This window comes from Microcebus murinus, chromosome 15, assembly GCF_040939455.1.
Source record: "Microcebus murinus isolate Inina chromosome 15, M.murinus_Inina_mat1.0, whole genome shotgun sequence".
NCBI lineage: Eukaryota > Metazoa > Chordata > Mammalia > Primates > Cheirogaleidae > Microcebus > Microcebus murinus.
In genome coordinates this window covers 77366581-77496362 of record NC_134118.1, presented here as the reverse complement: position 1 = coordinate 77496362, position 129782 = coordinate 77366581, and the positions used below count along the sequence as shown (strand labels likewise).

Sequence of the window (129782 nt, the reverse complement as noted above, 5' to 3'; positions counted from 1 at the left end):
CCGGGCTGGGGCACAGCGCATGGGGGAGGGGAGCGAGTGTATGGGGCGTCTCTCTCTCTCTCTAGGGATGTGTCCCATGGGTGGGGTGGCGTGGTTTGTGGGGCGCTGAAGAAATCAGTCCCCTCCATCTCCTACCTCTGGAAAACGCCCAAGCCCTTGGAGAACTGCCGGCAACGCGACCGGGGGGGCCGGGACCCTCCTCTGTGTCCTCCTGTGGCCCAGTCCAAGGGGCCGGGGCCTGGGCCTGGCCGGGGCTGCATTGGACCCCGACCACCCTGGCGTGTGGACTCGCTAAAAATCGGCCATTAGATATTGGATTCCAGCTTCATTGAGGTCATTTCACTAATGAGTGCACCGGAAAGAGTTTCCTAATCCATCTGTGAGGGTGGCAACTGAAAGAGAATTTTAAAGCTGACAGAATAGGCGAGGAAAGGCATAGGAGATTTCCACACCCAGTAAGGAAGCCTTTCCCGAAATGGAAGAAAGAAACGAGCAAACAGAAACACCGGTAGCCCGCCAGGATCAGAGTCTGCCCCCGAGAGAAAGTACCCTGACCAGGTTCACCCGTGGGTGGGTGGCGAGCTAGCGGCATTCAGAAGAGCGAGGCCCGCAGTCTGTGCAGAAGACACCTGCACTCGGGTGTGTGTGTGGCGGCACGATTCACAAGCAGCTCCAGATGTTAAGCCAAGGAGAAGCCAGGGAGTTCCCAACGCCCCAGGTGTCCTCAGCCCACGACTGGCTGCTGGGGGAATGCGAAGCCCGGCTCCTTGTCTCAGAGCGGGACAACCAGGAGGTGTGACGTACACCCCGGGGTTCCCAGGAGGATCAGGCTGAAGCTGGGACTTGGCCTGAAAGTGTCCCCTCGCATGGCCACCCCCTTCCCCTTCCTGCTCCTCTACTCCTGGTGCCCCTCCATCCAGGGGCCAGACCTTAAAGAGTCACCCGCAAGAGAATCCTGGTCCCAAAGGAGCCTTCTGGGGGACCCGTGCTGAGAGAGGTTGTGGGCATGGCCCGCTGGGGCTCTGCCCGACCCAGGGCTGAGAGATGCAACCTCCCAGCTCTGGGTCCCTGCAGGGGAAGCGTTGGCAAGCACAGGGCCAGTCCTCCAAAGGCCCAGGTGCAGGGAGCCCAGGCCAAGCAGCCTGTGGAAGAAGCCACCCCGGGAAGACGACTGCAGGCCACGGCCCTTCCCACCTCCTCCTCCTCCTCCTCCTGCTCCTCCACCCCCACCGACCTCCCACCCCCCACCCCCGACATGGCGCAGGGCTCAGAGACACCTCAGACACTTGCTACCCAAAGTGCAAAGGGCATCAGTTGCTCCTCCAAACCCCCCCCCCTGCCCAGCAGACCGCGTCGTCCAGCCAGCCCCCGGGCCTCCCTGGGGTGCCCAGCACAAAAGTGCAGACAACCACCGGACCCTCAATCTCAGTTTTCGGATGTTTTTGCCACTCTAAGGACCCGCAGGCCAGCTGGGCCTTCTGGCAGGACAGAGAGCCCCGGAATCCGACGTGGAGAGCTGGGTGTACGTCCCCACGAGGAGGCGGTCCCCACCTCCGCGGCTCTCCCCTTGCGGGGGGGGGTGAAAGCAGCCACGGGGCCTCGGAGAAGACACCAGGCTGGGCGCCCGCCCCACAGTGGGGGCACGTCCCCCGCAGGCCACTTAGCGACGGCCGCCGGCCGGCGGACGGTTGGGTGGCGCGAGACGCTGCGGCCGCCCTGCTACCGGGTTCCTGGGAGGGCGTCCTGGAACCAGCGTCCACACCAAGCCCTTGGAAGGCCCAGGCGACGGAGGAGCCCCGTCAGGCAGGGGCCGAGGACGGTGACGGCCCGGGCGGGGAGGAGCGTGTCAGGCAGGGGCAGAGGACGGTGACAGGTGACAGGCCGGGCGGGAAGGAGTCAGTCAGGCAGGGGCCGAGGAGGAGACGGGCTGGGTAAGGGTTAGGGTTAGAGTCAGGGCACAAGTCACAATCGCAAAGACCTGGAAGCGACCCGAGTGCCCATCGACCCACGAGTGCGTAAATGAAATGTGGCGCGTGGACACCACGGAGTGCTATTCAGCTAGGAGGAGCAGCGGTGAGAGGGCACCTCTCGTGGTTCTCCTGGCCAGAGCTGGAACCCGTTCCAGTAAGCCAGGTAGCCCAAGAATGGACACACGAGCACCACGTGCTCGCGCTCACCAGCAAATGGGTACGAACCGATGGACACCTAAGTGGACACAGAGGAATCACCTTCATCGGGTGGGTGTCGGGCGGGTGGGGGGAGGGGATGGGCATACACCTCCATTAGGAATGGGGTGGGTGCGCACCGACTGGGGCATGGGCGCACTTGAGGCTCTGACCCGAGGGGGGAGGCTGGGAGAGGGCAACGTACCCGACCTTAACATTGGTACCCCCACAATACGCTGGAACGACATCAGAGGTAAATGAATAAGAACACAGGGGGGAGGGGGGCACGGGCAACACATGTCACCTTAATACTTGGACTCCCATCATCTGCTTGAAAAGAGAGAGAAAAGAAAATGCAATCATAGAGATAAGAGACACTTTTTAAAAATAATGAATCCGAAGAGAAAAGTAAAAGGAGGCCTGTGGAGCAGGTCTGGGTGCGACTCCGGATCCCCCAACATCAGGTGCCACCACCAAAGATTCCTACGTGTAGCCCATAGAACCCCAAAAGCAACGGGACGAGTTCTGGTCACATACTCCCTCCAAATGACATCCTGGCCTTCTTCTGGAACTCCCTCCCCTCTCAGACTCTCAAGGTTTCCTCCAGCGTGTCGGTTCCCACAGAGCAGACCTTTGGTCTGAGACCTGACAGTCCAGAAGCCACGCATGCTGCCGCGTGACGGCGGTGTCGCGGCTTGGGACAAGAGGAGGCCCCACGGTGCGGGCTGGGGCGCCAGGCACCGCGGCGGGCGCTGAGGGTGGGGGTGACCCCCACCCCGGGCCGCCGCCTCGCTCCCAGAGAGGGGACAGAACAAGAGGCAAAACAAAAAAAAAAAAAAAGAAGAAGCCTACGGCACCCGGTATTCCCAGGCGGTCTCCCATCCAAGTACTAACCAGGCCCGACCCTGCTTAGCTTCCGAGACCAGACGAGGTCGGGCGCGTTCAGGGTGGTGTGGCCCTAGACGGCGGAGGGCGCCCCTGCCCCGCTCAAGAAGCCGAGCCTCTCTGCGCTTCCCCGCCGCCTCCTCCCGCCCCAGGCCCCGCACCGGCGCTGACCCGCGCCGGGCCGGGCCTGTTGAGTTCACCGGCCGGGTCCGGCGGGCTCCGAGGGACGGGGGTGACAGGCGGGGCGGGGCGGGCAGGGAGCGGTGGGCCGGGGTGGGGGGCTGTCTCTCTATACACACACACACACACACACACACACTCACACTCACACAAGATGCGCCTCCACGGCTGGACTCGCCAAGGTGGAGACCTTCCAGCCCCCTTCCTCTCCTCGCCTGGCCTCCTTCACCTACCCGCCCCCCACCCCCAGCTCGTGGCCGCCCCCGCCGCCGCCGCCGCCGCCGCCGCCGCCGCCGATTGCGCACGCGCGGATCGCCCGCCCTTTGACCCCAGGCAGGGGCCGCCCTCCCCGACAACCCCTTTCAGCTGGGCCCCCCACCCTGTGGGTGGGCTGCCGCCTATTCCCCCGGGCCCCGGGCTGGGGCACAGCGCATGGGGGAGGGGAGCGAGTGTATGGGGCGTCTCTCTCTCTCTCTAGGGATGTGTCCCATGGGTGGGGTGGCGTGGTTTGTGGGGCGCTGAAGAAATCAGTCCCCTCCATCTCCTACCTCTGGAAAACGCCCAAGCCCTTGGAGAACTGCCGGCAACGCGACCGGGGGGGCCGGGACCCTCCTCTGTGTCCTCCTGTGGCCCAGTCCAAGGGGCCGGGGCCTGGGCCTGGCCGGGGCTGCATTGGACCCCGACCACCCTGGCGTGTGGACTCGCTAAAAATCGGCCATTAGATATTGGATTCCAGCTTCATTGAGGTCATTTCACTAATGAGTGCACCGGAAAGAGTTTCCTAATCCATCTGTGAGGGTGGCAACTGAAAGAGAATTTTAAAGCTGACAGAATAGGCGAGGAAAGGCATAGGAGATTTCCACACCCAGTAAGGAAGCCTTTCCCGAAATGGAAGAAAGAAACGAGCAAACAGAAACACCGGTAGCCCGCCAGGATCAGAGTCTGCCCCCGAGAGAAAGTACCCTGACCAGGTTCACCCGTGGGTGGGTGGCGAGCTAGCGGCATTCAGAAGAGCGAGGCCCGCAGTCTGTGCAGAAGACACCTGCACTCGGGTGTGTGTGTGGCGGCACGATTCACAAGCAGCTCCAGATGTTAAGCCAAGGAGAAGCCAGGGAGTTCCCAACGCCCCAGGTGTCCTCAGCCCACGACTGGCTGCTGGGGGAATGCGAAGCCCGGCTCCTTGTCTCAGAGCGGGACAACCAGGAGGTGTGACGTACACCCCGGGGTTCCCAGGAGGATCAGGCTGAAGCTGGGACTTGGCCTGAAAGTGTCCCCTCGCATGGCCACCCCCTTCCCCTTCCTGCTCCTCTACTCCTGGTGCCCCTCCATCCAGGGGCCAGACCTTAAAGAGTCACCCGCAAGAGAATCCTGGTCCCAAAGGAGCCTTCTGGGGGACCCGTGCTGAGAGAGGTTGTGGGCATGGCCCGCTGGGGCTCTGCCCGACCCAGGGCTGAGAGATGCAACCTCCCAGCTCTGGGTCCCTGCAGGGGAAGCGTTGGCAAGCACAGGGCCAGTCCTCCAAAGGCCCAGGTGCAGGGAGCCCAGGCCAAGCAGCCTGTGGAAGAAGCCACCCCGGGAAGACGACTGCAGGCCACGGCCCTTCCCACCTCCTCCTCCTCCTCCTCCTGCTCCTCCACCCCCACCGACCTCCCACCCCCCACCCCCGACATGGCGCAGGGCTCAGAGACACCTCAGACACTTGCTACCCAAAGTGCAAAGGGCATCAGTTGCTCCTCCAAACCCCCCCCCCTGCCCAGCAGACCGCGTCGTCCAGCCAGCCCCCGGGCCTCCCTGGGGTGCCCAGCACAAAAGTGCAGACAACCACCGGACCCTCAATCTCAGTTTTCGGATGTTTTTGCCACTCTAAGGACCCGCAGGCCAGCTGGGCCTTCTGGCAGGACAGAGAGCCCCGGAATCCGACGTGGAGAGCTGGGTGTACGTCCCCACGAGGAGGCGGTCCCCACCTCCGCGGCTCTCCCCTTGCGGGGGGGGGTGAAAGCAGCCACGGGGCCTCGGAGAAGACACCAGGCTGGGCGCCCGCCCCACAGTGGGGGCACGTCCCCCGCAGGCCACTTAGCGACGGCCGCCGGCCGGCGGACGGTTGGGTGGCGCGAGACGCTGCGGCCGCCCTGCTACCGGGTTCCTGGGAGGGCGTCCTGGAACCAGCGTCCACACCAAGCCCTTGGAAGGCCCAGGCGACGGAGGAGCCCCGTCAGGCAGGGGCCGAGGACGGTGACGGCCCGGGCGGGGAGGAGCGTGTCAGGCAGGGGCAGAGGACGGTGACAGGTGACAGGCCGGGCGGGAAGGAGTCAGTCAGGCAGGGGCCGAGGAGGAGACGGGCTGGGTAAGGGTTAGGGTTAGAGTCAGGGCACAAGTCACAATCGCAAAGACCTGGAAGCGACCCGAGTGCCCATCGACCCACGAGTGCGTAAATGAAATGTGGCGCGTGGACACCACGGAGTGCTATTCAGCTAGGAGGAGCAGCGGTGAGAGGGCACCTCTCGTGGTTCTCCTGGCCAGAGCTGGAACCCGTTCCAGTAAGCCAGGTAGCCCAAGAATGGACACACGAGCACCACGTGCTCGCGCTCACCAGCAAATGGGTACGAACCGATGGACACCTAAGTGGACACAGAGGAATCACCTTCATCGGGTGGGTGTCGGGCGGGTGGGGGGAGGGGATGGGCATACACCTCCATTAGGAATGGGGTGGGTGCGCACCGACTGGGGCATGGGCGCACTTGAGGCTCTGACCCGAGGGGGGAGGCTGGGAGAGGGCAACGTACCCGACCTTAACATTGGTACCCCCACAATACGCTGGAACGACATCAGAGGTAAATGAATAAGAACACAGGGGGGAGGGGGGCACGGGCAACACATGTCACCTTAATACTTGGACTCCCATCATCTGCTTGAAAAGAGAGAGAAAAGAAAATGCAATCATAGAGATAAGAGACACTTTTTAAAAATAATGAATCCGAAGAGAAAAGTAAAAGGAGGCCTGTGGAGCAGGTCTGGGTGCGACTCCGGATCCCCCAACATCAGGTGCCACCACCAAAGATTCCTACGTGTAGCCCATAGAACCCCAAAAGCAACGGGACGAGTTCTGGTCACATACTCCCTCCAAATGACATCCTGGCCTTCTTCTGGAACTCCCTCCCCTCTCAGACTCTCAAGGTTTCCTCCAGCGTGTCGGTTCCCACAGAGCAGACCTTTGGTCTGAGACCTGACAGTCCAGAAGCCACGCATGCTGCCGCGTGACGGCGGTGTCGCGGCTTGGGACAAGAGGAGGCCCCACGGTGCGGGCTGGGGCGCCAGGCACCGCGGCGGGCGCTGAGGGTGGGGGTGACCCCCACCCCGGGCCGCCGCCTCGCTCCCAGAGAGGGGACAGAACAAGAGGCAAAACAAAAAAAAAAAAAAAGAAGAAGCCTACGGCACCCGGTATTCCCAGGCGGTCTCCCATCCAAGTACTAACCAGGCCCGACCCTGCTTAGCTTCCGAGACCAGACGAGGTCGGGCGCGTTCAGGGTGGTGTGGCCCTAGACGGCGGAGGGCGCCCCTGCCCCGCTCAAGAAGCCGAGCCTCTCTGCGCTTCCCCGCCGCCTCCTCCCGCCCCAGGCCCCGCACCGGCGCTGACCCGCGCCGGGCCGGGCCTGTTGAGTTCACCGGCCGGGTCCGGCGGGCTCCGAGGGACGGGGGTGACAGGCGGGGCGGGGCGGGCAGGGAGCGGTGGGCCGGGGTGGGGGGCTGTCTCTCTATACACACACACACACACACACACACACTCACACTCACACAAGATGCGCCTCCACGGCTGGACTCGCCAAGGTGGAGACCTTCCAGCCCCCTTCCTCTCCTCGCCTGGCCTCCTTCACCTACCCGCCCCCCACCCCCAGCTCGTGGCCGCCCCCGCCGCCGCCGCCGCCGCCGCCGCCGATTGCGCACGCGCGGATCGCCCGCCCTTTGACCCCAGGCAGGGGCCGCCCTCCCCGACAACCCCTTTCAGCTGGGCCCCCCACCCTGTGGGTGGGCTGCCGCCTATTCCCCCGGGCCCCGGGCTGGGGCACAGCGCATGGGGGAGGGGAGCGAGTGTATGGGGCGTCTCTCTCTCTCTCTAGGGATGTGTCCCATGGGTGGGGTGGCGTGGTTTGTGGGGCGCTGAAGAAATCAGTCCCCTCCATCTCCTACCTCTGGAAAACGCCCAAGCCCTTGGAGAACTGCCGGCAACGCGACCGGGGGGGCCGGGACCCTCCTCTGTGTCCTCCTGTGGCCCAGTCCAAGGGGCCGGGGCCTGGGCCTGGCCGGGGCTGCATTGGACCCCGACCACCCTGGCGTGTGGACTCGCTAAAAATCGGCCATTAGATATTGGATTCCAGCTTCATTGAGGTCATTTCACTAATGAGTGCACCGGAAAGAGTTTCCTAATCCATCTGTGAGGGTGGCAACTGAAAGAGAATTTTAAAGCTGACAGAATAGGCGAGGAAAGGCATAGGAGATTTCCACACCCAGTAAGGAAGCCTTTCCCGAAATGGAAGAAAGAAACGAGCAAACAGAAACACCGGTAGCCCGCCAGGATCAGAGTCTGCCCCCGAGAGAAAGTACCCTGACCAGGTTCACCCGTGGGTGGGTGGCGAGCTAGCGGCATTCAGAAGAGCGAGGCCCGCAGTCTGTGCAGAAGACACCTGCACTCGGGTGTGTGTGTGGCGGCACGATTCACAAGCAGCTCCAGATGTTAAGCCAAGGAGAAGCCAGGGAGTTCCCAACGCCCCAGGTGTCCTCAGCCCACGACTGGCTGCTGGGGGAATGCGAAGCCCGGCTCCTTGTCTCAGAGCGGGACAACCAGGAGGTGTGACGTACACCCCGGGGTTCCCAGGAGGATCAGGCTGAAGCTGGGACTTGGCCTGAAAGTGTCCCCTCGCATGGCCACCCCCTTCCCCTTCCTGCTCCTCTACTCCTGGTGCCCCTCCATCCAGGGGCCAGACCTTAAAGAGTCACCCGCAAGAGAATCCTGGTCCCAAAGGAGCCTTCTGGGGGACCCGTGCTGAGAGAGGTTGTGGGCATGGCCCGCTGGGGCTCTGCCCGACCCAGGGCTGAGAGATGCAACCTCCCAGCTCTGGGTCCCTGCAGGGGAAGCGTTGGCAAGCACAGGGCCAGTCCTCCAAAGGCCCAGGTGCAGGGAGCCCAGGCCAAGCAGCCTGTGGAAGAAGCCACCCCGGGAAGACGACTGCAGGCCACGGCCCTTCCCACCTCCTCCTCCTCCTCCTCCTGCTCCTCCACCCCCACCGACCTCCCACCCCCCACCCCCGACATGGCGCAGGGCTCAGAGACACCTCAGACACTTGCTACCCAAAGTGCAAAGGGCATCAGTTGCTCCTCCAAACCCCCCCCCCTGCCCAGCAGACCGCGTCGTCCAGCCAGCCCCCGGGCCTCCCTGGGGTGCCCAGCACAAAAGTGCAGACAACCACCGGACCCTCAATCTCAGTTTTCGGATGTTTTTGCCACTCTAAGGACCCGCAGGCCAGCTGGGCCTTCTGGCAGGACAGAGAGCCCCGGAATCCGACGTGGAGAGCTGGGTGTACGTCCCCACGAGGAGGCGGTCCCCACCTCCGCGGCTCTCCCCTTGCGGGGGTGGTGAAAGCAGCCACGGGGCCTCGGAGAAGACACCAGGCTGGGCGCCCGCCCCACAGTGGGGGCACGTCCCCCGCAGGCCACTTAGCGACGGCCGCCGGCCGGCGGACGGTTGGGTGGCGCGAGACGCTGCGGCCGCCCTGCTACCGGGTTCCTGGGAGGGCGTCCTGGAACCAGCGTCCACACCAAGCCCTTGGAAGGCCCAGGCGACGGAGGAGCCCCGTCAGGCAGGGGCCGAGGACGGTGACGGCCCGGGCGGGGAGGAGCGTGTCAGGCAGGGGCAGAGGACGGTGACAGGTGACAGGCCGGGCGGGAAGGAGTCAGTCAGGCAGGGGCCGAGGAGGAGACGGGCTGGGTAAGGGTTAGGGTTAGAGTCAGGGCACAAGTCACAATCGCAAAGACCTGGAAGCGACCCGAGTGCCCATCGACCCACGAGTGCGTAAATGAAATGTGGCGCGTGGACACCACGGAGTGCTATTCAGCTAGGAGGAGCAGCGGTGAGAGGGCACCTCTCGTGGTTCTCCTGGCCAGAGCTGGAACCCGTTCCAGTAAGCCAGGTAGCCCAAGAATGGACACACGAGCACCACGTGCTCGCGCTCACCAGCAAATGGGTACGAACCGATGGACACCTAAGTGGACACAGAGGAATCACCTTCATCGGGTGGGTGTCGGGCGGGTGGGGGGAGGGGATGGGCATACACCTCCATTAGGAATGGGGTGGGTGCGCACCGACTGGGGCATGGGCGCACTTGAGGCTCTGACCCGAGGGGGGAGGCTGGGAGAGGGCAACGTACCCGACCTTAACATTGGTACCCCCACAATACGCTGGAACGACATCAGAGGTAAATGAATAAGAACACAGGGGGGAGGGGGGCACGGGCAACACATGTCACCTTAATACTTGGACTCCCATCATCTGCTTGAAAAGAGAGAGAAAAGAAAATGCAATCATAGAGATAAGAGACACTTTTTAAAAATAATGAATCCGAAGAGAAAAGTAAAAGGAGGCCTGTGGAGCAGGTCTGGGTGCGACTCCGGATCCCCCAACATCAGGTGCCACCACCAAAGATTCCTACGTGTAGCCCATAGAACCCCAAAAGCAACGGGACGAGTTCTGGTCACATACTCCCTCCAAATGACATCCTGGCCTTCTTCTGGAACTCCCTCCCCTCTCAGACTCTCAAGGTTTCCTCCAGCGTGTCGGTTCCCACAGAGCAGACCTTTGGTCTGAGACCTGACAGTCCAGAAGCCACGCATGCTGCCGCGTGACGGCGGTGTCGCGGCTTGGGACAAGAGGAGGCCCCACGGTGCGGGCTGGGGCGCCAGGCACCGCGGCGGGCGCTGAGGGTGGGGGTGACCCCCACCCCGGGCCGCCGCCTCGCTCCCAGAGAGGGGACAGAACAAGAGGCAAAACAAAAAAAAAAAAAAAGAAGAAGCCTACGGCACCCGGTATTCCCAGGCGGTCTCCCATCCAAGTACTAACCAGGCCCGACCCTGCTTAGCTTCCGAGACCAGACGAGGTCGGGCGCGTTCAGGGTGGTGTGGCCCTAGACGGCAGAGGGCGCCCCTGCCCCGCTCAAGAAGCCGAGCCTCTCTGCGCTTCCCCGCCGCCTCCTCCCGCCCCAGGCCCCGCACCGGCGCTGACCCGCGCCGGGCCGGGCCTGTTGAGTTCACCGGCCGGGTCCGGCGGGCTCCGAGGGACGGGGGTGACAGGCGGGGCGGGGCGGGCAGGGAGCGGTGGGCCGGGGTGGGGGGCTGTCTCTCTATACACACACACACACACACACACACACTCACACTCACACAAGATGCGCCTCCACGGCTGGACTCGCCAAGGTGGAGACCTTCCAGCCCCCTTCCTCTCCTCGCCTGGCCTCCTTCACCTACCCGCCCCCCACCCCCAGCTCGTGGCCGCCCCCGCCGCCGCCGCCGCCGCCGCCGCCGATTGCGCACGCGCGGATCGCCCGCCCTTTGACCCCAGGCAGGGGCCGCCCTCCCCGACAACCCCTTTCAGCTGGGCCCCCCACCCTGTGGGTGGGCTGCCGCCTATTCCCCCGGGCCCGGGCTGGGGCACAGCGCATGGGGGAGGGGAGCGAGTGTATGGGGCGTCTCTCTCTCTCTCTAGGGATGTGTCCCATGGGTGGGGTGGCGTGGTTTGTGGGGCGCTGAAGAAATCAGTCCCCTCCATCTCCTACCTCTGGAAAACGCCCAAGCCCTTGGAGAACTGCCGGCAACGCGACCGGGGGGGCCGGGACCCTCCTCTGTGTCCTCCTGTGGCCCAGTCCAAGGGGCCGGGGCCTGGGCCTGGCCGGGGCTGCATTGGACCCCGACCACCCTGGCGTGTGGACTCGCTAAAAATCGGCCATTAGATATTGGATTCCAGCTTCATTGAGGTCATTTCACTAATGAGTGCACCGGAAAGAGTTTCCTAATCCATCTGTGAGGGTGGCAACTGAAAGAGAATTTTAAAGCTGACAGAATAGGCGAGGAAAGGCATAGGAGATTTCCACACCCAGTAAGGAAGCCTTTCCCGAAATGGAAGAAAGAAACGAGCAAACAGAAACACCGGTAGCCCGCCAGGATCAGAGTCTGCCCCCGAGAGAAAGTACCCTGACCAGGTTCACCCGTGGGTGGGTGGCGAGCTAGCGGCATTCAGAAGAGCGAGGCCCGCAGTCTGTGCAGAAGACACCTGCACTCGGGTGTGTGTGTGGCGGCACGATTCACAAGCAGCTCCAGATGTTAAGCCAAGGAGAAGCCAGGGAGTTCCCAACGCCCCAGGTGTCCTCAGCCCACGACTGGCTGCTGGGGGAATGCGAAGCCCGGCTCCTTGTCTCAGAGCGGGACAACCAGGAGGTGTGACGTACACCCCGGGGTTCCCAGGAGGATCAGGCTGAAGCTGGGACTTGGCCTGAAAGTGTCCCCTCGCATGGCCACCCCCTTCCCCTTCCTGCTCCTCTACTCCTGGTGCCCCTCCATCCAGGGGCCAGACCTTAAAGAGTCACCCGCAAGAGAATCCTGGTCCCAAAGGAGCCTTCTGGGGGACCCGTGCTGAGAGAGGTTGTGGGCATGGCCCGCTGGGGCTCTGCCCGACCCAGGGCTGAGAGATGCAACCTCCCAGCTCTGGGTCCCTGCAGGGGAAGCGTTGGCAAGCACAGGGCCAGTCCTCCAAAGGCCCAGGTGCAGGGAGCCCAGGCCAAGCAGCCTGTGGAAGAAGCCACCCCGGGAAGACGACTGCAGGCCACGGCCCTTCCCACCTCCTCCTCCTCCTCCTCCTGCTCCTCCACCCCCACCGACCTCCCACCCCCCACCCCCGACATGGCGCAGGGCTCAGAGACACCTCAGACACTTGCTACCCAAAGTGCAAAGGGCATCAGTTGCTCCTCCAAACCCCCCCCCCTGCCCAGCAGACCGCGTCGTCCAGCCAGCCCCCGGGCCTCCCTGGGGTGCCCAGCACAAAAGTGCAGACAACCACCGGACCCTCAATCTCAGTTTTCGGATGTTTTTGCCACTCTAAGGACCCGCAGGCCAGCTGGGCCTTCTGGCAGGACAGAGAGCCCCGGAATCCGACGTGGAGAGCTGGGTGTACGTCCCCACGAGGAGGCGGTCCCCACCTCCGCGGCTCTCCCCTTGCGGGGGTGGTGAAAGCAGCCACGGGGCCTCGGAGAAGACACCAGGCTGGGCGCCCGCCCCACAGTGGGGGCACGTCCCCCGCAGGCCACTTAGCGACGGCCGCCGGCCGGCGGACGGTTGGGTGGCGCGAGACGCTGCGGCCGCCCTGCTACCGGGTTCCTGGGAGGGCGTCCTGGAACCAGCGTCCACACCAAGCCCTTGGAAGGCCCAGGCGACGGAGGAGCCCCGTCAGGCAGGGGCCGAGGACGGTGACGGCCCGGGCGGGGAGGAGCGTGTCAGGCAGGGGCAGAGGACGGTGACAGGTGACAGGCCGGGCGGGAAGGAGTCAGTCAGGCAGGGGCCGAGGAGGAGACGGGCTGGGTAAGGGTTAGGGTTAGAGTCAGGGCACAAGTCACAATCGCAAAGACCTGGAAGCGACCCGAGTGCCCATCGACCCACGAGTGCGTAAATGAAATGTGGCGCGTGGACACCACGGAGTGCTATTCAGCTAGGAGGAGCAGCGGTGAGAGGGCACCTCTCGTGGTTCTCCTGGCCAGAGCTGGAACCCGTTCCAGTAAGCCAGGTAGCCCAAGAATGGACACACGAGCACCACGTGCTCGCGCTCACCAGCAAATGGGTACGAACCGATGGACACCTAAGTGGACACAGAGGAATCACCTTCATCGGGTGGGTGTCGGGCGGGTGGGGGGAGGGGATGGGCATACACCTCCATTAGGAATGGGGTGGGTGCGCACCGACTGGGGCATGGGCGCACTTGAGGCTCTGACCCGAGGGGGGAGGCTGGGAGAGGGCAACGTACCCGACCTTAACATTGGTACCCCCACAATACGCTGGAACGACATCAGAGGTAAATGAATAAGAACACAGGGGGGAGGGGGGCACGGGCAACACATGTCACCTTAATACTTGGACTCCCATCATCTGCTTGAAAAGAGAGAGAAAAGAAAATGCAATCATAGAGATAAGAGACACTTTTTAAAAATAATGAATCCGAAGAGAAAAGTAAAAGGAGGCCTGTGGAGCAGGTCTGGGTGCGACTCCGGATCCCCCAACATCAGGTGCCACCACCAAAGATTCCTACGTGTAGCCCATAGAACCCCAAAAGCAACGGGACGAGTTCTGGTCACATACTCCCTCCAAATGACATCCTGGCCTTCTTCTGGAACTCCCTCCCCTCTCAGACTCTCAAGGTTTCCTCCAGCGTGTCGGTTCCCACAGAGCAGACCTTTGGTCTGAGACCTGACAGTCCAGAAGCCACGCATGCTGCCGCGTGACGGCGGTGTCGCGGCTTGGGACAAGAGGAGGCCCCACGGTGCGGGCTGGGGCGCCAGGCACCGCGGCGGGCGCTGAGGGTGGGGGTGACCCCCACCCCGGGCCGCCGCCTCGCTCCCAGAGAGGGGACAGAACAAGAGGCAAAACAAAAAAAAAAAAAAAGAAGAAGCCTACGGCACCCGGTATTCCCAGGCGGTCTCCCATCCAAGTACTAACCAGGCCCGACCCTGCTTAGCTTCCGAGACCAGACGAGGTCGGGCGCGTTCAGGGTGGTGTGGCCCTAGACGGCGGAGGGCGCCCCTGCCCCGCTCAAGAAGCCGAGCCTCTCTGCGCTTCCCCGCCGCCTCCTCCCGCCCCAGGCCCCGCACCGGCGCTGACCCGCGCCGGGCCGGGCCTGTTGAGTTCACCGGCCGGGTCCGGCGGGCTCCGAGGGACGGGGGTGACAGGCGGGGCGGGGCGGGCAGGGAGCGGTGGGCCGGGGTGGGGGGCTGTCTCTCTATACACACACACACACACACACACACACTCACACTCACACAAGATGCGCCTCCACGGCTGGACTCGCCAAGGTGGAGACCTTCCAGCCCCCTTCCTCTCCTCGCCTGGCCTCCTTCACCTACCCGCCCCCCACCCCCAGCTCGTGGCCGCCCCCGCCGCCGCCGCCGCCGCCGCCGCCGCCGATTGCGCACGCGCGGATCGCCCGCCCTTTGACCCCAGGCAGGGGCCGCCCTCCCCGACAACCCCTTTCAGCTGGGCCCCCCACCCTGTGGGTGGGCTGCCGCCTATTCCCCCGGGCCCCGGGCTGGGGCACAGCGCATGGGGGAGGGGAGCGAGTGTATGGGGCGTCTCTCTCTCTCTCTAGGGATGTGTCCCATGGGTGGGGTGGCGTGGTTTGTGGGGCGCTGAAGAAATCAGTCCCCTCCATCTCCTACCTCTGGAAAACGCCCAAGCCCTTGGAGAACTGCCGGCAACGCGACCGGGGGGGCCGGGACCCTCCTCTGTGTCCTCCTGTGGCCCAGTCCAAGGGGCCGGGGCCTGGGCCTGGCCGGGGCTGCATTGGACCCCGACCACCCTGGCGTGTGGACTCGCTAAAAATCGGCCATTAGATATTGGATTCCAGCTTCATTGAGGTCATTTCACTAATGAGTGCACCGGAAAGAGTTTCCTAATCCATCTGTGAGGGTGGCAACTGAAAGAGAATTTTAAAGCTGACAGAATAGGCGAGGAAAGGCATAGGAGATTTCCACACCCAGTAAGGAAGCCTTTCCCGAAATGGAAGAAAGAAACGAGCAAACAGAAACACCGGTAGCCCGCCAGGATCAGAGTCTGCCCCCGAGAGAAAGTACCCTGACCAGGTTCACCCGTGGGTGGGTGGCGAGCTAGCGGCATTCAGAAGAGCGAGGCCCGCAGTCTGTGCAGAAGACACCTGCACTCGGGTGTGTGTGTGGCGGCACGATTCACAAGCAGCTCCAGATGTTAAGCCAAGGAGAAGCCAGGGAGTTCCCAACGCCCCAGGTGTCCTCAGCCCACGACTGGCTGCTGGGGGAATGCGAAGCCCGGCTCCTTGTCTCAGAGCGGGACAACCAGGAGGTGTGACGTACACCCCGGGGTTCCCAGGAGGATCAGGCTGAAGCTGGGACTTGGCCTGAAAGTGTCCCCTCGCATGGCCACCCCCTTCCCCTTCCTGCTCCTCTACTCCTGGTGCCCCTCCATCCAGGGGCCAGACCTTAAAGAGTCACCCGCAAGAGAATCCTGGTCCCAAAGGAGCCTTCTGGGGGACCCGTGCTGAGAGAGGTTGTGGGCATGGCCCGCTGGGGCTCTGCCCGACCCAGGGCTGAGAGATGCAACCTCCCAGCTCTGGGTCCCTGCAGGGGAAGCGTTGGCAAGCACAGGGCCAGTCCTCCAAAGGCCCAGGTGCAGGGAGCCCAGGCCAAGCAGCCTGTGGAAGAAGCCACCCCGGGAAGACGACTGCAGGCCACGGCCCTTCCCACCTCCTCCTCCTCCTCCTCCTGCTCCTCCACCCCCACCGACCTCCCACCCCCCACCCCCGACATGGCGCAGGGCTCAGAGACACCTCAGACACTTGCTACCCAAAGTGCAAAGGGCATCAGTTGCTCCTCCAAACCCCCCCCCCTGCCCAGCAGACCGCGTCGTCCAGCCAGCCCCCGGGCCTCCCTGGGGTGCCCAGCACAAAAGTGCAGACAACCACCGGACCCTCAATCTCAGTTTTCGGATGTTTTTGCCACTCTAAGGACCCGCAGGCCAGCTGGGCCTTCTGGCAGGACAGAGAGCCCCGGAATCCGACGTGGAGAGCTGGGTGTACGTCCCCACGAGGAGGCGGTCCCCACCTCCGCGGCTCTCCCCTTGCGGGGGTGGTGAAAGCAGCCACGGGGCCTCGGAGAAGACACCAGGCTGGGCGCCCGCCCCACAGTGGGGGCACGTCCCCCGCAGGCCACTTAGCGACGGCCGCCGGCCGGCGGACGGTTGGGTGGCGCGAGACGCTGCGGCCGCCCTGCTACCGGGTTCCTGGGAGGGCGTCCTGGAACCAGCGTCCACACCAAGCCCTTGGAAGGCCCAGGCGACGGAGGAGCCCCGTCAGGCAGGGGCCGAGGACGGTGACGGCCCGGGCGGGGAGGAGCGTGTCAGGCAGGGGCAGAGGACGGTGACAGGTGACAGGCCGGGCGGGAAGGAGTCAGTCAGGCAGGGGCCGAGGAGGAGACGGGCTGGGTAAGGGTTAGGGTTAGAGTCAGGGCACAAGTCACAATCGCAAAGACCTGGAAGCGACCCGAGTGCCCATCGACCCACGAGTGCGTAAATGAAATGTGGCGCGTGGACACCACGGAGTGCTATTCAGCTAGGAGGAGCAGCGGTGAGAGGGCACCTCTCGTGGTTCTCCTGGCCAGAGCTGGAACCCGTTCCAGTAAGCCAGGTAGCCCAAGAATGGACACACGAGCACCACGTGCTCGCGCTCACCAGCAAATGGGTACGAACCGATGGACACCTAAGTGGACACAGAGGAATCACCTTCATCGGGTGGGTGTCGGGCGGGTGGGGGGAGGGGATGGGCATACACCTCCATTAGGAATGGGGTGGGTGCGCACCGACTGGGGCATGGGCGCACTTGAGGCTCTGACCCGAGGGGGGAGGCTGGGAGAGGGCAACGTACCCGACCTTAACATTGGTACCCCCACAATACGCTGGAACGACATCAGAGGTAAATGAATAAGAACACAGGGGGGAGGGGGGCACGGGCAACACATGTCACCTTAATACTTGGACTCCCATCATCTGCTTGAAAAGAGAGAGAAAAGAAAATGCAATCATAGAGATAAGAGACACTTTTTAAAAATAATGAATCCGAAGAGAAAAGTAAAAGGAGGCCTGTGGAGCAGGTCTGGGTGCGACTCCGGATCCCCCAACATCAGGTGCCACCACCAAAGATTCCTACGTGTAGCCCATAGAACCCCAAAAGCAACGGGACGAGTTCTGGTCACATACTCCCTCCAAATGACATCCTGGCCTTCTTCTGGAACTCCCTCCCCTCTCAGACTCTCAAGGTTTCCTCCAGCGTGTCGGTTCCCACAGAGCAGACCTTTGGTCTGAGACCTGACAGTCCAGAAGCCACGCATGCTGCCGCGTGACGGCGGTGTCGCGGCTTGGGACAAGAGGAGGCCCCACGGTGCGGGCTGGGGCGCCAGGCACCGCGGCGGGCGCTGAGGGTGGGGGTGACCCCCACCCCGGGCCGCCGCCTCGCTCCCAGAGAGGGGACAGAACAAGAGGCAAAACAAAAAAAAAAAAAAAGAAGAAGCCTACGGCACCCGGTATTCCCAGGCGGTCTCCCATCCAAGTACTAACCAGGCCCGACCCTGCTTAGCTTCCGAGACCAGACGAGGTCGGGCGCGTTCAGGGTGGTGTGGCCCTAGACGGCGGAGGGCGCCCCTGCCCCGCTCAAGAAGCCGAGCCTCTCTGCGCTTCCCCGCCGCCTCCTCCCGCCCCAGGCCCCGCACCGGCGCTGACCCGCGCCGGGCCGGGCCTGTTGAGTTCACCGGCCGGGTCCGGCGGGCTCCGAGGGACGGGGGTGACAGGCGGGGCGGGGCGGGCAGGGAGCGGTGGGCCGGGGTGGGGGGCTGTCTCTCTATACACACACACACACACACACACACACTCACACTCACACAAGATGCGCCTCCACGGCTGGACTCGCCAAGGTGGAGACCTTCCAGCCCCCTTCCTCTCCTCGCCTGGCCTCCTTCACCTACCCGCCCCCCACCCCCAGCTCGTGGCCGCCCCCGCCGCCGCCGCCGCCGCCGCCGCCGCCGCCGATTGCGCACGCGCGGATCGCCCGCCCTTTGACCCCAGGCAGGGGCCGCCCTCCCTGACAACCCCTTTCAGCTGGGCCCCCCACCCTGTGGGTGGGCTGCCGCCTATTCCCCCGGGCCCCGGGCTGGGGCACAGCGCATGGGGGAGGGGAGCGAGTGTATGGGGCGTCTCTCTCTCTCTCTAGGGATGTGTCCCATGGGTGGGGTGGCGTGGTTTGTGGGGCGCTGAAGAAATCAGTCCCCTCCATCTCCTACCTCTGGAAAACGCCCAAGCCCTTGGAGAACTGCCGGCAACGCGACCGGGGGGGCCGGGACCCTCCTCTGCGTCCTCCTGTGGCCCAGTCCAAGGGGCCGGGGCCTGGGCCTGGCCGGGGCTGCATTGGACCCCGACCACCCTGGCGTGTGGACTCGCTAAAAATCGGCCATTAGATATTGGATTCCAGCTTCATTGAGGTCATTTCACTAATGAGTGCACCGGAAAGAGTTTCCTAATCCATCTGTGAGGGTGGCAACTGAAAGAGAATTTTAAAGCTGACAGAATAGGCGAGGAAAGGCATAGGAGATTTCCACACCCAGTAAGGAAGCCTTTCCCGAAATGGAAGAAAGAAACGAGCAAACAGAAACACCGGTAGCCCGCCAGGATCAGAGTCTGCCCCCGAGAGAAAGTACCCTGACCAGGTTCACCCGTGGGTGGGTGGCGAGCTAGCGGCATTCAGAAGAGCGAGGCCCGCAGTCTGTGCAGAAGACACCTGCACTCGGGTGTGTGTGTGGCGGCACGATTCACAAGCAGCTCCAGATGTTAAGCCAAGGAGAAGCCAGGGAGTTCCCAACGCCCCAGGTGTCCTCAGCCCACGACTGGCTGCTGGGGGAATGCGAAGCCCGGCTCCTTGTCTCAGAGCGGGACAACCAGGAGGTGTGACGTACACCCCGGGGTTCCCAGGAGGATCAGGCTGAAGCTGGGACTTGGCCTGAAAGTGTCCCCTCGCATGGCCACCCCCTTCCCCTTCCTGCTCCTCTACTCCTGGTGCCCCTCCATCCAGGGGCCAGACCTTAAAGAGTCACCCGCAAGAGAATCCTGGTCCCAAAGGAGCCTTCTGGGGGACCCGTGCTGAGAGAGGTTGTGGGCATGGCCCGCTGGGGCTCTGCCCGACCCAGGGCTGAGAGATGCAACCTCCCAGCTCTGGGTCCCTGCAGGGGAAGCGTTGGCAAGCACAGGGCCAGTCCTCCAAAGGCCCAGGTGCAGGGAGCCCAGGCCAAGCAGCCTGTGGAAGAAGCCACCCCGGGAAGACGACTGCAGGCCACGGCCCTTCCCACCTCCTCCTCCTCCTCCTCCTGCTCCTCCACCCCCACCGACCTCCCACCCCCCACCCCCGACATGGCGCAGGGCTCAGAGACACCTCAGACACTTGCTACCCAAAGTGCAAAGGGCATCAGTTGCTCCTCCAAACCCCCCCCCCTGCCCAGCAGACCGCGTCGTCCAGCCAGCCCCCGGGCCTCCCTGGGGTGCCCAGCACAAAAGTGCAGACAACCACCGGACCCTCAATCTCAGTTTTCGGATGTTTTTGCCACTCTAAGGACCCGCAGGCCAGCTGGGCCTTCTGGCAGGACAGAGAGCCCCGGAATCCGACGTGGAGAGCTGGGTGTACGTCCCCACGAGGAGGCGGTCCCCACCTCCGCGGCTCTCCCCTTGCGGGGGGGGGTGAAAGCAGCCACGGGGCCTCGGAGAAGACACCAGGCTGGGCGCCCGCCCCACAGTGGGGGCACGTCCCCCGCAGGCCACTTAGCGACGGCCGCCGGCCGGCGGACGGTTGGGTGGCGCGAGACGCTGCGGCCGCCCTGCTACCGGGTTCCTGGGAGGGCGTCCTGGAACCAGCGTCCACACCAAGCCCTTGGAAGGCCCAGGCGACGGAGGAGCCCCGTCAGGCAGGGGCCGAGGACGGTGACGGCCCGGGCGGGGAGGAGCGTGTCAGGCAGGGGCAGAGGACGGTGACAGGTGACAGGCCGGGCGGGAAGGAGTCAGTCAGGCAGGGGCCGAGGAGGAGACGGGCTGGGTAAGGGTTAGGGTTAGAGTCAGGGCACAAGTCACAATCGCAAAGACCTGGAAGCGACCCGAGTGCCCATCGACCCACGAGTGCGTAAATGAAATGTGGCGCGTGGACACCACGGAGTGCTATTCAGCTAGGAGGAGCAGCGGTGAGAGGGCACCTCTCGTGGTTCTCCTGGCCAGAGCTGGAACCCGTTCCAGTAAGCCAGGTAGCCCAAGAATGGACACACGAGCACCACGTGCTCGCGCTCACCAGCAAATGGGTACGAACCGATGGACACCTAAGTGGACACAGAGGAATCACCTTCATCGGGTGGGTGTCGGGCGGGTGGGGGGAGGGGATGGGCATACACCTCCATTAGGAATGGGGTGGGTGCGCACCGACTGGGGCATGGGCGCACTTGAGGCTCTGACCCGAGGGGGGAGGCTGGGAGAGGGCAACGTACCCGACCTTAACATTGGTACCCCCACAATACGCTGGAACGACATCAGAGGTAAATGAATAAGAACACAGGGGGGAGGGGGGCACGGGCAACACATGTCACCTTAATACTTGGACTCCCATCATCTGCTTGAAAAGAGAGAGAAAAGAAAATGCAATCATAGAGATAAGAGACACTTTTTAAAAATAATGAATCCGAAGAGAAAAGTAAAAGGAGGCCTGTGGAGCAGGTCTGGGTGCGACTCCGGATCCCCCAACATCAGGTGCCACCACCAAAGATTCCTACGTGTAGCCCATAGAACCCCAAAAGCAACGGGACGAGTTCTGGTCACATACTCCCTCCAAATGACATCCTGGCCTTCTTCTGGAACTCCCTCCCCTCTCAGACTCTCAAGGTTTCCTCCAGCGTGTCGGTTCCCACAGAGCAGACCTTTGGTCTGAGACCTGACAGTCCAGAAGCCACGCATGCTGCCGCGTGACGGCGGTGTCGCGGCTTGGGACAAGAGGAGGCCCCACGGTGCGGGCTGGGGCGCCAGGCACCGCGGCGGGCGCTGAGGGTGGGGGTGACCCCCACCCCGGGCCGCCGCCTCGCTCCCAGAGAGGGGACAGAACAAGAGGCAAAACAAAAAAAAAAAAAAAGAAGAAGCCTACGGCACCCGGTATTCCCAGGCGGTCTCCCATCCAAGTACTAACCAGGCCCGACCCTGCTTAGCTTCCGAGACCAGACGAGGTCGGGCGCGTTCAGGGTGGTGTGGCCCTAGACGGCGGAGGGCGCCCCTGCCCCGCTCAAGAAGCCGAGCCTCTCTGCGCTTCCCCGCCGCCTCCTCCCGCCCCAGGCCCCGCACCGGCGCTGACCCGCGCCGGGCCGGGCCTGTTGAGTTCACCGGCCGGGTCCGGCGGGCTCCGAGGGACGGGGGTGACAGGCGGGGCGGGGCGGGCAGGGAGCGGTGGGCCGGGGTGGGGGGCTGTCTCTCTATACACACACACACACACACACACACACTCACACTCACACAAGATGCGCCTCCACGGCTGGACTCGCCAAGGTGGAGACCTTCCAGCCCCCTTCCTCTCCTCGCCTGGCCTCCTTCACCTACCCGCCCCCCACCCCCAGCTCGTGGCCGCCCCCGCCGCCGCCGCCGCCGCCGCCGCCGCCGCCGCCGCCGATTGCGCACGCGCGGATCGCCCGCCCTTTGACCCCAGGCAGGGGCCGCCCTCCCCGACAACCCCTTTCAGCTGGGCCCCCCACCCTGTGGGTGGGCTGCCGCCTATTCCCCCGGGCCCCGGGCTGGGGCACAGCGCATGGGGGAGGGGAGCGAGTGTATGGGGCGTCTCTCTCTCTCTCTAGGGATGTGTCCCATGGGTGGGGTGGCGTGGTTTGTGGGGCGCTGAAGAAATCAGTCCCCTCCATCTCCTACCTCTGGAAAACGCCCAAGCCCTTGGAGAACTGCCGGCAACGCGACCGGGGGGGCCGGGACCCTCCTCTGTGTCCTCCTGTGGCCCAGTCCAAGGGGCCGGGGCCTGGGCCTGGCCGGGGCTGCATTGGACCCCGACCACCCTGGCGTGTGGACTCGCTAAAAATCGGCCATTAGATATTGGATTCCAGCTTCATTGAGGTCATTTCACTAATGAGTGCACCGGAAAGAGTTTCCTAATCCATCTGTGAGGGTGGCAACTGAAAGAGAATTTTAAAGCTGACAGAATAGGCGAGGAAAGGCATAGGAGATTTCCACACCCAGTAAGGAAGCCTTTCCCGAAATGGAAGAAAGAAACGAGCAAACAGAAACACCGGTAGCCCGCCAGGATCAGAGTCTGCCCCCGAGAGAAAGTACCCTGACCAGGTTCACCCGTGGGTGGGTGGCGAGCTAGCGGCATTCAGAAGAGCGAGGCCCGCAGTCTGTGCAGAAGACACCTGCACTCGGGTGTGTGTGTGGCGGCACGATTCACAAGCAGCTCCAGATGTTAAGCCAAGGAGAAGCCAGGGAGTTCCCAACGCCCCAGGTGTCCTCAGCCCACGACTGGCTGCTGGGGGAATGCGAAGCCCGGCTCCTTGTCTCAGAGCGGGACAACCAGGAGGTGTGACGTACACCCCGGGGTTCCCAGGAGGATCAGGCTGAAGCTGGGACTTGGCCTGAAAGTGTCCCCTCGCATGGCCACCCCCTTCCCCTTCCTGCTCCTCTACTCCTGGTGCCCCTCCATCCAGGGGCCAGACCTTAAAGAGTCACCCGCAAGAGAATCCTGGTCCCAAAGGAGCCTTCTGGGGGACCCGTGCTGAGAGAGGTTGTGGGCATGGCCCGCTGGGGCTCTGCCCGACCCAGGGCTGAGAGATGCAACCTCCCAGCTCTGGGTCCCTGCAGGGGAAGCGTTGGCAAGCACAGGGCCAGTCCTCCAAAGGCCCAGGTGCAGGGAGCCCAGGCCAAGCAGCCTGTGGAAGAAGCCACCCCGGGAAGACGACTGCAGGCCACGGCCCTTCCCACCTCCTCCTCCTCCTCCTCCTGCTCCTCCACCCCCACCGACCTCCCACCCCCCACCCCCGACATGGCGCAGGGCTCAGAGACACCTCAGACACTTGCTACCCAAAGTGCAAAGGGCATCAGTTGCTCCTCCAAACCCCCCCCCCTGCCCAGCAGACCGCGTCGTCCAGCCAGCCCCCGGGCCTCCCTGGGGTGCCCAGCACAAAAGTGCAGACAACCACCGGACCCTCAATCTCAGTTTTCGGATGTTTTTGCCACTCTAAGGACCCGCAGGCCAGCTGGGCCTTCTGGCAGGACAGAGAGCCCCGGAATCCGACGTGGAGAGCTGGGTGTACGTCCCCACGAGGAGGCGGTCCCCACCTCCGCGGCTCTCCCCTTGCGGGGGGGGGTGAAAGCAGCCACGGGGCCTCGGAGAAGACACCAGGCTGGGCGCCCGCCCCACAGTGGGGGCACGTCCCCCGCAGGCCACTTAGCGACGGCCGCCGGCCGGCGGACGGTTGGGTGGCGCGAGACGCTGCGGCCGCCCTGCTACCGGGTTCCTGGGAGGGCGTCCTGGAACCAGCGTCCACACCAAGCCCTTGGAAGGCCCAGGCGACGGAGGAGCCCCGTCAGGCAGGGGCCGAGGACGGTGACGGCCCGGGCGGGGAGGAGCGTGTCAGGCAGGGGCAGAGGACGGTGACAGGTGACAGGCCGGGCGGGAAGGAGTCAGTCAGGCAGGGGCCGAGGAGGAGACGGGCTGGGTAAGGGTTAGGGTTAGAGTCAGGGCACAAGTCACAATCGCAAAGACCTGGAAGCGACCCGAGTGCCCATCGACCCACGAGTGCGTAAATGAAATGTGGCGCGTGGACACCACGGAGTGCTATTCAGCTAGGAGGAGCAGCGGTGAGAGGGCACCTCTCGTGGTTCTCCTGGCCAGAGCTGGAACCCGTTCCAGTAAGCCAGGTAGCCCAAGAATGGACACACGAGCACCACGTGCTCGCGCTCACCAGCAAATGGGTACGAACCGATGGACACCTAAGTGGACACAGAGGAATCACCTTCATCGGGTGGGTGTCGGGCGGGTGGGGGGAGGGGATGGGCATACACCTCCATTAGGAATGGGGTGGGTGCGCACCGACTGGGGGATGGGCGCACTTGAGGCTCTGACCCGAGGGGGGAGGCAGGGAGAGGGCAACGTACCCGACCCTAACATTGGTACCCCCACAATACGCTGGAACGACATCAGAGGTAAATGAATAAGAACACAGGGGGGAGGGGGGCACGGGCAACACATGTCACCTTAATACTTGGACTCCCATCATCTGCTTGAAAAGAGAGAGAAAAGAAAATGCAATCATAGAGATAAGAGACACTTTTTAAAAATAATGAATCCGAAGAGAAAAGTAAAAGGAGGCCTGTGGAGCAGGTCTGGGTGCGACTCCGGATCCCCCAACATCAGGTGCCACCACCAAAGATTCCTACGTGTAGCCCATAGAACCCCAAAAGCAACGGGACGAGTTCTGGTCACATACTCCCTCCAAATGACATCCTGGCCTTCTTCTGGAACTCCCTCCCCTCTCAGACTCTCAAGGTTTCCTCCAGCGTGTCGGTTCCCACAGAGCAGACCTTTGGTCTGAGACCTGACAGTCCAGAAGCCACGCATGCTGCCGCGTGACGGCGGTGTCGCGGCTTGGGACAAGAGGAGGCCCCACGGTGCGGGCTGGGGCGCCAGGCACCGCGGCGGGCGCTGAGGGTGGGGGTGACCCCCACCCCGGGCCGCCGCCTCGCTCCCAGAGAGGGGACAGAACAAGAGGCAAAACAAAAAAAAAAAAAAAGAAGAAGCCTACGGCACCCGGTATTCCCAGGCGGTCTCCCATCCAAGTACTAACCAGGCCCGACCCTGCTTAGCTTCCGAGACCAGACGAGGTCGGGCGCGTTCAGGGTGGTGTGGCCCTAGACGGCGGAGGGCGCCCCTGCCCCGCTCAAGAAGCCGAGCCTCTCTGCGCTTCCCCGCCGCCTCCTCCCGCCCCAGGCCCCGCACCGGCGCTGACCCGCGCCGGGCCGGGCCTGTTGAGTTCACCGGCCGGGTCCGGCGGGCTCCGAGGGACGGGGGTGACAGGCGGGGCGGGGCGGGCAGGGAGCGGTGGGCCGGGGTGGGGGGCTGTCTCTCTATACACACACACACACACACACACACACTCACACTCACACAAGATGCGCCTCCACGGCTGGACTCGCCAAGGTGGAGACCTTCCAGCCCCCTTCCTCTCCTCGCCTGGCCTCCTTCACCTACCCGCCCCCCACCCCCAGCTCGTGGCCGCCCCCGCCGCCGCCGCCGCCGCCGCCGCCGCCGCCGATTGCGCACGCGCGGATCGCCCGCCCTTTGACCCCAGGCAGGGGCCGCCCTCCCCGACAACCCCTTTCAGCTGGGCCCCCCACCCTGTGGGTGGGCTGCCGCCTATTCCCCCGGGCCCCGGGCTGGGGCACAGCGCATGGGGGAGGGGAGCGAGTGTATGGGGCGTCTCTCTCTCTCTCTAGGGATGTGTCCCATGGGTGGGGTGGCGTGGTTTGTGGGGCGCTGAAGAAATCAGTCCCCTCCATCTCCTACCTCTGGAAAACGCCCAAGCCCTTGGAGAACTGCCGGCAACGCGACCGGGGGGGCCGGGACCCTCCTCTGCGTCCTCCTGTGGCCCAGTCCAAGGGGCCGGGGCCTGGGCCTGGCCGGGGCTGCATTGGACCCCGACCACCCTGGCGTGTGGACTCGCTAAAAATCGGCCATTAGATATTGGATTCCAGCTTCATTGAGGTCATTTCACTAATGAGTGCACCGGAAAGAGTTTCCTAATCCATCTGTGAGGGTGGCAACTGAAAGAGAATTTTAAAGCTGACAGAATAGGCGAGGAAAGGCATAGGAGATTTCCACACCCAGTAAGGAAGCCTTTCCCGAAATGGAAGAAAGAAACGAGCAAACAGAAACACCGGTAGCCCGCCAGGATCAGAGTCTGCCCCCGAGAGAAAGTACCCTGACCAGGTTCACCCGTGGGTGGGTGGCGAGCTAGCGGCATTCAGAAGAGCGAGGCCCGCAGTCTGTGCAGAAGACACCTGCACTCGGGTGTGTGTGTGGCGGCACGATTCACAAGCAGCTCCAGATGTTAAGCCAAGGAGAAGCCAGGGAGTTCCCAACGCCCCAGGTGTCCTCAGCCCACGACTGGCTGCTGGGGGAATGCGAAGCCCGGCTCCTTGTCTCAGAGCGGGACAACCAGGAGGTGTGACGTACACCCCGGGGTTCCCAGGAGGATCAGGCTGAAGCTGGGACTTGGCCTGAAAGTGTCCCCTCGCATGGCCACCCCCTTCCCCTTCCTGCTCCTCTACTCCTGGTGCCCCTCCATCCAGGGGCCAGACCTTAAAGAGTCACCCGCAAGAGAATCCTGGTCCCAAAGGAGCCTTCTGGGGGACCCGTGCTGAGAGAGGTTGTGGGCATGGCCCGCTGGGGCTCTGCCCGACCCAGGGCTGAGAGATGCAACCTCCCAGCTCTGGGTCCCTGCAGGGGAAGCGTTGGCAAGCACAGGGCCAGTCCTCCAAAGGCCCAGGTGCAGGGAGCCCAGGCCAAGCAGCCTGTGGAAGAAGCCACCCCGGGAAGACGACTGCAGGCCACGGCCCTTCCCACCTCCTCCTCCTCCTCCTCCTGCTCCTCCACCCCCACCGACCTCCCACCCCCCACCCCCGACATGGCGCAGGGCTCAGAGACACCTCAGACACTTGCTACCCAAAGTGCAAAGGGCATCAGTTGCTCCTCCAAACCCCCCCCCCTGCCCAGCAGACCGCGTCGTCCAGCCAGCCCCCGGGCCTCCCTGGGGTGCCCAGCACAAAAGTGCAGACAACCACCGGACCCTCAATCTCAGTTTTCGGATGTTTTTGCCACTCTAAGGACCCGCAGGCCAGCTGGGCCTTCTGGCAGGACAGAGAGCCCCGGAATCCGACGTGGAGAGCTGGGTGTACGTCCCCACGAGGAGGCGGTCCCCACCTCCGCGGCTCTCCCCTTGCGGGGGGGGGTGAAAGCAGCCACGGGGCCTCGGAGAAGACACCAGGCTGGGCGCCCGCCCCACAGTGGGGGCACGTCCCCCGCAGGCCACTTAGCGACGGCCGCCGGCCGGCGGACGGTTGGGTGGCGCGAGACGCTGCGGCCGCCCTGCTACCGGGTTCCTGGGAGGGCGTCCTGGAACCAGCGTCCACACCAAGCCCTTGGAAGGCCCAGGCGACGGAGGAGCCCCGTCAGGCAGGGGCCGAGGACGGTGACGGCCCGGGCGGGGAGGAGCGTGTCAGGCAGGGGCAGAGGACGGTGACAGGTGACAGGCCGGGCGGGAAGGAGTCAGTCAGGCAGGGGCCGAGGAGGAGACGGGCTGGGTAAGGGTTAGGGTTAGAGTCAGGGCACAAGTCACAATCGCAAAGACCTGGAAGCGACCCGAGTGCCCATCGACCCACGAGTGCGTAAATGAAATGTGGCGCGTGGACACCACGGAGTGCTATTCAGCTAGGAGGAGCAGCGGTGAGAGGGCACCTCTCGTGGTTCTCCTGGCCAGAGCTGGAACCCGTTCCAGTAAGCCAGGTAGCCCAAGAATGGACACACGAGCACCACGTGCTCGCGCTCACCAGCAAATGGGTACGAACCGATGGACACCTAAGTGGACACAGAGGAATCACCTTCATCGGGTGGGTGTCGGGCGGGTGGGGGGAGGGGATGGGCATACACCTCCATTAGGAATGGGGTGGGTGCGCACCGACTGGGGGATGGGCGCACTTGAGGCTCTGACCCGAGGGGGGAGGCAGGGAGAGGGCAACGTACCCGACCCTAACATTGGTACCCCCACAATACGCTGGAACGACATCAGAGGTAAATGAATAAGAACACAGGGGGGAGGGGGGCACGGGCAACACATGTCACCTTAATACTTGGACTCCCATCATCTGCTTGAAAAGAGAGAGAAAAGAAAATGCAATCATAGAGATAAGAGACACTTTTTAAAAATAATGAATCCGAAGAGAAAAGTAAAAGGAGGCCTGTGGAGCAGGTCTGGGTGCGACTCCGGATCCCCCAACATCAGGTGCCACCACCAAAGATTCCTACGTGTAGCCCATAGAACCCCAAAAGCAACGGGACGAGTTCTGGTCACATACTCCCTCCAAATGACATCCTGGCCTTCTTCTGGAACTCCCTCCCCTCTCAGACTCTCAAGGTTTCCTCCAGCGTGTCGGTTCCCACAGAGCAGACCTTTGGTCTGAGACCTGACAGTCCAGAAGCCACGCATGCTGCCGCGTGACGGCGGTGTCGCGGCTTGGGACAAGAGGAGGCCCCACGGTGCGGGCTGGGGCGCCAGGCACCGCGGCGGGCGCTGAGGGTGGGGGTGACCCCCACCCCGGGCCGCCGCCTCGCTCCCAGAGAGGGGACAGAACAAGAGGCAAAACAAAAAAAAAAAAAAAGAAGAAGCCTACGGCACCCGGTATTCCCAGGCGGTCTCCCATCCAAGTACTAACCAGGCCCGACCCTGCTTAGCTTCCGAGACCAGACGAGGTCGGGCGCGTTCAGGGTGGTGTGGCCCTAGACGGCGGAGGGCGCCCCTGCCCCGCTCAAGAAGCCGAGCCTCTCTGCGCTTCCCCGCCGCCTCCTCCCGCCCCAGGCCCCGCACCGGCGCTGACCCGCGCCGGGCCGGGCCTGTTGAGTTCACCGGCCGGGTCCGGCGGGCTCCGAGGGACGGGGGTGACAGGCGGGGCGGGGCGGGCAGGGAGCGGTGGGCCGGGGTGGGGGGCTGTCTCTCTATACACACACACACACACACACACACACTCACACTCACACAAGATGCGCCTCCACGGCTGGACTCGCCAAGGTGGAGACCTTCCAGCCCCCTTCCTCTCCTCGCCTGGCCTCCTTCACCTACCCGCCCCCCACCCCCAGCTCGTGGCCGCCCCCGCCGCCGCCGCCGCCGCCGCCGCCGCCGCCGATTGCGCACGCGCGGATCGCCCGCCCTTTGACCCCAGGCAGGGGCCGCCCTCCCCGACAACCCCTTTCAGCTGGGCCCCCCACCCTGTGGGTGGGCTGCCGCCTATTCCCCCGGGCCCCGGGCTGGGGCACAGCGCATGGGGGAGGGGAGCGAGTGTATGGGGCGTCTCTCTCTCTCTCTAGGGATGTGTCCCATGGGTGGGGTGGCGTGGTTTGTGGGGCGCTGAAGAAATCAGTCCCCTCCATCTCCTACCTCTGGAAAACGCCCAAGCCCTTGGAGAACTGCCGGCAACGCGACCGGGGGGGCCGGGACCCTCCTCTGCGTCCTCCTGTGGCCCAGTCCAAGGGGCCGGGGCCTGGGCCTGGCCGGGGCTGCATTGGACCCCGACCACCCTGGCGTGTGGACTCGCTAAAAATCGGCCATTAGATATTGGATTCCAGCTTCATTGAGGTCATTTCACTAATGAGTGCACCGGAAAGAGTTTCCTAATCCATCTGTGAGGGTGGCAACTGAAAGAGAATTTTAAAGCTGACAGAATAGGCGAGGAAAGGCATAGGAGATTTCCACACCCAGTAAGGAAGCCTTTCCCGAAATGGAAGAAAGAAACGAGCAAACAGAAACACCGGTAGCCCGCCAGGATCAGAGTCTGCCCCCGAGAGAAAGTACCCTGACCAGGTTCACCCGTGGGTGGGTGGCGAGCTAGCGGCATTCAGAAGAGCGAGGCCCGCAGTCTGTGCAGAAGACACCTGCACTCGGGTGTGTGTGTGGCGGCACGATTCACAAGCAGCTCCAGATGTTAAGCCAAGGAGAAGCCAGGGAGTTCCCAACGCCCCAGGTGTCCTCAGCCCACGACTGGCTGCTGGGGGAATGCGAAGCCCGGCTCCTTGTCTCAGAGCGGGACAACCAGGAGGTGTGACGTACACCCCGGGGTTCCCAGGAGGATCAGGCTGAAGCTGGGACTTGGCCTGAAAGTGTCCCCTCGCATGGCCACCCCCTTCCCCTTCCTGCTCCTCTACTCCTGGTGCCCCTCCATCCAGGGGCCAGACCTTAAAGAGTCACCCGCAAGAGAATCCTGGTCCCAAAGGAGCCTTCTGGGGGACCCGTGCTGAGAGAGGTTGTGGGCATGGCCCGCTGGGGCTCTGCCCGACCCAGGGCTGAGAGATGCAACCTCCCAGCTCTGGGTCCCTGCAGGGGAAGCGTTGGCAAGCACAGGGCCAGTCCTCCAAAGGCCCAGGTGCAGGGAGCCCAGGCCAAGCAGCCTGTGGAAGAAGCCACCCCGGGAAGACGACTGCAGGCCACGGCCCTTCCCACCTCCTCCTCCTCCTCCTCCTGCTCCTCCACCCCCACCGACCTCCCACCCCCCACCCCCGACATGGCGCAGGGCTCAGAGACACCTCAGACACTTGCTACCCAAAGTGCAAAGGGCATCAGTTGCTCCTCCAAACCCCCCCCCCTGCCCAGCAGACCGCGTCGTCCAGCCAGCCCCCGGGCCTCCCTGGGGTGCCCAGCACAAAAGTGCAGACAACCACCGGACCCTCAATCTCAGTTTTCGGATGTTTTTGCCACTCTAAGGACCCGCAGGCCAGCTGGGCCTTCTGGCAGGACAGAGAGCCCCGGAATCCGACGTGGAGAGCTGGGTGTACGTCCCCACGAGGAGGCGGTCCCCACCTCCGCGGCTCTCCCCTTGCGGGGGTGGTGAAAGCAGCCACGGGGCCTCGGAGAAGACACCAGGCTGGGCGCCCGCCCCACAGTGGGGGCACGTCCCCCGCAGGCCACTTAGCGACGGCCGCCGGCCGGCGGACGGTTGGGTGGCGCGAGACGCTGCGGCCGCCCTGCTACCGGGTTCCTGGGAGGGCGTCCTGGAACCAGCGTCCACACCAAGCCCTTGGAAGGCCCAGGCGACGGAGGAGCCCCGTCAGGCAGGGGCCGAGGACGGTGACGGCCCGGGCGGGGAGGAGCGTGTCAGGCAGGGGCAGAGGACGGTGACAGGTGACAGGCCGGGCGGGAAGGAGTCAGTCAGGCAGGGGCCGAGGAGGAGACGGGCTGGGTAAGGGTTAGGGTTAGAGTCAGGGCACAAGTCACAATCGCAAAGACCTGGAAGCGACCCGAGTGCCCATCGACCCACGAGTGCGTAAATGAAATGTGGCGCGTGGACACCACGGAGTGCTATTCAGCTAGGAGGAGCAGCGGTGAGAGGGCACCTCTCGTGGTTCTCCTGGCCAGAGCTGGAACCCGTTCCAGTAAGCCAGGTAGCCCAAGAATGGACACACGAGCACCACGTGCTCGCGCTCACCAGCAAATGGGTACGAACCGATGGACACCTAAGTGGACACAGAGGAATCACCTTCATCGGGTGGGTGTCGGGCGGGTGGGGGGAGGGGATGGGCATACACCTCCATTAGGAATGGGGTGGGTGCGCACCGACTGGGGCATGGGCGCACTTGAGGCTCTGACCCGAGGGGGGAGGCTGGGAGAGGGCAACGTACCCGACCTTAACATTGGTACCCCCACAATACGCTGGAACGACATCAGAGGTAAATGAATAAGAACACAGGGGGGAGGGGGGCACGGGCAACACATGTCACCTTAATACTTGGACTCCCATCATCTGCTTGAAAAGAGAGAGAAAAGAAAATGCAATCATAGAGATAAGAGACACTTTTTAAAAATAATGAATCCGAAGAGAAAAGTAAAAGGAGGCCTGTGGAGCAGGTCTGGGTGCGACTCCGGATCCCCCAACATCAGGTGCCACCACCAAAGATTCCTACGTGTAGCCCATAGAACCCCAAAAGCAACGGGACGAGTTCTGGTCACATACTCCCTCCAAATGACATCCTGGCCTTCTTCTGGAACTCCCTCCCCTCTCAGACTCTCAAGGTTTCCTCCAGCGTGTCGGTTCCCACAGAGCAGACCTTTGGTCTGAGACCTGACAGTCCAGAAGCCACGCATGCTGCCGCGTGACGGCGGTGTCGCGGCTTGGGACAAGAGGAGGCCCCACGGTGCGGGCTGGGGCGCCAGGCACCGCGGCGGGCGCTGAGGGTGGGGGTGACCCCCACCCCGGGCCGCCGCCTCGCTCCCAGAGAGGGGACAGAACAAGAGGCAAAACAAAAAAAAAAAAAAAGAAGAAGCCTACGGCACCCGGTATTCCCAGGCGGTCTCCCATCCAAGTACTAACCAGGCCCGACCCTGCTTAGCTTCCGAGACCAGACGAGGTCGGGCGCGTTCAGGGTGGTGTGGCCCTAGACGGCGGAGGGCGCCCCTGCCCCGCTCAAGAAGCCGAGCCTCTCTGCGCTTCCCCGCCGCCTCCTCCCGCCCCAGGCCCCGCACCGGCGCTGACCCGCGCCGGGCCGGGCCTGTTGAGTTCACCGGCCGGGTCCGGCGGGCTCCGAGGGACGGGGGTGACAGGCGGGGCGGGGCGGGCAGGGAGCGGTGGGCCGGGGTGGGGGGCTGTCTCTCTATACACACACACACACACACACACACACTCACACTCACACAAGATGCGCCTCCACGGCTGGACTCGCCAAGGTGGAGACCTTCCAGCCCCCTTCCTCTCCTCGCCTGGCCTCCTTCACCTACCCGCCCCCCACCCCCAGCTCGTGGCCGCCCCCGCCGCCGCCGCCGCCGCCGCCGCCGCCGCCGCCGCCGATTGCGCACGCGCGGATCGCCCGCCCTTTGACCCCAGGCAGGGGCCGCCCTCCCCGACAACCCCTTTCAGCTGGGCCCCCCACCCTGTGGGTGGGCTGCCGCCTATTCCCCCGGGCCCCGGGCTGGGGCACAGCGCATGGGGGAGGGGAGCGAGTGTATGGGGCGTCTCTCTCTCTCTCTAGGGATGTGTCCCATGGGTGGGGTGGCGTGGTTTGTGGGGCGCTGAAGAAATCAGTCCCCTCCATCTCCTACCTCTGGAAAACGCCCAAGCCCTTGGAGAACTGCCGGCAACGCGACCGGGGGGGCCGGGACCCTCCTCTGTGTCCTCCTGTGGCCCAGTCCAAGGGGCCGGGGCCTGGGCCTGGCCGGGGCTGCATTGGACCCCGACCACCCTGGCGTGTGGACTCGCTAAAAATCGGCCATTAGATATTGGATTCCAGCTTCATTGAGGTCATTTCACTAATGAGTGCACCGGAAAGAGTTTCCTAATCCATCTGTGAGGGTGGCAACTGAAAGAGAATTTTAAAGCTGACAGAATAGGCGAGGAAAGGCATAGGAGATTTCCACACCCAGTAAGGAAGCCTTTCCCGAAATGGAAGAAAGAAACGAGCAAACAGAAACACCGGTAGCCCGCCAGGATCAGAGTCTGCCCCCGAGAGAAAGTACCCTGACCAGGTTCACCCGTGGGTGGGTGGCGAGCTAGCGGCATTCAGAAGAGCGAGGCCCGCAGTCTGTGCAGAAGACACCTGCACTCGGGTGTGTGTGTGGCGGCACGATTCACAAGCAGCTCCAGATGTTAAGCCAAGGAGAAGCCAGGGAGTTCCCAACGCCCCAGGTGTCCTCAGCCCACGACTGGCTGCTGGGGGAATGCGAAGCCCGGCTCCTTGTCTCAGAGCGGGACAACCAGGAGGTGTGACGTACACCCCGGGGTTCCCAGGAGGATCAGGCTGAAGCTGGGACTTGGCCTGAAAGTGTCCCCTCGCATGGCCACCCCCTTCCCCTTCCTGCTCCTCTACTCCTGGTGCCCCTCCATCCAGGGGCCAGACCTTAAAGAGTCACCCGCAAGAGAATCCTGGTCCCAAAGGAGCCTTCTGGGGGACCCGTGCTGAGAGAGGTTGTGGGCATGGCCCGCTGGGGCTCTGCCCGACCCAGGGCTGAGAGATGCAACCTCCCAGCTCTGGGTCCCTGCAGGGGAAGCGTTGGCAAGCACAGGGCCAGTCCTCCAAAGGCCCAGGTGCAGGGAGCCCAGGCCAAGCAGCCTGTGGAAGAAGCCACCCCGGGAAGACGACTGCAGGCCACGGCCCTTCCCACCTCCTCCTCCTCCTCCTCCTGCTCCTCCACCCCCACCGACCTCCCACCCCCCACCCCCGACATGGCGCAGGGCTCAGAGACACCTCAGACACTTGCTACCCAAAGTGCAAAGGGCATCAGTTGCTCCTCCAAACCCCCCCCCCTGCCCAGCAGACCGCGTCGTCCAGCCAGCCCCCGGGCCTCCCTGGGGTGCCCAGCACAAAAGTGCAGACAACCACCGGACCCTCAATCTCAGTTTTCGGATGTTTTTGCCACTCTAAGGACCCGCAGGCCAGCTGGGCCTTCTGGCAGGACAGAGAGCCCCGGAATCCGACGTGGAGAGCTGGGTGTACGTCCCCACGAGGAGGCGGTCCCCACCTCCGCGGCTCTCCCCTTGCGGGGGTGGTGAAAGCAGCCACGGGGCCTCGGAGAAGACACCAGGCTGGGCGCCCGCCCCACAGTGGGGGCACGTCCCCCGCAGGCCACTTAGCGACGGCCGCCGGCCGGCGGACGGTTGGGTGGCGCGAGACGCTGCGGCCGCCCTGCTACCGGGTTCCTGGGAGGGCGTCCTGGAACCAGCGTCCACACCAAGCCCTTGGAAGGCCCAGGCGACGGAGGAGCCCCGTCAGGCAGGGGCCGAGGACGGTGACGGCCCGGGCGGGGAGGAGCGTGTCAGGCAGGGGCAGAGGACGGTGACAGGTGACAGGCCGGGCGGGAAGGAGTCAGTCAGGCAGGGGCCGAGGAGGAGACGGGCTGGGTAAGGGTTAGGGTTAGAGTCAGGGCACAAGTCACAATCGCAAAGACCTGGAAGCGACCCGAGTGCCCATCGACCCACGAGTGCGTAAATGAAATGTGGCGCGTGGACACCACGGAGTGCTATTCAGCTAGGAGGAGCAGCGGTGAGAGGGCACCTCTCGTGGTTCTCCTGGCCAGAGCTGGAACCCGTTCCAGTAAGCCAGGTAGCCCAAGAATGGACACACGAGCACCACGTGCTCGCGCTCACCAGCAAATGGGTACGAACCGATGGACACCTAAGTGGACACAGAGGAATCACCTTCATCGGGTGGGTGTCGGGCGGGTGGGGGGAGGGGATGGGCATACACCTCCATTAGGAATGGGGTGGGTGCGCACCGACTGGGGCATGGGCGCACTTGAGGCTCTGACCCGAGGGGGGAGGCTGGGAGAGGGCAACGTACCCGACCTTAACATTGGTACCCCCACAATACGCTGGAACGACATCAGAGGTAAATGAATAAGAACACAGGGGGGAGGGGGGCACGGGCAACACATGTCACCTTAATACTTGGACTCCCATCATCTGCTTGAAAAGAGAGAGAAAAGAAAATGCAATCATAGAGATAAGAGACACTTTTTAAAAATAATGAATCCGAAGAGAAAAGTAAAAGGAGGCCTGTGGAGCAGGTCTGGGTGCGACTCCGGATCCCCCAACATCAGGTGCCACCACCAAAGATTCCTACGTGTAGCCCATAGAACCCCAAAAGCAACGGGACGAGTTCTGGTCACATACTCCCTCCAAATGACATCCTGGCCTTCTTCTGGAACTCCCTCCCCTCTCAGACTCTCAAGGTTTCCTCCAGCGTGTCGGTTCCCACAGAGCAGACCTTTGGTCTGAGACCTGACAGTCCAGAAGCCACGCATGCTGCCGCGTGACGGCGGTGTCGCGGCTTGGGACAAGAGGAGGCCCCACGGTGCGGGCTGGGGCGCCAGGCACCGCGGCGGGCGCTGAGGGTGGGGGTGACCCCCACCCCGGGCCGCCGCCTCGCTCCCAGAGAGGGGACAGAACAAGAGGCAAAACAAAAAAAAAAAAAAAGAAGAAGCCTACGGCACCCGGTATTCCCAGGCGGTCTCCCATCCAAGTACTAACCAGGCCCGACCCTGCTTAGCTTCCGAGACCAGACGAGGTCGGGCGCGTTCAGGGTGGTGTGGCCCTAGACGGCGGAGGGCGCCCCTGCCCCGCTCAAGAAGCCGAGCCTCTCTGCGCTTCCCCGCCGCCTCCTCCCGCCCCAGGCCCCGCACCGGCGCTGACCCGCGCCGGGCCGGGCCTGTTGAGTTCACCGGCCGGGTCCGGCGGGCTCCGAGGGACGGGGGTGACAGGCGGGGCGGGGCGGGCAGGGAGCGGTGGGCCGGGGTGGGGGGCTGTCTCTCTATACACACACACACACACACACACACACTCACACTCACACAAGATGCGCCTCCACGGCTGGACTCGCCAAGGTGGAGACCTTCCAGCCCCCTTCCTCTCCTCGCCTGGCCTCCTTCACCTACCCGCCCCCCACCCCCAGCTCGTGGCCGCCCCCGCCGCCGCCGCCGCCGCCGCCGCCGCCGCCGCCGCCGCCGCCGCCGATTGCGCACGCGCGGATCGCCCGCCCTTTGACCCCAGGCAGGGGCCGCCCTCCCCGACAACCCCTTTCAGCTGGGCCCCCCACCCTGTGGGTGGGCTGCCGCCTATTCCCCCGGGCCCCGGGCTGGGGCACAGCGCATGGGGGAGGGGAGCGAGTGTATGGGGCGTCTCTCTCTCTCTCTAGGGATGTGTCCCATGGGTGGGGTGGCGTGGTTTGTGGGGCGCTGAAGAAATCAGTCCCCTCCATCTCCTACCTCTGGAAAACGCCCAAGCCCTTGGAGAACTGCCGGCAACGCGACCGGGGGGGCCGGGACCCTCCTCTGTGTCCTCCTGTGGCCCAGTCCAAGGGGCCGGGGCCTGGGCCTGGCCGGGGCTGCATTGGACCCCGACCACCCTGGCGTGTGGACTCGCTAAAAATCGGCCATTAGATATTGGATTCCAGCTTCATTGAGGTCATTTCACTAATGAGTGCACCGGAAAGAGTTTCCTAATCCATCTGTGAGGGTGGCAACTGAAAGAGAATTTTAAAGCTGACAGAATAGGCGAGGAAAGGCATAGGAGATTTCCACACCCAGTAAGGAAGCCTTTCCCGAAATGGAAGAAAGAAACGAGCAAACAGAAACACCGGTAGCCCGCCAGGATCAGAGTCTGCCCCCGAGAGAAAGTACCCTGACCAGGTTCACCCGTGGGTGGGTGGCGAGCTAGCGGCATTCAGAAGAGCGAGGCCCGCAGTCTGTGCAGAAGACACCTGCACTCGGGTGTGTGTGTGGCGGCACGATTCACAAGCAGCTCCAGATGTTAAGCCAAGGAGAAGCCAGGGAGTTCCCAACGCCCCAGGTGTCCTCAGCCCACGACTGGCTGCTGGGGGAATGCGAAGCCCGGCTCCTTGTCTCAGAGCGGGACAACCAGGAGGTGTGACGTACACCCCGGGGTTCCCAGGAGGATCAGGCTGAAGCTGGGACTTGGCCTGAAAGTGTCCCCTCGCATGGCCACCCCCTTCCCCTTCCTGCTCCTCTACTCCTGGTGCCCCTCCATCCAGGGGCCAGACCTTAAAGAGTCACCCGCAAGAGAATCCTGGTCCCAAAGGAGCCTTCTGGGGGACCCGTGCTGAGAGAGGTTGTGGGCATGGCCCGCTGGGGCTCTGCCCGACCCAGGGCTGAGAGATGCAACCTCCCAGCTCTGGGTCCCTGCAGGGGAAGCGTTGGCAAGCACAGGGCCAGTCCTCCAAAGGCCCAGGTGCAGGGAGCCCAGGCCAAGCAGCCTGTGGAAGAAGCCACCCCGGGAAGACGACTGCAGGCCACGGCCCTTCCCACCTCCTCCTCCTCCTCCTCCTGCTCCTCCACCCCCACCGACCTCCCACCCCCCACCCCCGACATGGCGCAGGGCTCAGAGACACCTCAGACACTTGCTACCCAAAGTGCAAAGGGCATCAGTTGCTCCTCCAAACCCCCCCCCCTGCCCAGCAGACCGCGTCGTCCAGCCAGCCCCCGGGCCTCCCTGGGGTGCCCAGCACAAAAGTGCAGACAACCACCGGACCCTCAATCTCAGTTTTCGGATGTTTTTGCCACTCTAAGGACCCGCAGGCCAGCTGGGCCTTCTGGCAGGACAGAGAGCCCCGGAATCCGACGTGGAGAGCTGGGTGTACGTCCCCACGAGGAGGCGGTCCCCACCTCCGCGGCTCTCCCCTTGCGGGGGTGGTGAAAGCAGCCACGGGGCCTCGGAGAAGACACCAGGCTGGGCGCCCGCCCCACAGTGGGGGCACGTCCCCCGCAGGCCACTTAGCGACGGCCGCCGGCCGGCGGACGGTTGGGTGGCGCGAGACGCTGCGGCCGCCCTGCTACCGGGTTCCTGGGAGGGCGTCCTGGAACCAGCGTCCACACCAAGCCCTTGGAAGGCCCAGGCGACGGAGGAGCCCCGTCAGGCAGGGGCCGAGGACGGTGACGGCCCGGGCGGGGAGGAGCGTGTCAGGCAGGGGCAGAGGACGGTGACAGGTGACAGGCCGGGCGGGAAGGAGTCAGTCAGGCAGGGGCCGAGGAGGAGACGGGCTGGGTAAGGGTTAGGGTTAGAGTCAGGGCACAAGTCACAATCGCAAAGACCTGGAAGCGACCCGAGTGCCCATCGACCCACGAGTGCGTAAATGAAATGTGGCGCGTGGACACCACGGAGTGCTATTCAGCTAGGAGGAGCAGCGGTGAGAGGGCACCTCTCGTGGTTCTCCTGGCCAGAGCTGGAACCCGTTCCAGTAAGCCAGGTAGCCCAAGAATGGACACACGAGCACCACGTGCTCGCGCTCACCAGCAAATGGGTACGAACCGATGGACACCTAAGTGGACACAGAGGAATCACCTTCATCGGGTGGGTGTCGGGCGGGTGGGGGGAGGGGATGGGCATACACCTCCATTAGGAATGGGGTGGGTGCGCACCGACTGGGGCATGGGCGCACTTGAGGCTCTGACCCGAGGGGGGAGGCTGGGAGAGGGCAACGTACCCGACCTTAACATTGGTACCCCCACAATACGCTGGAACGACATCAGAGGTAAATGAATAAGAACACAGGGGGGAGGGGGGCACGGGCAACACATGTCACCTTAATACTTGGACTCCCATCATCTGCTTGAAAAGAGAGAGAAAAGAAAATGCAATCATAGAGATAAGAGACACTTTTTAAAAATAATGAATCCGAAGAGAAAAGTAAAAGGAGGCCTGTGGAGCAGGTCTGGGTGCGACTCCGGATCCCCCAACATCAGGTGCCACCACCAAAGATTCCTACGTGTAGCCCATAGAACCCCAAAAGCAACGGGACGAGTTCTGGTCACATACTCCCTCCAAATGACATCCTGGCCTTCTTCTGGAACTCCCTCCCCTCTCAGACTCTCAAGGTTTCCTCCAGCGTGTCGGTTCCCACAGAGCAGACCTTTGGTCTGAGACCTGACAGTCCAGAAGCCACGCATGCTGCCGCGTGACGGCGGTGTCGCGGCTTGGGACAAGAGGAGGCCCCACGGTGCGGGCTGGGGCGCCAGGCACCGCGGCGGGCGCTGAGGGTGGGGGTGACCCCCACCCCGGGCCGCCGCCTCGCTCCCAGAGAGGGGACAGAACAAGAGGCAAAACAAAAAAAAAAAAAAAGAAGAAGCCTACGGCACCCGGTATTCCCAGGCGGTCTCCCATCCAAGTACTAACCAGGCCCGACCCTGCTTAGCTTCCGAGACCAGACGAGGTCGGGCGCGTTCAGGGTGGTGTGGCCCTAGACGGCGGAGGGCGCCCCTGCCCCGCTCAAGAAGCCGAGCCTCTCTGCGCTTCCCCGCCGCCTCCTCCCGCCCCAGGCCCCGCACCGGCGCTGACCCGCGCCGGGCCGGGCCTGTTGAGTTCACCGGCCGGGTCCGGCGGGCTCCGAGGGACGGGGGTGACAGGCGGGGCGGGGCGGGCAGGGAGCGGTGGGCCGGGGTGGGGGGCTGTCTCTCTATACACACACACACACACACACACACACTCACACTCACACAAGATGCGCCTCCACGGCTGGACTCGCCAAGGTGGAGACCTTCCAGCCCCCTTCCTCTCCTCGCCTGGCCTCCTTCACCTACCCGCCCCCCACCCCCAGCTCGTGGCCGCCCCCGCCGCCGCCGCCGCCGCCGCCGCCGCCGCCGCCGCCGCCGCCGATTGCGCACGCGCGGATCGCCCGCCCTTTGACCCCAGGCAGGGGCCGCCCTCCCCGACAACCCCTTTCAGCTGGGCCCCCCACCCTGTGGGTGGGCTGCCGCCTATTCCCCCGGGCCCCGGGCTGGGGCACAGCGCATGGGGGAGGGGAGCGAGTGTATGGGGCGTCTCTCTCTCTCTCTAGGGATGTGTCCCATGGGTGGGGTGGCGTGGTTTGTGGGGCGCTGAAGAAATCAGTCCCCTCCATCTCCTACCTCTGGAAAACGCCCAAGCCCTTGGAGAACTGCCGGCAACGCGACCGGGGGGGCCGGGACCCTCCTCTGCGTCCTCCTGTGGCCCAGTCCAAGGGGCCGGGGCCTGGGCCTGGCCGGGGCTGCATTGGACCCCGACCACCCTGGCGTGTGGACTCGCTAAAAATCGGCCATTAGATATTGGATTCCAGCTTCATTGAGGTCATTTCACTAATGAGTGCACCGGAAAGAGTTTCCTAATCCATCTGTGAGGGTGGCAACTGAAAGAGAATTTTAAAGCTGACAGAATAGGCGAGGAAAGGCATAGGAGATTTCCACACCCAGTAAGGAAGCCTTTCCCGAAATGGAAGAAAGAAACGAGCAAACAGAAACACCGGTAGCCCGCCAGGATCAGAGTCTGCCCCCGAGAGAAAGTACCCTGACCAGGTTCACCCGTGGGTGGGTGGCGAGCTAGCGGCATTCAGAAGAGCGAGGCCCGCAGTCTGTGCAGAAGACACCTGCACTCGGGTGTGTGTGTGGCGGCACGATTCACAAGCAGCTCCAGATGTTAAGCCAAGGAGAAGCCAGGGAGTTCCCAACGCCCCAGGTGTCCTCAGCCCACGACTGGCTGCTGGGGGAATGCGAAGCCCGGCTCCTTGTCTCAGAGCGGGACAACCAGGAGGTGTGACGTACACCCCGGGGTTCCCAGGAGGATCAGGCTGAAGCTGGGACTTGGCCTGAAAGTGTCCCCTCGCATGGCCACCCCCTTCCCCTTCCTGCTCCTCTACTCCTGGTGCCCCTCCATCCAGGGGCCAGACCTTAAAGAGTCACCCGCAAGAGAATCCTGGTCCCAAAGGAGCCTTCTGGGGGACCCGTGCTGAGAGAGGTTGTGGGCATGGCCCGCTGGGGCTCTGCCCGACCCAGGGCTGAGAGATGCAACCTCCCAGCTCTGGGTCCCTGCAGGGGAAGCGTTGGCAAGCACAGGGCCAGTCCTCCAAAGGCCCAGGTGCAGGGAGCCCAGGCCAAGCAGCCTGTGGAAGAAGCCACCCCGGGAAGACGACTGCAGGCCACGGCCCTTCCCACCTCCTCCTCCTCCTCCTCCTGCTCCTCCACCCCCACCGACCTCCCACCCCCCACCCCCGACATGGCGCAGGGCTCAGAGACACCTCAGACACTTGCTACCCAAAGTGCAAAGGGCATCAGTTGCTCCTCCAAACCCCCCCCCCTGCCCAGCAGACCGCGTCGTCCAGCCAGCCCCCGGGCCTCCCTGGGGTGCCCAGCACAAAAGTGCAGACAACCACCGGACCCTCAATCTCAGTTTTCGGATGTTTTTGCCACTCTAAGGACCCGCAGGCCAGCTGGGCCTTCTGGCAGGACAGAGAGCCCCGGAATCCGACGTGGAGAGCTGGGTGTACGTCCCCACGAGGAGGCGGTCCCCACCTCCGCGGCTCTCCCCTTGCGGGGGGGGGTGAAAGCAGCCACGGGGCCTCGGAGAAGACACCAGGCTGGGCGCCCGCCCCACAGTGGGGGCACGTCCCCCGCAGGCCACTTAGCGACGGCCGCCGGCCGGCGGACGGTTGGGTGGCGCGAGACGCTGCGGCCGCCCTGCTACCGGGTTCCTGGGAGGGCGTCCTGGAACCAGCGTCCACACCAAGCCCTTGGAAGGCCCAGGCGACGGAGGAGCCCCGTCAGGCAGGGGCCGAGGACGGTGACGGCCCGGGCGGGGAGGAGCGTGTCAGGCAGGGGCAGAGGACGGTGACAGGTGACAGGCCGGGCGGGAAGGAGTCAGTCAGGCAGGGGCCGAGGAGGAGACGGGCTGGGTAAGGGTTAGGGTTAGAGTCAGGGCACAAGTCACAATCGCAAAGACCTGGAAGCGACCCGAGTGCCCATCGACCCACGAGTGCGTAAATGAAATGTGGCGCGTGGACACCACGGAGTGCTATTCAGCTAGGAGGAGCAGCGGTGAGAGGGCACCTCTCGTGGTTCTCCTGGCCAGAGCTGGAACCCGTTCCAGTAAGCCAGGTAGCCCAAGAATGGACACACGAGCACCACGTGCTCGCGCTCACCAGCAAATGGGTACGAACCGATGGACACCTAAGTGGACACAGAGGAATCACCTTCATCGGGTGGGTGTCGGGCGGGTGGGGGGAGGGGATGGGCATACACCTCCATTAGGAATGGGGTGGGTGCGCACCGACTGGGGGATGGGCGCACTTGAGGCTCTGACCCGAGGGGGGAGGCAGGGAGAGGGCAACGTACCCGACCCTAACATTGGTACCCCCACAATACGCTGGAACGACATCAGAGGTAAATGAATAAGAACACAGGGGGGAGGGGGGCACGGGCAACACATGTCACCTTAATACTTGGACTCCCATCATCTGCTTGAAAAGAGAGAGAAAAGAAAATGCAATCATAGAGATAAGAGACACTTTTTAAAAATAATGAATCCGAAGAGAAAAGTAAAAGGAGGCCTGTGGAGCAGGTCTGGGTGCGACTCCGGATCCCCCAACATCAGGTGCCACCACCAAAGATTCCTACGTGTAGCCCATAGAACCCCAAAAGCAACGGGACGAGTTCTGGTCACATACTCCCTCCAAATGACATCCTGGCCTTCTTCTGGAACTCCCTCCCCTCTCAGACTCTCAAGGTTTCCTCCAGCGTGTCGGTTCCCACAGAGCAGACCTTTGGTCTGAGACCTGACAGTCCAGAAGCCACGCATGCTGCCGCGTGACGGCGGTGTCGCGGCTTGGGACAAGAGGAGGCCCCACGGTGCGGGCTGGGGCGCCAGGCACCGCGGCGGGCGCTGAGGGTGGGGGTGACCCCCACCCCGGGCCGCCGCCTCGCTCCCAGAGAGGGGACAGAACAAGAGGCAAAACAAAAAAAAAAAAAAAGAAGAAGCCTACGGCACCCGGTATTCCCAGGCGGTCTCCCATCCAAGTACTAACCAGGCCCGACCCTGCTTAGCTTCCGAGACCAGACGAGGTCGGGCGCGTTCAGGGTGGTGTGGCCCTAGACGGCGGAGGGCGCCCCTGCCCCGCTCAAGAAGCCGAGCCTCTCTGCGCTTCCCCGCCGCCTCCTCCCGCCCCAGGCCCCGCACCGGCGCTGACCCGCGCCGGGCCGGGCCTGTTGAGTTCACCGGCCGGGTCCGGCGGGCTCCGAGGGACGGGGGTGACAGGCGGGGCGGGGCGGGCAGGGAGCGGTGGGCCGGGGTGGGGGGCTGTCTCTCTATACACACACACACACACACACACACACTCACACTCACACAAGATGCGCCTCCACGGCTGGACTCGCCAAGGTGGAGACCTTCCAGCCCCCTTCCTCTCCTCGCCTGGCCTCCTTCACCTACCCGCCCCCCACCCCCAGCTCGTGGCCGCCCCCGCCGCTGCCGCCGCCGCCGCCGCCGCCGCCGCCGATTGCGCACGCGCGGATCGCCCGCCCTTTGACCCCAGGCAGGGGCCGCCCTCCCCGACAACCCCTTTCAGCTGGGCCCCCCACCCTGTGGGTGGGCTGCCGCCTATTCCCCCGGGCCCCGGGCTGGGGCACAGCGCATGGGGGAGGGGAGCGAGTGTATGGGGCGTCTCTCTCTCTCTCTAGGGATGTGTCCCATGGGTGGGGTGGCGTGGTTTGTGGGGCGCTGAAGAAATCAGTCCCCTCCATCTCCTACCTCTGGAAAACGCCCAAGCCCTTGGAGAACTGCCGGCAACGCGACCGGGGGGGCCGGGACCCTCCTCTGTGTCCTCCTGTGGCCCAGTCCAAGGGGCCGGGGCCTGGGCCTGGCCGGGGCTGCATTGGACCCCGACCACCCTGGCGTGTGGACTCGCTAAAAATCGGCCATTAGATATTGGATTCCAGCTTCATTGAGGTCATTTCACTAATGAGTGCACCGGAAAGAGTTTCCTAATCCATCTGTGAGGGTGGCAACTGAAAGAGAATTTTAAAGCTGACAGAATAGGCGAGGAAAGGCATAGGAGATTTCCACACCCAGTAAGGAAGCCTTTCCCGAAATGGAAGAAAGAAACGAGCAAACAGAAACACCGGTAGCCCGCCAGGATCAGAGTCTGCCCCCGAGAGAAAGTACCCTGACCAGGTTCACCCGTGGGTGGGTGGCGAGCTAGCGGCATTCAGAAGAGCGAGGCCCGCAGTCTGTGCAGAAGACACCTGCACTCGGGTGTGTGTGTGGCGGCACGATTCACAAGCAGCTCCAGATGTTAAGCCAAGGAGAAGCCAGGGAGTTCCCAACGCCCCAGGTGTCCTCAGCCCACGACTGGCTGCTGGGGGAATGCGAAGCCCGGCTCCTTGTCTCAGAGCGGGACAACCAGGAGGTGTGACGTACACCCCGGGGTTCCCAGGAGGATCAGGCTGAAGCTGGGACTTGGCCTGAAAGTGTCCCCTCGCATGGCCACCCCCTTCCCCTTCCTGCTCCTCTACTCCTGGTGCCCCTCCATCCAGGGGCCAGACCTTAAAGAGTCACCCGCAAGAGAATCCTGGTCCCAAAGGAGCCTTCTGGGGGACCCGTGCTGAGAGAGGTTGTGGGCATGGCCCGCTGGGGCTCTGCCCGACCCAGGGCTGAGAGATGCAACCTCCCAGCTCTGGGTCCCTGCAGGGGAAGCGTTGGCAAGCACAGGGCCAGTCCTCCAAAGGCCCAGGTGCAGGGAGCCCAGGCCAAGCAGCCTGTGGAAGAAGCCACCCCGGGAAGACGACTGCAGGCCACGGCCCTTCCCACCTCCTCCTCCTCCTCCTCCTGCTCCTCCACCCCCACCGACCTCCCACCCCCCACCCCCGACATGGCGCAGGGCTCAGAGACACCTCAGACACTTGCTACCCAAAGTGCAAAGGGCATCAGTTGCTCCTCCAAACCCCCCCCCCTGCCCAGCAGACCGCGTCGTCCAGCCAGCCCCCGGGCCTCCCTGGGGTGCCCAGCACAAAAGTGCAGACAACCACCGGACCCTCAATCTCAGTTTTCGGATGTTTTTGCCACTCTAAGGACCCGCAGGCCAGCTGGGCCTTCTGGCAGGACAGAGAGCCCCGGAATCCGACGTGGAGAGCTGGGTGTACGTCCCCACGAGGAGGCGGTCCCCACCTCCGCGGCTCTCCCCTTGCGGGGGGGGGTGAAAGCAGCCACGGGGCCTCGGAGAAGACACCAGGCTGGGCGCCCGCCCCACAGTGGGGGCACGTCCCCCGCAGGCCACTTAGCGACGGCCGCCGGCCGGCGGACGGTTGGGTGGCGCGAGACGCTGCGGCCGCCCTGCTACCGGGTTCCTGGGAGGGCGTCCTGGAACCAGCGTCCACACCAAGCCCTTGGAAGGCCCAGGCGACGGAGGAGCCCCGTCAGGCAGGGGCCGAGGACGGTGACGGCCCGGGCGGGGAGGAGCGTGTCAGGCAGGGGCAGAGGACGGTGACAGGTGACAGGCCGGGCGGGAAGGAGTCAGTCAGGCAGGGGCCGAGGAGGAGACGGGCTGGGTAAGGGTTAGGGTTAGAGTCAGGGCACAAGTCACAATCGCAAAGACCTGGAAGCGACCCGAGTGCCCATCGACCCACGAGTGCGTAAATGAAATGTGGCGCGTGGACACCACGGAGTGCTATTCAGCTAGGAGGAGCAGCGGTGAGAGGGCACCTCTCGTGGTTCTCCTGGCCAGAGCTGGAACCCGTTCCAGTAAGCCAGGTAGCCCAAGAATGGACACACGAGCACCACGTGCTCGCGCTCACCAGCAAATGGGTACGAACCGATGGACACCTAAGTGGACACAGAGGAATCACCTTCATCGGGTGGGTGTCGGGCGGGTGGGGGGAGGGGATGGGCATACACCTCCATTAGGAATGGGGTGGGTGCGCACCGACTGGGGGATGGGCGCACTTGAGGCTCTGACCCGAGGGGGGAGGCAGGGAGAGGGCAACGTACCCGACCCTAACATTGGTACCCCCACAATACGCTGGAACGACATCAGAGGTAAATGAATAAGAACACAGGGGGGAGGGGGGCACGGGCAACACATGTCACCTTAATACTTGGACTCCCATCATCTGCTTGAAAAGAGAGAGAAAAGAAAATGCAATCATAGAGATAAGAGACACTTTTTAAAAATAATGAATCCGAAGAGAAAAGTAAAAGGAGGCCTGTGGAGCAGGTCTGGGTGCGACTCCGGATCCCCCAACATCAGGTGCCACCACCAAAGATTCCTACGTGTAGCCCATAGAACCCCAAAAGCAACGGGACGAGTTCTGGTCACATACTCCCTCCAAATGACATCCTGGCCTTCTTCTGGAACTCCCTCCCCTCTCAGACTCTCAAGGTTTCCTCCAGCGTGTCGGTTCCCACAGAGCAGACCTTTGGTCTGAGACCTGACAGTCCAGAAGCCACGCATGCTGCCGCGTGACGGCGGTGTCGCGGCTTGGGACAAGAGGAGGCCCCACGGTGCGGGCTGGGGCGCCAGGCACCGCGGCGGGCGCTGAGGGTGGGGGTGACCCCCACCCCGGGCCGCCGCCTCGCTCCCAGAGAGGGGACAGAACAAGAGGCAAAACAAAAAAAAAAAAAAAGAAGAAGCCTACGGCACCCGGTATTCCCAGGCGGTCTCCCATCCAAGTACTAACCAGGCCCGACCCTGCTTAGCTTCCGAGACCAGACGAGGTCGGGCGCGTTCAGGGTGGTGTGGCCCTAGACGGCGGAGGGCGCCCCTGCCCCGCTCAAGAAGCCGAGCCTCTCTGCGCTTCCCCGCCGCCTCCTCCCGCCCCAGGCCCCGCACCGGCGCTGACCCGCGCCGGGCCGGGCCTGTTGAGTTCACCGGCCGGGTCCGGCGGGCTCCGAGGGACGGGGGTGACAGGCGGGGCGGGGCGGGCAGGGAGCGGTGGGCCGGGGTGGGGGGCTGTCTCTCTATACACACACACACACACACACACACACTCACACTCACACAAGATGCGCCTCCACGGCTGGACTCGCCAAGGTGGAGACCTTCCAGCCCCCTTCCTCTCCTCGCCTGGCCTCCTTCACCTACCCGCCCCCCACCCCCAGCTCGTGGCCGCCCCCGCCGCTGCCGCCGCCGCCGCCGCCGCCGCCGCCGATTGCGCACGCGCGGATCGCCCGCCCTTTGACCCCAGGCAGGGGCCGCCCTCCCCGACAACCCCTTTCAGCTGGGCCCCCCACCCTGTGGGTGGGCTGCCGCCTATTCCCCCGGGCCCCGGGCTGGGGCACAGCGCATGGGGGAGGGGAGCGAGTGTATGGGGCGTCTCTCTCTCTCTCTAGGGATGTGTCCCATGGGTGGGGTGGCGTGGTTTGTGGGGCGCTGAAGAAATCAGTCCCCTCCATCTCCTACCTCTGGAAAACGCCCAAGCCCTTGGAGAACTGCCGGCAACGCGACCGGGGGGGCCGGGACCCTCCTCTGTGTCCTCCTGTGGCCCAGTCCAAGGGGCCGGGGCCTGGGCCTGGCCGGGGCTGCATTGGACCCCGACCACCCTGGCGTGTGGACTCGCTAAAAATCGGCCATTAGATATTGGATTCCAGCTTCATTGAGGTCATTTCACTAATGAGTGCACCGGAAAGAGTTTCCTAATCCATCTGTGAGGGTGGCAACTGAAAGAGAATTTTAAAGCTGACAGAATAGGCGAGGAAAGGCATAGGAGATTTCCACACCCAGTAAGGAAGCCTTTCCCGAAATGGAAGAAAGAAACGAGCAAACAGAAACACCGGTAGCCCGCCAGGATCAGAGTCTGCCCCCGAGAGAAAGTACCCTGACCAGGTTCACCCGTGGGTGGGTGGCGAGCTAGCGGCATTCAGAAGAGCGAGGCCCGCAGTCTGTGCAGAAGACACCTGCACTCGGGTGTGTGTGTGGCGGCACGATTCACAAGCAGCTCCAGATGTTAAGCCAAGGAGAAGCCAGGGAGTTCCCAACGCCCCAGGTGTCCTCAGCCCACGACTGGCTGCTGGGGGAATGCGAAGCCCGGCTCCTTGTCTCAGAGCGGGACAACCAGGAGGTGTGACGTACACCCCGGGGTTCCCAGGAGGATCAGGCTGAAGCTGGGACTTGGCCTGAAAGTGTCCCCTCGCATGGCCACCCCCTTCCCCTTCCTGCTCCTCTACTCCTGGTGCCCCTCCATCCAGGGGCCAGACCTTAAAGAGTCACCCGCAAGAGAATCCTGGTCCCAAAGGAGCCTTCTGGGGGACCCGTGCTGAGAGAGGTTGTGGGCATGGCCCGCTGGGGCTCTGCCCGACCCAGGGCTGAGAGATGCAACCTCCCAGCTCTGGGTCCCTGCAGGGGAAGCGTTGGCAAGCACAGGGCCAGTCCTCCAAAGGCCCAGGTGCAGGGAGCCCAGGCCAAGCAGCCTGTGGAAGAAGCCACCCCGGGAAGACGACTGCAGGCCACGGCCCTTCCCACCTCCTCCTCCTCCTCCTCCTGCTCCTCCACCCCCACCGACCTCCCACCCCCCACCCCCGACATGGCGCAGGGCTCAGAGACACCTCAGACACTTGCTACCCAAAGTGCAAAGGGCATCAGTTGCTCCTCCAAACCCCCCCCCCTGCCCAGCAGACCGCGTCGTCCAGCCAGCCCCCGGGCCTCCCTGGGGTGCCCAGCACAAAAGTGCAGACAACCACCGGACCCTCAATCTCAGTTTTCGGATGTTTTTGCCACTCTAAGGACCCGCAGGCCAGCTGGGCCTTCTGGCAGGACAGAGAGCCCCGGAATCCGACGTGGAGAGCTGGGTGTACGTCCCCACGAGGAGGTGGTCCCCACCTCCGCGGCTCTCCCCTTGCGGGGGGGGGTGAAAGCAGCCACGGGGCCTCGGAGAAGACACCAGGCTGGGCGCCCGCCCCACAGTGGGGGCACGTCCCCCGCAGGCCACTTAGCGACGGCCGCCGGCCGGCGGACGGTTGGGTGGCGCGAGACGCTGCGGCCGCCCTGCTACCGGGTTCCTGGGAGGGCGTCCTGGAACCAGCGTCCACACCAAGCCCTTGGAAGGCCCAGGCGACGGAGGAGCCCCGTCAGGCAGGGGCCGAGGACGGTGACGGCCCGGGCGGGGAGGAGCGTGTCAGGCAGGGGCAGAGGACGGTGACAGGTGACAGGCCGGGCGGGAAGGAGTCAGTCAGGCAGGGGCCGAGGAGGAGACGGGCTGGGTAAGGGTTAGGGTTAGAGTCAGGGCACAAGTCACAATCGCAAAGACCTGGAAGCGACCCGAGTGCCCATCGACCCACGAGTGCGTAAATGAAATGTGGCGCGTGGACACCACGGAGTGCTATTCAGCTAGGAGGAGCAGCGGTGAGAGGGCACCTCTCGTGGTTCTCCTGGCCAGAGCTGGAACCCGTTCCAGTAAGCCAGGTAGCCCAAGAATGGACACACGAGCACCACGTGCTCGCGCTCACCAGCAAATGGGTACGAACCGATGGACACCTAAGTGGACACAGAGGAATCACCTTCATCGGGTGGGTGTCGGGCGGGTGGGGGGAGGGGATGGGCATACACCTCCATTAGGAATGGGGTGGGTGCGCACCGACTGGGGGATGGGCGCACTTGAGGCTCTGACCCGAGGGGGGAGGCAGGGAGAGGGCAACGTACCCGACCCTAACATTGGTACCCCCACAATACGCTGGAACGACATCAGAGGTAAATGAATAAGAACACAGGGGGGAGGGGGGCACGGGCAACACATGTCACCTTAATACTTGGACTCCCATCATCTGCTTGAAAAGAGAGAGAAAAGAAAATGCAATCATAGAGATAAGAGACACTTTTTAAAAATAATGAATCCGAAGAGAAAAGTAAAAGGAGGCCTGTGGAGCAGGTCTGGGTGCGACTCCGGATCCCCCAACATCAGGTGCCACCACCAAAGATTCCTACGTGTAGCCCATAGAACCCCAAAAGCAACGGGACGAGTTCTGGTCACATACTCCCTCCAAATGACATCCTGGCCTTCTTCTGGAACTCCCTCCCCTCTCAGACTCTCAAGGTTTCCTCCAGCGTGTCGGTTCCCACAGAGCAGACCTTTGGTCTGAGACCTGACAGTCCAGAAGCCACGCATGCTGCCGCGTGACGGCGGTGTCGCGGCTTGGGACAAGAGGAGGCCCCACGGTGCGGGCTGGGGCGCCAGGCACCGCGGCGGGCGCTGAGGGTGGGGGTGACCCCCACCCCGGGCCGCCGCCTCGCTCCCAGAGAGGGGACAGAACAAGAGGCAAAACAAAAAAAAAAAAAAAGAAGAAGCCTACGGCACCCGGTATTCCCAGGCGGTCTCCCATCCAAGTACTAACCAGGCCCGACCCTGCTTAGCTTCCGAGACCAGACGAGGTCGGGCGCGTTCAGGGTGGTGTGGCCCTAGACGGCGGAGGGCGCCCCTGCCCCGCTCAAGAAGCCGAGCCTCTCTGCGCTTCCCCGCCGCCTCCTCCCGCCCCAGGCCCCGCACCGGCGCTGACCCGCGCCGGGCCGGGCCTGTTGAGTTCACCGGCCGGGTCCGGCGGGCTCCGAGGGACGGGGGTGACAGGCGGGGCGGGGCGGGCAGGGAGCGGTGGGCCGGGGTGGGGGGCTGTCTCTCTATACACACACACACACACACACACACACTCACACTCACACAAGATGCGCCTCCACGGCTGGACTCGCCAAGGTGGAGACCTTCCAGCCCCCTTCCTCTCCTCGCCTGGCCTCCTTCACCTACCCGCCCCCCACCCCCAGCTCGTGGCCGCCCCCGCCGCCGCCGCCGCCGCCGCCGCCGCCGCCGATTGCGCACGCGCGGATCGCCCGCCCTTTGACCCCAGGCAGGGGCCGCCCTCCCCGACAACCCCTTTCAGCTGGGCCCCCCACCCTGTGGGTGGGCTGCCGCCTATTCCCCCGGGCCCCGGGCTGGGGCACAGCGCATGGGGGAGGGGAGCGAGTGTATGGGGCGTCTCTCTCTCTCTCTAGGGATGTGTCCCATGGGTGGGGTGGCGTGGTTTGTGGGGCGCTGAAGAAATCAGTCCCCTCCATCTCCTACCTCTGGAAAACGCCCAAGCCCTTGGAGAACTGCCGGCAACGCGACCGGGGGGGCCGGGACCCTCCTCTGCGTCCTCCTGTGGCCCAGTCCAAGGGGCCGGGGCCTGGGCCTGGCCGGGGCTGCATTGGACCCCGACCACCCTGGCGTGTGGACTCGCTAAAAATCGGCCATTAGATATTGGATTCCAGCTTCATTGAGGTCATTTCACTAATGAGTGCACCGGAAAGAGTTTCCTAATCCATCTGTGAGGGTGGCAACTGAAAGAGAATTTTAAAGCTGACAGAATAGGCGAGGAAAGGCATAGGAGATTTCCACACCCAGTAAGGAAGCCTTTCCCGAAATGGAAGAAAGAAACGAGCAAACAGAAACACCGGTAGCCCGCCAGGATCAGAGTCTGCCCCCGAGAGAAAGTACCCTGACCAGGTTCACCCGTGGGTGGGTGGCGAGCTAGCGGCATTCAGAAGAGCGAGGCCCGCAGTCTGTGCAGAAGACACCTGCACTCGGGTGTGTGTGTGGCGGCACGATTCACAAGCAGCTCCAGATGTTAAGCCAAGGAGAAGCCAGGGAGTTCCCAACGCCCCAGGTGTCCTCAGCCCACGACTGGCTGCTGGGGGAATGCGAAGCCCGGCTCCTTGTCTCAGAGCGGGACAACCAGGAGGTGTGACGTACACCCCGGGGTTCCCAGGAGGATCAGGCTGAAGCTGGGACTTGGCCTGAAAGTGTCCCCTCGCATGGCCACCCCCTTCCCCTTCCTGCTCCTCTACTCCTGGTGCCCCTCCATCCAGGGGCCAGACCTTAAAGAGTCACCCGCAAGAGAATCCTGGTCCCAAAGGAGCCTTCTGGGGGACCCGTGCTGAGAGAGGTTGTGGGCATGGCCCGCTGGGGCTCTGCCCGACCCAGGGCTGAGAGATGCAACCTCCCAGCTCTGGGTCCCTGCAGGGGAAGCGTTGGCAAGCACAGGGCCAGTCCTCCAAAGGCCCAGGTGCAGGGAGCCCAGGCCAAGCAGCCTGTGGAAGAAGCCACCCCGGGAAGACGACTGCAGGCCACGGCCCTTCCCACCTCCTCCTCCTCCTCCTCCTGCTCCTCCACCCCCACCGACCTCCCACCCCCCACCCCCGACATGGCGCAGGGCTCAGAGACACCTCAGACACTTGCTACCCAAAGTGCAAAGGGCATCAGTTGCTCCTCCAAACCCCCCCCCCTGCCCAGCAGACCGCGTCGTCCAGCCAGCCCCCGGGCCTCCCTGGGGTGCCCAGCACAAAAGTGCAGACAACCACCGGACCCTCAATCTCAGTTTTCGGATGTTTTTGCCACTCTAAGGACCCGCAGGCCAGCTGGGCCTTCTGGCAGGACAGAGAGCCCCGGAATCCGACGTGGAGAGCTGGGTGTACGTCCCCACGAGGAGGCGGTCCCCACCTCCGCGGCTCTCCCCTTGCGGGGGGGGGTGAAAGCAGCCACGGGGCCTCGGAGAAGACACCAGGCTGGGCGCCCGCCCCACAGTGGGGGCACGTCCCCCGCAGGCCACTTAGCGACGGCCGCCGGCCGGCGGACGGTTGGGTGGCGCGAGACGCTGCGGCCGCCCTGCTACCGGGTTCCTGGGAGGGCGTCCTGGAACCAGCGTCCACACCAAGCCCTTGGAAGGCCCAGGCGACGGAGGAGCCCCGTCAGGCAGGGGCCGAGGACGGTGACGGCCCGGGCGGGGAGGAGCGTGTCAGGCAGGGGCAGAGGACGGTGACAGGTGACAGGCCGGGCGGGAAGGAGTCAGTCAGGCAGGGGCCGAGGAGGAGACGGGCTGGGTAAGGGTTAGGGTTAGAGTCAGGGCACAAGTCACAATCGCAAAGACCTGGAAGCGACCCGAGTGCCCATCGACCCACGAGTGCGTAAATGAAATGTGGCGCGTGGACACCACGGAGTGCTATTCAGCTAGGAGGAGCAGCGGTGAGAGGGCACCTCTCGTGGTTCTCCTGGCCAGAGCTGGAACCCGTTCCAGTAAGCCAGGTAGCCCAAGAATGGACACACGAGCACCACGTGCTCGCGCTCACCAGCAAATGGGTACGAACCGATGGACACCTAAGTGGACACAGAGGAATCACCTTCATCGGGTGGGTGTCGGGCGGGTGGGGGGAGGGGATGGGCATACACCTCCATTAGGAATGGGGTGGGTGCGCACCGACTGGGGGATGGGCGCACTTGAGGCTCTGACCCGAGGGGGGAGGCAGGGAGAGGGCAACGTACCCGACCCTAACATTGGTACCCCCACAATACGCTGGAACGACATCAGAGGTAAATGAATAAGAACACAGGGGGGAGGGGGGCACGGGCAACACATGTCACCTTAATACTTGGACTCCCATCATCTGCTTGAAAAGAGAGAGAAAAGAAAATGCAATCATAGAGATAAGAGACACTTTTTAAAAATAATGAATCCGAAGAGAAAAGTAAAAGGAGGCCTGTGGAGCAGGTCTGGGTGCGACTCCGGATCCCCCAACATCAGGTGCCACCACCAAAGATTCCTACGTGTAGCCCATAGAACCCCAAAAGCAACGGGACGAGTTCTGGTCACATACTCCCTCCAAATGACATCCTGGCCTTCTTCTGGAACTCCCTCCCCTCTCAGACTCTCAAGGTTTCCTCCAGCGTGTCGGTTCCCACAGAGCAGACCTTTGGTCTGAGACCTGACAGTCCAGAAGCCACGCATGCTGCCGCGTGACGGCGGTGTCGCGGCTTGGGACAAGAGGAGGCCCCACGGTGCGGGCTGGGGCGCCAGGCACCGCGGCGGGCGCTGAGGGTGGGGGTGACCCCCACCCCGGGCCGCCGCCTCGCTCCCAGAGAGGGGACAGAACAAGAGGCAAAACAAAAAAAAAAAAAAAGAAGAAGCCTACGGCACCCGGTATTCCCAGGCGGTCTCCCATCCAAGTACTAACCAGGCCCGACCCTGCTTAGCTTCCGAGACCAGACGAGGTCGGGCGCGTTCAGGGTGGTGTGGCCCTAGACGGCGGAGGGCGCCCCTGCCCCGCTCAAGAAGCCGAGCCTCTCTGCGCTTCCCCGCCGCCTCCTCCCGCCCCAGGCCCCGCACCGGCGCTGACCCGCGCCGGGCCGGGCCTGTTGAGTTCACCGGCCGGGTCCGGCGGGCTCCGAGGGACGGGGGTGACAGGCGGGGCGGGGCGGGCAGGGAGCGGTGGGCCGGGGTGGGGGGCTGTCTCTCTATACACACACACACACACACACACACACTCACACTCACACAAGATGCGCCTCCACGGCTGGACTCGCCAAGGTGGAGACCTTCCAGCCCCCTTCCTCTCCTCGCCTGGCCTCCTTCACCTACCCGCCCCCCACCCCCAGCTCGTGGCCGCCCCCGCCGCCGCCGCCGCCGCCGCCGCCGCCGATTGCGCACGCGCGGATCGCCCGCCCTTTGACCCCAGGCAGGGGCCGCCCTCCCCGACAACCCCTTTCAGCTGGGCCCCCCACCCTGTGGGTGGGCTGCCGCCTATTCCCCCGGGCCCCGGGCTGGGGCACAGCGCATGGGGGAGGGGAGCGAGTGTATGGGGCGTCTCTCTCTCTCTCTAGGGATGTGTCCCATGGGTGGGGTGGCGTGGTTTGTGGGGCGCTGAAGAAATCAGTCCCCTCCATCTCCTACCTCTGGAAAACGCCCAAGCCCTTGGAGAACTGCCGGCAACGCGACCGGGGGGGCCGGGACCCTCCTCTGCGTCCTCCTGTGGCCCAGTCCAAGGGGCCGGGGCCTGGGCCTGGCCGGGGCTGCATTGGACCCCGACCACCCTGGCGTGTGGACTCGCTAAAAATCGGCCATTAGATATTGGATTCCAGCTTCATTGAGGTCATTTCACTAATGAGTGCACCGGAAAGAGTTTCCTAATCCATCTGTGAGGGTGGCAACTGAAAGAGAATTTTAAAGCTGACAGAATAGGCGAGGAAAGGCATAGGAGATTTCCACACCCAGTAAGGAAGCCTTTCCCGAAATGGAAGAAAGAAACGAGCAAACAGAAACACCGGTAGCCCGCCAGGATCAGAGTCTGCCCCCGAGAGAAAGTACCCTGACCAGGTTCACCCGTGGGTGGGTGGCGAGCTAGCGGCATTCAGAAGAGCGAGGCCCGCAGTCTGTGCAGAAGACACCTGCACTCGGGTGTGTGTGTGGCGGCACGATTCACAAGCAGCTCCAGATGTTAAGCCAAGGAGAAGCCAGGGAGTTCCCAACGCCCCAGGTGTCCTCAGCCCACGACTGGCTGCTGGGGGAATGCGAAGCCCGGCTCCTTGTCTCAGAGCGGGACAACCAGGAGGTGTGACGTACACCCCGGGGTTCCCAGGAGGATCAGGCTGAAGCTGGGACTTGGCCTGAAAGTGTCCCCTCGCATGGCCACCCCCTTCCCCTTCCTGCTCCTCTACTCCTGGTGCCCCTCCATCCAGGGGCCAGACCTTAAAGAGTCACCCGCAAGAGAATCCTGGTCCCAAAGGAGCCTTCTGGGGGACCCGTGCTGAGAGAGGTTGTGGGCATGGCCCGCTGGGGCTCTGCCCGACCCAGGGCTGAGAGATGCAACCTCCCAGCTCTGGGTCCCTGCAGGGGAAGCGTTGGCAAGCACAGGGCCAGTCCTCCAAAGGCCCAGGTGCAGGGAGCCCAGGCCAAGCAGCCTGTGGAAGAAGCCACCCCGGGAAGACGACTGCAGGCCACGGCCCTTCCCACCTCCTCCTCCTCCTCCTCCTGCTCCTCCACCCCCACCGACCTCCCACCCCCCACCCCCGACATGGCGCAGGGCTCAGAGACACCTCAGACACTTGCTACCCAAAGTGCAAAGGGCATCAGTTGCTCCTCCAAACCCCCCCCCCTGCCCAGCAGACCGCGTCGTCCAGCCAGCCCCCGGGCCTCCCTGGGGTGCCCAGCACAAAAGTGCAGACAACCACCGGACCCTCAATCTCAGTTTTCGGATGTTTTTGCCACTCTAAGGACCCGCAGGCCAGCTGGGCCTTCTGGCAGGACAGAGAGCCCCGGAATCCGACGTGGAGAGCTGGGTGTACGTCCCCACGAGGAGGCGGTCCCCACCTCCGCGGCTCTCCCCTTGCGGGGGGGGGTGAAAGCAGCCACGGGGCCTCGGAGAAGACACCAGGCTGGGCGCCCGCCCCACAGTGGGGGCACGTCCCCCGCAGGCCACTTAGCGACGGCCGCCGGCCGGCGGACGGTTGGGTGGCGCGAGACGCTGCGGCCGCCCTGCTACCGGGTTCCTGGGAGGGCGTCCTGGAACCAGCGTCCACACCAAGCCCTTGGAAGGCCCAGGCGACGGAGGAGCCCCGTCAGGCAGGGGCCGAGGACGGTGACGGCCCGGGCGGGGAGGAGCGTGTCAGGCAGGGGCAGAGGACGGTGACAGGTGACAGGCCGGGCGGGAAGGAGTCAGTCAGGCAGGGGCCGAGGAGGAGACGGGCTGGGTAAGGGTTAGGGTTAGAGTCAGGGCACAAGTCACAATCGCAAAGACCTGGAAGCGACCCGAGTGCCCATCGACCCACGAGTGCGTAAATGAAATGTGGCGCGTGGACACCACGGAGTGCTATTCAGCTAGGAGGAGCAGCGGTGAGAGGGCACCTCTCGTGGTTCTCCTGGCCAGAGCTGGAACCCGTTCCAGTAAGCCAGGTAGCCCAAGAATGGACACACGAGCACCACGTGCTCGCGCTCACCAGCAAATGGGTACGAACCGATGGACACCTAAGTGGACACAGAGGAATCACCTTCATCGGGTGGGTGTCGGGCGGGTGGGGGGAGGGGATGGGCATACACCTCCATTAGGAATGGGGTGGGTGCGCACCGACTGGGGGATGGGCGCACTTGAGGCTCTGACCCGAGGGGGGAGGCAGGGAGAGGGCAACGTACCCGACCCTAACATTGGTACCCCCACAATACGCTGGAACGACATCAGAGGTAAATGAATAAGAACACAGGGGGGAGGGGGGCACGGGCAACACATGTCACCTTAATACTTGGACTCCCATCATCTGCTTGAAAAGAGAGAGAAAAGAAAATGCAATCATAGAGATAAGAGACACTTTTTAAAAATAATGAATCCGAAGAGAAAAGTAAAAGGAGGCCTGTGGAGCAGGTCTGGGTGCGACTCCGGATCCCCCAACATCAGGTGCCACCACCAAAGATTCCTACGTGTAGCCCATAGAACCCCAAAAGCAACGGGACGAGTTCTGGTCACATACTCCCTCCAAATGACATCCTGGCCTTCTTCTGGAACTCCCTCCCCTCTCAGACTCTCAAGGTTTCCTCCAGCGTGTCGGTTCCCACAGAGCAGACCTTTGGTCTGAGACCTGACAGTCCAGAAGCCACGCATGCTGCCGCGTGACGGCGGTGTCGCGGCTTGGGACAAGAGGAGGCCCCACGGTGCGGGCTGGGGCGCCAGGCACCGCGGCGGGCGCTGAGGGTGGGGGTGACCCCCACCCCGGGCCGCCGCCTCGCTCCCAGAGAGGGGACAGAACAAGAGGCAAAACAAAAAAAAAAAAAAAGAAGAAGCCTACGGCACCCGGTATTCCCAGGCGGTCTCCCATCCAAGTACTAACCAGGCCCGACCCTGCTTAGCTTCCGAGACCAGACGAGGTCGGGCGCGTTCAGGGTGGTGTGGCCCTAGACGGCGGAGGGCGCCCCTGCCCCGCTCAAGAAGCCGAGCCTCTCTGCGCTTCCCCGCCGCCTCCTCCCGCCCCAGGCCCCGCACCGGCGCTGACCCGCGCCGGGCCGGGCCTGTTGAGTTCACCGGCCGGGTCCGGCGGGCTCCGAGGGACGGGGGTGACAGGCGGGGCGGGGCGGGCAGGGAGCGGTGGGCCGGGGTGGGGGGCTGTCTCTCTATACACACACACACACACACACACACACTCACACTCACACAAGATGCGCCTCCACGGCTGGACTCGCCAAGGTGGAGACCTTCCAGCCCCCTTCCTCTCCTCGCCTGGCCTCCTTCACCTACCCGCCCCCCACCCCCAGCTCGTGGCCGCCCCCGCCGCCGCCGCCGCCGCCGCCGCCGCCGCCGATTGCGCACGCGCGGATCGCCCGCCCTTTGACCCCAGGCAGGGGCCGCCCTCCCCGACAACCCCTTTCAGCTGGGCCCCCCACCCTGTGGGTGGGCTGCCGCCTATTCCCCCGGGCCCCGGGCTGGGGCACAGCGCATGGGGGAGGGGAGCGAGTGTATGGGGCGTCTCTCTCTCTCTCTAGGGATGTGTCCCATGGGTGGGGTGGCGTGGTTTGTGGGGCGCTGAAGAAATCAGTCCCCTCCATCTCCTACCTCTGGAAAACGCCCAAGCCCTTGGAGAACTGCCGGCAACGCGACCGGGGGGGCCGGGACCCTCCTCTGCGTCCTCCTGTGGCCCAGTCCAAGGGGCCGGGGCCTGGGCCTGGCCGGGGCTGCATTGGACCCCGACCACCCTGGCGTGTGGACTCGCTAAAAATCGGCCATTAGATATTGGATTCCAGCTTCATTGAGGTCATTTCACTAATGAGTGCACCGGAAAGAGTTTCCTAATCCATCTGTGAGGGTGGCAACTGAAAGAGAATTTTAAAGCTGACAGAATAGGCGAGGAAAGGCATAGGAGATTTCCACACCCAGTAAGGAAGCCTTTCCCGAAATGGAAGAAAGAAACGAGCAAACAGAAACACCGGTAGCCCGCCAGGATCAGAGTCTGCCCCCGAGAGAAAGTACCCTGACCAGGTTCACCCGTGGGTGGGTGGCGAGCTAGCGGCATTCAGAAGAGCGAGGCCCGCAGTCTGTGCAGAAGACACCTGCACTCGGGTGTGTGTGTGGCGGCACGATTCACAAGCAGCTCCAGATGTTAAGCCAAGGAGAAGCCAGGGAGTTCCCAACGCCCCAGGTGTCCTCAGCCCACGACTGGCTGCTGGGGGAATGCGAAGCCCGGCTCCTTGTCTCAGAGCGGGACAACCAGGAGGTGTGACGTACACCCCGGGGTTCCCAGGAGGATCAGGCTGAAGCTGGGACTTGGCCTGAAAGTGTCCCCTCGCATGGCCACCCCCTTCCCCTTCCTGCTCCTCTACTCCTGGTGCCCCTCCATCCAGGGGCCAGACCTTAAAGAGTCACCCGCAAGAGAATCCTGGTCCCAAAGGAGCCTTCTGGGGGACCCGTGCTGAGAGAGGTTGTGGGCATGGCCCGCTGGGGCTCTGCCCGACCCAGGGCTGAGAGATGCAACCTCCCAGCTCTGGGTCCCTGCAGGGGAAGCGTTGGCAAGCACAGGGCCAGTCCTCCAAAGGCCCAGGTGCAGGGAGCCCAGGCCAAGCAGCCTGTGGAAGAAGCCACCCCGGGAAGACGACTGCAGGCCACGGCCCTTCCCACCTCCTCCTCCTCCTCCTCCTGCTCCTCCACCCCCACCGACCTCCCACCCCCCACCCCCGACATGGCGCAGGGCTCAGAGACACCTCAGACACTTGCTACCCAAAGTGCAAAGGGCATCAGTTGCTCCTCCAAACCCCCCCCCCTGCCCAGCAGACCGCGTCGTCCAGCCAGCCCCCGGGCCTCCCTGGGGTGCCCAGCACAAAAGTGCAGACAACCACCGGACCCTCAATCTCAGTTTTCGGATGTTTTTGCCACTCTAAGGACCCGCAGGCCAGCTGGGCCTTCTGGCAGGACAGAGAGCCCCGGAATCCGACGTGGAGAGCTGGGTGTACGTCCCCACGAGGAGGCGGTCCCCACCTCCGCGGCTCTCCCCTTGCGGGGGGGGGTGAAAGCAGCCACGGGGCCTCGGAGAAGACACCAGGCTGGGCGCCCGCCCCACAGTGGGGGCACGTCCCCCGCAGGCCACTTAGCGACGGCCGCCGGCCGGCGGACGGTTGGGTGGCGCGAGACGCTGCGGCCGCCCTGCTACCGGGTTCCTGGGAGGGCGTCCTGGAACCAGCGTCCACACCAAGCCCTTGGAAGGCCCAGGCGACGGAGGAGCCCCGTCAGGCAGGGGCCGAGGACGGTGACGGCCCGGGCGGGGAGGAGCGTGTCAGGCAGGGGCAGAGGACGGTGACAGGTGACAGGCCGGGCGGGAAGGAGTCAGTCAGGCAGGGGCCGAGGAGGAGACGGGCTGGGTAAGGGTTAGGGTTAGAGTCAGGGCACAAGTCACAATCGCAAAGACCTGGAAGCGACCCGAGTGCCCATCGACCCACGAGTGCGTAAATGAAATGTGGCGCGTGGACACCACGGAGTGCTATTCAGCTAGGAGGAGCAGCGGTGAGAGGGCACCTCTCGTGGTTCTCCTGGCCAGAGCTGGAACCCGTTCCAGTAAGCCAGGTAGCCCAAGAATGGACACACGAGCACCACGTGCTCGCGCTCACCAGCAAATGGGTACGAACCGATGGACACCTAAGTGGACACAGAGGAATCACCTTCATCGGGTGGGTGTCGGGCGGGTGGGGGGAGGGGATGGGCATACACCTCCATTAGGAATGGGGTGGGTGCGCACCGACTGGGGGATGGGCGCACTTGAGGCTCTGACCCGAGGGGGGAGGCAGGGAGAGGGCAACGTACCCGACCCTAACATTGGTACCCCCACAATACGCTGGAACGACATCAGAGGTAAATGAATAAGAACACAGGGGGGAGGGGGGCACGGGCAACACATGTCACCTTAATACTTGGACTCCCATCATCTGCTTGAAAAGAGAGAGAAAAGAAAATGCAATCATAGAGATAAGAGACACTTTTTAAAAATAATGAATCCGAAGAGAAAAGTAAAAGGAGGCCTGTGGAGCAGGTCTGGGTGCGACTCCGGATCCCCCAACATCAGGTGCCACCACCAAAGATTCCTACGTGTAGCCCATAGAACCCCAAAAGCAACGGGACGAGTTCTGGTCACATACTCCCTCCAAATGACATCCTGGCCTTCTTCTGGAACTCCCTCCCCTCTCAGACTCTCAAGGTTTCCTCCAGCGTGTCGGTTCCCACAGAGCAGACCTTTGGTCTGAGACCTGACAGTCCAGAAGCCACGCATGCTGCCGCGTGACGGCGGTGTCGCGGCTTGGGACAAGAGGAGGCCCCACGGTGCGGGCTGGGGCGCCAGGCACCGCGGCGGGCGCTGAGGGTGGGGGTGACCCCCACCCCGGGCCGCCGCCTCGCTCCCAGAGAGGGGACAGAACAAGAGGCAAAACAAAAAAAAAAAAAAAGAAGAAGCCTACGGCACCCGGTATTCCCAGGCGGTCTCCCATCCAAGTACTAACCAGGCCCGACCCTGCTTAGCTTCCGAGACCAGACGAGGTCGGGCGCGTTCAGGGTGGTGTGGCCCTAGACGGCGGAGGGCGCCCCTGCCCCGCTCAAGAAGCCGAGCCTCTCTGCGCTTCCCCGCCGCCTCCTCCCGCCCCAGGCCCCGCACCGGCGCTGACCCGCGCCGGGCCGGGCCTGTTGAGTTCACCGGCCGGGTCCGGCGGGCTCCGAGGGACGGGGGTGACAGGCGGGGCGGGGCGGGCAGGGAGCGGTGGGCCGGGGTGGGGGGCTGTCTCTCTATACACACACACACACACACACACACACTCACACTCACACAAGATGCGCCTCCACGGCTGGACTCGCCAAGGTGGAGACCTTCCAGCCCCCTTCCTCTCCTCGCCTGGCCTCCTTCACCTACCCGCCCCCCACCCCCAGCTCGTGGCCGCCCCCGCCGCCGCCGCCGCCGCCGCCGCCGCCGCCGATTGCGCACGCGCGGATCGCCCGCCCTTTGACCCCAGGCAGGGGCCGCCCTCCCCGACAACCCCTTTCAGCTGGGCCCCCCACCCTGTGGGTGGGCTGCCGCCTATTCCCCCGGGCCCCGGGCTGGGGCACAGCGCATGGGGGAGGGGAGCGAGTGTATGGGGCGTCTCTCTCTCTCTCTAGGGATGTGTCCCATGGGTGGGGTGGCGTGGTTTGTGGGGCGCTGAAGAAATCAGTCCCCTCCATCTCCTACCTCTGGAAAACGCCCAAGCCCTTGGAGAACTGCCGGCAACGCGACCGGGGGGGCCGGGACCCTCCTCTGCGTCCTCCTGTGGCCCAGTCCAAGGGGCCGGGGCCTGGGCCTGGCCGGGGCTGCATTGGACCCCGACCACCCTGGCGTGTGGACTCGCTAAAAATCGGCCATTAGATATTGGATTCCAGCTTCATTGAGGTCATTTCACTAATGAGTGCACCGGAAAGAGTTTCCTAATCCATCTGTGAGGGTGGCAACTGAAAGAGAATTTTAAAGCTGACAGAATAGGCGAGGAAAGGCATAGGAGATTTCCACACCCAGTAAGGAAGCCTTTCCCGAAATGGAAGAAAGAAACGAGCAAACAGAAACACCGGTAGCCCGCCAGGATCAGAGTCTGCCCCCGAGAGAAAGTACCCTGACCAGGTTCACCCGTGGGTGGGTGGCGAGCTAGCGGCATTCAGAAGAGCGAGGCCCGCAGTCTGTGCAGAAGACACCTGCACTCGGGTGTGTGTGTGGCGGCACGATTCACAAGCAGCTCCAGATGTTAAGCCAAGGAGAAGCCAGGGAGTTCCCAACGCCCCAGGTGTCCTCAGCCCACGACTGGCTGCTGGGGGAATGCGAAGCCCGGCTCCTTGTCTCAGAGCGGGACAACCAGGAGGTGTGACGTACACCCCGGGGTTCCCAGGAGGATCAGGCTGAAGCTGGGACTTGGCCTGAAAGTGTCCCCTCGCATGGCCACCCCCTTCCCCTTCCTGCTCCTCTACTCCTGGTGCCCCTCCATCCAGGGGCCAGACCTTAAAGAGTCACCCGCAAGAGAATCCTGGTCCCAAAGGAGCCTTCTGGGGGACCCGTGCTGAGAGAGGTTGTGGGCATGGCCCGCTGGGGCTCTGCCCGACCCAGGGCTGAGAGATGCAACCTCCCAGCTCTGGGTCCCTGCAGGGGAAGCGTTGGCAAGCACAGGGCCAGTCCTCCAAAGGCCCAGGTGCAGGGAGCCCAGGCCAAGCAGCCTGTGGAAGAAGCCACCCCGGGAAGACGACTGCAGGCCACGGCCCTTCCCACCTCCTCCTCCTCCTCCTCCTGCTCCTCCACCCCCACCGACCTCCCACCCCCCACCCCCGACATGGCGCAGGGCTCAGAGACACCTCAGACACTTGCTACCCAAAGTGCAAAGGGCATCAGTTGCTCCTCCAAACCCCCCCCCCTGCCCAGCAGACCGCGTCGTCCAGCCAGCCCCCGGGCCTCCCTGGGGTGCCCAGCACAAAAGTGCAGACAACCACCGGACCCTCAATCTCAGTTTTCGGATGTTTTTGCCACTCTAAGGACCCGCAGGCCAGCTGGGCCTTCTGGCAGGACAGAGAGCCCCGGAATCCGACGTGGAGAGCTGGGTGTACGTCCCCACGAGGAGGCGGTCCCCACCTCCGCGGCTCTCCCCTTGCGGGGGTGGTGAAAGCAGCCACGGGGCCTCGGAGAAGACACCAGGCTGGGCGCCCGCCCCACAGTGGGGGCACGTCCCCCGCAGGCCACTTAGCGACGGCCGCCGGCCGGCGGACGGTTGGGTGGCGCGAGACGCTGCGGCCGCCCTGCTACCGGGTTCCTGGGAGGGCGTCCTGGAACCAGCGTCCACACCAAGCCCTTGGAAGGCCCAGGCGACGGAGGAGCCCCGTCAGGCAGGGGCCGAGGACGGTGACGGCCCGGGCGGGGAGGAGCGTGTCAGGCAGGGGCAGAGGACGGTGACAGGTGACAGGCCGGGCGGGAAGGAGTCAGTCAGGCAGGGGCCGAGGAGGAGACGGGCTGGGTAAGGGTTAGGGTTAGAGTCAGGGCACAAGTCACAATCGCAAAGACCTGGAAGCGACCCGAGTGCCCATCGACCCACGAGTGCGTAAATGAAATGTGGCGCGTGGACACCACGGAGTGCTATTCAGCTAGGAGGAGCAGCGGTGAGAGGGCACCTCTCGTGGTTCTCCTGGCCAGAGCTGGAACCCGTTCCAGTAAGCCAGGTAGCCCAAGAATGGACACACGAGCACCACGTGCTCGCGCTCACCAGCAAATGGGTACGAACCGATGGACACCTAAGTGGACACAGAGGAATCACCTTCATCGGGTGGGTGTCGGGCGGGTGGGGGGAGGGGATGGGCATACACCTCCATTAGGAATGGGGTGGGTGCGCACCGACTGGGGCATGGGCGCACTTGAGGCTCTGACCCGAGGGGGGAGGCTGGGAGAGGGCAACGTACCCGACCTTAACATTGGTACCCCCACAATACGCTGGAACGACATCAGAGGTAAATGAATAAGAACACAGGGGGGAGGGGGGCACGGGCAACACATGTCACCTTAATACTTGGACTCCCATCATCTGCTTGAAAAGAGAGAGAAAAGAAAATGCAATCATAGAGATAAGAGACACTTTTTAAAAATAATGAATCCGAAGAGAAAAGTAAAAGGAGGCCTGTGGAGCAGGTCTGGGTGCGACTCCGGATCCCCCAACATCAGGTGCCACCACCAAAGATTCCTACGTGTAGCCCATAGAACCCCAAAAGCAACGGGACGAGTTCTGGTCACATACTCCCTCCAAATGACATCCTGGCCTTCTTCTGGAACTCCCTCCCCTCTCAGACTCTCAAGGTTTCCTCCAGCGTGTCGGTTCCCACAGAGCAGACCTTTGGTCTGAGACCTGACAGTCCAGAAGCCACGCATGCTGCCGCGTGACGGCGGTGTCGCGGCTTGGGACAAGAGGAGGCCCCACGGTGCGGGCTGGGGCGCCAGGCACCGCGGCGGGCGCTGAGGGTGGGGGTGACCCCCACCCCGGGCCGCCGCCTCGCTCCCAGAGAGGGGACAGAACAAGAGGCAAAACAAAAAAAAAAAAAAAGAAGAAGCCTACGGCACCCGGTATTCCCAGGCGGTCTCCCATCCAAGTACTAACCAGGCCCGACCCTGCTTAGCTTCCGAGACCAGACGAGGTCGGGCGCGTTCAGGGTGGTGTGGCCCTAGACGGCGGAGGGCGCCCCTGCCCCGCTCAAGAAGCCGAGCCTCTCTGCGCTTCCCCGCCGCCTCCTCCCGCCCCAGGCCCCGCACCGGCGCTGACCCGCGCCGGGCCGGGCCTGTTGAGTTCACCGGCCGGGTCCGGCGGGCTCCGAGGGACGGGGGTGACAGGCGGGGCGGGGCGGGCAGGGAGCGGTGGGCCGGGGTGGGGGGCTGTCTCTCTATACACACACACACACACACACACACACTCACACTCACACAAGATGCGCCTCCACGGCTGGACTCGCCAAGGTGGAGACCTTCCAGCCCCCTTCCTCTCCTCGCCTGGCCTCCTTCACCTACCCGCCCCCCACCCCCAGCTCGTGGCCGCCCCCGCCGCCGCCGCCGCCGCCGCCGCCGCCGCCGCCGCCGATTGCGCACGCGCGGATCGCCCGCCCTTTGACCCCAGGCAGGGGCCGCCCTCCCCGACAACCCCTTTCAGCTGGGCCCCCCACCCTGTGGGTGGGCTGCCGCCTATTCCCCCGGGCCCCGGGCTGGGGCACAGCGCATGGGGGAGGGGAGCGAGTGTATGGGGCGTCTCTCTCTCTCTCTAGGGATGTGTCCCATGGGTGGGGTGGCGTGGTTTGTGGGGCGCTGAAGAAATCAGTCCCCTCCATCTCCTACCTCTGGAAAACGCCCAAGCCCTTGGAGAACTGCCGGCAACGCGACCGGGGGGGCCGGGACCCTCCTCTGTGTCCTCCTGTGGCCCAGTCCAAGGGGCCGGGGCCTGGGCCTGGCCGGGGCTGCATTGGACCCCGACCACCCTGGCGTGTGGACTCGCTAAAAATCGGCCATTAGATATTGGATTCCAGCTTCATTGAGGTCATTTCACTAATGAGTGCACCGGAAAGAGTTTCCTAATCCATCTGTGAGGGTGGCAACTGAAAGAGAATTTTAAAGCTGACAGAATAGGCGAGGAAAGGCATAGGAGATTTCCACACCCAGTAAGGAAGCCTTTCCCGAAATGGAAGAAAGAAACGAGCAAACAGAAACACCGGTAGCCCGCCAGGATCAGAGTCTGCCCCCGAGAGAAAGTACCCTGACCAGGTTCACCCGTGGGTGGGTGGCGAGCTAGCGGCATTCAGAAGAGCGAGGCCCGCAGTCTGTGCAGAAGACACCTGCACTCGGGTGTGTGTGTGGCGGCACGATTCACAAGCAGCTCCAGATGTTAAGCCAAGGAGAAGCCAGGGAGTTCCCAACGCCCCAGGTGTCCTCAGCCCACGACTGGCTGCTGGGGGAATGCGAAGCCCGGCTCCTTGTCTCAGAGCGGGACAACCAGGAGGTGTGACGTACACCCCGGGGTTCCCAGGAGGATCAGGCTGAAGCTGGGACTTGGCCTGAAAGTGTCCCCTCGCATGGCCACCCCCTTCCCCTTCCTGCTCCTCTACTCCTGGTGCCCCTCCATCCAGGGGCCAGACCTTAAAGAGTCACCCGCAAGAGAATCCTGGTCCCAAAGGAGCCTTCTGGGGGACCCGTGCTGAGAGAGGTTGTGGGCATGGCCCGCTGGGGCTCTGCCCGACCCAGGGCTGAGAGATGCAACCTCCCAGCTCTGGGTCCCTGCAGGGGAAGCGTTGGCAAGCACAGGGCCAGTCCTCCAAAGGCCCAGGTGCAGGGAGCCCAGGCCAAGCAGCCTGTGGAAGAAGCCACCCCGGGAAGACGACTGCAGGCCACGGCCCTTCCCACCTCCTCCTCCTCCTCCTCCTGCTCCTCCACCCCCACCGACCTCCCACCCCCCACCCCCGACATGGCGCAGGGCTCAGAGACACCTCAGACACTTGCTACCCAAAGTGCAAAGGGCATCAGTTGCTCCTCCAAACCCCCCCCCCTGCCCAGCAGACCGCGTCGTCCAGCCAGCCCCCGGGCCTCCCTGGGGTGCCCAGCACAAAAGTGCAGACAACCACCGGACCCTCAATCTCAGTTTTCGGATGTTTTTGCCACTCTAAGGACCCGCAGGCCAGCTGGGCCTTCTGGCAGGACAGAGAGCCCCGGAATCCGACGTGGAGAGCTGGGTGTACGTCCCCACGAGGAGGCGGTCCCCACCTCCGCGGCTCTCCCCTTGCGGGGGTGGTGAAAGCAGCCACGGGGCCTCGGAGAAGACACCAGGCTGGGCGCCCGCCCCACAGTGGGGGCACGTCCCCCGCAGGCCACTTAGCGACGGCCGCCGGCCGGCGGACGGTTGGGTGGCGCGAGACGCTGCGGCCGCCCTGCTACCGGGTTCCTGGGAGGGCGTCCTGGAACCAGCGTCCACACCAAGCCCTTGGAAGGCCCAGGCGACGGAGGAGCCCCGTCAGGCAGGGGCCGAGGACGGTGACGGCCCGGGCGGGGAGGAGCGTGTCAGGCAGGGGCAGAGGACGGTGACAGGTGACAGGCCGGGCGGGAAGGAGTCAGTCAGGCAGGGGCCGAGGAGGAGACGGGCTGGGTAAGGGTTAGGGTTAGAGTCAGGGCACAAGTCACAATCGCAAAGACCTGGAAGCGACCCGAGTGCCCATCGACCCACGAGTGCGTAAATGAAATGTGGCGCGTGGACACCACGGAGTGCTATTCAGCTAGGAGGAGCAGCGGTGAGAGGGCACCTCTCGTGGTTCTCCTGGCCAGAGCTGGAACCCGTTCCAGTAAGCCAGGTAGCCCAAGAATGGACACACGAGCACCACGTGCTCGCGCTCACCAGCAAATGGGTACGAACCGATGGACACCTAAGTGGACACAGAGGAATCACCTTCATCGGGTGGGTGTCGGGCGGGTGGGGGGAGGGGATGGGCATACACCTCCATTAGGAATGGGGTGGGTGCGCACCGACTGGGGCATGGGCGCACTTGAGGCTCTGACCCGAGGGGGGAGGCTGGGAGAGGGCAACGTACCCGACCTTAACATTGGTACCCCCACAATACGCTGGAACGACATCAGAGGTAAATGAATAAGAACACAGGGGGGAGGGGGGCACGGGCAACACATGTCACCTTAATACTTGGACTCCCATCATCTGCTTGAAAAGAGAGAGAAAAGAAAATGCAATCATAGAGATAAGAGACACTTTTTAAAAATAATGAATCCGAAGAGAAAAGTAAAAGGAGGCCTGTGGAGCAGGTCTGGGTGCGACTCCGGATCCCCCAACATCAGGTGCCACCACCAAAGATTCCTACGTGTAGCCCATAGAACCCCAAAAGCAACGGGACGAGTTCTGGTCACATACTCCCTCCAAATGACATCCTGGCCTTCTTCTGGAACTCCCTCCCCTCTCAGACTCTCAAGGTTTCCTCCAGCGTGTCGGTTCCCACAGAGCAGACCTTTGGTCTGAGACCTGACAGTCCAGAAGCCACGCATGCTGCCGCGTGACGGCGGTGTCGCGGCTTGGGACAAGAGGAGGCCCCACGGTGCGGGCTGGGGCGCCAGGCACCGCGGCGGGCGCTGAGGGTGGGGGTGACCCCCACCCCGGGCCGCCGCCTCGCTCCCAGAGAGGGGACAGAACAAGAGGCAAAACAAAAAAAAAAAAAAAGAAGAAGCCTACGGCACCCGGTATTCCCAGGCGGTCTCCCATCCAAGTACTAACCAGGCCCGACCCTGCTTAGCTTCCGAGACCAGACGAGGTCGGGCGCGTTCAGGGTGGTGTGGCCCTAGACGGCGGAGGGCGCCCCTGCCCCGCTCAAGAAGCCGAGCCTCTCTGCGCTTCCCCGCCGCCTCCTCCCGCCCCAGGCCCCGCACCGGCGCTGACCCGCGCCGGGCCGGGCCTGTTGAGTTCACCGGCCGGGTCCGGCGGGCTCCGAGGGACGGGGGTGACAGGCGGGGCGGGGCGGGCAGGGAGCGGTGGGCCGGGGTGGGGGGCTGTCTCTCTATACACACACACACACACACACACACACTCACACTCACACAAGATGCGCCTCCACGGCTGGACTCGCCAAGGTGGAGACCTTCCAGCCCCCTTCCTCTCCTCGCCTGGCCTCCTTCACCTACCCGCCCCCCACCCCCAGCTCGTGGCCGCCCCCGCCGCCGCCGCCGCCGCCGCCGCCGCCGCCGATTGCGCACGCGCGGATCGCCCGCCCTTTGACCCCAGGCAGGGGCCGCCCTCCCCGACAACCCCTTTCAGCTGGGCCCCCCACCCTGTGGGTGGGCTGCCGCCTATTCCCCCGGGCCCCGGGCTGGGGCACAGCGCATGGGGGAGGGGAGCGAGTGTATGGGGCGTCTCTCTCTCTCTCTAGGGATGTGTCCCATGGGTGGGGTGGCGTGGTTTGTGGGGCGCTGAAGAAATCAGTCCCCTCCATCTCCTACCTCTGGAAAACGCCCAAGCCCTTGGAGAACTGCCGGCAACGCGACCGGGGGGGCCGGGACCCTCCTCTGTGTCCTCCTGTGGCCCAGTCCAAGGGGCCGGGGCCTGGGCCTGGCCGGGGCTGCATTGGACCCCGACCACCCTGGCGTGTGGACTCGCTAAAAATCGGCCATTAGATATTGGATTCCAGCTTCATTGAGGTCATTTCACTAATGAGTGCACCGGAAAGAGTTTCCTAATCCATCTGTGAGGGTGGCAACTGAAAGAGAATTTTAAAGCTGACAGAATAGGCGAGGAAAGGCATAGGAGATTTCCACACCCAGTAAGGAAGCCTTTCCCGAAATGGAAGAAAGAAACGAGCAAACAGAAACACCGGTAGCCCGCCAGGATCAGAGTCTGCCCCCGAGAGAAAGTACCCTGACCAGGTTCACCCGTGGGTGGGTGGCGAGCTAGCGGCATTCAGAAGAGCGAGGCCCGCAGTCTGTGCAGAAGACACCTGCACTCGGGTGTGTGTGTGGCGGCACGATTCACAAGCAGCTCCAGATGTTAAGCCAAGGAGAAGCCAGGGAGTTCCCAACGCCCCAGGTGTCCTCAGCCCACGACTGGCTGCTGGGGGAATGCGAAGCCCGGCTCCTTGTCTCAGAGCGGGACAACCAGGAGGTGTGACGTACACCCCGGGGTTCCCAGGAGGATCAGGCTGAAGCTGGGACTTGGCCTGAAAGTGTCCCCTCGCATGGCCACCCCCTTCCCCTTCCTGCTCCTCTACTCCTGGTGCCCCTCCATCCAGGGGCCAGACCTTAAAGAGTCACCCGCAAGAGAATCCTGGTCCCAAAGGAGCCTTCTGGGGGACCCGTGCTGAGAGAGGTTGTGGGCATGGCCCGCTGGGGCTCTGCCCGACCCAGGGCTGAGAGATGCAACCTCCCAGCTCTGGGTCCCTGCAGGGGAAGCGTTGGCAAGCACAGGGCCAGTCCTCCAAAGGCCCAGGTGCAGGGAGCCCAGGCCAAGCAGCCTGTGGAAGAAGCCACCCCGGGAAGACGACTGCAGGCCACGGCCCTTCCCACCTCCTCCTCCTCCTCCTCCTGCTCCTCCACCCCCACCGACCTCCCACCCCCCACCCCCGACATGGCGCAGGGCTCAGAGACACCTCAGACACTTGCTACCCAAAGTGCAAAGGGCATCAGTTGCTCCTCCAAACCCCCCCCCCTGCCCAGCAGACCGCGTCGTCCAGCCAGCCCCCGGGCCTCCCTGGGGTGCCCAGCACAAAAGTGCAGACAACCACCGGACCCTCAATCTCAGTTTTCGGATGTTTTTGCCACTCTAAGGACCCGCAGGCCAGCTGGGCCTTCTGGCAGGACAGAGAGCCCCGGAATCCGACGTGGAGAGCTGGGTGTACGTCCCCACGAGGAGGCGGTCCCCACCTCCGCGGCTCTCCCCTTGCGGGGGTGGTGAAAGCAGCCACGGGGCCTCGGAGAAGACACCAGGCTGGGCGCCCGCCCCACAGTGGGGGCACGTCCCCCGCAGGCCACTTAGCGACGGCCGCCGGCCGGCGGACGGTTGGGTGGCGCGAGACGCTGCGGCCGCCCTGCTACCGGGTTCCTGGGAGGGCGTCCTGGAACCAGCGTCCACACCAAGCCCTTGGAAGGCCCAGGCGACGGAGGAGCCCCGTCAGGCAGGGGCCGAGGACGGTGACGGCCCGGGCGGGGAGGAGCGTGTCAGGCAGGGGCAGAGGACGGTGACAGGTGACAGGCCGGGCGGGAAGGAGTCAGTCAGGCAGGGGCCGAGGAGGAGACGGGCTGGGTAAGGGTTAGGGTTAGAGTCAGGGCACAAGTCACAATCGCAAAGACCTGGAAGCGACCCGAGTGCCCATCGACCCACGAGTGCGTAAATGAAATGTGGCGCGTGGACACCACGGAGTGCTATTCAGCTAGGAGGAGCAGCGGTGAGAGGGCACCTCTCGTGGTTCTCCTGGCCAGAGCTGGAACCCGTTCCAGTAAGCCAGGTAGCCCAAGAATGGACACACGAGCACCACGTGCTCGCGCTCACCAGCAAATGGGTACGAACCGATGGACACCTAAGTGGACACAGAGGAATCACCTTCATCGGGTGGGTGTCGGGCGGGTGGGGGGAGGGGATGGGCATACACCTCCATTAGGAATGGGGTGGGTGCGCACCGACTGGGGCATGGGCGCACTTGAGGCTCTGACCCGAGGGGGGAGGCTGGGAGAGGGCAACGTACCCGACCTTAACATTGGTACCCCCACAATACGCTGGAACGACATCAGAGGTAAATGAATAAGAACACAGGGGGGAGGGGGGCACGGGCAACACATGTCACCTTAATACTTGGACTCCCATCATCTGCTTGAAAAGAGAGAGAAAAGAAAATGCAATCATAGAGATAAGAGACACTTTTTAAAAATAATGAATCCGAAGAGAAAAGTAAAAGGAGGCCTGTGGAGCAGGTCTGGGTGCGACTCCGGATCCCCCAACATCAGGTGCCACCACCAAAGATTCCTACGTGTAGCCCATAGAACCCCAAAAGCAACGGGACGAGTTCTGGTCACATACTCCCTCCAAATGACATCCTGGCCTTCTTCTGGAACTCCCTCCCCTCTCAGACTCTCAAGGTTTCCTCCAGCGTGTCGGTTCCCACAGAGCAGACCTTTGGTCTGAGACCTGACAGTCCAGAAGCCACGCATGCTGCCGCGTGACGGCGGTGTCGCGGCTTGGGACAAGAGGAGGCCCCACGGTGCGGGCTGGGGCGCCAGGCACCGCGGCGGGCGCTGAGGGTGGGGGTGACCCCCACCCCGGGCCGCCGCCTCGCTCCCAGAGAGGGGACAGAACAAGAGGCAAAACAAAAAAAAAAAAAAAGAAGAAGCCTACGGCACCCGGTATTCCCAGGCGGTCTCCCATCCAAGTACTAACCAGGCCCGACCCTGCTTAGCTTCCGAGACCAGACGAGGTCGGGCGCGTTCAGGGTGGTGTGGCCCTAGACGGCGGAGGGCGCCCCTGCCCCGCTCAAGAAGCCGAGCCTCTCTGCGCTTCCCCGCCGCCTCCTCCCGCCCCAGGCCCCGCACCGGCGCTGACCCGCGCCGGGCCGGGCCTGTTGAGTTCACCGGCCGGGTCCGGCGGGCTCCGAGGGACGGGGGTGACAGGCGGGGCGGGGCGGGCAGGGAGCGGTGGGCCGGGGTGGGGGGCTGTCTCTCTATACACACACACACACACACACACACACTCACACTCACACAAGATGCGCCTCCACGGCTGGACTCGCCAAGGTGGAGACCTTCCAGCCCCCTTCCTCTCCTCGCCTGGCCTCCTTCACCTACCCGCCCCCCACCCCCAGCTCGTGGCCGCCCCCGCCGCCGCCGCCGCCGCCGCCGCCGCCGCCGCCGCCGCCGCCGCCGCCGATTGCGCACGCGCGGATCGCCCGCCCTTTGACCCCAGGCAGGGGCCGCCCTCCCCGACAACCCCTTTCAGCTGGGCCCCCCACCCTGTGGGTGGGCTGCCGCCTATTCCCCCGGGCCCCGGGCTGGGGCACAGCGCATGGGGGAGGGGAGCGAGTGTATGGGGCGTCTCTCTCTCTCTCTAGGGATGTGTCCCATGGGTGGGGTGGCGTGGTTTGTGGGGCGCTGAAGAAATCAGTCCCCTCCATCTCCTACCTCTGGAAAACGCCCAAGCCCTTGGAGAACTGCCGGCAACGCGACCGGGGGGGCCGGGACCCTCCTCTGTGTCCTCCTGTGGCCCAGTCCAAGGGGCCGGGGCCTGGGCCTGGCCGGGGCTGCATTGGACCCCGACCACCCTGGCGTGTGGACTCGCTAAAAATCGGCCATTAGATATTGGATTCCAGCTTCATTGAGGTCATTTCACTAATGAGTGCACCGGAAAGAGTTTCCTAATCCATCTGTGAGGGTGGCAACTGAAAGAGAATTTTAAAGCTGACAGAATAGGCGAGGAAAGGCATAGGAGATTTCCACACCCAGTAAGGAAGCCTTTCCCGAAATGGAAGAAAGAAACGAGCAAACAGAAACACCGGTAGCCCGCCAGGATCAGAGTCTGCCCCCGAGAGAAAGTACCCTGACCAGGTTCACCCGTGGGTGGGTGGCGAGCTAGCGGCATTCAGAAGAGCGAGGCCCGCAGTCTGTGCAGAAGACACCTGCACTCGGGTGTGTGTGTGGCGGCACGATTCACAAGCAGCTCCAGATGTTAAGCCAAGGAGAAGCCAGGGAGTTCCCAACGCCCCAGGTGTCCTCAGCCCACGACTGGCTGCTGGGGGAATGCGAAGCCCGGCTCCTTGTCTCAGAGCGGGACAACCAGGAGGTGTGACGTACACCCCGGGGTTCCCAGGAGGATCAGGCTGAAGCTGGGACTTGGCCTGAAAGTGTCCCCTCGCATGGCCACCCCCTTCCCCTTCCTGCTCCTCTACTCCTGGTGCCCCTCCATCCAGGGGCCAGACCTTAAAGAGTCACCCGCAAGAGAATCCTGGTCCCAAAGGAGCCTTCTGGGGGACCCGTGCTGAGAGAGGTTGTGGGCATGGCCCGCTGGGGCTCTGCCCGACCCAGGGCTGAGAGATGCAACCTCCCAGCTCTGGGTCCCTGCAGGGGAAGCGTTGGCAAGCACAGGGCCAGTCCTCCAAAGGCCCAGGTGCAGGGAGCCCAGGCCAAGCAGCCTGTGGAAGAAGCCACCCCGGGAAGACGACTGCAGGCCACGGCCCTTCCCACCTCCTCCTCCTCCTCCTCCTGCTCCTCCACCCCCACCGACCTCCCACCCCCCACCCCCGACATGGCGCAGGGCTCAGAGACACCTCAGACACTTGCTACCCAAAGTGCAAAGGGCATCAGTTGCTCCTCCAAACCCCCCCCCCTGCCCAGCAGACCGCGTCGTCCAGCCAGCCCCCGGGCCTCCCTGGGGTGCCCAGCACAAAAGTGCAGACAACCACCGGACCCTCAATCTCAGTTTTCGGATGTTTTTGCCACTCTAAGGACCCGCAGGCCAGCTGGGCCTTCTGGCAGGACAGAGAGCCCCGGAATCCGACGTGGAGAGCTGGGTGTACGTCCCCACGAGGAGGCGGTCCCCACCTCCGCGGCTCTCCCCTTGCGGGGGTGGTGAAAGCAGCCACGGGGCCTCGGAGAAGACACCAGGCTGGGCGCCCGCCCCACAGTGGGGGCACGTCCCCCGCAGGCCACTTAGCGACGGCCGCCGGCCGGCGGACGGTTGGGTGGCGCGAGACGCTGCGGCCGCCCTGCTACCGGGTTCCTGGGAGGGCGTCCTGGAACCAGCGTCCACACCAAGCCCTTGGAAGGCCCAGGCGACGGAGGAGCCCCGTCAGGCAGGGGCCGAGGACGGTGACGGCCCGGGCGGGGAGGAGCGTGTCAGGCAGGGGCAGAGGACGGTGACAGGTGACAGGCCGGGCGGGAAGGAGTCAGTCAGGCAGGGGCCGAGGAGGAGACGGGCTGGGTAAGGGTTAGGGTTAGAGTCAGGGCACAAGTCACAATCGCAAAGACCTGGAAGCGACCCGAGTGCCCATCGACCCACGAGTGCGTAAATGAAATGTGGCGCGTGGACACCACGGAGTGCTATTCAGCTAGGAGGAGCAGCGGTGAGAGGGCACCTCTCGTGGTTCTCCTGGCCAGAGCTGGAACCCGTTCCAGTAAGCCAGGTAGCCCAAGAATGGACACACGAGCACCACGTGCTCGCGCTCACCAGCAAATGGGTACGAACCGATGGACACCTAAGTGGACACAGAGGAATCACCTTCATCGGGTGGGTGTCGGGCGGGTGGGGGGAGGGGATGGGCATACACCTCCATTAGGAATGGGGTGGGTGCGCACCGACTGGGGCATGGGCGCACTTGAGGCTCTGACCCGAGGGGGGAGGCTGGGAGAGGGCAACGTACCCGACCTTAACATTGGTACCCCCACAATACGCTGGAACGACATCAGAGGTAAATGAATAAGAACACAGGGGGGAGGGGGGCACGGGCAACACATGTCACCTTAATACTTGGACTCCCATCATCTGCTTGAAAAGAGAGAGAAAAGAAAATGCAATCATAGAGATAAGAGACACTTTTTAAAAATAATGAATCCGAAGAGAAAAGTAAAAGGAGGCCTGTGGAGCAGGTCTGGGTGCGACTCCGGATCCCCCAACATCAGGTGCCACCACCAAAGATTCCTACGTGTAGCCCATAGAACCCCAAAAGCAACGGGACGAGTTCTGGTCACATACTCCCTCCAAATGACATCCTGGCCTTCTTCTGGAACTCCCTCCCCTCTCAGACTCTCAAGGTTTCCTCCAGCGTGTCGGTTCCCACAGAGCAGACCTTTGGTCTGAGACCTGACAGTCCAGAAGCCACGCATGCTGCCGCGTGACGGCGGTGTCGCGGCTTGGGACAAGAGGAGGCCCCACGGTGCGGGCTGGGGCGCCAGGCACCGCGGCGGGCGCTGAGGGTGGGGGTGACCCCCACCCCGGGCCGCCGCCTCGCTCCCAGAGAGGGGACAGAACAAGAGGCAAAACAAAAAAAAAAAAAAAGAAGAAGCCTACGGCACCCGGTATTCCCAGGCGGTCTCCCATCCAAGTACTAACCAGGCCCGACCCTGCTTAGCTTCCGAGACCAGACGAGGTCGGGCGCGTTCAGGGTGGTGTGGCCCTAGACGGCGGAGGGCGCCCCTGCCCCGCTCAAGAAGCCGAGCCTCTCTGCGCTTCCCCGCCGCCTCCTCCCGCCCCAGGCCCCGCACCGGCGCTGACCCGCGCCGGGCCGGGCCTGTTGAGTTCACCGGCCGGGTCCGGCGGGCTCCGAGGGACGGGGGTGACAGGCGGGGCGGGGCGGGCAGGGAGCGGTGGGCCGGGGTGGGGGGCTGTCTCTCTATACACACACACACACACACACACACACTCACACTCACACAAGATGCGCCTCCACGGCTGGACTCGCCAAGGTGGAGACCTTCCAGCCCCCTTCCTCTCCTCGCCTGGCCTCCTTCACCTACCCGCCCCCCACCCCCAGCTCGTGGCCGCCCCCGCCGCCGCCGCCGCCGCCGCCGCCGCCGCCGCCGCCGCCGCCGATTGCGCACGCGCGGATCGCCCGCCCTTTGACCCCAGGCAGGGGCCGCCCTCCCCGACAACCCCTTTCAGCTGGGCCCCCCACCCTGTGGGTGGGCTGCCGCCTATTCCCCCGGGCCCCGGGCTGGGGCACAGCGCATGGGGGAGGGGAGCGAGTGTATGGGGCGTCTCTCTCTCTCTCTAGGGATGTGTCCCATGGGTGGGGTGGCGTGGTTTGTGGGGCGCTGAAGAAATCAGTCCCCTCCATCTCCTACCTCTGGAAAACGCCCAAGCCCTTGGAGAACTGCCGGCAACGCGACCGGGGGGGCCGGGACCCTCCTCTGTGTCCTCCTGTGGCCCAGTCCAAGGGGCCGGGGCCTGGGCCTGGCCGGGGCTGCATTGGACCCCGACCACCCTGGCGTGTGGACTCGCTAAAAATCGGCCATTAGATATTGGATTCCAGCTTCATTGAGGTCATTTCACTAATGAGTGCACCGGAAAGAGTTTCCTAATCCATCTGTGAGGGTGGCAACTGAAAGAGAATTTTAAAGCTGACAGAATAGGCGAGGAAAGGCATAGGAGATTTCCACACCCAGTAAGGAAGCCTTTCCCGAAATGGAAGAAAGAAACGAGCAAACAGAAACACCGGTAGCCCGCCAGGATCAGAGTCTGCCCCCGAGAGAAAGTACCCTGACCAGGTTCACCCGTGGGTGGGTGGCGAGCTAGCGGCATTCAGAAGAGCGAGGCCCGCAGTCTGTGCAGAAGACACCTGCACTCGGGTGTGTGTGTGGCGGCACGATTCACAAGCAGCTCCAGATGTTAAGCCAAGGAGAAGCCAGGGAGTTCCCAACGCCCCAGGTGTCCTCAGCCCACGACTGGCTGCTGGGGGAATGCGAAGCCCGGCTCCTTGTCTCAGAGCGGGACAACCAGGAGGTGTGACGTACACCCCGGGGTTCCCAGGAGGATCAGGCTGAAGCTGGGACTTGGCCTGAAAGTGTCCCCTCGCATGGCCACCCCCTTCCCCTTCCTGCTCCTCTACTCCTGGTGCCCCTCCATCCAGGGGCCAGACCTTAAAGAGTCACCCGCAAGAGAATCCTGGTCCCAAAGGAGCCTTCTGGGGGACCCGTGCTGAGAGAGGTTGTGGGCATGGCCCGCTGGGGCTCTGCCCGACCCAGGGCTGAGAGATGCAACCTCCCAGCTCTGGGTCCCTGCAGGGGAAGCGTTGGCAAGCACAGGGCCAGTCCTCCAAAGGCCCAGGTGCAGGGAGCCCAGGCCAAGCAGCCTGTGGAAGAAGCCACCCCGGGAAGACGACTGCAGGCCACGGCCCTTCCCACCTCCTCCTCCTCCTCCTCCTGCTCCTCCACCCCCACCGACCTCCCACCCCCCACCCCCGACATGGCGCAGGGCTCAGAGACACCTCAGACACTTGCTACCCAAAGTGCAAAGGGCATCAGTTGCTCCTCCAAACCCCCCCCCCTGCCCAGCAGACCGCGTCGTCCAGCCAGCCCCCGGGCCTCCCTGGGGTGCCCAGCACAAAAGTGCAGACAACCACCGGACCCTCAATCTCAGTTTTCGGATGTTTTTGCCACTCTAAGGACCCGCAGGCCAGCTGGGCCTTCTGGCAGGACAGAGAGCCCCGGAATCCGACGTGGAGAGCTGGGTGTACGTCCCCACGAGGAGGCGGTCCCCACCTCCGCGGCTCTCCCCTTGCGGGGGTGGTGAAAGCAGCCACGGGGCCTCGGAGAAGACACCAGGCTGGGCGCCCGCCCCACAGTGGGGGCACGTCCCCCGCAGGCCACTTAGCGACGGCCGCCGGCCGGCGGACGGTTGGGTGGCGCGAGACGCTGCGGCCGCCCTGCTACCGGGTTCCTGGGAGGGCGTCCTGGAACCAGCGTCCACACCAAGCCCTTGGAAGGCCCAGGCGACGGAGGAGCCCCGTCAGGCAGGGGCCGAGGACGGTGACGGCCCGGGCGGGGAGGAGCGTGTCAGGCAGGGGCAGAGGACGGTGACAGGTGACAGGCCGGGCGGGAAGGAGTCAGTCAGGCAGGGGCCGAGGAGGAGACGGGCTGGGTAAGGGTTAGGGTTAGAGTCAGGGCACAAGTCACAATCGCAAAGACCTGGAAGCGACCCGAGTGCCCATCGACCCACGAGTGCGTAAATGAAATGTGGCGCGTGGACACCACGGAGTGCTATTCAGCTAGGAGGAGCAGCGGTGAGAGGGCACCTCTCGTGGTTCTCCTGGCCAGAGCTGGAACCCGTTCCAGTAAGCCAGGTAGCCCAAGAATGGACACACGAGCACCACGTGCTCGCGCTCACCAGCAAATGGGTACGAACCGATGGACACCTAAGTGGACACAGAGGAATCACCTTCATCGGGTGGGTGTCGGGCGGGTGGGGGGAGGGGATGGGCATACACCTCCATTAGGAATGGGGTGGGTGCGCACCGACTGGGGCATGGGCGCACTTGAGGCTCTGACCCGAGGGGGGAGGCTGGGAGAGGGCAACGTACCCGACCTTAACATTGGTACCCCCACAATACGCTGGAACGACATCAGAGGTAAATGAATAAGAACACAGGGGGGAGGGGGGCACGGGCAACACATGTCACCTTAATACTTGGACTCCCATCATCTGCTTGAAAAGAGAGAGAAAAGAAAATGCAATCATAGAGATAAGAGACACTTTTTAAAAATAATGAATCCGAAGAGAAAAGTAAAAGGAGGCCTGTGGAGCAGGTCTGGGTGCGACTCCGGATCCCCCAACATCAGGTGCCACCACCAAAGATTCCTACGTGTAGCCCATAGAACCCCAAAAGCAACGGGACGAGTTCTGGTCACATACTCCCTCCAAATGACATCCTGGCCTTCTTCTGGAACTCCCTCCCCTCTCAGACTCTCAAGGTTTCCTCCAGCGTGTCGGTTCCCACAGAGCAGACCTTTGGTCTGAGACCTGACAGTCCAGAAGCCACGCATGCTGCCGCGTGACGGCGGTGTCGCGGCTTGGGACAAGAGGAGGCCCCACGGTGCGGGCTGGGGCGCCAGGCACCGCGGCGGGCGCTGAGGGTGGGGGTGACCCCCACCCCGGGCCGCCGCCTCGCTCCCAGAGAGGGGACAGAACAAGAGGCAAAACAAAAAAAAAAAAAAAGAAGAAGCCTACGGCACCCGGTATTCCCAGGCGGTCTCCCATCCAAGTACTAACCAGGCCCGACCCTGCTTAGCTTCCGAGACCAGACGAGGTCGGGCGCGTTCAGGGTGGTGTGGCCCTAGACGGCAGAGGGCGCCCCTGCCCCGCTCAAGAAGCCGAGCCTCTCTGCGCTTCCCCGCCGCCTCCTCCCGCCCCAGGCCCCGCACCGGTGCTGACCCGCGCCGGGCCGGGCCTGTTGAGTTCACCGGCCGGGTCCGGCGGGCTCCGAGGGACGGGGGTGACAGGCGGGGCGGGGCGGGCAGGGAGCGGTGGGCCGGGGTGGGGGGCTGTCTCTCTATACACACACACACACACACACACACACTCACACTCACACAAGATGCGCCTCCACGGCTGGACTCGCCAAGGTGGAGACCTTCCAGCCCCCTTCCTCTCCTCGCCTGGCCTCCTTCACCTACCCGCCCCCCACCCCCAGCTCGTGGCCGCCCCCGCCGCCGCCGCCGCCGCCGCCGCCACCGCCGATTGCGCACGCGCGGATCGCCCGCCCTTTGACCCCAGGCAGGGGCCGCCCTCCCCGACAACCCCTTTCAGCTGGGCCCCCCACCCTGTGGGTGGGCTGCCGCCTATTCCCCCGGGCCCCGGGCTGGGGCACAGCGCATGGGGGAGGGGAGCGAGTGTATGGGGCGTCTCTCTCTCTCTCTAGGGATGTGTCCCATGGGTGGGGTGGCGTGGTTTGTGGGGCGCTGAAGAAATCAGTCCCCTCCATCTCCTACCTCTGGAAAACGCCCAAGCCCTTGGAGAACTGCCGGCAACGCGACCGGGGGGGCCGGGACCCTCCTCTGTGTCCTCCTGTGGCCCAGTCCAAGGGGCCGGGGCCTGGGCCTGGCCGGGGCTGCATTGGACCCCGACCACCCTGGCGTGTGGACTCGCTAAAAATCGGCCATTAGATATTGGATTCCAGCTTCATTGAGGTCATTTCACTAATGAGTGCACCGGAAAGAGTTTCCTAATCCATCTGTGAGGGTGGCAACTGAAAGAGAATTTTAAAGCTGACAGAATAGGCGAGGAAAGGCATAGGAGATTTCCATTCCACACCCAGTAAGGAAGCCTTTCCCGAAATGGAAGAAAGAAACGAGCAAACAGAAACACCGGTAGCCCGCCAGGATCAGAGTCTGCCCCCGAGAGAAAGTACCCTGACCAGGTTCACCCGTGGGTGGGTGGCGAGCTAGCGGCATTCAGAAGAGCGAGGCCCGCAGTCTGTGCAGAAGACACCTGCACTCGGGTGTGTGTGTGGCGGCACGATTCACAAGCAGCTCCAGATGTTAAGCCAAGGAGAAGCCAGGGAGTTCCCAACGCCCCAGGTGTCCTCAGCCCACGACTGGCTGCTGGGGGAATGCGAAGCCCGGCTCCTTGTCTCAGAGCGGGACAACCAGGAGGTGTGACGTACACCCCGGGGTTCCCAGGAGGATCAGGCTGAAGCTGGGACTTGGCCTGAAAGTGTCCCCTCGCATGGCCACCCCCTTCCCCTTCCTGCTCCTCTACTCCTGGTGCCCCTCCATCCAGGGGCCAGACCTTAAAGAGTCACCCGCAAGAGAATCCTGGTCCCAAAGGAGCCTTCTGGGGGACCCGTGCTGAGAGAGGTTGTGGGCATGGCCCGCTGGGGCTCTGCCCGACCCAGGGCTGAGAGATGCAACCTCCCAGCTCTGGGTCCCTGCAGGGGAAGCGTTGGCAAGCACAGGGCCAGTCCTCCAAAGGCCCAGGTGCAGGGAGCCCAGGCCAAGCAGCCTGTGGAAGAAGCCACCCCGGGAAGACGACTGCAGGCCACGGCCCTTCCCACCTCCTCCTCCTCCTCCTCCTGCTCCTCCACCCCCACCGACCTCCCACCCCCCACCCCCGACATGGCGCAGGGCTCAGAGACACCTCAGACACTTGCTACCCAAAGTGCAAAGGGCATCAGTTGCTCCTCCAAACCCCCCCCCCTGCCCAGCAGACCGCGTCGTCCAGCCAGCCCCCGGGCCTCCCTGGGGTGCCCAGCACAAAAGTGCAGACAACCACCGGACCCTCAATCTCAGTTTTCGGATGTTTTTGCCACTCTAAGGACCCGCAGGCCAGCTGGGCCTTCTGGCAGGACAGAGAGCCCCGGAATCCGACGTGGAGAGCTGGGTGTACGTCCCCACGAGGAGGCGGTCCCCACCTCCGCGGCTCTCCCCTTGCGGGGGGGGGTGAAAGCAGCCACGGGGCCTCGGAGAAGACACCAGGCTGGGCGCCCGCCCCACAGTGGGGGCACGTCCCCCGCAGGCCACTTAGCGACGGCCGCCGGCCGGCGGACGGTTGGGTGGCGCGAGACGCTGCGGCCGCCCTGCTACCGGGTTCCTGGGAGGGCGTCCTGGAACCAGCGTCCACACCAAGCCCTTGGAAGGCCCAGGCGACGGAGGAGCCCCGTCAGGCAGGGGCCGAGGACGGTGACGGCCCGGGCGGGGAGGAGCGTGTCAGGCAGGGGCAGAGGACGGTGACAGGTGACAGGCCGGGCGGGAAGGAGTCAGTCAGGCAGGGGCCGAGGAGGAGACGGGCTGGGTAAGGGTTAGGGTTAGAGTCAGGGCACAAGTCACAATCGCAAAGACCTGGAAGCGACCCGAGTGCCCATCGACCCACGAGTGCGTAAATGAAATGTGGCGCGTGGACACCACGGAGTGCTATTCAGCTAGGAGGAGCAGCGGTGAGAGGGCACCTCTCGTGGTTCTCCTGGCCAGAGCTGGAACCCGTTCCAGTAAGCCAGGTAGCCCAAGAATGGACACACGAGCACCACGTGCTCGCGCTCACCAGCAAATGGGTACGAACCGATGGACACCTAAGTGGACACAGAGGAATCACCTTCATCGGGTGGGTGTCGGGCGGGTGGGGGGAGGGGATGGGCATACACCTCCATTAGGAATGGGGTGGGTGCGCACCGACTGGGGGATGGGCGCACTTGAGGCTCTGACCCGAGGGGGGAGGCAGGGAGAGGGCAACGTACCCGACCCTAACATTGGTACCCCCACAATACGCTGGAACGACATCAGAGGTAAATGAATAAGAACACAGGGGGGAGGGGGGCACGGGCAACACATGTCACCTTAATACTTGGACTCCCATCATCTGCTTGAAAAGAGAGAGAAAAGAAAATGCAATCATAGAGATAAGAGACACTTTTTAAAAATAATGAATCCGAAGAGAAAAGTAAAAGGAGGCCTGTGGAGCAGGTCTGGGTGCGACTCCGGATCCCCCAACATCAGGTGCCACCACCAAAGATTCCTACGTGTAGCCCATAGAACCCCAAAAGCAACGGGACGAGTTCTGGTCACATACTCCCTCCAAATGACATCCTGGCCTTCTTCTGGAACTCCCTCCCCTCTCAGACTCTCAAGGTTTCCTCCAGCGTGTCGGTTCCCACAGAGCAGACCTTTGGTCTGAGACCTGACAGTCCAGAAGCCACGCATGCTGCCGCGTGACGGCGGTGTCGCGGCTTGGGACAAGAGGAGGCCCCACGGTGCGGGCTGGGGCGCCAGGCACCGCGGCGGGCGCTGAGGGTGGGGGTGACCCCCACCCCGGGCCGCCGCCTCGCTCCCAGAGAGGGGACAGAACAAGAGGCAAAACAAAAAAAAAAAAAAAAGAAGAAGCCTACGGCACCCGGTATTCCCAGGCGGTCTCCCATCCAAGTACTAACCAGGCCCGACCCTGCTTAGCTTCCGAGACCAGACGAGGTCGGGCGCGTTCAGGGTGGTGTGGCCCTAGACGGCGGAGGGCGCCCCTGCCCCGCTCAAGAAGCCGAGCCTCTCTGCGCTTCCCCGCCGCCTCCTCCCGCCCCAGGCCCCGCACCGGCGCTGACCCGCGCCGGGCCGGGCCTGTTGAGTTCACCGGCCGGGTCCGGCGGGCTCCGAGGGACGGGGGTGACAGGCGGGGCGGGGCGGGCAGGGAGCGGTGGGCCGGGGTGGGGGGCTGTCTCTCTATACACACACACACACACACACACACACTCACACTCACACAAGATGCGCCTCCACGGCTGGACTCGCCAAGGTGGAGACCTTCCAGCCCCCTTCCTCTCCTCGCCTGGCCTCCTTCACCTACCCGCCCCCCACCCCCAGCTCGTGGCCGCCCCCGCCGCCGCCGCCGCCGCCGCCGCCGATTGCGCACGCGCGGATCGCCCGCCCTTTGACCCCAGGCAGGGGCCGCCCTCCCCGACAACCCCTTTCAGCTGGGCCCCCCACCCTGTGGGTGGGCTGCCGCCTATTCCCCCGGGCCCCGGGCTGGGGCACAGCGCATGGGGGAGGGGAGCGAGTGTATGGGGCGTCTCTCTCTCTCTCTAGGGATGTGTCCCATGGGTGGGGTGGCGTGGTTTGTGGGGCGCTGAAGAAATCAGTCCCCTCCATCTCCTACCTCTGGAAAACGCCCAAGCCCTTGGAGAACTGCCGGCAACGCGACCGGGGGGGCCGGGACCCTCCTCTGCGTCCTCCTGTGGCCCAGTCCAAGGGGCCGGGGCCTGGGCCTGGCCGGGGCTGCATTGGACCCCGACCACCCTGGCGTGTGGACTCGCTAAAAATCGGCCATTAGATATTGGATTCCAGCTTCATTGAGGTCATTTCACTAATGAGTGCACCGGAAAGAGTTTCCTAATCCATCTGTGAGGGTGGCAACTGAAAGAGAATTTTAAAGCTGACAGAATAGGCGAGGAAAGGCATAGGAGATTTCCACACCCAGTAAGGAAGCCTTTCCCGAAATGGAAGAAAGAAACGAGCAAACAGAAACACCGGTAGCCCGCCAGGATCAGAGTCTGCCCCCGAGAGAAAGTACCCTGACCAGGTTCACCCGTGGGTGGGTGGCGAGCTAGCGGCATTCAGAAGAGCGAGGCCCGCAGTCTGTGCAGAAGACACCTGCACTCGGGTGTGTGTGTGGCGGCACGATTCACAAGCAGCTCCAGATGTTAAGCCAAGGAGAAGCCAGGGAGTTCCCAACGCCCCAGGTGTCCTCAGCCCACGACTGGCTGCTGGGGGAATGCGAAGCCCGGCTCCTTGTCTCAGAGCGGGACAACCAGGAGGTGTGACGTACACCCCGGGGTTCCCAGGAGGATCAGGCTGAAGCTGGGACTTGGCCTGAAAGTGTCCCCTCGCATGGCCACCCCCTTCCCCTTCCTGCTCCTCTACTCCTGGTGCCCCTCCATCCAGGGGCCAGACCTTAAAGAGTCACCCGCAAGAGAATCCTGGTCCCAAAGGAGCCTTCTGGGGGACCCGTGCTGAGAGAGGTTGTGGGCATGGCCCGCTGGGGCTCTGCCCGACCCAGGGCTGAGAGATGCAACCTCCCAGCTCTGGGTCCCTGCAGGGGAAGCGTTGGCAAGCACAGGGCCAGTCCTCCAAAGGCCCAGGTGCAGGGAGCCCAGGCCAAGCAGCCTGTGGAAGAAGCCACCCCGGGAAGACGACTGCAGGCCACGGCCCTTCCCACCTCCTCCTCCTCCTCCTCCTGCTCCTCCACCCCCACCGACCTCCCACCCCCCACCCCCGACATGGCGCAGGGCTCAGAGACACCTCAGACACTTGCTACCCAAAGTGCAAAGGGCATCAGTTGCTCCTCCAAACCCCCCCCCCTGCCCAGCAGACCGCGTCGTCCAGCCAGCCCCCGGGCCTCCCTGGGGTGCCCAGCACAAAAGTGCAGACAACCACCGGACCCTCAATCTCAGTTTTCGGATGTTTTTGCCACTCTAAGGACCCGCAGGCCAGCTGGGCCTTCTGGCAGGACAGAGAGCCCCGGAATCCGACGTGGAGAGCTGGGTGTACGTCCCCACGAGGAGGCGGTCCCCACCTCCGCGGCTCTCCCCTTGCGGGGGGGGGTGAAAGCAGCCACGGGGCCTCGGAGAAGACACCAGGCTGGGCGCCCGCCCCACAGTGGGGGCACGTCCCCCGCAGGCCACTTAGCGACGGCCGCCGGCCGGCGGACGGTTGGGTGGCGCGAGACGCTGCGGCCGCCCTGCTACCGGGTTCCTGGGAGGGCGTCCTGGAACCAGCGTCCACACCAAGCCCTTGGAAGGCCCAGGCGACGGAGGAGCCCCGTCAGGCAGGGGCCGAGGACGGTGACGGCCCGGGCGGGGAGGAGCGTGTCAGGCAGGGGCAGAGGACGGTGACAGGTGACAGGCCGGGCGGGAAGGAGTCAGTCAGGCAGGGGCCGAGGAGGAGACGGGCTGGGTAAGGGTTAGGGTTAGAGTCAGGGCACAAGTCACAATCGCAAAGACCTGGAAGCGACCCGAGTGCCCATCGACCCACGAGTGCGTAAATGAAATGTGGCGCGTGGACACCACGGAGTGCTATTCAGCTAGGAGGAGCAGCGGTGAGAGGGCACCTCTCGTGGTTCTCCTGGCCAGAGCTGGAACCCGTTCCAGTAAGCCAGGTAGCCCAAGAATGGACACACGAGCACCACGTGCTCGCGCTCACCAGCAAATGGGTACGAACCGATGGACACCTAAGTGGACACAGAGGAATCACCTTCATCGGGTGGGTGTCGGGCGGGTGGGGGGAGGGGATGGGCATACACCTCCATTAGGAATGGGGTGGGTGCGCACCGACTGGGGGATGGGCGCACTTGAGGCTCTGACCCGAGGGGGGAGGCAGGGAGAGGGCAACGTACCCGACCCTAACATTGGTACCCCCACAATACGCTGGAACGACATCAGAGGTAAATGAATAAGAACACAGGGGGGAGGGGGGCACGGGCAACACATGTCACCTTAATACTTGGACTCCCATCATCTGCTTGAAAAGAGAGAGAAAAGAAAATGCAATCATAGAGATAAGAGACACTTTTTAAAAATAATGAATCCGAAGAGAAAAGTAAAAGGAGGCCTGTGGAGCAGGTCTGGGTGCGACTCCGGATCCCCCAACATCAGGTGCCACCACCAAAGATTCCTACGTGTAGCCCATAGAACCCCAAAAGCAACGGGACGAGTTCTGGTCACATACTCCCTCCAAATGACATCCTGGCCTTCTTCTGGAACTCCCTCCCCTCTCAGACTCTCAAGGTTTCCTCCAGCGTGTCGGTTCCCACAGAGCAGACCTTTGGTCTGAGACCTGACAGTCCAGAAGCCACGCATGCTGCCGCGTGACGGCGGTGTCGCGGCTTGGGACAAGAGGAGGCCCCACGGTGCGGGCTGGGGCGCCAGGCACCGCGGCGGGCGCTGAGGGTGGGGGTGACCCCCACCCCGGGCCGCCGCCTCGCTCCCAGAGAGGGGACAGAACAAGAGGCAAAACAAAAAAAAAAAAAAAGAAGAAGCCTACGGCACCCGGTATTCCCAGGCGGTCTCCCATCCAAGTACTAACCAGGCCCGACCCTGCTTAGCTTCCGAGACCAGACGAGGTCGGGCGCGTTCAGGGTGGTGTGGCCCTAGACGGCGGAGGGCGCCCCTGCCCCGCTCAAGAAGCCGAGCCTCTCTGCGCTTCCCCGCCGCCTCCTCCCGCCCCAGGCCCCGCACCGGCGCTGACCCGCGCCGGGCCGGGCCTGTTGAGTTCACCGGCCGGGTCCGGCGGGCTCCGAGGGACGGGGGTGACAGGCGGGGCGGGGCGGGCAGGGAGCGGTGGGCCGGGGTGGGGGGCTGTCTCTCTATACACACACACACACACACACACACACTCACACTCACACAAGATGCGCCTCCACGGCTGGACTCGCCAAGGTGGAGACCTTCCAGCCCCCTTCCTCTCCTCGCCTGGCCTCCTTCACCTACCCGCCCCCCACCCCCAGCTCGTGGCCGCCCCCGCCGCCGCCGCCGCCGCCGCCGCCGATTGCGCACGCGCGGATCGCCCGCCCTTTGACCCCAGGCAGGGGCCGCCCTCCCCGACAACCCCTTTCAGCTGGGCCCCCCACCCTGTGGGTGGGCTGCCGCCTATTCCCCCGGGCCCCGGGCTGGGGCACAGCGCATGGGGGAGGGGAGCGAGTGTATGGGGCGTCTCTCTCTCTCTCTAGGGATGTGTCCCATGGGTGGGGTGGCGTGGTTTGTGGGGCGCTGAAGAAATCAGTCCCCTCCATCTCCTACCTCTGGAAAACGCCCAAGCCCTTGGAGAACTGCCGGCAACGCGACCGGGGGGGCCGGGACCCTCCTCTGCGTCCTCCTGTGGCCCAGTCCAAGGGGCCGGGGCCTGGGCCTGGCCGGGGCTGCATTGGACCCCGACCACCCTGGCGTGTGGACTCGCTAAAAATCGGCCATTAGATATTGGATTCCAGCTTCATTGAGGTCATTTCACTAATGAGTGCACCGGAAAGAGTTTCCTAATCCATCTGTGAGGGTGGCAACTGAAAGAGAATTTTAAAGCTGACAGAATAGGCGAGGAAAGGCATAGGAGATTTCCACACCCAGTAAGGAAGCCTTTCCCGAAATGGAAGAAAGAAACGAGCAAACAGAAACACCGGTAGCCCGCCAGGATCAGAGTCTGCCCCCGAGAGAAAGTACCCTGACCAGGTTCACCCGTGGGTGGGTGGCGAGCTAGCGGCATTCAGAAGAGCGAGGCCCGCAGTCTGTGCAGAAGACACCTGCACTCGGGTGTGTGTGTGGCGGCACGATTCACAAGCAGCTCCAGATGTTAAGCCAAGGAGAAGCCAGGGAGTTCCCAACGCCCCAGGTGTCCTCAGCCCACGACTGGCTGCTGGGGGAATGCGAAGCCCGGCTCCTTGTCTCAGAGCGGGACAACCAGGAGGTGTGACGTACACCCCGGGGTTCCCAGGAGGATCAGGCTGAAGCTGGGACTTGGCCTGAAAGTGTCCCCTCGCATGGCCACCCCCTTCCCCTTCCTGCTCCTCTACTCCTGGTGCCCCTCCATCCAGGGGCCAGACCTTAAAGAGTCACCCGCAAGAGAATCCTGGTCCCAAAGGAGCCTTCTGGGGGACCCGTGCTGAGAGAGGTTGTGGGCATGGCCCGCTGGGGCTCTGCCCGACCCAGGGCTGAGAGATGCAACCTCCCAGCTCTGGGTCCCTGCAGGGGAAGCGTTGGCAAGCACAGGGCCAGTCCTCCAAAGGCCCAGGTGCAGGGAGCCCAGGCCAAGCAGCCTGTGGAAGAAGCCACCCCGGGAAGACGACTGCAGGCCACGGCCCTTCCCACCTCCTCCTCCTCCTCCTCCTGCTCCTCCACCCCCACCGACCTCCCACCCCCCACCCCCGACATGGCGCAGGGCTCAGAGACACCTCAGACACTTGCTACCCAAAGTGCAAAGGGCATCAGTTGCTCCTCCAAACCCCCCCCCCTGCCCAGCAGACCGCGTCGTCCAGCCAGCCCCCGGGCCTCCCTGGGGTGCCCAGCACAAAAGTGCAGACAACCACCGGACCCTCAATCTCAGTTTTCGGATGTTTTTGCCACTCTAAGGACCCGCAGGCCAGCTGGGCCTTCTGGCAGGACAGAGAGCCCCGGAATCCGACGTGGAGAGCTGGGTGTACGTCCCCACGAGGAGGCGGTCCCCACCTCCGCGGCTCTCCCCTTGCGGGGGGGGGTGAAAGCAGCCACGGGGCCTCGGAGAAGACACCAGGCTGGGCGCCCGCCCCACAGTGGGGGCACGTCCCCCGCAGGCCACTTAGCGACGGCCGCCGGCCGGCGGACGGTTGGGTGGCGCGAGACGCTGCGGCCGCCCTGCTACCGGGTTCCTGGGAGGGCGTCCTGGAACCAGCGTCCACACCAAGCCCTTGGAAGGCCCAGGCGACGGAGGAGCCCCGTCAGGCAGGGGCCGAGGACGGTGACGGCCCGGGCGGGGAGGAGCGTGTCAGGCAGGGGCAGAGGACGGTGACAGGTGACAGGCCGGGCGGGAAGGAGTCAGTCAGGCAGGGGCCGAGGAGGAGACGGGCTGGGTAAGGGTTAGGGTTAGAGTCAGGGCACAAGTCACAATCGCAAAGACCTGGAAGCGACCCGAGTGCCCATCGACCCACGAGTGCGTAAATGAAATGTGGCGCGTGGACACCACGGAGTGCTATTCAGCTAGGAGGAGCAGCGGTGAGAGGGCACCTCTCGTGGTTCTCCTGGCCAGAGCTGGAACCCGTTCCAGTAAGCCAGGTAGCCCAAGAATGGACACACGAGCACCACGTGCTCGCGCTCACCAGCAAATGGGTACGAACCGATGGACACCTAAGTGGACACAGAGGAATCACCTTCATCGGGTGGGTGTCGGGCGGGTGGGGGGAGGGGATGGGCATACACCTCCATTAGGAATGGGGTGGGTGCGCACCGACTGGGGCATGGGCGCACTTGAGGCTCTGACCCGAGGGGGGAGGCTGGGAGAGGGCAACGTACCCGACCTTAACATTGGTACCCCCACAATACGCTGGAACGACATCAGAGGTAAATGAATAAGAACACAGGGGGGAGGGGGGCACGGGCAACACATGTCACCTTAATACTTGGACTCCCATCATCTGCTTGAAAAGAGAGAGAAAAGAAAATGCAATCATAGAGATAAGAGACACTTTTTAAAAATAATGAATCCGAAGAGAAAAGTAAAAGGAGGCCTGTGGAGCAGGTCTGGGTGCGACTCCGGATCCCCCAACATCAGGTGCCACCACCAAAGATTCCTACGTGTAGCCCATAGAACCCCAAAAGCAACGGGACGAGTTCTGGTCACATACTCCCTCCAAATGACATCCTGGCCTTCTTCTGGAACTCCCTCCCCTCTCAGACTCTCAAGGTTTCCTCCAGCGTGTCGGTTCCCACAGAGCAGACCTTTGGTCTGAGACCTGACAGTCCAGAAGCCACGCATGCTGCCGCGTGACGGCGGTGTCGCGGCTTGGGACAAGAGGAGGCCCCACGGTGCGGGCTGGGGCGCCAGGCACCGCGGCGGGCGCTGAGGGTGGGGGTGACCCCCACCCCGGGCCGCCGCCTCGCTCCCAGAGAGGGGACAGAACAAGAGGCAAAACAAAAAAAAAAAAAAAGAAGAAGCCTACGGCACCCGGTATTCCCAGGCGGTCTCCCATCCAAGTACTAACCAGGCCCGACCCTGCTTAGCTTCCGAGACCAGACGAGGTCGGGCGCGTTCAGGGTGGTGTGGCCCTAGACGGCGGAGGGCGCCCCTGCCCCGCTCAAGAAGCCGAGCCTCTCTGCGCTTCCCCGCCGCCTCCTCCCGCCCCAGGCCCCGCACCGGCGCTGACCCGCGCCGGGCCGGGCCTGTTGAGTTCACCGGCCGGGTCCGGCGGGCTCCGAGGGACGGGGGTGACAGGCGGGGCGGGGCGGGCAGGGAGCGGTGGGCCGGGGTGGGGGGCTGTCTCTCTATACACACACACACACACACACACACACTCACACTCACACAAGATGCGCCTCCACGGCTGGACTCGCCAAGGTGGAGACCTTCCAGCCCCCTTCCTCTCCTCGCCTGGCCTCCTTCACCTACCCGCCCCCCACCCCCAGCTCGTGGCCGCCCCCGCCGCCGCCGCCGCCGCCGCCGCCGCCGATTGCGCACGCGCGGATCGCCCGCCCTTTGACCCCAGGCAGGGGCCGCCCTCCCCGACAACCCCTTTCAGCTGGGCCCCCCACCCTGTGGGTGGGCTGCCGCCTATTCCCCCGGGCCCCGGGCTGGGGCACAGCGCATGGGGGAGGGGAGCGAGTGTATGGGGCGTCTCTCTCTCTCTCTAGGGATGTGTCCCATGGGTGGGGTGGCGTGGTTTGTGGGGCGCTGAAGAAATCAGTCCCCTCCATCTCCTACCTCTGGAAAACGCCCAAGCCCTTGGAGAACTGCCGGCAACGCGACCGGGGGGGCCGGGACCCTCCTCTGTGTCCTCCTGTGGCCCAGTCCAAGGGGCCGGGGCCTGGGCCTGGCCGGGGCTGCATTGGACCCCGACCACCCTGGCGTGTGGACTCGCTAAAAATCGGCCATTAGATATTGGATTCCAGCTTCATTGAGGTCATTTCACTAATGAGTGCACCGGAAAGAGTTTCCTAATCCATCTGTGAGGGTGGCAACTGAAAGAGAATTTTAAAGCTGACAGAATAGGCGAGGAAAGGCATAGGAGATTTCCACACCCAGTAAGGAAGCCTTTCCCGAAATGGAAGAAAGAAACGAGCAAACAGAAACACCGGTAGCCCGCCAGGATCAGAGTCTGCCCCCGAGAGAAAGTACCCTGACCAGGTTCACCCGTGGGTGGGTGGCGAGCTAGCGGCATTCAGAAGAGCGAGGCCCGCAGTCTGTGCAGAAGACACCTGCACTCGGGTGTGTGTGTGGCGGCACGATTCACAAGCAGCTCCAGATGTTAAGCCAAGGAGAAGCCAGGGAGTTCCCAACGCCCCAGGTGTCCTCAGCCCACGACTGGCTGCTGGGGGAATGCGAAGCCCGGCTCCTTGTCTCAGAGCGGGACAACCAGGAGGTGTGACGTACACCCCGGGGTTCCCAGGAGGATCAGGCTGAAGCTGGGACTTGGCCTGAAAGTGTCCCCTCGCATGGCCACCCCCTTCCCCTTCCTGCTCCTCTACTCCTGGTGCCCCTCCATCCAGGGGCCAGACCTTAAAGAGTCACCCGCAAGAGAATCCTGGTCCCAAAGGAGCCTTCTGGGGGACCCGTGCTGAGAGAGGTTGTGGGCATGGCCCGCTGGGGCTCTGCCCGACCCAGGGCTGAGAGATGCAACCTCCCAGCTCTGGGTCCCTGCAGGGGAAGCGTTGGCAAGCACAGGGCCAGTCCTCCAAAGGCCCAGGTGCAGGGAGCCCAGGCCAAGCAGCCTGTGGAAGAAGCCACCCCGGGAAGACGACTGCAGGCCACGGCCCTTCCCACCTCCTCCTCCTCCTCCTCCTGCTCCTCCACCCCCACCGACCTCCCACCCCCCACCCCCGACATGGCGCAGGGCTCAGAGACACCTCAGACACTTGCTACCCAAAGTGCAAAGGGCATCAGTTGCTCCTCCAAACCCCCCCCCCTGCCCAGCAGACCGCGTCGTCCAGCCAGCCCCCGGGCCTCCCTGGGGTGCCCAGCACAAAAGTGCAGACAACCACCGGACCCTCAATCTCAGTTTTCGGATGTTTTTGCCACTCTAAGGACCCGCAGGCCAGCTGGGCCTTCTGGCAGGACAGAGAGCCCCGGAATCCGACGTGGAGAGCTGGGTGTACGTCCCCACGAGGAGGCGGTCCCCACCTCCGCGGCTCTCCCCTTGCGGGGGGGGTGAAAGCAGCCACGGGGCCTCGGAGAAGACACCAGGCTGGGCGCCCGCCCCACAGTGGGGGCACGTCCCCCGCAGGCCACTTAGCGACGGCCGCCGGCCGGCGGACGGTTGGGTGGCGCGAGACGCTGCGGCCGCCCTGCTACCGGGTTCCTGGGAGGGCGTCCTGGAACCAGCGTCCACACCAAGCCCTTGGAAGGCCCAGGCGACGGAGGAGCCCCGTCAGGCAGGGGCCGAGGACGGTGACGGCCCGGGCGGGGAGGAGCGTGTCAGGCAGGGGCAGAGGACGGTGACAGGTGACAGGCCGGGCGGGAAGGAGTCAGTCAGGCAGGGGCCGAGGAGGAGACGGGCTGGGTAAGGGTTAGGGTTAGAGTCAGGGCACAAGTCACAATCGCAAAGACCTGGAAGCGACCCGAGTGCCCATCGACCCACGAGTGCGTAAATGAAATGTGGCGCGTGGACACCACGGAGTGCTATTCAGCTAGGAGGAGCAGCGGTGAGAGGGCACCTCTCGTGGTTCTCCTGGCCAGAGCTGGAACCCGTTCCAGTAAGCCAGGTAGCCCAAGAATGGACACACGAGCACCACGTGCTCGCGCTCACCAGCAAATGGGTACGAACCGATGGACACCTAAGTGGACACAGAGGAATCACCTTCATCGGGTGGGTGTCGGGCGGGTGGGGGGAGGGGATGGGCATACACCTCCATTAGGAATGGGGTGGGTGCGCACCGACTGGGGCATGGGCGCACTTGAGGCTCTGACCCGAGGGGGGAGGCTGGGAGAGGGCAACGTACCCGACCTTAACATTGGTACCCCCACAATACGCTGGAACGACATCAGAGGTAAATGAATAAGAACACAGGGGGGAGGGGGGCACGGGCAACACATGTCACCTTAATACTTGGACTCCCATCATCTGCTTGAAAAGAGAGAGAAAAGAAAATGCAATCATAGAGATAAGAGACACTTTTTAAAAATAATGAATCCGAAGAGAAAAGTAAAAGGAGGCCTGTGGAGCAGGTCTGGGTGCGACTCCGGATCCCCCAACATCAGGTGCCACCACCAAAGATTCCTACGTGTAGCCCATAGAACCCCAAAAGCAACGGGACGAGTTCTGGTCACATACTCCCTCCAAATGACATCCTGGCCTTCTTCTGGAACTCCCTCCCCTCTCAGACTCTCAAGGTTTCCTCCAGCGTGTCGGTTCCCACAGAGCAGACCTTTGGTCTGAGACCTGACAGTCCAGAAGCCACGCATGCTGCCGCGTGACGGCGGTGTCGCGGCTTGGGACAAGAGGAGGCCCCACGGTGCGGGCTGGGGCGCCAGGCACCGCGGCGGGCGCTGAGGGTGGGGGTGACCCCCACCCCGGGCCGCCGCCTCGCTCCCAGAGAGGGGACAGAACAAGAGGCAAAACAAAAAAAAAAAAAAAGAAGAAGCCTACGGCACCCGGTATTCCCAGGCGGTCTCCCATCCAAGTACTAACCAGGCCCGACCCTGCTTAGCTTCCGAGACCAGACGAGGTCGGGCGCGTTCAGGGTGGTGTGGCCCTAGACGGCGGAGGGCGCCCCTGCCCCGCTCAAGAAGCCGAGCCTCTCTGCGCTTCCCCGCCGCCTCCTCCCGCCCCAGGCCCCGCACCGGCGCTGACCCGCGCCGGGCCGGGCCTGTTGAGTTCACCGGCCGGGTCCGGCGGGCTCCGAGGGACGGGGGTGACAGGCGGGGCGGGGCGGGCAGGGAGCGGTGGGCCGGGGTGGGGGGCTGTCTCTCTATACACACACACACACACACACACACACTCACACTCACACAAGATGCGCCTCCACGGCTGGACTCGCCAAGGTGGAGACCTTCCAGCCCCCTTCCTCTCCTCGCCTGGCCTCCTTCACCTACCCGCCCCCCACCCCCAGCTCGTGGCCGCCCCCGCCGCCGCCGCCGCCGCCGCCGCCGATTGCGCACGCGCGGATCGCCCGCCCTTTGACCCCAGGCAGGGGCCGCCCTCCCCGACAACCCCTTTCAGCTGGGCCCCCCACCCTGTGGGTGGGCTGCCGCCTATTCCCCCGGGCCCCGGGCTGGGGCACAGCGCATGGGGGAGGGGAGCGAGTGTATGGGGCGTCTCTCTCTCTCTCTAGGGATGTGTCCCATGGGTGGGGTGGCGTGGTTTGTGGGGCGCTGAAGAAATCAGTCCCCTCCATCTCCTACCTCTGGAAAACGCCCAAGCCCTTGGAGAACTGCCGGCAACGCGACCGGGGGGGCCGGGACCCTCCTCTGTGTCCTCCTGTGGCCCAGTCCAAGGGGCCGGGGCCTGGGCCTGGCCGGGGCTGCATTGGACCCCGACCACCCTGGCGTGTGGACTCGCTAAAAATCGGCCATTAGATATTGGATTCCAGCTTCATTGAGGTCATTTCACTAATGAGTGCACCGGAAAGAGTTTCCTAATCCATCTGTGAGGGTGGCAACTGAAAGAGAATTTTAAAGCTGACAGAATAGGCGAGGAAAGGCATAGGAGATTTCCACACCCAGTAAGGAAGCCTTTCCCGAAATGGAAGAAAGAAACGAGCAAACAGAAACACCGGTAGCCCGCCAGGATCAGAGTCTGCCCCCGAGAGAAAGTACCCTGACCAGGTTCACCCGTGGGTGGGTGGCGAGCTAGCGGCATTCAGAAGAGCGAGGCCCGCAGTCTGTGCAGAAGACACCTGCACTCGGGTGTGTGTGTGGCGGCACGATTCACAAGCAGCTCCAGATGTTAAGCCAAGGAGAAGCCAGGGAGTTCCCAACGCCCCAGGTGTCCTCAGCCCACGACTGGCTGCTGGGGGAATGCGAAGCCCGGCTCCTTGTCTCAGAGCGGGACAACCAGGAGGTGTGACGTACACCCCGGGGTTCCCAGGAGGATCAGGCTGAAGCTGGGACTTGGCCTGAAAGTGTCCCCTCGCATGGCCACCCCCTTCCCCTTCCTGCTCCTCTACTCCTGGTGCCCCTCCATCCAGGGGCCAGACCTTAAAGAGTCACCCGCAAGAGAATCCTGGTCCCAAAGGAGCCTTCTGGGGGACCCGTGCTGAGAGAGGTTGTGGGCATGGCCCGCTGGGGCTCTGCCCGACCCAGGGCTGAGAGATGCAACCTCCCAGCTCTGGGTCCCTGCAGGGGAAGCGTTGGCAAGCACAGGGCCAGTCCTCCAAAGGCCCAGGTGCAGGGAGCCCAGGCCAAGCAGCCTGTGGAAGAAGCCACCCCGGGAAGACGACTGCAGGCCACGGCCCTTCCCACCTCCTCCTCCTCCTCCTCCTGCTCCTCCACCCCCACCGACCTCCCACCCCCCACCCCCGACATGGCGCAGGGCTCAGAGACACCTCAGACACTTGCTACCCAAAGTGCAAAGGGCATCAGTTGCTCCTCCAAACCCCCCCCCCTGCCCAGCAGACCGCGTCGTCCAGCCAGCCCCCGGGCCTCCCTGGGGTGCCCAGCACAAAAGTGCAGACAACCACCGGACCCTCAATCTCAGTTTTCGGATGTTTTTGCCACTCTAAGGACCCGCAGGCCAGCTGGGCCTTCTGGCAGGACAGAGAGCCCCGGAATCCGACGTGGAGAGCTGGGTGTACGTCCCCACGAGGAGGCGGTCCCCACCTCCGCGGCTCTCCCCTTGCGGGGGGGGGTGAAAGCAGCCACGGGGCCTCGGAGAAGACACCAGGCTGGGCGCCCGCCCCACAGTGGGGGCACGTCCCCCGCAGGCCACTTAGCGACGGCCGCCGGCCGGCGGACGGTTGGGTGGCGCGAGACGCTGCGGCCGCCCTGCTACCGGGTTCCTGGGAGGGCGTCCTGGAACCAGCGTCCACACCAAGCCCTTGGAAGGCCCAGGCGACGGAGGAGCCCCGTCAGGCAGGGGCCGAGGACGGTGACGGCCCGGGCGGGGAGGAGCGTGTCAGGCAGGGGCAGAGGACGGTGACAGGTGACAGGCCGGGCGGGAAGGAGTCAGTCAGGCAGGGGCCGAGGAGGAGACGGGCTGGGTAAGGGTTAGGGTTAGAGTCAGGGCACAAGTCACAATCGCAAAGACCTGGAAGCGACCCGAGTGCCCATCGACCCACGAGTGCGTAAATGAAATGTGGCGCGTGGACACCACGGAGTGCTATTCAGCTAGGAGGAGCAGCGGTGAGAGGGCACCTCTCGTGGTTCTCCTGGCCAGAGCTGGAACCCGTTCCAGTAAGCCAGGTAGCCCAAGAATGGACACACGAGCACCACGTGCTCGCGCTCACCAGCAAATGGGTACGAACCGATGGACACCTAAGTGGACACAGAGGAATCACCTTCATCGGGTGGGTGTCGGGCGGGTGGGGGGAGGGGATGGGCATACACCTCCATTAGGAATGGGGTGGGTGCGCACCGACTGGGGGATGGGCGCACTTGAGGCTCTGACCCGAGGGGGGAGGCAGGGAGAGGGCAACTTACCCGACCCTAACATTGGTACCCCCACAATACGCTGGAACGACATCAGAGGTAAATGAATAAGAACACAGGGGGGAGGGGGGCACGGGCAACACATGTCACCTTAATACTTGGACTCCCATCATCTGCTTGAAAAGAGAGAGAAAAGAAAATGCAATCATAGAGATAAGAGACACTTTTTAAAAATAATGAATCCGAAGAGAAAAGTAAAAGGAGGCCTGTGGAGCAGGTCTGGGTGCGACTCCGGATCCCCCAACATCAGGTGCCACCACCAAAGATTCCTACGTGTAGCCCATAGAACCCCAAAAGCAACGGGACGAGTTCTGGTCACATACTCCCTCCAAATGACATCCTGGCCTTCTTCTGGAACTCCCTCCCCTCTCAGACTCTCAAGGTTTCCTCCAGCGTGTCGGTTCCCACAGAGCAGACCTTTGGTCTGAGACCTGACAGTCCAGAAGCCACGCATGCTGCCGCGTGACGGCGGTGTCGCGGCTTGGGACAAGAGGAGGCCCCACGGTGCGGGCTGGGGCGCCAGGCACCGCGGCGGGCGCTGAGGGTGGGGGTGACCCCCACCCCGGGCCGCCGCCTCGCTCCCAGAGAGGGGACAGAACAAGAGGCAAAACAAAAAAAAAAAAAAAAAAAGAAGAAGCCTACGGCACCCGGTATTCCCAGGCGGTCTCCCATCCAAGTACTAACCAGGCCCGACCCTGCTTAGCTTCCGAGACCAGACGAGGTCGGGCGCGTTCAGGGTGGTGTGGCCCTAGACGGCGGAGGGCGCCCCTGCCCCGCTCAAGAAGCCGAGCCTCTCTGCGCTTCCCCGCCGCCTCCTCCCGCCCCAGGCCCCGCACCGGCGCTGACCCGCGCCGGGCCGGGCCTGTTGAGTTCACCGGCCGGGTCCGGCGGGCTCCGAGGGACGGGGGTGACAGGCGGGGCGGGGCGGGCAGGGAGCGGTGGGCCGGGGTGGGGGGCTGTCTCTCTATACACACACACACACACACACACACACTCACACTCACACAAGATGCGCCTCCACGGCTGGACTCGCCAAGGTGGAGACCTTCCAGCCCCCTTCCTCTCCTCGCCTGGCCTCCTTCACCTACCCGCCCCCCACCCCCAGCTCGTGGCCGCCCCCGCCGCCGCCGCCGCCGCCGCCGCCGCCGCCGCCGCCGATTGCGCACGCGCGGATCGCCCGCCCTTTGACCCCAGGCAGGGGCCGCCCTCCCCGACAACCCCTTTCAGCTGGGCCCCCCACCCTGTGGGTGGGCTGCCGCCTATTCCCCCGGGCCCCGGGCTGGGGCACAGCGCATGGGGGAGGGGAGCGAGTGTATGGGGCGTCTCTCTCTCTCTCTAGGGATGTGTCCCATGGGTGGGGTGGCGTGGTTTGTGGGGCGCTGAAGAAATCAGTCCCCTCCATCTCCTACCTCTGGAAAACGCCCAAGCCCTTGGAGAACTGCCGGCAACGCGACCGGGGGGGCCGGGACCCTCCTCTGTGTCCTCCTGTGGCCCAGTCCAAGGGGCCGGGGCCTGGGCCTGGCCGGGGCTGCATTGGACCCCGACCACCCTGGCGTGTGGACTCGCTAAAAATCGGCCATTAGATATTGGATTCCAGCTTCATTGAGGTCATTTCACTAATGAGTGCACCGGAAAGAGTTTCCTAATCCATCTGTGAGGGTGGCAACTGAAAGAGAATTTTAAAGCTGACAGAATAGGCGAGGAAAGGCATAGGAGATTTCCACACCCAGTAAGGAAGCCTTTCCCGAAATGGAAGAAAGAAACGAGCAAACAGAAACACCGGTAGCCCGCCAGGATCAGAGTCTGCCCCCGAGAGAAAGTACCCTGACCAGGTTCACCCGTGGGTGGGTGGCGAGCTAGCGGCATTCAGAAGAGCGAGGCCCGCAGTCTGTGCAGAAGACACCTGCACTCGGGTGTGTGTGTGGCGGCACGATTCACAAGCAGCTCCAGATGTTAAGCCAAGGAGAAGCCAGGGAGTTCCCAACGCCCCAGGTGTCCTCAGCCCACGACTGGCTGCTGGGGGAATGCGAAGCCCGGCTCCTTGTCTCAGAGCGGGACAACCAGGAGGTGTGACGTACACCCCGGGGTTCCCAGGAGGATCAGGCTGAAGCTGGGACTTGGCCTGAAAGTGTCCCCTCGCATGGCCACCCCCTTCCCCTTCCTGCTCCTCTACTCCTGGTGCCCCTCCATCCAGGGGCCAGACCTTAAAGAGTCACCCGCAAGAGAATCCTGGTCCCAAAGGAGCCTTCTGGGGGACCCGTGCTGAGAGAGGTTGTGGGCATGGCCCGCTGGGGCTCTGCCCGACCCAGGGCTGAGAGATGCAACCTCCCAGCTCTGGGTCCCTGCAGGGGAAGCGTTGGCAAGCACAGGGCCAGTCCTCCAAAGGCCCAGGTGCAGGGAGCCCAGGCCAAGCAGCCTGTGGAAGAAGCCACCCCGGGAAGACGACTGCAGGCCACGGCCCTTCCCACCTCCTCCTCCTCCTCCTCCTGCTCCTCCACCCCCACCGACCTCCCACCCCCCACCCCCGACATGGCGCAGGGCTCAGAGACACCTCAGACACTTGCTACCCAAAGTGCAAAGGGCATCAGTTGCTCCTCCAAACCCCCCCCCCTGCCCAGCAGACCGCGTCGTCCAGCCAGCCCCCGGGCCTCCCTGGGGTGCCCAGCACAAAAGTGCAGACAACCACCGGACCCTCAATCTCAGTTTTCGGATGTTTTTGCCACTCTAAGGACCCGCAGGCCAGCTGGGCCTTCTGGCAGGACAGAGAGCCCCGGAATCCGACGTGGAGAGCTGGGTGTACGTCCCCACGAGGAGGCGGTCCCCACCTCCGCGGCTCTCCCCTTGCGGGGGGGGGTGAAAGCAGCCACGGGGCCTCGGAGAAGACACCAGGCTGGGCGCCCGCCCCACAGTGGGGGCACGTCCCCCGCAGGCCACTTAGCGACGGCCGCCGGCCGGCGGACGGTTGGGTGGCGCGAGACGCTGCGGCCGCCCTGCTACCGGGTTCCTGGGAGGGCGTCCTGGAACCAGCGTCCACACCAAGCCCTTGGAAGGCCCAGGCGACGGAGGAGCCCCGTCAGGCAGGGGCCGAGGACGGTGACGGCCCGGGCGGGGAGGAGCGTGTCAGGCAGGGGCAGAGGACGGTGACAGGTGACAGGCCGGGCGGGAAGGAGTCAGTCAGGCAGGGGCCGAGGAGGAGACGGGCTGGGTAAGGGTTAGGGTTAGAGTCAGGGCACAAGTCACAATCGCAAAGACCTGGAAGCGACCCGAGTGCCCATCGACCCACGAGTGCGTAAATGAAATGTGGCGCGTGGACACCACGGAGTGCTATTCAGCTAGGAGGAGCAGCGGTGAGAGGGCACCTCTCGTGGTTCTCCTGGCCAGAGCTGGAACCCGTTCCAGTAAGCCAGGTAGCCCAAGAATGGACACACGAGCACCACGTGCTCGCGCTCACCAGCAAATGGGTACGAACCGATGGACACCTAAGTGGACACAGAGGAATCACCTTCATCGGGTGGGTGTCGGGCGGGTGGGGGGAGGGGATGGGCATACACCTCCATTAGGAATGGGGTGGGTGCGCACCGACTGGGGGATGGGCGCACTTGAGGCTCTGACCCGAGGGGGGAGGCAGGGAGAGGGCAACGTACCCGACCCTAACATTGGTACCCCCACAATACGCTGGAACGACATCAGAGGTAAATGAATAAGAACACAGGGGGGAGGGGGGCACGGGCAACACATGTCACCTTAATACTTGGACTCCCATCATCTGCTTGAAAAGAGAGAGAAAAGAAAATGCAATCATAGAGATAAGAGACACTTTTTAAAAATAATGAATCCGAAGAGAAAAGTAAAAGGAGGCCTGTGGAGCAGGTCTGGGTGCGACTCCGGATCCCCCAACATCAGGTGCCACCACCAAAGATTCCTACGTGTAGCCCATAGAACCCCAAAAGCAACGGGACGAGTTCTGGTCACATACTCCCTCCAAATGACATCCTGGCCTTCTTCTGGAACTCCCTCCCCTCTCAGACTCTCAAGGTTTCCTCCAGCGTGTCGGTTCCCACAGAGCAGACCTTTGGTCTGAGACCTGACAGTCCAGAAGCCACGCATGCTGCCGCGTGACGGCGGTGTCGCGGCTTGGGACAAGAGGAGGCCCCACGGTGCGGGCTGGGGCGCCAGGCACCGCGGCGGGCGCTGAGGGTGGGGGTGACCCCCACCCCGGGCCGCCGCCTCGCTCCCAGAGAGGGGACAGAACAAGAGGCAAAACAAAAAAAAAAAAAAAGAAGAAGCCTACGGCACCCGGTATTCCCAGGCGGTCTCCCATCCAAGTACTAACCAGGCCCGACCCTGCTTAGCTTCCGAGACCAGACGAGGTCGGGCGCGTTCAGGGTGGTGTGGCCCTAGACGGCGGAGGGCGCCCCTGCCCCGCTCAAGAAGCCGAGCCTCTCTGCGCTTCCCCGCCGCCTCCTCCCGCCCCAGGCCCCGCACCGGCGCTGACCCGCGCCGGGCCGGACCTGTTGAGTTCACCGGCCGGGTCCGGCGGGCTCCGAGGGACGGGGGTGACAGGCGGGGCGGGGCGGGCAGGGAGCGGTGGGCCGGGGTGGGGGGCTGTCTCTCTATACACACACACACACACACACACACACTCACACTCACACAAGATGCGCCTCCACGGCTGGACTCGCCAAGGTGGAGACCTTCCAGCCCCCTTCCTCTCCTCGCCTGGCCTCCTTCACCTACCCGCCCCCCACCCCCAGCTCGTGGCCGCCCCCGCCGCCGCCGCCGCCGCCGCCGCCGATTGCGCACGCGCGGATCGCCCGCCCTTTGACCCCAGGCAGGGGCCGCCCTCCCCGACAACCCCTTTCAGCTGGGCCCCCCACCCTGTGGGTGGGCTGCCGCCTATTCCCCCGGGCCCCGGGCTGGGGCACAGCGCATGGGGGAGGGGAGCGAGTGTATGGGGCGTCTCTCTCTCTCTCTAGGGATGTGTCCCATGGGTGGGGTGGCGTGGTTTGTGGGGCGCTGAAGAAATCAGTCCCCTCCATCTCCTACCTCTGGAAAACGCCCAAGCCCTTGGAGAACTGCCGGCAACGCGACCGGGGGGGCCGGGACCCTCCTCTGCGTCCTCCTGTGGCCCAGTCCAAGGGGCCGGGGCCTGGGCCTGGCCGGGGCTGCATTGGACCCCGACCACCCTGGCGTGTGGACTCGCTAAAAATCGGCCATTAGATATTGGATTCCAGCTTCATTGAGGTCATTTCACTAATGAGTGCACCGGAAAGAGTTTCCTAATCCATCTGTGAGGGTGGCAACTGAAAGAGAATTTTAAAGCTGACAGAATAGGCGAGGAAAGGCATAGGAGATTTCCACACCCAGTAAGGAAGCCTTTCCCGAAATGGAAGAAAGAAACGAGCAAACAGAAACACCGGTAGCCCGCCAGGATCAGAGTCTGCCCCCGAGAGAAAGTACCCTGACCAGGTTCACCCGTGGGTGGGTGGCGAGCTAGCGGCATTCAGAAGAGCGAGGCCCGCAGTCTGTGCAGAAGACACCTGCACTCGGGTGTGTGTGTGGCGGCACGATTCACAAGCAGCTCCAGATGTTAAGCCAAGGAGAAGCCAGGGAGTTCCCAACGCCCCAGGTGTCCTCAGCCCACGACTGGCTGCTGGGGGAATGCGAAGCCCGGCTCCTTGTCTCAGAGCGGGACAACCAGGAGGTGTGACGTACACCCCGGGGTTCCCAGGAGGATCAGGCTGAAGCTGGGACTTGGCCTGAAAGTGTCCCCTCGCATGGCCACCCCCTTCCCCTTCCTGCTCCTCTACTCCTGGTGCCCCTCCATCCAGGGGCCAGACCTTAAAGAGTCACCCGCAAGAGAATCCTGGTCCCAAAGGAGCCTTCTGGGGGACCCGTGCTGAGAGAGGTTGTGGGCATGGCCCGCTGGGGCTCTGCCCGACCCAGGGCTGAGAGATGCAACCTCCCAGCTCTGGGTCCCTGCAGGGGAAGCGTTGGCAAGCACAGGGCCAGTCCTCCAAAGGCCCAGGTGCAGGGAGCCCAGGCCAAGCAGCCTGTGGAAGAAGCCACCCCGGGAAGACGACTGCAGGCCACGGCCCTTCCCACCTCCTCCTCCTCCTCCTCCTGCTCCTCCACCCCCACCGACCTCCCACCCCCCACCCCCGACATGGCGCAGGGCTCAGAGACACCTCAGACACTTGCTACCCAAAGTGCAAAGGGCATCAGTTGCTCCTCCAAACCCCCCCCCCTGCCCAGCAGACCGCGTCGTCCAGCCAGCCCCCGGGCCTCCCTGGGGTGCCCAGCACAAAAGTGCAGACAACCACCGGACCCTCAATCTCAGTTTTCGGATGTTTTTGCCACTCTAAGGACCCGCAGGCCAGCTGGGCCTTCTGGCAGGACAGAGAGCCCCGGAATCCGACGTGGAGAGCTGGGTGTACGTCCCCACGAGGAGGCGGTCCCCACCTCCGCGGCTCTCCCCTTGCGGGGGGGGGTGAAAGCAGCCACGGGGCCTCGGAGAAGACACCAGGCTGGGCGCCCGCCCCACAGTGGGGGCACGTCCCCCGCAGGCCACTTAGCGACGGCCGCCGGCCGGCGGACGGTTGGGTGGCGCGAGACGCTGCGGCCGCCCTGCTACCGGGTTCCTGGGAGGGCGTCCTGGAACCAGCGTCCACACCAAGCCCTTGGAAGGCCCAGGCGACGGAGGAGCCCCGTCAGGCAGGGGCCGAGGACGGTGACGGCCCGGGCGGGGAGGAGCGTGTCAGGCAGGGGCAGAGGACGGTGACAGGTGACAGGCCGGGCGGGAAGGAGTCAGTCAGGCAGGGGCCGAGGAGGAGACGGGCTGGGTAAGGGTTAGGGTTAGAGTCAGGGCACAAGTCACAATCGCAAAGACCTGGAAGCGACCCGAGTGCCCATCGACCCACGAGTGCGTAAATGAAATGTGGCGCGTGGACACCACGGAGTGCTATTCAGCTAGGAGGAGCAGCGGTGAGAGGGCACCTCTCGTGGTTCTCCTGGCCAGAGCTGGAACCCGTTCCAGTAAGCCAGGTAGCCCAAGAATGGACACACGAGCACCACGTGCTCGCGCTCACCAGCAAATGGGTACGAACCGATGGACACCTAAGTGGACACAGAGGAATCACCTTCATCGGGTGGGTGTCGGGCGGGTGGGGGGAGGGGATGGGCATACACCTCCATTAGGAATGGGGTGGGTGCGCACCGACTGGGGCATGGGCGCACTTGAGGCTCTGACCCGAGGGGGGAGGCTGGGAGAGGGCAACGTACCCGACCTTAACATTGGTACCCCCACAATACGCTGGAACGACATCAGAGGTAAATGAATAAGAACACAGGGGGGAGGGGGGCACGGGCAACACATGTCACCTTAATACTTGGACTCCCATCATCTGCTTGAAAAGAGAGAGAAAAGAAAATGCAATCATAGAGATAAGAGACACTTTTTAAAAATAATGAATCCGAAGAGAAAAGTAAAAGGAGGCCTGTGGAGCAGGTCTGGGTGCGACTCCGGATCCCCCAACATCAGGTGCCACCACCAAAGATTCCTACGTGTAGCCCATAGAACCCCAAAAGCAACGGGACGAGTTCTGGTCACATACTCCCTCCAAATGACATCCTGGCCTTCTTCTGGAACTCCCTCCCCTCTCAGACTCTCAAGGTTTCCTCCAGCGTGTCGGTTCCCACAGAGCAGACCTTTGGTCTGAGACCTGACAGTCCAGAAGCCACGCATGCTGCCGCGTGACGGCGGTGTCGCGGCTTGGGACAAGAGGAGGCCCCACGGTGCGGGCTGGGGCGCCAGGCACCGCGGCGGGCGCTGAGGGTGGGGGTGACCCCCACCCCGGGCCGCCGCCTCGCTCCCAGAGAGGGGACAGAACAAGAGGCAAAACAAAAAAAAAAAAAAAAAAAGAAGAAGCCTACGGCACCCGGTATTCCCAGGCGGTCTCCCATCCAAGTACTAACCAGGCCCGACCCTGCTTAGCTTCCGAGACCAGACGAGGTCGGGCGCGTTCAGGGTGGTGTGGCCCTAGACGGCGGAGGGCGCCCCTGCCCCGCTCAAGAAGCCGAGCCTCTCTGCGCTTCCCCGCCGCCTCCTCCCGCCCCAGGCCCCGCACCGGCGCTGACCCGCGCCGGGCCGGGCCTGTTGAGTTCACCGGCCGGGTCCGGCGGGCTCCGAGGGACGGGGGTGACAGGCGGGGCGGGGCGGGCAGGGAGCGGTGGGCCGGGGTGGGGGGCTGTCTCTCTATACACACACACACACACACACACACACTCACACTCACACAAGATGCGCCTCCACGGCTGGACTCGCCAAGGTGGAGACCTTCCAGCCCCCTTCCTCTCCTCGCCTGGCCTCCTTCACCTACCCGCCCCCCACCCCCAGCTCGTGGCCGCCCCCGCCGCCGCCGCCGCCGCCGCCGCCGCCGCCGCCGCCGATTGCGCACGCGCGGATCGCCCGCCCTTTGACCCCAGGCAGGGGCCGCCCTCCCCGACAACCCCTTTCAGCTGGGCCCCCCACCCTGTGGGTGGGCTGCCGCCTATTCCCCCGGGCCCCGGGCTGGGGCACAGCGCATGGGGGAGGGGAGCGAGTGTATGGGGCGTCTCTCTCTCTCTCTAGGGATGTGTCCCATGGGTGGGGTGGCGTGGTTTGTGGGGCGCTGAAGAAATCAGTCCCCTCCATCTCCTACCTCTGGAAAACGCCCAAGCCCTTGGAGAACTGCCGGCAACGCGACCGGGGGGGCCGGGACCCTCCTCTGTGTCCTCCTGTGGCCCAGTCCAAGGGGCCGGGGCCTGGGCCTGGCCGGGGCTGCATTGGACCCCGACCACCCTGGCGTGTGGACTCGCTAAAAATCGGCCATTAGATATTGGATTCCAGCTTCATTGAGGTCATTTCACTAATGAGTGCACCGGAAAGAGTTTCCTAATCCATCTGTGAGGGTGGCAACTGAAAGAGAATTTTAAAGCTGACAGAATAGGCGAGGAAAGGCATAGGAGATTTCCACACCCAGTAAGGAAGCCTTTCCCGAAATGGAAGAAAGAAACGAGCAAACAGAAACACCGGTAGCCCGCCAGGATCAGAGTCTGCCCCCGAGAGAAAGTACCCTGACCAGGTTCACCCGTGGGTGGGTGGCGAGCTAGCGGCATTCAGAAGAGCGAGGCCCGCAGTCTGTGCAGAAGACACCTGCACTCGGGTGTGTGTGTGGCGGCACGATTCACAAGCAGCTCCAGATGTTAAGCCAAGGAGAAGCCAGGGAGTTCCCAACGCCCCAGGTGTCCTCAGCCCACGACTGGCTGCTGGGGGAATGCGAAGCCCGGCTCCTTGTCTCAGAGCGGGACAACCAGGAGGTGTGACGTACACCCCGGGGTTCCCAGGAGGATCAGGCTGAAGCTGGGACTTGGCCTGAAAGTGTCCCCTCGCATGGCCACCCCCTTCCCCTTCCTGCTCCTCTACTCCTGGTGCCCCTCCATCCAGGGGCCAGACCTTAAAGAGTCACCCGCAAGAGAATCCTGGTCCCAAAGGAGCCTTCTGGGGGACCCGTGCTGAGAGAGGTTGTGGGCATGGCCCGCTGGGGCTCTGCCCGACCCAGGGCTGAGAGATGCAACCTCCCAGCTCTGGGTCCCTGCAGGGGAAGCGTTGGCAAGCACAGGGCCAGTCCTCCAAAGGCCCAGGTGCAGGGAGCCCAGGCCAAGCAGCCTGTGGAAGAAGCCACCCCGGGAAGACGACTGCAGGCCACGGCCCTTCCCACCTCCTCCTCCTCCTCCTCCTGCTCCTCCACCCCCACCGACCTCCCACCCCCCACCCCCGACATGGCGCAGGGCTCAGAGACACCTCAGACACTTGCTACCCAAAGTGCAAAGGGCATCAGTTGCTCCTCCAAACCCCCCCCCCTGCCCAGCAGACCGCGTCGTCCAGCCAGCCCCCGGGCCTCCCTGGGGTGCCCAGCACAAAAGTGCAGACAACCACCGGACCCTCAATCTCAGTTTTCGGATGTTTTTGCCACTCTAAGGACCCGCAGGCCAGCTGGGCCTTCTGGCAGGACAGAGAGCCCCGGAATCCGACGTGGAGAGCTGGGTGTACGTCCCCACGAGGAGGCGGTCCCCACCTCCGCGGCTCTCCCCTTGCGGGGGGGGGGAAAGCAGCCACGGGGCCTCGGAGAAGACACCAGGCTGGGCGCCCGCCCCACAGTGGGGGCACGTCCCCCGCAGGCCACTTAGCGACGGCCGCCGGCCGGCGGACGGTTGGGTGGCGCGAGACGCTGCGGCCGCCCTGCTACCGGGTTCCTGGGAGGGCGTCCTGGAACCAGCGTCCACACCAAGCCCTTGGAAGGCCCAGGCGACGGAGGAGCCCCGTCAGGCAGGGGCCGAGGACGGTGACGGCCCGGGCGGGGAGGAGCGTGTCAGGCAGGGGCAGAGGACGGTGACAGGTGACAGGCCGGGCGGGAAGGAGTCAGTCAGGCAGGGGCCGAGGAGGAGACGGGCTGGGTAAGGGTTAGGGTTAGAGTCAGGGCACAAGTCACAATCGCAAAGACCTGGAAGCGACCCGAGTGCCCATCGACCCACGAGTGCGTAAATGAAATGTGGCGCGTGGACACCACGGAGTGCTATTCAGCTAGGAGGAGCAGCGGTGAGAGGGCACCTCTCGTGGTTCTCCTGGCCAGAGCTGGAACCCGTTCCAGTAAGCCAGGTAGCCCAAGAATGGACACACGAGCACCACGTGCTCGCGCTCACCAGCAAATGGGTACGAACCGATGGACACCTAAGTGGACACAGAGGAATCACCTTCATCGGGTGGGTGTCGGGCGGGTGGGGGGAGGGGATGGGCATACACCTCCATTAGGAATGGGGTGGGTGCGCACCGACTGGGGCATGGGCGCACTTGAGGCTCTGACCCGAGGGGGGAGGCTGGGAGAGGGCAACGTACCCGACCTTAACATTGGTACCCCCACAATACGCTGGAACGACATCAGAGGTAAATGAATAAGAACACAGGGGGGAGGGGGGCACGGGCAACACATGTCACCTTAATACTTGGACTCCCATCATCTGCTTGAAAAGAGAGAGAAAAGAAAATGCAATCATAGAGATAAGAGACACTTTTTAAAAATAATGAATCCGAAGAGAAAAGTAAAAGGAGGCCTGTGGAGCAGGTCTGGGTGCGACTCCGGATCCCCCAACATCAGGTGCCACCACCAAAGATTCCTACGTGTAGCCCATAGAACCCCAAAAGCAACGGGACGAGTTCTGGTCACATACTCCCTCCAAATGACATCCTGGCCTTCTTCTGGAACTCCCTCCCCTCTCAGACTCTCAAGGTTTCCTCCAGCGTGTCGGTTCCCACAGAGCAGACCTTTGGTCTGAGACCTGACAGTCCAGAAGCCACGCATGCTGCCGCGTGACGGCGGTGTCGCGGCTTGGGACAAGAGGAGGCCCCACGGTGCGGGCTGGGGCGCCAGGCACCGCGGCGGGCGCTGAGGGTGGGGGTGACCCCCACCCCGGGCCGCCGCCTCGCTCCCAGAGAGGGGACAGAACAAGAGGCAAAACAAAAAAAAAAAAAAAGAAGAAGCCTACGGCACCCGGTATTCCCAGGCGGTCTCCCATCCAAGTACTAACCAGGCCCGACCCTGCTTAGCTTCCGAGACCAGACGAGGTCGGGCGCGTTCAGGGTGGTGTGGCCCTAGACGGCGGAGGGCGCCCCTGCCCCGCTCAAGAAGCCGAGCCTCTCTGCGCTTCCCCGCCGCCTCCTCCCGCCCCAGGCCCCGCACCGGCGCTGACCCGCGCCGGGCCGGGCCTGTTGAGTTCACCGGCCGGGTCCGGCGGGCTCCGAGGGACGGGGGTGACAGGCGGGGCGGGGCGGGCAGGGAGCGGTGGGCCGGGGTGGGGGGCTGTCTCTCTATACACACACACACACACACACACACACTCACACTCACACAAGATGCGCCTCCACGGCTGGACTCGCCAAGGTGGAGACCTTCCAGCCCCCTTCCTCTCCTCGCCTGGCCTCCTTCACCTACCCGCCCCCCACCCCCAGCTCGTGGCCGCCCCCGCCGCCGCCGCCGCCGCCGCCGCCGATTGCGCACGCGCGGATCGCCCGCCCTTTGACCCCAGGCAGGGGCCGCCCTCCCCGACAACCCCTTTCAGCTGGGCCCCCCACCCTGTGGGTGGGCTGCCGCCTATTCCCCCGGGCCCCGGGCTGGGGCACAGCGCATGGGGGAGGGGAGCGAGTGTATGGGGCGTCTCTCTCTCTCTCTAGGGATGTGTCCCATGGGTGGGGTGGCGTGGTTTGTGGGGCGCTGAAGAAATCAGTCCCCTCCATCTCCTACCTCTGGAAAACGCCCAAGCCCTTGGAGAACTGCCGGCAACGCGACCGGGGGGGCCGGGACCCTCCTCTGTGTCCTCCTGTGGCCCAGTCCAAGGGGCCGGGGCCTGGGCCTGGCCGGGGCTGCATTGGACCCCGACCACCCTGGCGTGTGGACTCGCTAAAAATCGGCCATTAGATATTGGATTCCAGCTTCATTGAGGTCATTTCACTAATGAGTGCACCGGAAAGAGTTTCCTAATCCATCTGTGAGGGTGGCAACTGAAAGAGAATTTTAAAGCTGACAGAATAGGCGAGGAAAGGCATAGGAGATTTCCACACCCAGTAAGGAAGCCTTTCCCGAAATGGAAGAAAGAAACGAGCAAACAGAAACACCGGTAGCCCGCCAGGATCAGAGTCTGCCCCCGAGAGAAAGTACCCTGACCAGGTTCACCCGTGGGTGGGTGGCGAGCTAGCGGCATTCAGAAGAGCGAGGCCCGCAGTCTGTGCAGAAGACACCTGCACTCGGGTGTGTGTGTGGCGGCACGATTCACAAGCAGCTCCAGATGTTAAGCCAAGGAGAAGCCAGGGAGTTCCCAACGCCCCAGGTGTCCTCAGCCCACGACTGGCTGCTGGGGGAATGCGAAGCCCGGCTCCTTGTCTCAGAGCGGGACAACCAGGAGGTGTGACGTACACCCCGGGGTTCCCAGGAGGATCAGGCTGAAGCTGGGACTTGGCCTGAAAGTGTCCCCTCGCATGGCCACCCCCTTCCCCTTCCTGCTCCTCTACTCCTGGTGCCCCTCCATCCAGGGGCCAGACCTTAAAGAGTCACCCGCAAGAGAATCCTGGTCCCAAAGGAGCCTTCTGGGGGACCCGTGCTGAGAGAGGTTGTGGGCATGGCCCGCTGGGGCTCTGCCCGACCCAGGGCTGAGAGATGCAACCTCCCAGCTCTGGGTCCCTGCAGGGGAAGCGTTGGCAAGCACAGGGCCAGTCCTCCAAAGGCCCAGGTGCAGGGAGCCCAGGCCAAGCAGCCTGTGGAAGAAGCCACCCCGGGAAGACGACTGCAGGCCACGGCCCTTCCCACCTCCTCCTCCTCCTCCTCCTGCTCCTCCACCCCCACCGACCTCCCACCCCCCACCCCCGACATGGCGCAGGGCTCAGAGACACCTCAGACACTTGCTACCCAAAGTGCAAAGGGCATCAGTTGCTCCTCCAAACCCCCCCCCCTGCCCAGCAGACCGCGTCGTCCAGCCAGCCCCCGGGCCTCCCTGGGGTGCCCAGCACAAAAGTGCAGACAACCACCGGACCCTCAATCTCAGTTTTCGGATGTTTTTGCCACTCTAAGGACCCGCAGGCCAGCTGGGCCTTCTGGCAGGACAGAGAGCCCCGGAATCCGACGTGGAGAGCTGGGTGTACGTCCCCACGAGGAGGCGGTCCCCACCTCCGCGGCTCTCCCCTTGCGGGGGGGGGTGAAAGCAGCCACGGGGCCTCGGAGAAGACACCAGGCTGGGCGCCCGCCCCACAGTGGGGGCACGTCCCCCGCAGGCCACTTAGCGACGGCCGCCGGCCGGCGGACGGTTGGGTGGCGCGAGACGCTGCGGCCGCCCTGCTACCGGGTTCCTGGGAGGGCGTCCTGGAACCAGCGTCCACACCAAGCCCTTGGAAGGCCCAGGCGACGGAGGAGCCCCGTCAGGCAGGGGCCGAGGACGGTGACGGCCCGGGCGGGGAGGAGCGTGTCAGGCAGGGGCAGAGGACGGTGACAGGTGACAGGCCGGGCGGGAAGGAGTCAGTCAGGCAGGGGCCGAGGAGGAGACGGGCTGGGTAAGGGTTAGGGTTAGAGTCAGGGCACAAGTCACAATCGCAAAGACCTGGAAGCGACCCGAGTGCCCATCGACCCACGAGTGCGTAAATGAAATGTGGCGCGTGGACACCACGGAGTGCTATTCAGCTAGGAGGAGCAGCGGTGAGAGGGCACCTCTCGTGGTTCTCCTGGCCAGAGCTGGAACCCGTTCCAGTAAGCCAGGTAGCCCAAGAATGGACACACGAGCACCACGTGCTCGCGCTCACCAGCAAATGGGTACGAACCGATGGACACCTAAGTGGACACAGAGGAATCACCTTCATCGGGTGGGTGTCGGGCGGGTGGGGGGAGGGGATGGGCATACACCTCCATTAGGAATGGGGTGGGTGCGCACCGACTGGGGCATGGGCGCACTTGAGGCTCTGACCCGAGGGGGGAGGCAGGGAGAGGGCAACGTACCCGACCCTAACATTGGTACCCCCACAATACGCTGGAACGACATCAGAGGTAAATGAATAAGAACACAGGGGGGAGGGGGGCACGGGCAACACATGTCACCTTAATACTTGGACTCCCATCATCTGCTTGAAAAGAGAGAGAAAAGAAAATGCAATCATAGAGATAAGAGACACTTTTTAAAAATAATGAATCCGAAGAGAAAAGTAAAAGGAGGCCTGTGGAGCAGGTCTGGGTGCGACTCCGGATCCCCCAACATCAGGTGCCACCACCAAAGATTCCTACGTGTAGCCCATAGAACCCCAAAAGCAACGGGACGAGTTCTGGTCACATACTCCCTCCAAATGACATCCTGGCCTTCTTCTGGAACTCCCTCCCCTCTCAGACTCTCAAGGTTTCCTCCAGCGTGTCGGTTCCCACAGAGCAGACCTTTGGTCTGAGACCTGACAGTCCAGAAGCCACGCATGCTGCCGCGTGACGGCGGTGTCGCGGCTTGGGACAAGAGGAGGCCCCACGGTGCGGGCTGGGGCGCCAGGCACCGCGGCGGGCGCTGAGGGTGGGGGTGACCCCCACCCCGGGCCGCCGCCTCGCTCCCAGAGAGGGGACAGAACAAGAGGCAAAACAAAAAAAAAAAAAAAGAAGAAGCCTACGGCACCCGGTATTCCCAGGCGGTCTCCCATCCAAGTACTAACCAGGCCCGACCCTGCTTAGCTTCCGAGACCAGACGAGGTCGGGCGCGTTCAGGGTGGTGTGGCCCTAGACGGCGGAGGGCGCCCCTGCCCCGCTCAAGAAGCCGAGCCTCTCTGCGCTTCCCCGCCGCCTCCTCCCGCCCCAGGCCCCGCACCGGCGCTGACCCGCGCCGGGCCGGGCCTGTTGAGTTCACCGGCCGGGTCCGGCGGGCTCCGAGGGACGGGGGTGACAGGCGGGGCGGGGCGGGCAGGGAGCGGTGGGCCGGGGTGGGGGGCTGTCTCTCTATACACACACACACACACACACACACACTCACACTCACACAAGATGCGCCTCCACGGCTGGACTCGCCAAGGTGGAGACCTTCCAGCCCCCTTCCTCTCCTCGCCTGGCCTCCTTCACCTACCCGCCCCCCACCCCCAGCTCGTGGCCGCCCCCGCCGCCGCCGCCGCCGCCGCCGCCGATTGCGCACGCGCGGATCGCCCGCCCTTTGACCCCAGGCAGGGGCCGCCCTCCCCGACAACCCCTTTCAGCTGGGCCCCCCACCCTGTGGGTGGGCTGCCGCCTATTCCCCCGGGCCCCGGGCTGGGGCACAGCGCATGGGGGAGGGGAGCGAGTGTATGGGGCGTCTCTCTCTCTCTCTAGGGATGTGTCCCATGGGTGGGGTGGCGTGGTTTGTGGGGCGCTGAAGAAATCAGTCCCCTCCATCTCCTACCTCTGGAAAACGCCCAAGCCCTTGGAGAACTGCCGGCAACGCGACCGGGGGGGCCGGGACCCTCCTCTGTGTCCTCCTGTGGCCCAGTCCAAGGGGCCGGGGCCTGGGCCTGGCCGGGGCTGCATTGGACCCCGACCACCCTGGCGTGTGGACTCGCTAAAAATCGGCCATTAGATATTGGATTCCAGCTTCATTGAGGTCATTTCACTAATGAGTGCACCGGAAAGAGTTTCCTAATCCATCTGTGAGGGTGGCAACTGAAAGAGAATTTTAAAGCTGACAGAATAGGCGAGGAAAGGCATAGGAGATTTCCACACCCAGTAAGGAAGCCTTTCCCGAAATGGAAGAAAGAAACGAGCAAACAGAAACACCGGTAGCCCGCCAGGATCAGAGTCTGCCCCCGAGAGAAAGTACCCTGACCAGGTTCACCCGTGGGTGGGTGGCGAGCTAGCGGCATTCAGAAGAGCGAGGCCCGCAGTCTGTGCAGAAGACACCTGCACTCGGGTGTGTGTGTGGCGGCACGATTCACAAGCAGCTCCAGATGTTAAGCCAAGGAGAAGCCAGGGAGTTCCCAACGCCCCAGGTGTCCTCAGCCCACGACTGGCTGCTGGGGGAATGCGAAGCCCGGCTCCTTGTCTCAGAGCGGGACAACCAGGAGGTGTGACGTACACCCCGGGGTTCCCAGGAGGATCAGGCTGAAGCTGGGACTTGGCCTGAAAGTGTCCCCTCGCATGGCCACCCCCTTCCCCTTCCTGCTCCTCTACTCCTGGTGCCCCTCCATCCAGGGGCCAGACCTTAAAGAGTCACCCGCAAGAGAATCCTGGTCCCAAAGGAGCCTTCTGGGGGACCCGTGCTGAGAGAGGTTGTGGGCATGGCCCGCTGGGGCTCTGCCCGACCCAGGGCTGAGAGATGCAACCTCCCAGCTCTGGGTCCCTGCAGGGGAAGCGTTGGCAAGCACAGGGCCAGTCCTCCAAAGGCCCAGGTGCAGGGAGCCCAGGCCAAGCAGCCTGTGGAAGAAGCCACCCCGGGAAGACGACTGCAGGCCACGGCCCTTCCCACCTCCTCCTCCTCCTCCTCCTGCTCCTCCACCCCCACCGACCTCCCACCCCCCACCCCCGACATGGCGCAGGGCTCAGAGACACCTCAGACACTTGCTACCCAAAGTGCAAAGGGCATCAGTTGCTCCTCCAAACCCCCCCCCCTGCCCAGCAGACCGCGTCGTCCAGCCAGCCCCCGGGCCTCCCTGGGGTGCCCAGCACAAAAGTGCAGACAACCACCGGACCCTCAATCTCAGTTTTCGGATGTTTTTGCCACTCTAAGGACCCGCAGGCCAGCTGGGCCTTCTGGCAGGACAGAGAGCCCCGGAATCCGACGTGGAGAGCTGGGTGTACGTCCCCACGAGGAGGCGGTCCCCACCTCCGCGGCTCTCCCCTTGCGGGGGGGGGTGAAAGCAGCCACGGGGCCTCGGAGAAGACACCAGGCTGGGCGCCCGCCCCACAGTGGGGGCACGTCCCCCGCAGGCCACTTAGCGACGGCCGCCGGCCGGCGGACGGTTGGGTGGCGCGAGACGCTGCGGCCGCCCTGCTACCGGGTTCCTGGGAGGGCGTCCTGGAACCAGCGTCCACACCAAGCCCTTGGAAGGCCCAGGCGACGGAGGAGCCCCGTCAGGCAGGGGCCGAGGACGGTGACGGCCCGGGCGGGGAGGAGCGTGTCAGGCAGGGGCAGAGGACGGTGACAGGTGACAGGCCGGGCGGGAAGGAGTCAGTCAGGCAGGGGCCGAGGAGGAGACGGGCTGGGTAAGGGTTAGGGTTAGAGTCAGGGCACAAGTCACAATCGCAAAGACCTGGAAGCGACCCGAGTGCCCATCGACCCACGAGTGCGTAAATGAAATGTGGCGCGTGGACACCACGGAGTGCTATTCAGCTAGGAGGAGCAGCGGTGAGAGGGCACCTCTCGTGGTTCTCCTGGCCAGAGCTGGAACCCGTTCCAGTAAGCCAGGTAGCCCAAGAATGGACACACGAGCACCACGTGCTCGCGCTCACCAGCAAATGGGTACGAACCGATGGACACCTAAGTGGACACAGAGGAATCACCTTCATCGGGTGGGTGTCGGGCGGGTGGGGGGAGGGGATGGGCATACACCTCCATTAGGAATGGGGTGGGTGCGCACCGACTGGGGCATGGGCGCACTTGAGGCTCTGACCCGAGGGGGGAGGCTGGGAGAGGGCAACGTACCCGACCTTAACATTGGTACCCCCACAATACGCTGGAACGACATCAGAGGTAAATGAATAAGAACACAGGGGGGAGGGGGGCACGGGCAACACATGTCACCTTAATACTTGGACTCCCATCATCTGCTTGAAAAGAGAGAGAAAAGAAAATGCAATCATAGAGATAAGAGACACTTTTTAAAAATAATGAATCCGAAGAGAAAAGTAAAAGGAGGCCTGTGGAGCAGGTCTGGGTGCGACTCCGGATCCCCCAACATCAGGTGCCACCACCAAAGATTCCTACGTGTAGCCCATAGAACCCCAAAAGCAACGGGACGAGTTCTGGTCACATACTCCCTCCAAATGACATCCTGGCCTTCTTCTGGAACTCCCTCCCCTCTCAGACTCTCAAGGTTTCCTCCAGCGTGTCGGTTCCCACAGAGCAGACCTTTGGTCTGAGACCTGACAGTCCAGAAGCCACGCATGCTGCCGCGTGACGGCGGTGTCGCGGCTTGGGACAAGAGGAGGCCCCACGGTGCGGGCTGGGGCGCCAGGCACCGCGGCGGGCGCTGAGGGTGGGGGTGACCCCCACCCCGGGCCGCCGCCTCGCTCCCAGAGAGGGGACAGAACAAGAGGCAAAACAAAAAAAAAAAAAAAGAAGAAGCCTACGGCACCCGGTATTCCCAGGCGGTCTCCCATCCAAGTACTAACCAGGCCCGACCCTGCTTAGCTTCCGAGACCAGACGAGGTCGGGCGCGTTCAGGGTGGTGTGGCCCTAGACGGCGGAGGGCGCCCCTGCCCCGCTCAAGAAGCCGAGCCTCTCTGCGCTTCCCCGCCGCCTCCTCCCGCCCCAGGCCCCGCACCGGCGCTGACCCGCGCCGGGCCGGGCCTGTTGAGTTCACCGGCCGGGTCCGGCGGGCTCCGAGGGACGGGGGTGACAGGCGGGGCGGGGCGGGCAGGGAGCGGTGGGCCGGGGTGGGGGGCTGTCTCTCTATACACACACACACACACACACACACACTCACACTCACACAAGATGCGCCTCCACGGCTGGACTCGCCAAGGTGGAGACCTTCCAGCCCCCTTCCTCTCCTCGCCTGGCCTCCTTCACCTACCCGCCCCCCACCCCCAGCTCGTGGCCGCCCCCGCCGCCGCCGCCGCCGCCGCCGCCGCCGCCGATTGCGCACGCGCGGATCGCCCGCCCTTTGACCCCAGGCAGGGGCCGCCCTCCCCGACAACCCCTTTCAGCTGGGCCCCCCACCCTGTGGGTGGGCTGCCGCCTATTCCCCCGGGCCCCGGGCTGGGGCACAGCGCATGGGGGAGGGGAGCGAGTGTATGGGGCGTCTCTCTCTCTCTCTAGGGATGTGTCCCATGGGTGGGGTGGCGTGGTTTGTGGGGCGCTGAAGAAATCAGTCCCCTCCATCTCCTACCTCTGGAAAACGCCCAAGCCCTTGGAGAACTGCCGGCAACGCGACCGGGGGGGCCGGGACCCTCCTCTGCGTCCTCCTGTGGCCCAGTCCAAGGGGCCGGGGCCTGGGCCTGGCCGGGGCTGCATTGGACCCCGACCACCCTGGCGTGTGGACTCGCTAAAAATCGGCCATTAGATATTGGATTCCAGCTTCATTGAGGTCATTTCACTAATGAGTGCACCGGAAAGAGTTTCCTAATCCATCTGTGAGGGTGGCAACTGAAAGAGAATTTTAAAGCTGACAGAATAGGCGAGGAAAGGCATAGGAGATTTCCACACCCAGTAAGGAAGCCTTTCCCGAAATGGAAGAAAGAAACGAGCAAACAGAAACACCGGTAGCCCGCCAGGATCAGAGTCTGCCCCCGAGAGAAAGTACCCTGACCAGGTTCACCCGTGGGTGGGTGGCGAGCTAGCGGCATTCAGAAGAGCGAGGCCCGCAGTCTGTGCAGAAGACACCTGCACTCGGGTGTGTGTGTGGCGGCACGATTCACAAGCAGCTCCAGATGTTAAGCCAAGGAGAAGCCAGGGAGTTCCCAACGCCCCAGGTGTCCTCAGCCCACGACTGGCTGCTGGGGGAATGCGAAGCCCGGCTCCTTGTCTCAGAGCGGGACAACCAGGAGGTGTGACGTACACCCCGGGGTTCCCAGGAGGATCAGGCTGAAGCTGGGACTTGGCCTGAAAGTGTCCCCTCGCATGGCCACCCCCTTCCCCTTCCTGCTCCTCTACTCCTGGTGCCCCTCCATCCAGGGGCCAGACCTTAAAGAGTCACCCGCAAGAGAATCCTGGTCCCAAAGGAGCCTTCTGGGGGACCCGTGCTGAGAGAGGTTGTGGGCATGGCCCGCTGGGGCTCTGCCCGACCCAGGGCTGAGAGATGCAACCTCCCAGCTCTGGGTCCCTGCAGGGGAAGCGTTGGCAAGCACAGGGCCAGTCCTCCAAAGGCCCAGGTGCAGGGAGCCCAGGCCAAGCAGCCTGTGGAAGAAGCCACCCCGGGAAGACGACTGCAGGCCACGGCCCTTCCCACCTCCTCCTCCTCCTCCTCCTGCTCCTCCACCCCCACCGACCTCCCACCCCCCACCCCCGACATGGCGCAGGGCTCAGAGACACCTCAGACACTTGCTACCCAAAGTGCAAAGGGCATCAGTTGCTCCTCCAAACCCCCCCCCCTGCCCAGCAGACCGCGTCGTCCAGCCAGCCCCCGGGCCTCCCTGGGGTGCCCAGCACAAAAGTGCAGACAACCACCGGACCCTCAATCTCAGTTTTCGGATGTTTTTGCCACTCTAAGGACCCGCAGGCCAGCTGGGCCTTCTGGCAGGACAGAGAGCCCCGGAATCCGACGTGGAGAGCTGGGTGTACGTCCCCACGAGGAGGCGGTCCCCACCTCCGCGGCTCTCCCCTTGCGGGGGGGGGTGAAAGCAGCCACGGGGCCTCGGAGAAGACACCAGGCTGGGCGCCCGCCCCACAGTGGGGGCACGTCCCCCGCAGGCCACTTAGCGACGGCCGCCGGCCGGCGGACGGTTGGGTGGCGCGAGACGCTGCGGCCGCCCTGCTACCGGGTTCCTGGGAGGGCGTCCTGGAACCAGCGTCCACACCAAGCCCTTGGAAGGCCCAGGCGACGGAGGAGCCCCGTCAGGCAGGGGCCGAGGACGGTGACGGCCCGGGCGGGGAGGAGCGTGTCAGGCAGGGGCAGAGGACGGTGACAGGTGACAGGCCGGGCGGGAAGGAGTCAGTCAGGCAGGGGCCGAGGAGGAGACGGGCTGGGTAAGGGTTAGGGTTAGAGTCAGGGCACAAGTCACAATCGCAAAGACCTGGAAGCGACCCGAGTGCCCATCGACCCACGAGTGCGTAAATGAAATGTGGCGCGTGGACACCACGGAGTGCTATTCAGCTAGGAGGAGCAGCGGTGAGAGGGCACCTCTCGTGGTTCTCCTGGCCAGAGCTGGAACCCGTTCCAGTAAGCCAGGTAGCCCAAGAATGGACACACGAGCACCACGTGCTCGCGCTCACCAGCAAATGGGTACGAACCGATGGACACCTAAGTGGACACAGAGGAATCACCTTCATCGGGTGGGTGTCGGGCGGGTGGGGGGAGGGGATGGGCATACACCTCCATTAGGAATGGGGTGGGTGCGCACCGACTGGGGCATGGGCGCACTTGAGGCTCTGACCCGAGGGGGGAGGCAGGGAGAGGGCAACGTACCCGACCCTAACATTGGTACCCCCACAATACGCTGGAACGACATCAGAGGTAAATGAATAAGAACACAGGGGGGAGGGGGGCACGGGCAACACATGTCACCTTAATACTTGGACTCCCATCATCTGCTTGAAAAGAGAGAGAAAAGAAAATGCAATCATAGAGATAAGAGACACTTTTTAAAAATAATGAATCCGAAGAGAAAAGTAAAAGGAGGCCTGTGGAGCAGGTCTGGGTGCGACTCCGGATCCCCCAACATCAGGTGCCACCACCAAAGATTCCTACGTGTAGCCCATAGAACCCCAAAAGCAACGGGACGAGTTCTGGTCACATACTCCCTCCAAATGACATCCTGGCCTTCTTCTGGAACTCCCTCCCCTCTCAGACTCTCAAGGTTTCCTCCAGCGTGTCGGTTCCCACAGAGCAGACCTTTGGTCTGAGACCTGACAGTCCAGAAGCCACGCATGCTGCCGCGTGACGGCGGTGTCGCGGCTTGGGACAAGAGGAGGCCCCACGGTGCGGGCTGGGGCGCCAGGCACCGCGGCGGGCGCTGAGGGTGGGGGTGACCCCCACCCCGGGCCGCCGCCTCGCTCCCAGAGAGGGGACAGAACAAGAGGCAAAACAAAAAAAAAAAAAAAGAAGAAGCCTACGGCACCCGGTATTCCCAGGCGGTCTCCCATCCAAGTACTAACCAGGCCCGACCCTGCTTAGCTTCCGAGACCAGACGAGGTCGGGCGCGTTCAGGGTGGTGTGGCCCTAGACGGCGGAGGGCGCCCCTGCCCCGCTCAAGAAGCCGAGCCTCTCTGCGCTTCCCCGCCGCCTCCTCCCGCCCCAGGCCCCGCACCGGCGCTGACCCGCGCCGGGCCGGGCCTGTTGAGTTCACCGGCCGGGTCCGGCGGGCTCCGAGGGACGGGGGTGACAGGCGGGGCGGGGCGGGCAGGGAGCGGTGGGCCGGGGTGGGGGGCTGTCTCTCTATACACACACACACACACACACACACACTCACACTCACACAAGATGCGCCTCCACGGCTGGACTCGCCAAGGTGGAGACCTTCCAGCCCCCTTCCTCTCCTCGCCTGGCCTCCTTCACCTACCCGCCCCCCACCCCCAGCTCGTGGCCGCCCCCGCCGCCGCCGCCGCCGCCGCCGCCGATTGCGCACGCGCGGATCGCCCGCCCTTTGACCCCAGGCAGGGGCCGCCCTCCCCGACAACCCCTTTCAGCTGGGCCCCCCACCCTGTGGGTGGGCTGCCGCCTATTCCCCCGGGCCCCGGGCTGGGGCACAGCGCATGGGGGAGGGGAGCGAGTGTATGGGGCGTCTCTCTCTCTCTCTAGGGATGTGTCCCATGGGTGGGGTGGCGTGGTTTGTGGGGCGCTGAAGAAATCAGTCCCCTCCATCTCCTACCTCTGGAAAACGCCCAAGCCCTTGGAGAACTGCCGGCAACGCGACCGGGGGGGCCGGGACCCTCCTCTGTGTCCTCCTGTGGCCCAGTCCAAGGGGCCGGGGCCTGGGCCTGGCCGGGGCTGCATTGGACCCCGACCACCCTGGCGTGTGGACTCGCTAAAAATCGGCCATTAGATATTGGATTCCAGCTTCATTGAGGTCATTTCACTAATGAGTGCACCGGAAAGAGTTTCCTAATCCATCTGTGAGGGTGGCAACTGAAAGAGAATTTTAAAGCTGACAGAATAGGCGAGGAAAGGCATAGGAGATTTCCACACCCAGTAAGGAAGCCTTTCCCGAAATGGAAGAAAGAAACGAGCAAACAGAAACACCGGTAGCCCGCCAGGATCAGAGTCTGCCCCCGAGAGAAAGTACCCTGACCAGGTTCACCCGTGGGTGGGTGGCGAGCTAGCGGCATTCAGAAGAGCGAGGCCCGCAGTCTGTGCAGAAGACACCTGCACTCGGGTGTGTGTGTGGCGGCACGATTCACAAGCAGCTCCAGATGTTAAGCCAAGGAGAAGCCAGGGAGTTCCCAACGCCCCAGGTGTCCTCAGCCCACGACTGGCTGCTGGGGGAATGCGAAGCCCGGCTCCTTGTCTCAGAGCGGGACAACCAGGAGGTGTGACGTACACCCCGGGGTTCCCAGGAGGATCAGGCTGAAGCTGGGACTTGGCCTGAAAGTGTCCCCTCGCATGGCCACCCCCTTCCCCTTCCTGCTCCTCTACTCCTGGTGCCCCTCCATCCAGGGGCCAGACCTTAAAGAGTCACCCGCAAGAGAATCCTGGTCCCAAAGGAGCCTTCTGGGGGACCCGTGCTGAGAGAGGTTGTGGGCATGGCCCGCTGGGGCTCTGCCCGACCCAGGGCTGAGAGATGCAACCTCCCAGCTCTGGGTCCCTGCAGGGGAAGCGTTGGCAAGCACAGGGCCAGTCCTCCAAAGGCCCAGGTGCAGGGAGCCCAGGCCAAGCAGCCTGTGGAAGAAGCCACCCCGGGAAGACGACTGCAGGCCACGGCCCTTCCCACCTCCTCCTCCTCCTCCTCCTGCTCCTCCACCCCCACCGACCTCCCACCCCCCACCCCCGACATGGCGCAGGGCTCAGAGACACCTCAGACACTTGCTACCCAAAGTGCAAAGGGCATCAGTTGCTCCTCCAAACCCCCCCCCCTGCCCAGCAGACCGCGTCGTCCAGCCAGCCCCCGGGCCTCCCTGGGGTGCCCAGCACAAAAGTGCAGACAACCACCGGACCCTCAATCTCAGTTTTCGGATGTTTTTGCCACTCTAAGGACCCGCAGGCCAGCTGGGCCTTCTGGCAGGACAGAGAGCCCCGGAATCCGACGTGGAGAGCTGGGTGTACGTCCCCACGAGGAGGCGGTCCCCACCTCCGCGGCTCTCCCCTTGCGGGGGGGGGTGAAAGCAGCCACGGGGCCTCGGAGAAGACACCAGGCTGGGCGCCCGCCCCACAGTGGGGGCACGTCCCCCGCAGGCCACTTAGCGACGGCCGCCGGCCGGCGGACGGTTGGGTGGCGCGAGACGCTGCGGCCGCCCTGCTACCGGGTTCCTGGGAGGGCGTCCTGGAACCAGCGTCCACACCAAGCCCTTGGAAGGCCCAGGCGACGGAGGAGCCCCGTCAGGCAGGGGCCGAGGACGGTGACGGCCCGGGCGGGGAGGAGCGTGTCAGGCAGGGGCAGAGGACGGTGACAGGTGACAGGCCGGGCGGGAAGGAGTCAGTCAGGCAGGGGCCGAGGAGGAGACGGGCTGGGTAAGGGTTAGGGTTAGAGTCAGGGCACAAGTCACAATCGCAAAGACCTGGAAGCGACCCGAGTGCCCATCGACCCACGAGTGCGTAAATGAAATGTGGCGCGTGGACACCACGGAGTGCTATTCAGCTAGGAGGAGCAGCGGTGAGAGGGCACCTCTCGTGGTTCTCCTGGCCAGAGCTGGAACCCGTTCCAGTAAGCCAGGTAGCCCAAGAATGGACACACGAGCACCACGTGCTCGCGCTCACCAGCAAATGGGTACGAACCGATGGACACCTAAGTGGACACAGAGGAATCACCTTCATCGGGTGGGTGTCGGGCGGGTGGGGGGAGGGGATGGGCATACACCTCCATTAGGAATGGGGTGGGTGCGCACCGACTGGGGCATGGGCGCACTTGAGGCTCTGACCCGAGGGGGGAGGCTGGGAGAGGGCAACGTACCCGACCTTAACATTGGTACCCCCACAATACGCTGGAACGACATCAGAGGTAAATGAATAAGAACACAGGGGGGAGGGGGGCACGGGCAACACATGTCACCTTAATACTTGGACTCCCATCATCTGCTTGAAAAGAGAGAGAAAAGAAAATGCAATCATAGAGATAAGAGACACTTTTTAAAAATAATGAATCCGAAGAGAAAAGTAAAAGGAGGCCTGTGGAGCAGGTCTGGGTGCGACTCCGGATCCCCCAACATCAGGTGCCACCACCAAAGATTCCTACGTGTAGCCCATAGAACCCCAAAAGCAACGGGACGAGTTCTGGTCACATACTCCCTCCAAATGACATCCTGGCCTTCTTCTGGAACTCCCTCCCCTCTCAGACTCTCAAGGTTTCCTCCAGCGTGTCGGTTCCCACAGAGCAGACCTTTGGTCTGAGACCTGACAGTCCAGAAGCCACGCATGCTGCCGCGTGACGGCGGTGTCGCGGCTTGGGACAAGAGGAGGCCCCACGGTGCGGGCTGGGGCGCCAGGCACCGCGGCGGGCGCTGAGGGTGGGGGTGACCCCCACCCCGGGCCGCCGCCTCGCTCCCAGAGAGGGGACAGAACAAGAGGCAAAACAAAAAAAAAAAAAAAGAAGAAGCCTACGGCACCCGGTATTCCCAGGCGGTCTCCCATCCAAGTACTAACCAGGCCCGACCCTGCTTAGCTTCCGAGACCAGACGAGGTCGGGCGCGTTCAGGGTGGTGTGGCCCTAGACGGCGGAGGGCGCCCCTGCCCCGCTCAAGAAGCCGAGCCTCTCTGCGCTTCCCCGCCGCCTCCTCCCGCCCCAGGCCCCGCACCGGCGCTGACCCGCGCCGGGCCGGGCCTGTTGAGTTCACCGGCCGGGTCCGGCGGGCTCCGAGGGACGGGGGTGACAGGCGGGGCGGGGCGGGCAGGGAGCGGTGGGCCGGGGTGGGGGGCTGTCTCTCTATACACACACACACACACACACACACACTCACACTCACACAAGATGCGCCTCCACGGCTGGACTCGCCAAGGTGGAGACCTTCCAGCCCCCTTCCTCTCCTCGCCTGGCCTCCTTCACCTACCCGCCCCCCACCCCCAGCTCGTGGCCGCCCCCGCCGCCGCCGCCGCCGCCGCCGCCGCCGCCGATTGCGCACGCGCGGATCGCCCGCCCTTTGACCCCAGGCAGGGGCCGCCCTCCCCGACAACCCCTTTCAGCTGGGCCCCCCACCCTGTGGGTGGGCTGCCGCCTATTCCCCCGGGCCCCGGGCTGGGGCACAGCGCATGGGGGAGGGGAGCGAGTGTATGGGGCGTCTCTCTCTCTCTCTAGGGATGTGTCCCATGGGTGGGGTGGCGTGGTTTGTGGGGCGCTGAAGAAATCAGTCCCCTCCATCTCCTACCTCTGGAAAACGCCCAAGCCCTTGGAGAACTGCCGGCAACGCGACCGGGGGGGCCGGGACCCTCCTCTGCGTCCTCCTGTGGCCCAGTCCAAGGGGCCGGGGCCTGGGCCTGGCCGGGGCTGCATTGGACCCCGACCACCCTGGCGTGTGGACTCGCTAAAAATCGGCCATTAGATATTGGATTCCAGCTTCATTGAGGTCATTTCACTAATGAGTGCACCGGAAAGAGTTTCCTAATCCATCTGTGAGGGTGGCAACTGAAAGAGAATTTTAAAGCTGACAGAATAGGCGAGGAAAGGCATAGGAGATTTCCACACCCAGTAAGGAAGCCTTTCCCGAAATGGAAGAAAGAAACGAGCAAACAGAAACACCGGTAGCCCGCCAGGATCAGAGTCTGCCCCCGAGAGAAAGTACCCTGACCAGGTTCACCCGTGGGTGGGTGGCGAGCTAGCGGCATTCAGAAGAGCGAGGCCCGCAGTCTGTGCAGAAGACACCTGCACTCGGGTGTGTGTGTGGCGGCACGATTCACAAGCAGCTCCAGATGTTAAGCCAAGGAGAAGCCAGGGAGTTCCCAACGCCCCAGGTGTCCTCAGCCCACGACTGGCTGCTGGGGGAATGCGAAGCCCGGCTCCTTGTCTCAGAGCGGGACAACCAGGAGGTGTGACGTACACCCCGGGGTTCCCAGGAGGATCAGGCTGAAGCTGGGACTTGGCCTGAAAGTGTCCCCTCGCATGGCCACCCCCTTCCCCTTCCTGCTCCTCTACTCCTGGTGCCCCTCCATCCAGGGGCCAGACCTTAAAGAGTCACCCGCAAGAGAATCCTGGTCCCAAAGGAGCCTTCTGGGGGACCCGTGCTGAGAGAGGTTGTGGGCATGGCCCGCTGGGGCTCTGCCCGACCCAGGGCTGAGAGATGCAACCTCCCAGCTCTGGGTCCCTGCAGGGGAAGCGTTGGCAAGCACAGGGCCAGTCCTCCAAAGGCCCAGGTGCAGGGAGCCCAGGCCAAGCAGCCTGTGGAAGAAGCCACCCCGGGAAGACGACTGCAGGCCACGGCCCTTCCCACCTCCTCCTCCTCCTCCTCCTGCTCCTCCACCCCCACCGACCTCCCACCCCCCACCCCCGACATGGCGCAGGGCTCAGAGACACCTCAGACACTTGCTACCCAAAGTGCAAAGGGCATCAGTTGCTCCTCCAAACCCCCCCCCCTGCCCAGCAGACCGCGTCGTCCAGCCAGCCCCCGGGCCTCCCTGGGGTGCCCAGCACAAAAGTGCAGACAACCACCGGACCCTCAATCTCAGTTTTCGGATGTTTTTGCCACTCTAAGGACCCGCAGGCCAGCTGGGCCTTCTGGCAGGACAGAGAGCCCCGGAATCCGACGTGGAGAGCTGGGTGTACGTCCCCACGAGGAGGCGGTCCCCACCTCCGCGGCTCTCCCCTTGCGGGGGGGGGTGAAAGCAGCCACGGGGCCTCGGAGAAGACACCAGGCTGGGCGCCCGCCCCACAGTGGGGGCACGTCCCCCGCAGGCCACTTAGCGACGGCCGCCGGCCGGCGGACGGTTGGGTGGCGCGAGACGCTGCGGCCGCCCTGCTACCGGGTTCCTGGGAGGGCGTCCTGGAACCAGCGTCCACACCAAGCCCTTGGAAGGCCCAGGCGACGGAGGAGCCCCGTCAGGCAGGGGCCGAGGACGGTGACGGCCCGGGCGGGGAGGAGCGTGTCAGGCAGGGGCAGAGGACGGTGACAGGTGACAGGCCGGGCGGGAAGGAGTCAGTCAGGCAGGGGCCGAGGAGGAGACGGGCTGGGTAAGGGTTAGGGTTAGAGTCAGGGCACAAGTCACAATCGCAAAGACCTGGAAGCGACCCGAGTGCCCATCGACCCACGAGTGCGTAAATGAAATGTGGCGCGTGGACACCACGGAGTGCTATTCAGCTAGGAGGAGCAGCGGTGAGAGGGCACCTCTCGTGGTTCTCCTGGCCAGAGCTGGAACCCGTTCCAGTAAGCCAGGTAGCCCAAGAATGGACACACGAGCACCACGTGCTCGCGCTCACCAGCAAATGGGTACGAACCGATGGACACCTAAGTGGACACAGAGGAATCACCTTCATCGGGTGGGTGTCGGGCGGGTGGGGGGAGGGGATGGGCATACACCTCCATTAGGAATGGGGTGGGTGCGCACCGACTGGGGCATGGGCGCACTTGAGGCTCTGACCCGAGGGGGGAGGCAGGGAGAGGGCAACGTACCCGACCCTAACATTGGTACCCCCACAATACGCTGGAACGACATCAGAGGTAAATGAATAAGAACACAGGGGGGAGGGGGGCACGGGCAACACATGTCACCTTAATACTTGGACTCCCATCATCTGCTTGAAAAGAGAGAGAAAAGAAAATGCAATCATAGAGATAAGAGACACTTTTTAAAAATAATGAATCCGAAGAGAAAAGTAAAAGGAGGCCTGTGGAGCAGGTCTGGGTGCGACTCCGGATCCCCCAACATCAGGTGCCACCACCAAAGATTCCTACGTGTAGCCCATAGAACCCCAAAAGCAACGGGACGAGTTCTGGTCACATACTCCCTCCAAATGACATCCTGGCCTTCTTCTGGAACTCCCTCCCCTCTCAGACTCTCAAGGTTTCCTCCAGCGTGTCGGTTCCCACAGAGCAGACCTTTGGTCTGAGACCTGACAGTCCAGAAGCCACGCATGCTGCCGCGTGACGGCGGTGTCGCGGCTTGGGACAAGAGGAGGCCCCACGGTGCGGGCTGGGGCGCCAGGCACCGCGGCGGGCGCTGAGGGTGGGGGTGACCCCCACCCCGGGCCGCCGCCTCGCTCCCAGAGAGGGGACAGAACAAGAGGCAAAACAAAAAAAAAAAAAAAGAAGAAGCCTACGGCACCCGGTATTCCCAGGCGGTCTCCCATCCAAGTACTAACCAGGCCCGACCCTGCTTAGCTTCCGAGACCAGACGAGGTCGGGCGCGTTCAGGGTGGTGTGGCCCTAGACGGCGGAGGGCGCCCCTGCCCCGCTCAAGAAGCCGAGCCTCTCTGCGCTTCCCCGCCGCCTCCTCCCGCCCCAGGCCCCGCACCGGCGCTGACCCGCGCCGGGCCGGGCCTGTTGAGTTCACCGGCCGGGTCCGGCGGGCTCCGAGGGACGGGGGTGACAGGCGGGGCGGGGCGGGCAGGGAGCGGTGGGCCGGGGTGGGGGGCTGTCTCTCTATACACACACACACACACACACACACACTCACACTCACACAAGATGCGCCTCCACGGCTGGACTCGCCAAGGTGGAGACCTTCCAGCCCCCTTCCTCTCCTCGCCTGGCCTCCTTCACCTACCCGCCCCCCACCCCCAGCTCGTGGCCGCCCCCGCCGCCGCCGCCGCCGCCGCCGCCGATTGCGCACGCGCGGATCGCCCGCCCTTTGACCCCAGGCAGGGGCCGCCCTCCCCGACAACCCCTTTCAGCTGGGCCCCCCACCCTGTGGGTGGGCTGCCGCCTATTCCCCCGGGCCCCGGGCTGGGGCACAGCGCATGGGGGAGGGGAGCGAGTGTATGGGGCGTCTCTCTCTCTCTCTAGGGATGTGTCCCATGGGTGGGGTGGCGTGGTTTGTGGGGCGCTGAAGAAATCAGTCCCCTCCATCTCCTACCTCTGGAAAACGCCCAAGCCCTTGGAGAACTGCCGGCAACGCGACCGGGGGGGCCGGGACCCTCCTCTGTGTCCTCCTGTGGCCCAGTCCAAGGGGCCGGGGCCTGGGCCTGGCCGGGGCTGCATTGGACCCCGACCACCCTGGCGTGTGGACTCGCTAAAAATCGGCCATTAGATATTGGATTCCAGCTTCATTGAGGTCATTTCACTAATGAGTGCACCGGAAAGAGTTTCCTAATCCATCTGTGAGGGTGGCAACTGAAAGAGAATTTTAAAGCTGACAGAATAGGCGAGGAAAGGCATAGGAGATTTCCACACCCAGTAAGGAAGCCTTTCCCGAAATGGAAGAAAGAAACGAGCAAACAGAAACACCGGTAGCCCGCCAGGATCAGAGTCTGCCCCCGAGAGAAAGTACCCTGACCAGGTTCACCCGTGGGTGGGTGGCGAGCTAGCGGCATTCAGAAGAGCGAGGCCCGCAGTCTGTGCAGAAGACACCTGCACTCGGGTGTGTGTGTGGCGGCACGATTCACAAGCAGCTCCAGATGTTAAGCCAAGGAGAAGCCAGGGAGTTCCCAACGCCCCAGGTGTCCTCAGCCCACGACTGGCTGCTGGGGGAATGCGAAGCCCGGCTCCTTGTCTCAGAGCGGGACAACCAGGAGGTGTGACGTACACCCCGGGGTTCCCAGGAGGATCAGGCTGAAGCTGGGACTTGGCCTGAAAGTGTCCCCTCGCATGGCCACCCCCTTCCCCTTCCTGCTCCTCTACTCCTGGTGCCCCTCCATCCAGGGGCCAGACCTTAAAGAGTCACCCGCAAGAGAATCCTGGTCCCAAAGGAGCCTTCTGGGGGACCCGTGCTGAGAGAGGTTGTGGGCATGGCCCGCTGGGGCTCTGCCCGACCCAGGGCTGAGAGATGCAACCTCCCAGCTCTGGGTCCCTGCAGGGGAAGCGTTGGCAAGCACAGGGCCAGTCCTCCAAAGGCCCAGGTGCAGGGAGCCCAGGCCAAGCAGCCTGTGGAAGAAGCCACCCCGGGAAGACGACTGCAGGCCACGGCCCTTCCCACCTCCTCCTCCTCCTCCTCCTGCTCCTCCACCCCCACCGACCTCCCACCCCCCACCCCCGACATGGCGCAGGGCTCAGAGACACCTCAGACACTTGCTACCCAAAGTGCAAAGGGCATCAGTTGCTCCTCCAAACCCCCCCCCCTGCCCAGCAGACCGCGTCGTCCAGCCAGCCCCCGGGCCTCCCTGGGGTGCCCAGCACAAAAGTGCAGACAACCACCGGACCCTCAATCTCAGTTTTCGGATGTTTTTGCCACTCTAAGGACCCGCAGGCCAGCTGGGCCTTCTGGCAGGACAGAGAGCCCCGGAATCCGACGTGGAGAGCTGGGTGTACGTCCCCACGAGGAGGCGGTCCCCACCTCCGCGGCTCTCCCCTTGCGGGGGGGGGTGAAAGCAGCCACGGGGCCTCGGAGAAGACACCAGGCTGGGCGCCCGCCCCACAGTGGGGGCACGTCCCCCGCAGGCCACTTAGCGACGGCCGCCGGCCGGCGGACGGTTGGGTGGCGCGAGACGCTGCGGCCGCCCTGCTACCGGGTTCCTGGGAGGGCGTCCTGGAACCAGCGTCCACACCAAGCCCTTGGAAGGCCCAGGCGACGGAGGAGCCCCGTCAGGCAGGGGCCGAGGACGGTGACGGCCCGGGCGGGGAGGAGCGTGTCAGGCAGGGGCAGAGGACGGTGACAGGTGACAGGCCGGGCGGGAAGGAGTCAGTCAGGCAGGGGCCGAGGAGGAGACGGGCTGGGTAAGGGTTAGGGTTAGAGTCAGGGCACAAGTCACAATCGCAAAGACCTGGAAGCGACCCGAGTGCCCATCGACCCACGAGTGCGTAAATGAAATGTGGCGCGTGGACACCACGGAGTGCTATTCAGCTAGGAGGAGCAGCGGTGAGAGGGCACCTCTCGTGGTTCTCCTGGCCAGAGCTGGAACCCGTTCCAGTAAGCCAGGTAGCCCAAGAATGGACACACGAGCACCACGTGCTCGCGCTCACCAGCAAATGGGTACGAACCGATGGACACCTAAGTGGACACAGAGGAATCACCTTCATCGGGTGGGTGTCGGGCGGG

General features: G+C 63.9%; 35 non-coding genes across 35 annotated transcripts; all 35 read right to left on the bottom strand.

Moving 5' to 3' along the window:
* Positions 1 to 3010: 3010 nt before the first annotated feature.
* Positions 3011 to 3129, bottom strand: LOC142876432 (5S ribosomal RNA). The gene has a single exon (XR_012923333.1). It is a non-coding gene; the product is annotated as a 5S ribosomal RNA (ribosomal RNA).
* Positions 3130 to 6653: 3524 nt separating this feature from the next.
* Positions 6654 to 6772, bottom strand: LOC142876431 (5S ribosomal RNA). The gene has a single exon (XR_012923332.1). It is a non-coding gene; the product is annotated as a 5S ribosomal RNA (ribosomal RNA).
* A 3517-nt stretch (positions 6773 to 10289) lies between these two features.
* LOC142876430 (5S ribosomal RNA) lies at positions 10290 to 10408 on the bottom strand. Its single transcript, XR_012923331.1, has one exon. It is a non-coding gene; the product is annotated as a 5S ribosomal RNA (ribosomal RNA).
* A 3516-nt stretch (positions 10409 to 13924) lies between these two features.
* On the bottom strand, positions 13925 to 14043 carry LOC142876429 (5S ribosomal RNA). The gene has a single exon (XR_012923330.1). It is a non-coding gene; the product is annotated as a 5S ribosomal RNA (ribosomal RNA).
* A 3520-nt stretch (positions 14044 to 17563) lies between these two features.
* Positions 17564 to 17682, bottom strand: LOC142876428 (5S ribosomal RNA). The gene has a single exon (XR_012923329.1). It is a non-coding gene; the product is annotated as a 5S ribosomal RNA (ribosomal RNA).
* Positions 17683 to 21206: 3524 nt separating this feature from the next.
* Positions 21207 to 21325, bottom strand: LOC142876427 (5S ribosomal RNA). The gene has a single exon (XR_012923328.1). It is a non-coding gene; the product is annotated as a 5S ribosomal RNA (ribosomal RNA).
* Positions 21326 to 24855: 3530 nt separating this feature from the next.
* On the bottom strand, positions 24856 to 24974 carry LOC142876426 (5S ribosomal RNA). The gene has a single exon (XR_012923327.1). It is a non-coding gene; the product is annotated as a 5S ribosomal RNA (ribosomal RNA).
* A 3524-nt stretch (positions 24975 to 28498) lies between these two features.
* LOC142876424 (5S ribosomal RNA) lies at positions 28499 to 28617 on the bottom strand. Its single transcript, XR_012923325.1, has one exon. It is a non-coding gene; the product is annotated as a 5S ribosomal RNA (ribosomal RNA).
* A 3523-nt stretch (positions 28618 to 32140) lies between these two features.
* On the bottom strand, positions 32141 to 32259 carry LOC142876423 (5S ribosomal RNA). The gene has a single exon (XR_012923324.1). It is a non-coding gene; the product is annotated as a 5S ribosomal RNA (ribosomal RNA).
* Positions 32260 to 35788: 3529 nt separating this feature from the next.
* Positions 35789 to 35907, bottom strand: LOC142876422 (5S ribosomal RNA). The gene has a single exon (XR_012923323.1). It is a non-coding gene; the product is annotated as a 5S ribosomal RNA (ribosomal RNA).
* Positions 35908 to 39445: 3538 nt separating this feature from the next.
* LOC142876421 (5S ribosomal RNA) lies at positions 39446 to 39564 on the bottom strand. Its single transcript, XR_012923322.1, has one exon. It is a non-coding gene; the product is annotated as a 5S ribosomal RNA (ribosomal RNA).
* Positions 39565 to 43100: 3536 nt separating this feature from the next.
* Positions 43101 to 43219, bottom strand: LOC142876420 (5S ribosomal RNA). Its single transcript, XR_012923321.1, has one exon. It is a non-coding gene; the product is annotated as a 5S ribosomal RNA (ribosomal RNA).
* A 3527-nt stretch (positions 43220 to 46746) lies between these two features.
* On the bottom strand, positions 46747 to 46865 carry LOC142876834 (5S ribosomal RNA). Its single transcript, XR_012923646.1, has one exon. It is a non-coding gene; the product is annotated as a 5S ribosomal RNA (ribosomal RNA).
* Positions 46866 to 50392: 3527 nt separating this feature from the next.
* LOC142876833 (5S ribosomal RNA) lies at positions 50393 to 50511 on the bottom strand. The gene has a single exon (XR_012923645.1). It is a non-coding gene; the product is annotated as a 5S ribosomal RNA (ribosomal RNA).
* Positions 50512 to 54035: 3524 nt separating this feature from the next.
* Positions 54036 to 54154, bottom strand: LOC142876832 (5S ribosomal RNA). The gene has a single exon (XR_012923644.1). It is a non-coding gene; the product is annotated as a 5S ribosomal RNA (ribosomal RNA).
* A 3521-nt stretch (positions 54155 to 57675) lies between these two features.
* Positions 57676 to 57794, bottom strand: LOC142876821 (5S ribosomal RNA). Its single transcript, XR_012923636.1, has one exon. It is a non-coding gene; the product is annotated as a 5S ribosomal RNA (ribosomal RNA).
* Positions 57795 to 61318: 3524 nt separating this feature from the next.
* On the bottom strand, positions 61319 to 61437 carry LOC142876810 (5S ribosomal RNA). Its single transcript, XR_012923627.1, has one exon. It is a non-coding gene; the product is annotated as a 5S ribosomal RNA (ribosomal RNA).
* Positions 61438 to 64960: 3523 nt separating this feature from the next.
* On the bottom strand, positions 64961 to 65079 carry LOC142876798 (5S ribosomal RNA). Its single transcript, XR_012923615.1, has one exon. It is a non-coding gene; the product is annotated as a 5S ribosomal RNA (ribosomal RNA).
* Positions 65080 to 68608: 3529 nt separating this feature from the next.
* LOC142876787 (5S ribosomal RNA) lies at positions 68609 to 68727 on the bottom strand. The gene has a single exon (XR_012923605.1). It is a non-coding gene; the product is annotated as a 5S ribosomal RNA (ribosomal RNA).
* Positions 68728 to 72250: 3523 nt separating this feature from the next.
* LOC142876776 (5S ribosomal RNA) lies at positions 72251 to 72369 on the bottom strand. The gene has a single exon (XR_012923594.1). It is a non-coding gene; the product is annotated as a 5S ribosomal RNA (ribosomal RNA).
* Positions 72370 to 75910: 3541 nt separating this feature from the next.
* LOC142876764 (5S ribosomal RNA) lies at positions 75911 to 76029 on the bottom strand. The gene has a single exon (XR_012923582.1). It is a non-coding gene; the product is annotated as a 5S ribosomal RNA (ribosomal RNA).
* A 3535-nt stretch (positions 76030 to 79564) lies between these two features.
* On the bottom strand, positions 79565 to 79683 carry LOC142876752 (5S ribosomal RNA). Its single transcript, XR_012923572.1, has one exon. It is a non-coding gene; the product is annotated as a 5S ribosomal RNA (ribosomal RNA).
* Positions 79684 to 83213: 3530 nt separating this feature from the next.
* On the bottom strand, positions 83214 to 83332 carry LOC142876741 (5S ribosomal RNA). The gene has a single exon (XR_012923564.1). It is a non-coding gene; the product is annotated as a 5S ribosomal RNA (ribosomal RNA).
* A 3518-nt stretch (positions 83333 to 86850) lies between these two features.
* On the bottom strand, positions 86851 to 86969 carry LOC142876730 (5S ribosomal RNA). The gene has a single exon (XR_012923561.1). It is a non-coding gene; the product is annotated as a 5S ribosomal RNA (ribosomal RNA).
* Positions 86970 to 90487: 3518 nt separating this feature from the next.
* Positions 90488 to 90606, bottom strand: LOC142876724 (5S ribosomal RNA). The gene has a single exon (XR_012923555.1). It is a non-coding gene; the product is annotated as a 5S ribosomal RNA (ribosomal RNA).
* Positions 90607 to 94126: 3520 nt separating this feature from the next.
* On the bottom strand, positions 94127 to 94245 carry LOC142876723 (5S ribosomal RNA). Its single transcript, XR_012923554.1, has one exon. It is a non-coding gene; the product is annotated as a 5S ribosomal RNA (ribosomal RNA).
* Positions 94246 to 97767: 3522 nt separating this feature from the next.
* LOC142876722 (5S ribosomal RNA) lies at positions 97768 to 97886 on the bottom strand. The gene has a single exon (XR_012923553.1). It is a non-coding gene; the product is annotated as a 5S ribosomal RNA (ribosomal RNA).
* A 3530-nt stretch (positions 97887 to 101416) lies between these two features.
* Positions 101417 to 101535, bottom strand: LOC142876720 (5S ribosomal RNA). The gene has a single exon (XR_012923551.1). It is a non-coding gene; the product is annotated as a 5S ribosomal RNA (ribosomal RNA).
* Positions 101536 to 105057: 3522 nt separating this feature from the next.
* On the bottom strand, positions 105058 to 105176 carry LOC142876719 (5S ribosomal RNA). The gene has a single exon (XR_012923550.1). It is a non-coding gene; the product is annotated as a 5S ribosomal RNA (ribosomal RNA).
* Positions 105177 to 108705: 3529 nt separating this feature from the next.
* On the bottom strand, positions 108706 to 108824 carry LOC142876718 (5S ribosomal RNA). The gene has a single exon (XR_012923549.1). It is a non-coding gene; the product is annotated as a 5S ribosomal RNA (ribosomal RNA).
* A 3518-nt stretch (positions 108825 to 112342) lies between these two features.
* Positions 112343 to 112461, bottom strand: LOC142876715 (5S ribosomal RNA). The gene has a single exon (XR_012923548.1). It is a non-coding gene; the product is annotated as a 5S ribosomal RNA (ribosomal RNA).
* A 3518-nt stretch (positions 112462 to 115979) lies between these two features.
* On the bottom strand, positions 115980 to 116098 carry LOC142876704 (5S ribosomal RNA). Its single transcript, XR_012923547.1, has one exon. It is a non-coding gene; the product is annotated as a 5S ribosomal RNA (ribosomal RNA).
* Positions 116099 to 119622: 3524 nt separating this feature from the next.
* LOC142876693 (5S ribosomal RNA) lies at positions 119623 to 119741 on the bottom strand. The gene has a single exon (XR_012923546.1). It is a non-coding gene; the product is annotated as a 5S ribosomal RNA (ribosomal RNA).
* A 3518-nt stretch (positions 119742 to 123259) lies between these two features.
* LOC142876682 (5S ribosomal RNA) lies at positions 123260 to 123378 on the bottom strand. Its single transcript, XR_012923545.1, has one exon. It is a non-coding gene; the product is annotated as a 5S ribosomal RNA (ribosomal RNA).
* Positions 123379 to 126902: 3524 nt separating this feature from the next.
* On the bottom strand, positions 126903 to 127021 carry LOC142876671 (5S ribosomal RNA). The gene has a single exon (XR_012923544.1). It is a non-coding gene; the product is annotated as a 5S ribosomal RNA (ribosomal RNA).
* Positions 127022 to 129782: the final 2761 nt, after the last annotated feature.